This window comes from Salvelinus alpinus, chromosome 26, assembly GCF_045679555.1.
Source record: "Salvelinus alpinus chromosome 26, SLU_Salpinus.1, whole genome shotgun sequence".
Lineage (NCBI taxonomy): Eukaryota > Metazoa > Chordata > Actinopteri > Salmoniformes > Salmonidae > Salvelinus > Salvelinus alpinus.
In genome coordinates, this window is record NC_092111.1 from 26616625 (window position 1) to 26742764 (window position 126140).

Consider the following 126140-nt stretch of genomic DNA (forward strand, 5'->3'; position numbering starts at 1 on the left):
TATACCACTTTTCATTACAAACAGAATATCAAAATCTCTTTAAAAAAAAGAAAAAAAAGAAACCTATGTCAGATTCTTGTTACTTGTAAGTTGCTGTGGATAACATGAACTGCTAATTGATCATATGTTATTGTCTGGTTGAACTATGGGTGTGGTTGAGAACGGCATTCATATTGGTGTTAGAGTAGTGTTACTCAAGATGCCCTGTTCACTTGTGGTGTTTTCAAGTACTTTTTAATGTACTTGTCTTTTTAGTTTTCATTTGAAATTAAAGGTGTAGACCGCCCTCTCTTCAGCTCGTTTCTCTATCTAATTCATCTCTGAGAATGAATGTCTGTCACTTCCAGAAAGGGAAGTTTCGCAAGAGGAAGCTTGCACAATTTTTTTATTTAACAGTGGTCTATGTGGAAATTAGGAAAGTACTGTTGCTTGGTTTCTGTTCCTCCAGTCAGATGAAATCCATTCTTAGTTCTGACTGACACACCTAGAGGTTTTTGCAACACAGCACCCGGCCGGGCTTTGATCCATTTGCAGTGAATAAAATACTATTAGTCTGCAGCGCCATAAACACTACCAGTAGTAATCATATTAAGTACAATTTAAAACCCAGCTCATATCCTGAATTGCTTACTGGTATTGTGTGTGTGTGGGGGGGGGGGGGGGGGGGCTCAGATGAGTTGTGTGTTGCCTCTCCTTCCTCTCCATCTGTCCCTCTTTCCATCCCTCTCTCTACTCCCCGTGTTAGTGCCTTAACCTGATTGGTAATGGCTTTTACAGGCAGAATCTCTTCCCACACCATGGCAACACGCCTTCCAAGCGTTCAGCAGGAGTCAGTTGCTCAACACCATAGAGAAGATTATATTACTGATTATCGTGAATCATCCATCCATCTCTCTTTCTCTTTCTTTCTCTCTCTCTCTTTCTCGCTCTCAATCTCTCTCTCCTTCTCGCTCTCTCCTTTCTCTCTCTCACACACACAACCATGTCTTCTCTCTCTTGTACAGATCTCTCCCATGTTTAGTCGCTCTCATTCTCATGTTTTCTCTTCATCTGTTTTTCTCTTTCTCCATTATTCTCTCTCCATCACAATGTGTTTCTCTCTCCGAAAGAAAGAAATCAAAGTATTGTGCCTTTGTAGGGCATACAGTATGTAATAGCTGGCATACAGAAGTAAATCCTGGCCTCCCTTTCTGCTGTTATTTCTCAGAATAATTTCACAAGCCAGAGCCATTATCAAATGTGTTTGTGGGCCGCTCACACACAAAGCCTCTATTTCACCAGGAAAAGAACAGTACTTTCAGTTCTACAGACATTCACTTTCTTTGTATTGTCACTTTCTATTGTCACTTCTATTGTGCCTTTGCTTCGACCTTATGTTTAGTCTTGTGTGCCAGTCAGTCTTCAGACTGTTTAGCCTTGTGTGCCAGTCAGACTTTGGACTGTTTAGCCTTGTGTGCCAGTCAGACTTTGGACTGTTTAGCCTTGTGTGCCAGTCAGACTTCGGACTGTTTAGCCTTGTGTGCCAGTCAGACTTCGGACTGTTTAGCCTTGTGTGCCAGTCAGACTTTGGACTGTTTAGCCTTGTGTGCCAGTCAGACTTCGGACTGTTTAGCCTTGTGTGCCAGTCAGACTTCGGACTGTTTAGCCTTGTGTGCCAGTCAGACTTCAGACTGAAAGTGAGAATACGCTGTATACAGACACATATGATCTCTGATTTCTCTGTTGGTCATTGCATGATATATTTCCAGGAAGGTGATCTATGTTTACTTCCTCATCAGTGCTGTAGTGGGGGGGTACATGCAAGTAAACACAGTTTAACCCCTTTTTTGCCCAACAGTCTACACATCTTTGTCATAGAAATGCATTGAATAGAATAGGAATGGTTACTTTCTTCTCCGTAACCGGCGATCAGAATTTACCCTTTTTTTTTTTTTTTTAACCATGCATCACTGTTCCTGTGATGTAATAATATCATACCCTTTTGTTATGTTGCTGCTGTTATGAAGTCGTGCTGAATGCTGTCGGATGATAGGTACTCGTTGTTTCTCTTTGTGTGTTCAAACATGAGTCATGGATATATAAAGCCTCAACATAACCCTGCTCTCTTCCTGGATAAATCAAATCAAAACAACTCAGATCTGTTCTATCCTTAGAGGTTTACTGCATGGACTTGTTGTTGTCTTGTTGCCTAGGTAAACAAGCACAACGATTAGTCAGACAGTGTAGTCGTCAAGCAGCTTGACCTCATTTGTATTGTAATACATTAATGGTAATAGATGATAAATAGATGGATCTGGGTCAATTTGATTTGACATTCATTGCGTGACATCCATTGCGTATCATTATATCATTATGTGCTACTGTAATATGTATTACAATCCATTCAGCTTTAGGCCAGAGCATGTCGTAATGGAGCAATATAACATCCACTTTCATTCCCCTTTAAAAGCGCCTTCAATACCTGATTGCCTCATGTCAGAGTGAAGGATGCCAGCTCTTGTTATCTATAGCTTGTTCTCTCTGTGATGGCTGCTTTGGAGCAGCCATCACAGAGCCTCACTGAGCCACATGGTTTTCATGGCAAGGCAGGATGTGGCTCTGTTGAGAGGATGCCCTCAGACTGGTGCCAAGCTGTCAAGACTCGCTTACACACACACACACACACACACACACACACACACACACACACACACACACACACACACACACACACACACACACACACACACACACACACACACACACACACACACACACACACACACACACACACACACACACACACACACACACACACACACACACACACACACACACACACACACACACTGACTGGTGACAGGCTGGCAGTGGTGAATGGATGTAGGGGTGAGATGTGGCTCTGTTGAGAGGATGCCCTCAGACTAGTGCCAAGCTGGCAAGGCTGACGCTTACATGCGCACACGCACACACACACACACACACACACACACACACACACACACACACACTGACTAGTGAAAGGCTGGCAGTAGTGAATGGATGTAGGGGTGAGACCCACATTCTCATGCTGATGAACCCGGAAAAGAGCCTCTTGTCTCAGTCTGGAACACCATGTGAGAACCTCTCTTCTCTCAGAGACTCCATGTGAGAACCTCTCTTCTCTCAGAGACTCCATGTGAGAACCTCTCTTCTCTCAGAGACTCCATGTGAGAACCTCTCTTCTCTCAGAGACTCCATGTGAGAACCTCTCTTCTCTCAGAGACTCCATGTGAGAACCTCTCTTCTCTCTGAGACTCCATGTGAGAACCTCTCTTCTCTCAGAGACTCCATGTGAGAACCTCTCTTCTCTCAGAGACTCCATGTGAGAACCTCTCTTCTCTCAGAGACTCCATGTGAGAACCTCTCTTCTCTCAGAGACTCCATGTGAGAACCTCTCTCCTCTCAGACACCATGTGAGAACCTCTCTTCTCTCAGAGACTCCATGTGAGAACCTTTCTCCTCTCAGAGACTCCATGTGAGAACCTCTCTTCTCTCAGAGACTCCATGTGAGAACCTCTCTCCTCTCAGAGACACCATGTGAGAACCTTTCTCCTCTCTGAGACACCATGTGAGAACCTCTCTTCTCTCAGAGACTCCATGTGAGAACCTCTCTTCTCTCAGAGACTCCATGTGAGAACCTCTCTCCTCTCAGACACCATGTGAGAACCTCTCTTCTCTCAGAGACTCCATGTGAGAACCTTTCTCCTCTCAGAGACTCCATGTGAGAACCTCTCTTCTCTCAGAGACTCCATGTGAGAATCTCTCTCCTCTCAGAGACACCATGTGAGAACCTTTCTCCTCTCAGAGACACCATGTGAGAACCTCTCTCCTCTCAGACACCATGTGAGAACCTCTCTTCTCTCAGAGAAACCATGTGAGAACCTCTCTTCTCTCAGAGACTCCATGTGAGAACCTCTCTCCTCTCAGAGACACCATGTGAGAACCTCTCTTCTCTCAGAGACTCCATGTGAGAACCTCTCTTCTCTCAGAGACTCCATGTGAGAACCTCTCTCCTCTCAGAGACACCATGTGAGAATCTCTCTCCTCTGAGACACCATGTGAGAACCTCTCTCCTCTCAGACACCATGTGAGAACCTCTCTCCTCTCAGAGACACCATGTGAGAATCTCTCTCCTCTCAGAGACACCATGTGAGAACCTCTCTCAGAGACTCCATGTGAGAACCTTTCTCCTCTCAGAGACACCATGTGAGAACCTCTCTCCTCTCAGAGACACCATGTGAGAACCTCTCTCCTCTCAGGGACACCATGTGAGAACGTACAGTTATGAATATAACTACTATTCCCTGAAGGAGGGAATATGGTTTAACATACTATGGGGAGTCAACAACCAATCATATTCACCTGAAGCTAACTAAAATCACACTCAGCAGGCCAATGGATGCCGAGCCCGCCCTCAGAATCCCCACCTTCCTGGCTATAACACCGGAGCTCGCATCCATTTCCTTAATTCAGTACCGCTCCTCAGCGAGCCCAAACGCCCTGACGGTGTGGGGCAAAAATATGTTATACCTCGTTCCCCCCTTCAGGGAACAGTAGTTATATTCATAACTGTACGTTCCCTTTCAGTCGGTCACTCGGGGACATACGATCACGTCCCAAACCGGCTCAGAGGGTACCAGACTAGGAAGCCCAAGGCAGCCCAAGTTCTACCGGCTCCAAAAAGGGGTTACAGAAGCGATCTTTTTCCCTAATACTTACCCGAGAAGCCTGAACTGTCAGAGCCTCATGAGGCTTGAACCGTCATAACCCCATATAGGGAACCAGACCCTGCTGCAACTTGGCTATGCTCACTGACACTCTGGCACTACAGCCCAAGTCTGTAGACCATACGGTTCCAAAAACAATACTTCCCTTGTGAACATAATGTCAGAACAGCAAGTCCAAAACAACAGAACACCTGCCGTGACTTGGTAAAGAGCACGTGCGCTGCATAGCATCGACCAGAGTTTTTGTACCACGTCAGTGTGAGGCTCAAACCCACAGGGAAACTGTGGTAACCCGGACAAAAATGCTGCCTAACATCAACCACAGCGGCCCAAGTCCATAGACCTTACTGGTTCCAAAAAGGCTCACACGAGACCTGAGGAGTCTGGAATGCCAGAACTCACACAAAGAACCGCAAGTCCAAAACAACAGGGCACCTGCTGTGACTTGATAATGCGCATTTGCACACCGCCTCATTGACGAACCACGCCTCAAACACACAGGGAAACTGTGGTAACCCGGATAAATGCACAATCTGCACGCTGCCTGACAACAAGGCAGCCCAAGACTCAATCCCACAGGGGAACTGTGGTAACCTGGATAAATGCACAATCTGCACGCTGCCTGACAACAAGGCAGCCCAAGGCTCAATCCCACAGGGGAACTGTGGTAACCTGGATAAATGTGCAACCTGCGTACTGCTTAACACCCACTCCCAGACCCAGCCATAAGAACACTATGAGCCATACTATGAGCAGTTACATCCAACCGATAAAACCTCACAGAGATATGTGGGGAACCCCAACTCGCTGCAGCACATATCACCAATCGACATGCCCTTGAACACTGCCCAAAAAGCCGCCAAACCCCTAGTGGAGTGAGCATGCACACCGCTAGGCAACCCTTGTCCTTTGCTGTCATATGCCAGGGAGATAGGATTGTGGAGGCTAGGCTATCAGAAAGAAGCTGCTGAATTAGCGAAAACAGACAAAAAGCTGGTCACAAATGCGGATATCCTTGGTCCTATCCATATACGTGCATTAAGTGTGCACCGGACACAGGCCAGGCAACCTTTGTTTTTCACTGGAAGCAATCACAGGAGGTGAGAAAGGGAACAGCTTGAAAGCCAGGGACCTGTAAGACATAGGCATAACCTTGGGAGCAAAAGCTGCATTAGGACGTAACATCACTTTGGAGTCGCCAGGCGCGAACTCAAAACAGGAAGGGTGTACTGACAGTGTGTGAAGATCCCCAACACGCTTGGCCGACGCCAAGGCCATAAGCAGGCAGTCTTGTAGGAAAGGACCTTCAGGTCCACATACTCCAATGGTTCAAACAGAGGCTGACACAGAGCGTCCAGAACCAAAGCCAGGCCCCATGTCAGTGGCATAGGCATAGGCATAGGGTCACACAGAGCCGACGAACGCCTTTCAGGATCGCACCACCAGAGGATCAGACCCCGGGGTAGAGTCGTCAATCCCTAGATGACACGCCGAGATAGTATGCCATATAAACGTTTCTCCACAGTGGCCTGAATCCCAACTGGGCAAACAGATCCCTTATTTTAACTTTGTTATTGAACCTTTATTTAACTTATTGAGAAGAACAGAAAACAATGCGCGTCTTCTTGCGATGAATAGGATCTACGTCGGTCCTGCCAAACCGCTCCCATATCTGGGCCACCACAGAGGAGGGCAGTCTCCACTCCATAGAGATAGAACCCTCCTGGAAAGTAGATCCGCACCCGTGTTCAGAGATCTGGGAAGTGTTGTGGAAATTCATACTGAGAGAGACTTCTTCAAACAATCATCTTTATTTAATATTGATTAATTATTGCAATAATGAGACTAGTCAACCCAACACTCTTGACTGTTGGGCCAAGTAGCCTAAACTTTACAGACAATGCAGAGTTCGTTATATAGCTGACACTAAAAATGCTTAGTCATTCCACCCCTCCCATAAACCACCTTGGTTCATCTCCTGGTTATCTACACGGGATGTTGTTTTACCCCCAACCCAGCTTAGTTTCCCAGATGCCAGGATGATTATGAGACAATAAGGGATTGTTATAAAATGTTCCAGGCTATCTCTATCTCGGTTACACCCACCCCATCTTGTCTATATAATGCAGTGTTTAACCCATTTGTCAGCTCAAGCCATCTCTAGTGACCATACGCCCAGATTAGCTGCAGGGAACTAGAGTGGAGACCATAAAAACACAGCATTAGTAGGACAAAAATGTCTTACTATCAGATAAATATTAATTGTTAACCATTAATATCAAATAAATCAGGTAAATACATACCATTTCTATAGCAGAAGATACAACGCCCTGAGATACAGAAAATGCACACTGCCCAAAATGAGCAGATAATGGGCCAGGTTTAGGAGAAAGAGAGACCAGCATCCCTGCCTGTTGAGGTACGCCACCACCGTCCTGTTGTCGGACCTTTCCAACACATGCTGGCCCTCCAACATTAGAAGTAAATGCCTCAGCGCTAGCAAACAGTCAGTATCTCTAGGTAATTGATATGCAGCGCTCTTTGGGCTGTTGACCAAATTCTTCTTTCTGAGTAGCCCACACACACTGCCGCCCGTCCCAATAAGGATGCATCTGTTGACTCCAAGGAGTCAACCCCCTTAGGCTCGATGGGATATGGGGATACCTTGATGACAGTGGTGAGATGTGTCCAGACGTGTAGCAATCACCCAGCGCTGAAAGAGACACATTAACAGAAGTCTCAGAGGCACTACAGCTACCATAGAGACCATCAGACCCTATAACTGCAGACACAAGCGAAAAAGGCACAGAGTGCCTCAGCTAAAACTGGGCCAGACAGAGCTGGAATGTGACCCTCTGTTGGGACAAAAATGCATGATTCAGAACCGAGTCCAGAACGAGAACCAGAAACTGAATGCGCTGAGCTGGAGTCAAACAACTTTTCTTGTGATTCACCTATGAACCCCAGAGACTGAATATGGGAAACCAGAGTGGCAGTGTGGAGCTCCACCTGCTCCCTTGACTCAGCTATGACCAGCCAATCCAGATAGGCCAATACTCTGATCCCATGGCACCACACTAGTGCCAAAGCTGCCTCTAGGGAGGATGTATAGCACATAAAATATGCCTCCTTCAGATCTATGGACGTGACCCAATCGCTGGGACGCACCTACTGCAATAGCCGGCAAAGTGTGAGCATTTTGAACTTGCAACCTTGAAGTGCTTGTTTAAAGTACAGGATGGGATGCAATGTTCCATTGCTCATGGAAACTAAGAAGTACCGGCTGTACCAACGCGCTGTACTTCTGACATGGGGAGCACTGAATAGCCTGCTTTTGAAGGAGAGATGAAAACTCATCTCAAGACAGGCACTAGGACCTCGGGGAGGTTGACCTAATGACGCTACGAAAAGGAGTAGGACGCACAGCAAACTGCCGACCGCACCATCTCATCACCGTCCTCATCACCCATGGTGAAACTGGACAGAGCACACCGTAAAAGCCTTGGTCTCATGCATGTTAACATTAGAAGGCTACTCCCTAAGATTATTTTACTCACTGCTTTAGCACACTCTGCCAGCCCGGATGTCTTAGCCGTGTCTGAATCCTGGCTTAGGAAAACCACCAAAAACCCTGAAATCATTTTCCATTTTCCGCCAAGATAGAACTGCCAAAGGGGGCGGTGTTGCAATCTACTGCAAAGATAGCCTGCAGAGGTTTGTCTTACTATCCAGGTCTGTACCCAAACTATTCGAGCTTCTACTTCTAAAAATTCACCTTTCCAGAAACAAGTCTCTCACTGTTGCCGTTTGCTATAGACCTCCCTCTGCCCCCAGCTGTGCCCTCGATACCATATGTGAATTGATTGCCACATCTATCGAAGCATCGAATAGCCCCCGTGATATGTAACTTTTCAGGGAAGTTAGGAACAAATATACAGGCAGTATATACAGGCAGTTAGGAAAGCTAAGGCTAGCTTTTTCAAACAGAAATTTGCATCCTGTAGTACTAACTCAAAAAAGTTCTAGGACACTGTAAAGTCCAAGGAGAATACGAGCACCTCCTCCCAGCTGTCCACTGCTCTGAGTCTAGGAAACACTGTCACCACCGATAAATCCACTATAATTGAGAATTTCAATAATCATTTCTCTATGGCTGGCCATGCTTTCCACCTGGCTACCCCTACCCCGGTCAACTGCCCGGCAACCTCCACAGCAACCCGCCAAAGCCCCCACCTTTTCTCCTTCACCCAAATCCAGATAGCTGATGTTCTGAAAGAGCTGCAGCTTCTGGACCCCTACAAATCAGCCGGGCTAGACAATCTGGACCCTCTCTTTCTAAAATTATCTGCCAAAATTGTTGCAACCCCTATTACTAGCCTGTTCAACCTTTCTTTCGTATCATCTGAGATTCCCAAAGATTGGAAAGCTGCCGAGGTCATCCCCCTCTTCAAAGGGGGTGACACTCTAGACCCAAACTGCTACAGACCTATATCTATCCTACCCTGTCTTTCTAAGGTCTTCGAAAGCCAAGTTAACAAACAGATTACCGACCATTTCGAATCCCACCGTACCTTCTCCGCTATGCAATCTGGTTTCAGAGCTGGTCATGGGTGCACCTCAGCCACGCTCAAGGTCCTAAACGACATCATAACCGCCATCGATAAGAGACAATACTGCGCAGCCGTATTCATCGACCTGGCCAAGGCTTTCGACTCTGTCAATCACCACATTCTTATTGGCAGACTCGACAGCCTTGGTTTCTCAAATGATTGCCTCGCCTGGTTTACCAACTACTTCTCTGAGAGAGTTCAGTGTGTCAAATCGGAGGGCCTGTTGTCTGGACCTCTGGCAGTCTCTATGGGGGTGCCACAGGGTTCAATCCTCGGGCCGACTCTCTTCTCTGTATATATCAATGATGTTGCTCTTGCTGCTGGTGTTTCTCTGATACACCTCTACGCAGACGACACCATTCTGTATACTACTGGCCCCTCTTTGGACACTGTGTTAACTAACCTCCAGACGAGCTTCAATGCCATACAACTCTCCTTCTGTGGCCTCCAACTGCTCTTAAATGCAAGTAAAACTAAATGCATGCTATTCCACCAATCACTGCCCGCACCTGCTCGCCCGTCCAGCATCACTACTCTGGACGGCTCTGACTTAATACGTGGACAACTACAAATACCTAGGTGTCTGGTTAGACTGTAAACTCTCCTTCCAGACTCACATTAAGCATCTCCAATCCAAAATTAAATCTAGAATCGGCTTCCTATATCGCAACAAAGCATCCTTCACTCATGCTGCCAAACATACCCTCGTAAAACTGACCATCCTACCAATCCTTGACTTCGGTGATGTCATCTATAAAATAGCCTCCAACATTCTACTCAACACACTGGATGCAGTCTATCACAGTGCCATCCGTTTTGTCACCAAAGACCCATACACTACCCACCATTGCGACCTGTACGCTCTCGTTGGTTGGCCCTCGCTTCATACTCGTCGCCAAACCCACTGGCTACAGGTTATCTACAAGTCTCTGCTAGGTAAAGCCCCGCCTTATCTCAGCTCACTGGTCACCATAGCAGCACCCACTCGTAGCACGCGCTCCAGCAGGTATATCTCACTGGTCACCCCCAAAGCCAATTCCTCCTTTGGTTGTCTTTCCTTCCAGTTCTCTGCTGCCAATGACTGGAACGAACTGCAGAAATCTCTGAAGCTGGAAACACTTATCTCCCTCACTAGCTTTAAGCACCAGCTGTCAGAGCAGCCCACGGATTACTGCACCTGTACATAGCCCATCTATAATTTAGCCCAAACAACTACCTCTTCCCCTACTGTATTTATTTATTTTTGCTCCTTTGCACCCCATTATTTCTATTTCTACTTTGCACATTCTTCCACTGTAAATCTACCATTCCAGTGTTTTACTTGCTATATTGTATTTACCTCGCCACCATGGCCTTTTTTTGCCTTTACCTCCCTTATCTCACCTCATTTGCTCACATTGTATATAGACTTATTTTTCTACTGTATTATTGACTGTATGTTTTGTTTATTCCATGTGTAACTCTGTGTTGTTGTATGTGTCGAATTGCTATGCTTTATCTTGGCCAGGTCGAAGTTGCAAATGAGAACTTGTTCTCAACTAGCCTACCTGGTTAAATAAAGGTGAAATAAAAAATAAAAAACAGAGCACACTGCCTGTCTCCCTACATTATGTCCTGAAGGAGCAGAGCACCACCCTGAGGACGTGGATAAAACATTTTTCTTTGTCATGCTTGTTTTCAGATCCACCAGTCTTTACAACTGTGTGTGTGAACGTGGGGAAGGAACTGTGCCTTCTGATACCCGGCCCACACTGGGTTCGGGGACCTCGGCAACCAGTAATTTGCCACTATTGACCGAGCCGCTTGGGAGCACTGTTGCCAGAGTACATGCTTGGGGAGGAGGGCCCCGAGCCAAACATCCTTGTTGGCAAAATTGGCTCATCCGAATACATCCACCTGTCCCTCTCAGAAATCGTGAAAACTGGCGCTGTTTATTTGGAAGCACCATCCTAGGATTAGCCCCCTCATTAGCCTCTGGAGCTAAGTAACTCGCCACTCATTGGCCAAATCTTTAAACAGGGGTAAGCGACGCTTCACCACTGAAGGGACAGGAGGTAAATACCTTCCTCCAAACCTGGAGGAACTCTGCTGCAGGGGAGAAAACGCCATCAAAGGCACATTCCCCACCAATGGTTCATTCTCCCCCTGACAAATACAAAGCTCTGAACACTGCCAGAGGAACCGGAATGAGCCTCACTCAGCTGGGATGACACCCCTATCAACTCAGACCACCAATCTTCCTCACAAAGTCAGTCCAACTACAATGGAAGTTGAACCCAGCTGGAGACCATGGTCACACGAACTGGTTCGAGCCAAGGCCTCCTGAGCGTGTTTCCACCCCGGGCAACAGGACAGCACCACTCGTGACTATCTTTCATTTTCATTGTGAAACCACATGCTCTAGGGCACGGTTAGAGGTTCGAATTCGGCTGGTTAGCATTTTTTTTTACTTACTCTTACCACTGGCCATATTTCTCAAGAAAGGAAGCATTAGCTACACAAGCAAAGCAGAAAGTAGTTAGCTTTTATCAAACGCAAAAAACAGATACCAAGACCCAAAACTCGCAACATCTACGGGGACGAGTACTCTCTCCCCACTAACAGACACCTAAGTCGGAGCCCAATCTCGTAGCCTTCATGTGCTTGAAAAGTTGATAAATTGTGTAACACGTTCATCCTTCAGGTGAGCTGAAGAGCAAAGAGAGGAGGAAATGGATGCAAACACTGGTATTATTATAGCCAAGAAGACGGGGCTTCCGAGAGTGCTTCAGATGAATAGGATTGGTCGTTGACTCCCCATAGTATGTTATACCGGATGATTGACTGAAACGGAACCTCTCACTGAGAGAGAAACTCTAAAAGGGACAATCGGATGGTTTCCATCCACTGTGCTCGGCTGCAATCGGACAAATTCCAGCTCAGCTGACTATGTCTGTCTATCTAAAGAACATTTATGGTAGGTTCTGTAGAAAACAATATGGGTCTTTTTCAGACCGTGAAAAGAGACACTGCAAAGTTGTCATTGGTAGAGACATTTCTGTGAGCACAGTTGTATCACATCCCCATTCCTATGACAGATGAGTAGTCATTGCGGATGTGATTGCTCCTGAGTGGCTCAACTCCTTGGGCCGACACAAGGGAACCCTGTAACACACACACACGCACTAAAGTACACACACACCCACAAACACACACACTGCACCTCATGTGGAATGATGAGCTGCCACTAACAGACTCTGGCCCCAGTAACTCTCTAGTCATTTCAGAGACCGCTGAGGCAGAGGAGGGGTGTAACAGGGGGTAGCTCTGCAACTCTCCATTGCCCAATGTGGTCTCTACCAAGCCCTTAGTTGTGTAGCCATTATTGCGATTGTGGATGTGTATTTTCTTTCATAAACCAGGAATATATATATATAGCATTGCACTATTGCAACCTCCTCTGTGTGTTCAGGCCTATTACCAAACCTATAGTTCTGCCCCACTGCCCTGATTCTGGGAAGTGGACTGTGTTTCTACTTGACCTCTCTACACATGTGCAGCTTGTGGTGTGTGTGTGTGTGTGTGTTTGGGGGTTGTGGTGTTGTGTGGGTTGGTTGTGGTGTTGTGTGGGTTGTGGTGTGTGATTCTCTGAACAAAAATTAATATGTAGAGATATTATTGGGAGGTCCTGCACACTCCTCCTCAATCTTCCGCCCTCCTCAATCTACCTCTCTCCACCACCTCTCCTCCTCCACCCTCCTCCTCAATCTACCTCTCTCAACCACCTCTCCTCCTCCACCCTCTACCTCTCTCCACCACCTCTCCTCCTCCACCCTCTACCTCTCTCCACCACCTCCTCCACCCTCCTCCTCAATCTACCTCTCTCCACCACCTCTCCTCCTCCACCCTCTACCTCTCTCCACCACCTCCTCCACCCTCCTCCTCAATCTACCTCTCCTCCTCCACACTCTATCTCTCTCCACCACCTCCCCTCTCTCCTCCTCCACCCTCCTCATCCCCTATCCCCCCCCCCCCCTCTCGCAGGGTTCACATCCCCTTTCTCTGGCCACCTGTGGCCCTGTAGCCCTATAGAGCATGGGAGAGGAAACTGTGGGGAGCATGGCTTTAACCACAGCCTCACTCCACCCTGCTAGACCGGGCCTACTGAGGATCATCTACATTGTGCATCTTAGAAACAGGAAGAGACCTCCCTCAGCATGTGGTGTTGGGCGGAGTACAGAGTGAGAGTGTGAAATCTGGGTGGGAAATCGCTACCATCTCGACATGATGTTCCTTTTGGTTGAAGTAGTTGTGTCTAGATAAGATATGTGAGTTATAATTTTGGTTCCATAAACTCATATGGTCGTTTCTATATTAAATATAATGCATTCAATGCTTCTACTATGTTTCCAACCCCATACAACAGTAGAATAACACATTATAGCTATAATTAAGCAATAAGGCCAGCGGGGGTGTGGTATATGGCTAAGGGCTCTTCTTAAGCACGACACAACGCAGAGTATCTGGATACAGTCCTTAGACGTGGTATATTGGCCACATACCACAAACCCCCGAGGTGCCTTATTGCTATTATAAACTGGTTACCAATGTACCGGTAATTAGAGCAGTAAAAATAAATGTTTTGTCATACCTGTGGTATACGGTCTGATATACCACGGCTGTCAGCCAATCAACATTCAGGGCTCGAACAACCCAGTTTATAAAACATCTTATATTGTCACCTCTGTTTAACTTCTCGACACCTTTTTGTTTGTGGGTGTTCCACTTTAATTAGGGATCATGAAAATGGTTGTAAACAGTAGCAGAAGTCAAACTGAGAGCTGCTGGGTGTGGCTCACTGTGGTTAACTGGTTCCCTGATTCTCTCTGTTATCTCTCCCCTGCAGGAGGAGGTATCAACAGACACACATTGGTGACACGAGCACCTGCCCTGCGCTGCCCTGCCCTTACAGATGGCATCTATAGCAGCTGCACTCCTGCCATTGTCGGATCCTTTGCTCTCTGTTAGACATTAGAGCACAGTGAGAGATGCTGTAGCCTAGTGTAGGAAAATACTGTATACAGTAAAACACAGCAGACAGGACCAGATTAGTGTAGGAGAATACTATATACAGTAAAACACACCAGACCGGACCAGATTAATGACAGAGAGATGCTGTAGTGTAGGAGAATACTATATACAGTAAAACACACCAGACCGGACCAGATTAGTGTAGTAAAATACTATATACAGTAAAACACACCAGACCGGACCAGATTAATGACAGAGAGATGCTGTAGTGTAGGAGAATACTGTATACAGTAAAACACACCAGACCGGACCAGATTAGTGTAGTAAAATACTATATACAGTAAACCACACCAGACCGGACCAGATTAATGACAGAGAGATGCTGTAGTGTAGGAGAATACTATATACAGTAAAACACACCAGACCGGACCAGATTAGTGTAGTAAAATACTATATACAGTAAAACACACCAGACCGGACCAGATTAATGACAGAGAGATGCTGTAGTGTAGGAGAATACTGTATACAGTAAAACACACCAGACCGGACCAGATTAATGACAGAGAGATGCTGTAGTGTAGGAGAATACTATATACAGTAAAACAAATCAGACAGGACCAGATTAGTGTAGTAAAATACTATATACAGTAAAACACACCAGACCGGACCAGATTAAAGACAGAGAGATGCTGTAATGTAGGAGAATACTATATACAGTAAAACACACCAGACCGGACCAGATTAATGACACAGAGATGCTGTAGTGTAGGAGAATACTGTATACAGTAAAACACAGCAGTCCGGACCAGATTAGTGTAGTAAAATACTATATACAGTAAACACACCAGACCGGACCAGATTAAAGACAGTGAGAGATGTTGTAGTGTAGGAGAATACCGTATACAGTAAAACACAACAGACCGGACCAGATTAGTGTAGTAAAATACTATATACAGTAAAACACACCAGACCGGACCAGATTAATGACACAGAGATGCTGTAGTGTAGGAGAATACTATATACAGTAAAACACACCAGACCAGATTAGTGTAGTAAAATACTATATACAGTAAAACACAGCAGACAGGACCAGATTAAAGACAGTGAGAGATGCTGTAGTGTAGGAGAATACCGTATACAGTAAAACACACCAGACCGGACCAGATTAATGACACAGAGATGCTGTAGTGTAGGAGAATACTATATACAGTAAAACACACCAGACCAGATTAGTGTAGTAAAATACTATATACAGTAAAACACACCAGACCGGACCAGATTAAAGACAGTGAGAGATGCTGTAGCCTAGTGTAGGAGAATACTGTATGCAGTAAAATGCATCAGACAGGACCCTCCTCTTGGATAATATTTTGTGTATCAGAGGTGACTGACATTGATGAAAGAGACAACGTTAAGGTGTAGGATTAGAATTATACAAATGTTGTAGAATGTGCGACACACTGTCGTATCACTATGTGAGGTCAAAGTTCATTTGTATTGCATGCTCAAACACACCTTCCGTATGTCCAACCGTATGCCTATTACCCAAAATCCTTTATTAAAAGGGGGGTACTTCCAACAACTGGTTGACTGGCTTGGTATTGTCTCATGCCCTTGCTCCTTCTCTCCATAGCCAAATAGATCCCACCCTTAGCCATGATTCATTTGTGGAGGTTTGGTGCTGATGTGGTTGGATTATATGGGGGGATCCTCTCGCATTGCAGCTGCAGAGAGAGAAGAGGGTGGGGGTAGACCTATAGCGGCATGGCAAATACTTTACCAGACCCCATAAAGCCTGGATGAATCAGATTCAACCCCCTCCCCAACTCGCCACTGCCCACCAATCCAACGCCAGATCGGCTTTACCACTTTACCACGCAATGCCCTTATTATCGTTGCCGTGGCAACCTGGCACCCACTTCTCAATTATCTGTCATTGTCCTGCTGCCCCTAAGAGAAAGAGAGAGAACACAGAGAGAGAGAGAGAGAGAGGCTTGGTGTGTTGATAGAGCGGCCAGGATTGAGGGATGAGAGGAGATGGGTTGGTGGGATAGGTTCAACTACAGAATCTTGATTTGATTATACTGTTGCAGAACTTTCCTGCAATGCAGGACATGTAAAACTTGTATTGTATTTGAGGTTTAAAAAGGCTTCTGAAGTTTGCATTTTCCACTTGGACATTTCATACTTGATTTTCCCTTATGAAATGTTTTATCAACCCTTACAAAATGTTTAATTAATTATAATCCACATACTATTTCACATTTGCTGTTGCTGCAGAATTATTTTCCTGCTGTAGCGAACTGGCTTATATTAAATTTGCAAAATTCTCAATCTGGCCCTCAAACAATCAGTCACCTAATAATCCCCAGTTTACAATTGGCTCATTCATCCCCCTCCTCTCCCCTGTAACTATTCCCCAGGTCGTTGCTGTAAATGAGAATGTGTTCTCAGTCAACTTACCTGGTAAAATAACGGATAAATAAATAAAGATAAAAAGATCCTACATCTGCAGGTTTAACCCGGAAGGCAATGTTGCCAGTCTCTGACTGCCCTCTCTCTTCCAGTTCACCTTTCATGGTTAGCCTACTTCTCCAGGGTGGAAAGGAAAGCAGTTGAGATGGATGAAGGATCTGTGCAATAAAGTTGTTATATTTGCACTCTGCTCAAGCTTTCTCATTTCACTTTCCCTCTACTTGATATCTCAATGTGGTATGTGCCTGCAGTGAATACAGTGTTGCACATTCTTGCGCAATGTTGTTTTAGGGCCTAGATCTCATAAAGAGAGAGAGAGCTAACCATCAGTGATCTGAATTAGCTTTCCTGGTGCTAGCGCCCACCCTTGCTAATAAGCTGCATTTCAACACACAGTGACACACTGAACCTTATTGTCACATTGTTAAGGACATATTGCAGAATGTAGGATGCTGAAAAGTCCTATTCAGCAGTCTGAATTACTAATCATTTGTGTCTTTTTAATATGGCACTGAGAGCCATTGTTTAACCCATTCAAAAAAAAGGTCCATTGTACAGCAGAGTGGGTCCCGGTCCGGGGATGATTGTTCACTGCAATTGTGCCTCCGTGTTTGCCGGTTTATACTACTGTGTGTGAGTGTGTGTGTGGTGTGTGAGTGCGTGTGCATACGAGCATGTGTGTTTGTGTTTCTGGAGGCGGGGGTTTTCTCTGTGCTGTTGAAGACAATGTATCCAGTCATTGACATTCACAGGCAGAGCAGATACAGGACAAACCAACATTACTCTAGTTTGTTTTTACTGAAGCCTACAGCTAACTACAGCCTCTATCTGAAACCAGCTAATTGTTACTGTCAAATACATGACAACTGCTTATTTTCAAAGGTCTCGATCTAGACTATGGTACAGTATACAGTTATCTCTGTCTGCTCATGATGATACACTTCTACCCCTGAGTCTGTAATGTACGTCATCATTTGCACAGAAATCATAAATCATTATACAGGAACAAAATACAGTGTGTGTGATATTACAGTGAACAGATGGGGGTGGGATGGTTAGGGAAGAGCAGGCTTATTTATGAGAGAGAGTGTGTGCGTGCTTGTGTGTGTTGTCTGCGTGACTAATGGGTCTCATAATCATCACGTCTGAGGCTCAGGGATAAGGGGAGAGCTGTAACGTTGTATCCATGTTGTCTCCATGTTGTCTCCATGGTGTCTGAATCACCACCACCAATGGCTTCCATTTCATCACCCTCCCTCTCAGTCACTCCTAGGCACTCTTGGCAGAGTTGCTAAACTTTACAAATATAGTCGTGTAAATTCTTCTTCTTCAAAATCACACCAAGACCACTTATTTTTGTTAGTTGTTTTGGATAAATCTGAGATATGAACCTGAGGCAACTATCTCTGCGGCTTAGCCATCAGAGTGCAGACTGGGATGTGTAGGCCTATTTCCTTCTCTCTCTCTCGTTCTCTCTCGCTCTCTGGTCGGTCCCCTTGGAGCTGTTCTGTGCTGCCTGGCCCTGCAGTAAACAGTGTGGTAAACAGGTTTAATCTAATAGACTGGTTCTTCAGGCTGCTGCATCACAGCTCCTGTTTCCTCCTGCTTCTTTATAAGTCATGGCTGCAGGGCAGTCAGAGATCACCTGTACCTCCTATGTCCTGTTCATGTCCTGTGGCTCAGGCCAGGCCAAGGGGCCAGTCCCCTACTGATATGAAACTGCACACAGACTTCAACATACGCACACACCCACACACTCTCTCTCCCTCTCTCATTCCCCATCTCTCCCTCTCTCATTCCCCATCTCTCCCTCTCTCATTCCCCCTCTCTCCCCCCCTCTCATCATTCATGGTTTGACAAGTCAATCCTATGACTCTTTTGCCAAATTAGTGCAATTATTTGGTGCATCTGTTTCTGGTCTCTTATTTGGAACGTGTTTTACTTCCCAATACAGTAGCTGTTATAATAGCTTTTCTACGTGCTCTGCTTGTCTGTACTGGCCTCTCTGAGAGTGACTTCGTCGTCAGCTCTGTTCCCTCTCTGATAATGACTTTGTCGTCAGCTCTGTTCCCTCTCTGATAATGAGTTTGTCGTCAGCTCTGTTCCCTCTCTGATAATGAGTTTGTCGTCAAGTACATTCCAGGGGGATTCAAAGGGAGGTGCGCACAACTCCGCCTAGATTAGAGTTTGTGAGTTTAAAGGTACAGCACAACTCCGCCTAGATTAGAGTTTGTGAGTTTAAAGGTACAGCACAACTCCTCCTAGATTAGAGTTTGTGAGTTTAAAGGTACAGCACAACTCCTCCTAGATTAGAGTTTGTGAGTTTAAAGGTACAGCACAACTCCTCCTAGATTAGAGTTTGTGAGTTTAAAGGTACAGCACAACTCCTCCTAGATTAGAGTTTGTGAGTTTAAAGGTACAGCACGACTCCGCCTAGATTAGAGTTTGTGAGTTTAAAGGTACAGCACAACTACTCCTAGATTAGAGTTTGTGAGTTTAAAGGTACAGCACAACTCCGCCTAGATTAGAGTTTGTGAGTTTAAAGGTACAGCACAACTCCTCCTAGATTAGAGTTTGTGAGTTTAAAGGTACAGCACAACTCCGCCTAGATTAGAGTTTGTGAGTTTAAAGGTACAGCACAACTCCTCCTAAATTAGAGTTTGTGAGTTTAAAGGTACAGCACAACTACTCCTAGATTAGAGTTTGTGAGTTTAAAGGTACAGCACAACTACTCCTAGATTAGAGTTTGTGAGTTTAAAGGTACAGCACAACTCCTCCTAGATTAGAGTTGGAGAGCGTAATATTTCTGTTTAATTAGTCATATTTTTTGGTACTTTTCCCCCTTTTTCTCCCCAATTGTTAGTTATAGTCTTGTCCCATCGCTGCAATTCCCCTAAAGACTCGGGAGAGGCGAAGGTCGAGAGCCATGCATCCTCCGAAACACGACCCTGCCAAGCCGCACTGCTTCTTGACACATGGCTCGCTTAACCCGGAAGCCAGTCACACCAATGTGTCGAAGAAAACATCATCCAGCTGGCGACCGAAGTCAGCTTGCAGGCGCCCAGCCTGCCACAAGGAGTCGCTTGAGCGCAATGGGACAAGGAAATCCAGGCCGGACAAACCCTCCCCTAACCCGTATGACGCTGGGCCTATTGTGTGCTTCCTCATGGGTCTCCCGGTCACGGCCGGTTGTGACACAGCCTGGAATCAAATCCACGTCTCTAGTGATGCCTCGAGTACTGTGATGCAGTTCCTTAGACTGCTGCACCACTTGGGAGACCCTGGAGAACGTAAAGTTGTAGCAAAACTCCTCCTAGATTAGAGTTGAAGAACGTAAAGTTGTAGCAAAACTCCTCCTAGATTAGAGTTGAAGAACATAAAGTTGCAGCAAAACTCCTCCTAGATTAGAGTTGAAGAACATAAAGTTGCAGCAAAACTCCTCCTAGATTAGAGCTGGAGTTGGAGAGCATACCCCCCCTTTTTTTACACTGCTGCTACTCGCTGTTTATTATCTATGCAAAGTCACTTTACCCCTACCAACATGTACATACAGTGCATTCGGAAAGTATTCAGACACCTTGACTTTTTCCACATTTTGTAAAAAATGTAGCAAATGTATTCAAACAAAAAAACGGAAATAACTTATTTACATAAGTATTCAGACCCTTTGCTATGAGACTCGAAATTGAGCTCAGGTGCATCCTTTTTCCATTGATCATCCTTGAGATGTTTCTACAACTTTATTGGAGTCCGCTGGTGGTATATTCAATTGACTGGACATGATTTAGAAAGGCACACACCTGTCTATATAAGGTCCCACAGTTGACAGTGAATGTCAGAGCAAAAACCAAGCCATGAGGTCGAAGGAATTGTAGAGCTCAGAGACAGGATTGTGTCGAGGCACAGATCTGGGGAAGGGTACCAAAAATTGTCTGCAGCATTGAAGGTCCCCAAGAACACAGTGGCTTCCATCATTCTTAAATGGAAGTTCGGAACCACCAACTCCTCCTAGAGCTGGCCACCCAGCAAAACTTAGCAATGGGGGGAGAAGGGCCTTGGTCAGGGAGGTGACCAAGAACCTGATGGTCACTCTGACAGAGCTCCAGAGTTCCTGTGTGATGGGAGAACCTTCCAGAAGGACAACCATCTCTGCAGCACTACACCAATCAGGTCTTTATGGTAGAGTGGCCAGACGGAAGCCTCTCACCTCAGTAAAAGGCACATGACAGCCCGCATGTAGTTTGCCAAAAGGCACCTAAAGGACAATATTCTCTGGTCTGATGAAACCAAGATTGAACTCTTTGGCCTGAATGCCAAGCGCCACGCCTGGAGGAAACCTGGCACCATCCCTACTGTGAAGCATGGTGGTGGAAGCATCATGCTGTGGGGGTGTTTTTCAGCGGAAGGGACTTGGAAACCAGTCAGGATAGAGGGAAAGATGAATGGAGCAAAGTGCAGAGAGATCCTTGATGAAAACCTGCTCCAGAGTGCTCAGGACCTCAGACTGGGGCGAAGTTTCACCTTCCAACAGGACAACGACCATAAGCACACAGCCAAGACAATGCAGGAGTGGCTTCGGGACAAGTCTCTGAATGTTCTTGAGTGGCCCAGCCAGAGCCGGGACTTGAACCCGATCTAACATCTCTGGAGAGACCTGAAAATAGCTGTGCAGCGACTCTCCCCATCCAACCTGACAGAACATGAGAGGATCTGCAGAGAAGAATGGGAGAAACTCCCCAAATACAGGTGTGCCAAGCTAGTGTAATATCCAAGAAAACTTGGGGCTGTAATCGCTGCCAAAGGTGCTTCAACAAAGTACTGAGTAAAGTGTCTGAATACTTATGTAAATGTGCTATAATTTTTTTTCTACAAACAATATTCAAAAAAATGTAATCAACAGTTTTTGCTTTGTTATTATGGGGTATTGTGTGTAAATTGAAGAGGGGGGGAAATTATTTTTTTATAAATTTTTGTATAAGGCCATAACGTTCCAAAATGTGGAAAAAGTCAAGGGGTCTGAAGAAGAACAGGAAGAGGAGTATGAGGAAGAGACTGTGTGTTCCAGTTAACCCATTCCCTTATGGAGAGGAGGGTCACAAGTATATGCCTCCCAAGCAGGAAGCAGCCATTCCAAGGAAACTGGAATAGTGGACAGGAATGCTGATGAAGGACTACTATAGTAAAACCCAGCACACACAATAATGTATCAACAATACTAGTTTATGGACACTGTGTGGGTCTACTAATTTTACTTCTTGACCCTGAGTTTGAGAATGTTAAAGTAGACTTTTTACGTAGGCCACTGTTTAGGCCTAGATCTGTGTCGCTGCTGCAGTGCATACTGTACAACCTTAGGTAATCACAGCACAGTATCTGTTGATTTGAATATGCATGTTGGAAGTATAATAACATTGCCAGCAGCCACCGCCGCTCGCCCACATCTCTGTGGCCCCTTTAGATGATGAGGGCCAAGTGAAGAAGTAAAGTTAGCAATACCATTATCACCTCCGGTGAGCCGTGAGGCAATGACAAGCCGAGACAGACACACACGCACGCAAACGCACACACTAGAGGCAGAGGGACCTAGCACCTCATGTCCCCGCTGTCCCAAAATAAAGCAGCTAATTATGCCAGCTAATCAGCAGCCACTTGGGCTGACTCACTGAACAGTGCTCCTGCATGTCCGCCCATACACACACACAAGTGTACTTGAACTCCAACACTCTCTCTCTCGGTTTCACAAAGGAAATTATGAAATCATTTGTGTTGATGAAACTTGGTTGTGGTAGTCGTGAGGGCTTCCCACACACACTCTCTCACACACTCCCCTCCGTCCGTCAGTCTCCACACACACTCCCGTCCATCCATCCCCACACACACACTCGCCCTGGTGCAGTGTGTGAGTGATCAGTCAGAAGAAGAGCAGCTCTCAGTCATTGTCTGCCTGCCTGGCTTCTCTGCTCAGGCTGGATCTGATTCCTGACAGGGAGCGGCCAGCCATCGCCCGGAGCAGGAAGAAGAGGCCACACAACGCTGATTCAATTTTACACTGGAGTCACCCAGAAACAAACCAACCGATCCTTAACCACCCAGAGAAGAAAAATAGAAGGAAAAAAAAGACGAGGGGAAAAGAAGTGATGGCTTTTGCCGACATTGGAGAGGACCAGGATGACCTAAATGAAGTGATGCGTGAGGAGATGGAGGACGTCTTCATCTATGATGGTAGGAGGGATGGATGAATGGGTGGGTCGATGGGTGGGTGGGTGGGTTGTGCTACATGGGGTCAATGTAAGAGGGTGGGGGAGGAATCATGAAGGAAACAGGTGGAGGGGCATTGGGACTATGGCTGGGTGGGCACTGTACCTTCTATGATGGATGGGTGGATGGGTGGATGGGTGCTCCTGGTGCTTCATGGAGTCAACACACTGGACTGTAAGGGGTTGAGACTGGCACCATGAAGGGGACAGGCGGAGGGGCATTGGGGCCATGGCTGGGTGGGCAGGGCACACACTGACGTAGATGTGGTGACTGACACTAAAGATCTGTGTAGTGTGGAAGAAAGAGGTTCAGTTCAGTGTGTCTTTGGGCTGAGGTGACTGTGACAACGTTTTGTTGGATGGTTTCATGCCTGCATGATCATATTGTGAATAACCAGTAAATGAAAATTACATTTTTTAAGGTTACATAGAGGTTAAAATGTATTGGTTTTGCATAATTCCCTTTCTGCAGCGTCTCTATGCTGCTTGTTTTTTTAGTAGGCAGCAGAGAGAGCCTCAGTCTGCTTGTTTTTTTAGTAGGCAGCAGAGAGAGCCTCAGTCTGCTTGTTTTTTTAGTAGGCAGCAGAGAGAGCCTCAGTCTGCTTGTTTTTTTTAGTAGGCAGCAGAGAGAGCCTCAGTGTCTGCTTGTTTTTTAGTAGGCAGCAGAGAGAGCCTCAGTGTCTGCTTGTTTTTTTAGTAGGCAGCAGAGAGAGCCTCAGTGTCTACTTGTTTTTCAGTAGGCAGCAGAGAGAGCCTCAGTGTCTGCTTGTTTTTTTAGTAGGCAGCAGAGAGAGCCTCAGTGTCTGCTTGTTTTTTTAGTAGGCAGCAGAGAGAGCCTCAGTGTCTACTTGTTTTTCAGTAGGCAGCAGAGAGAGCCTCAGTGTCTACTTGTTTTTTAGTAGGCAGCAGAGAGAGCCTCAGTGTCTGCTTGTTTTTTTAGTAGGCAGCAGAGAGAGCCTCAGTGTCTACTTGTTTTTCAGTAGGCAGCAGAGAGAGCCTCAGTGTCTACTTGTTTTTTAGTAGGCAGCAGAGAGAGCCTCAGTGTCTGCTTGTTTTTTTAGTAGGCAGCAGAGAGTGCCTCAGTCTGCTTGTTTTTTAGAAGGCAGCAGAGAGAGCCTCAGTCTGCTTGTTTTTTTAGAAGGCAGCAGAGAGAGCCTCAGTGTCTGCTTGTTTTTCAGTAGGCAGCAGAGAGAGCCTCAGTGTCTGCTTGTTTTTCAGTAGGCAGCAGAGAGAGCCTCAGTCTGCTTGTTTTTTTAGTAGGCAGCAGAGAGAGCCTCAGTCTGCTTGTTTTTCAGTAGGCAGCAGAGAGAGCCTCAGTCTGCTTGTTTTTTTAGTAGGCAGCAGAGAGAGCCTCAGTCTGCTTGTTTTTTTAGTAGGCAGCAGAGAGAGCCTCAGTGTCTACTTGTTTTTCAGTAGGCAGCAGAGAGAGCCTCAGTGTCTGCTTGTTTTTTTAGTAGGCAGCAGAGAGAGCCTCAGTGTCTGCTTGTTTTTCAGTAGGCAGCAGAGAGAGCCTCAGTCTGCTTGTTTTTTTAGAAGGCAGCACAGAGAGCCTCAGTCTGCTTGTTTTTTTAGTAGGCAGCAGAGAGAGCCTCAGTGTCTGCTTGTTTTTTTAGTAGGCAGCAGAGAGTGCCTCAGTGTCTGCTTGTTTTTCAGTAGGCAGCAGAGAGAGCCTCAGTCTGCTTGTTTTTTTAGTAGGCAGCAGAGAGAGCCTCAGTCTGCTTGTTTTTTTAGTAGGCAGCAGAGAGAGCCTCAGTCTGCTTGTTTTTTTAGAAGGCAGCAGAGAGTGCCTCAGTGTCTGCTTGTTTTTCAGTAGGCAGCAGAGAGAGCCTCAGTCTGCTTGTTTTTTTAGTAGGCAGCAGAGAGAGCCTCAGTCTGCTTGTTTTTTTAGTAGGCAGCAGAGAGAGCCTCAGTCTGCTTGTTTTTTTAGTAGGCAGCAGAGAGAGCCTCAGTCTGCTTGTTTTTTTAGTAGGCAGCAGAGAGAGCCTCAGTCTGCTTGTTTTTTTAGTAGGCAGCAGAGAGAGCCTCAGTGTCTACTTGTTTTTCAGTAGGCAGCAGAGAGAGCCTCAGTGTCTGCTTGTTTTTTTAGTAGGCAGCAGAGAGAGCCTCAGTGTCTGCTTGTTTTTCAGTAGGCAGCAGAGAGAGGCTCAGTCTGCTTGTTTTTTTAGTAGGCAGCAGAGAGAGCCTCAGTGTCTGCTTGTTTTTTTTGTAGGCAGCAGAGAGAGCCTCAGTGTCTACTTGTTTTTCAGTAGGCAGCAGAGAGAGCCTCAGTGTCTGCTTGTTTGTTTAGAAGGCAGCAGAGAGAGCCTCAGTCTGCTTGTTTTTTTAGTAGGCAGCAGAGAGAGCCTCAGTGTCTGCTTGTTTTTTTAGTAGGCAGCAGAGAGAGCCTCAGTGTCTACTTGTTTTTCAGTAGGCAGCAGAGAGAGCCTCAGTCTGCTTGTTTTTTTAGTAGGCAGCAGAGAGAGCCTCAGTGTCTGCTTGTTTTTTTAGTAGGCAGCAGAGAGAGCCTCAGTGTCTGCTTGTTTTTCAGTAGGCAGCAGAGAGAGCCTCAGTCTGCTTGTTTTTTTAGTAGGCAGCAGAGAGAGCCTCAGTGTCTGCTTGTTTTTTTAGTAGGCAGCAGAGAGTGCCTCAGTGTCTGCTTGTTTTTCAGTAGGCAGCAGAGAGAGCCTCAGTCTGCTTGTTTTTTTAGTAGGCAGCAGAGAGAGCCTCAGTCTGCTTGTTTTTTTAGTAGGCAGCAGAGAGAGCCTCAGTGTCTGCTTGTTTTTTTTGTAGGCAGCAGAGAGAGCCTCAGTGTCTACTTGTTTTTCAGTAGGCAGCAGAGAGAGCCTCAGTGTCTGCTTGTTTTTTTAGAAGGCAGCAGAGAGAGCCTCAGTCTGCTTGTTTTTTTAGTAGGCAGCAGAGAGAGCCTCAGTGTCTGCTTGTTTTTTTAGTAGGCAGCAGAGAGAGCCTCAGTGTCTACTTGTTTTTCAGTAGGCAGCAGAGAGAGCCTCAGTCTGCTTGTTTTTTTAGTAGGCAGCAGAGAGAGCCTCAGTGTCTGCTTGTTTTTTTAGTAGGCAGCAGAGAGAGCCTCAGTGTCTGCTTGTTTTTCAGTAGGCAGCAGAGAGAGCCTCAGTCTGCTTGTTTTTTTAGTAGGCAGCAGAGAGAGCCTCAGTGTCTGCTTGTTTTTTTAGTAGGCAGCAGAGAGTGCCTCAGTGTCTGCTTGTTTTTCAGTAGGCAGCAGAGAGAGCCTCAGTCTGCTTGTTTTTTTAGTAGGCAGCAGAGAGAGCCTCAGTCTGCTTGTTTTTTTAGTAGGCAGCAGAGAGAGCCTCAGTCTGCTTGTTTTTTTAGAAGGCAGCAGAGAGTGCCTCAGTGTCTGCTTGTTTTTCAGTAGGCAGCAGAGAGAGCCTCAGTCTGCTTGTTTTTTTAGTAGGCAGCAGAGAGAGCCTCAGTCTGCTTGTTTTTTTAGTAGGCAGCAGAGAGAGCCTCAGTCTGCTTGTTTTTTTAGTAGGCAGCAGAGAGAGCCTCAGTCTGTTTGTTTTTTTAGTAGGCAGCAGAGAGAGCCTCAGTCTGCTTGTTTTTTTAGTAGGCAGCAGAGAGAGCCTCAGTGTCTACTTGTTTTTCAGTAGGCAGCAGAGAGAGCCTCAGTGTCTGCTTGTTTTTTTAGTAGGCAGCAGAGAGAGCCTCAGTGTCTGCTTGTTTTTCAGTAGGCAGCAGAGAGAGGCTCAGTCTGCTTGTTTTTTTAGAAGGCAGCAGAGAGAGCCTCAGTTTGCTTGTTTTTTTAGAAGGCAGCAGAGAGAGCCTCAGTCTGCTTGTTTTTTTAGTAGGCAGCAGAGAGAGCCTCAGTGTCTACTTGTTTTTCAGTAGGCAGCAGAGAGAGCCTCAGTGTCTGCTTGTTTTTTTAGTAGGCAGCAGAGAGAGCCTCAGTGTCTGCTTGTTTTTCAGTAGGCAGCAGAGAGAGCCTCAGTCTGCTTGTTTTTTTAGAAGGCAGCACAGAGAGCCTCAGTCTGCTTGTTTTTTTAGTAGGCAGCAGAGAGAGCCTCAGTGTCTGCTTGTTTTTTTAGTAGGCAGCAGAGAGTGCCTCAGTGTCTGCTTGTTTTTCAGTAGGCAGCAGAGAGAGCCTCAGTCTGCTTGTTTTTTTAGTAGGCAGCAGAGAGAGCCTCAGTCTGCTTGTTTTTTTAGTAGGCAGCAGAGAGAGCCTCAGTCTGCTTGTTTTTTTAGAAGGCAGCAGAGAGTGCCTCAGTGTCTGCTTGTTTTTCAGTAGGCAGCAGAGAGAGCCTCAGTCTGCTTGTTTTTTTAGTAGGCAGCAGAGAGAGCCTCAGTCTGCTTGTTTTTTTAGTAGGCAGCAGAGAGAGCCTCAGTCTGCTTGTTTTTTTAGTAGGCAGCAGAGAGAGCCTCAGTCTGCTTGTTTTTTTAGTAGGCAGCAGAGAGAGCCTCAGTGTCTACTTGTTTTTCAGTAGGCAGCAGAGAGAGCCTCAGTGTCTGCTTGTTTTTTTAGTAGGCAGCAGAGAGAGCCTCAGTGTCTGCTTGTTTTTCAGTAGGCAGCAGAGAGAGGCTCAGTCTGCTTGTTTTTTTAGAAGGCAGCAGAGAGAGCCTCAGTTTGCTTGTTTTTTTAGAAGGCAGCAGAGAGAGCCTCAGTCTGCTTGTTTTTTTAGTAGGCAGCAGAGAGAGCCTCAGTGTCTGCTTGTTTTTTTTGTAGGCAGCAGAGAGAGCCTCAGTGTCTACTTGTTTTTCAGTAGGCAGCAGAGAGAGCCTCAGTGTCTGCTTGTTTGTTTAGAAGGCAGCAGAGAGAGCCTCAGTCTGCTTGTTTTTTTAGTAGGCAGCAGAGAGAGCCTCAGTGTCTGCTTGTTTTTTTAGTAGGCAGCAGAGAGAGCCTCAGTGTCTACTTGTTTTTCAGTAGGCAGCAGAGAGAGCCTCAGTCTGCTTGTTTTTTTAGTAGGCAGCAGAGAGATTCTCAGTGTCTGCTTGTTTTTTTAGTAGGCAGCAGAGAGAGCCTCAGTGTCTGCTTGTTTTTCAGTAGGCAGCAGAGAGAGCCTCAGTCTGCTTGTTTTTTTAGTAGGCAGCAGAGAGAGCCTCAGTGTCTGCTTGTTTTTTTAGTAGGCAGCAGAGAGTGCCTCAGTGTCTGCTTGTTTTTCAGTAGGCAGCAGAGAGAGCCTCAGTCTGCTTGTTTTTTTAGTAGGCAGCAGAGAGAGCCTCAGTCTGCTTGTTTTTTTAGTAGGCAGCAGAGAGAGCCTCAGTCTGCTTGTTTTTTTAGAAGGCAGCAGAGAGTGCCTCAGTGTCTGCTTGTTTTTCAGTAGGCAGCAGAGAGAGCCTCAGTCTGCTTGTTTTTTTAGTAGGCAGCAGAGAGAGCCTCAGTCTGCTTGTTTTTTTAGTAGGCAGCAGAGAGAGCCTCAGTCTGCTTGTTTTTTTAGTAGGCAGCAGAGAGAGCCTCAGTCTGCTTGTTTTTTTAGTAGGCAGCAGAGAGAGCCTCAGTCTGCTTGTTTTTTTAGTAGGCAGCAGAGAGAGCCTCAGTGTCTACTTGTTTTTCAGTAGGCAGCAGAGAGAGCCTCAGTGTCTGCTTGTTTTTTTAGTAGGCAGCAGAGAGAGCCTCAGTGTCTGCTTGTTTTTCAGTAGGCAGCAGAGAGAGGCTCAGTCTGCTTGTTTTTTTAGAAGGCAGCAGAGAGAGCCTCAGTTTGCTTGTTTTTTTAGAAGGCAGCAGAGAGAGCCTCAGTCTGCTTGTTTTTTTAGTAGGCAGCAGAGAGAGCCTCAGTGTCTGCTTGTTTTTTTAGTAGGCAGCAGAGAGAGCCTCAGTGTCTACTTGTTTTTCAGTAGGCAGCAGAGAGAGGCTCAGTGTCTGCTTGTTTGTTTAGAAGGCAGCAGAGAGAGCCTCAGTCTGCTTGTTTTTTTAGTAGGCAGCAGAGAGAGCCTCAGTGTCTGCTTGTTTTTTTAGTAGGCAGCAGAGAGAGCCTCAGTGTCTACTTGTTTTTCAGTAGGCAGCAGAGAGAGCCTCAGTCTGCTTGTTTTTTTAGTAGGCAGCAGAGAGAGCCTCAGTGTCTGCTTGTTTTTTTAGTAGGCAGCAGAGAGAGCCTCAGTGTCTGCTTGTTTTTCAGTAGGCAGCAGAGAGAGCCTCAGTGTCTGCTTGTTTTTTAGTAGGCAGCAGAGAGAGCCTCAGTGTCTGCTTGTTTTTTTAGAAGGCAGCAGAGAGAGCCTCAGTCTGCTTGTTTTTTTAGTAGGCAGCAGAGAGAGCCTCAGTCTGCTTGTTTTTTTAGTAGGCAGCAGAGAGAGCCTCAGTGTCTGCTTGTTTTTTTTAGTAGGCAGCAGAGAGAGCCTCAGTGTCTGCTTGTTTTTTTAGTAGGCAGCAGAGAGAGCCTCAGTGTCTGCTTGTTTTTTTAGTAGGCAGCAGAGAGAGCCTCAGTCTGCTTGTTTTTTTAGTAGGCAGCAGAGAGAGCCTCAGTCTGCTTGTTTTTTTAGTAGGCAGCAGAGAGAGCCTCAGTGTCTATTTGTTTTTTTAGTAGGCAGCAGAGAGAGCCTCAGTCTGCTTGTTTTTTTAGTAGGCAGCAGAGAGAGCCTCAGTCTGCTTGTTTCTTTAGTAGGCAGCAGAGAGAGCCTCAGAGTCTTGTGTGGGTGTTCTTGTATAACTCACACATGTTTAAACCAAACATTATGTACCACAAGAGAGTATTTTAACTGGTAATTTATTTTACTGTCTTGTTTTTATAAAAACCCAATATAATCATAACATGCATTGAATTTGACTTTCCACTATGATGGTAGGAGAATTGAATTATAAAGTGAATAGGTTTTTGGATGTCCAGGGAGAGTAAAACAGCTGGTGAAATCATTTTCTCTTGCTTAAGTCTTCCACCCACTTTATAGGAACCATTCCACTTCAGCTATCGAAAACTCAGATGCAAACTAGTTTACCATTACAATGTTTATTATGGTAATATATAAAAAGGACATTATAATAGTCAGTTCAGTTGCAATAGTATTTTTAGAAGCATACATACAATCCATTATAAACAATTTGCAGGGTACTCGTACTCGATTCATATTTGTGCATTATGTCAGTTCTTTCATGTATGATAATGTCTAGATTGGTTGAACCACTTTACACAAAATGAAACGAGTCAATGGTAATTTACCTTCTTTCCTTGTGAGCAAAAACACAGCCAGGAGGTAGAAACACACACATACACACATGCGCAAACACGCGCAAACACGCACAAACACGCATACACACACATGCATTCAGGAGGTAGACTCAGAGTAGACTCTTCCACATTTCATTCTGCAACAGAGCATCCAATCAGAGAGATGCATTTATTCTTGGCTCTCCTCTATTGAAGGTTTCAGTATAGATCGCTTACCGTTTCAATTTAATTGGCTCTTTGGATTTAGGTTCAGAGCTATATATATGGTAGTATTTTCAATGAGAATAATATTCAAAGATTTTATTCACTTTGCTCTAAATGCAAATTGTATGTGAGAGACTATATTCACAACATAAATGACCATCTTGTCTCCAGGTAGCCTAGTGGTTAGAGCGTTGGGCCAGTAACCGAAAGCTTGCTATATCAAATCCCCGAGCTGACAAGGTAAAAATCTGTCATTCTGCTCCTGAGCAAGGCACTGTTCCCCGGGCACCGACGACGTGGATGTCGATTAAGGCAGCCCCCCGCACCTCTCTGATTCAGAGGGGTTGGGTTAAATGTGGAAGACTCATTTCAGTTGAATGCATTCAGTTGTACAACTGACTAGGTATCCCCCTTTCCCATTCTGTAATGATACAGTTACTTCCAGGGGTAATGACCATCTTGTTCCCACCATAATGCAACAGTATACTTACTACCAGAGGTATTGTCCTGTTCTGTCTTATGGGAGAGGGAGAAGGATGGTGAGAGGGAGAGGACAGGGGAGCCTTACAATACAGGAGTGCTCTTACCCCTCTGTGTAAACGAATAATGGATTTATTTGACTCGTCATGCCTAGGCTGCCATAGAGTAAATGATGACTAAGGCGGCACTTTTCCATGCAGTGGTGAGTATGGCAGCAGAACTGTCAGAGTTCTGTACTACTATAGAGGGATAAATACATGAACAGTGGCTCAGAGCTCCCTCTCTCTTTCACTTCTCACTTTCTCTTTCTTTTTCTTTCTCGTTCTCGTTCTCTTTCTCTCTCTCTCTCACTCACAGTTTCTCTTGAATTAAAACCCCCTGAACAAACCTGAAAGACGTGCTCCTAAATCAATATTCTATTTCATCAGAGATACAATACAGCTTAACTTTAAAATACAGCTTTACTTTAGAATAAAGCTAAACTTTACAATACAGCTTACAACACAGCTCAACTTTACAATACAGCTTACAACACAGCTCAACTTTACAATACAGCTTACCTTTACAATACAGCTTACAACACAGCTCAACTTTACAATACAGCTTACAACACAGCTCAACTTTACAATACAGCTTACCTTTACAATACAGCTTACAACACAGCTCAACTTTACAATACAGCTTACAACACAGCTCAACTTTACAATACAGCTTACCTTTACAATACAGCTTACAACACAGCTCAACTTTACAATACAGCTTAACTTTACAATACAGCTTACCATACAGCTCAACTTAACTTTGTAAGGTGGGTAGGCTTCTTTATAAGGCTCATAATTGTTGTTATTATTATTATTATTATTATCTTTTCATTTGAACCTAATTCAATCAAAAGAAATGTGTGGATAGGGTCCAGTTTGTGTGTGTGTTAGTGTTCCTATGTGCGTGTGTGTGTCCATGACCGTTGGTCTGCGACTATGGTGTGTGTGTATGTGCATGTTCGCACCTAGGGTGTGTAACTGTGTGATTTAAAGCTGTGTGGTAAGGGGCCAATTAATCAGTGGTAGCTGTCACCATGAGGAAGGCTTATGTAAAGTGCCTTCAGAAAGTATTCATACCCCTTGACCTATTCCACATTTTGTTGTGTTAGTCTGAATTCAAAACAATTTTCTCACCCATCTACACACAATACCCCATAATGACAAAGTTAAAACCTGTTTTAGAAATGTTTGCAAATGTATTGAAAATAATATACAGAAATATCTCATTGACAGTTAAAGTCAGAAGTTTACATATACTTAAGTTTGGAGTCATTAAAACTTAAAACTTCTTGTTCACAAACTATAGTTTTGGCAAGTCGGTTAGGACATCTACTTTGTGCATGACACAAGTAATTTTTCCAACAATTGTTTACAGACAGATAATTTCACTTATAATTCACTGTATGACAATTACAATGGGTCAAAAGTTTACATACACTAAGTTGACTGTGCCTTTAAACAGCTTGGAAAATTCCAGAAAATTATGTCATGGCTTTAGAAGCTTCTGATAGGCCAATTGACATCATTTGAGTCAATTGGAGGTGTACCTGTGGATGTATTTCAAGGCCTACCTTCAAACTCATTGCCTCTTTGATTGACATCATGGGAAAATCAAAAGAAATCAGCCAAGAAATTGTAGACCTCCACAAGTCTGGTTCATCCTTGCGAGCAATTTCCAAACGCCTGGAGGTACCACATTCATCTGTACAAACAATAGTACGTATAGTATAAAGTATAAACACCATGGGACCACGCAGCTGTCATACCGCTCAGGAAGGAGATGCGTTCTGTCTCCTAGAGATGAACGTACTTTGGTGCGAAAGGTGCAAATCAATCCCAGAACAACAGCAAAGGACTTGTGAAGATGCTGGAGGAAACAGGTACAAAAGTATCTCTATCCACAGTAAAACGAGTCCAATACCGACATAACCTGAGAGGCCGCTCAGTAAGGAAGAAGCCACTACTCCAAAACCGCCTACGGTTTGCAACTGCACATGGGGACAAAGATTGTACTTTTTGGAGAAATGTCCTCTGGTTTGATGAAACAAAAATAGAACTCTTTGGCCATAATGACCATCGTTATGTTTGGAGGGAAAAGGGGGAGGCTTGCAAGCCGAAGAACACCATCCCAACCGTGAAGCACGGGGGTGGCAGCATCATGTTGTGGGGGTGTTTTGTTGCAGGAGGGCCTGGTGCACTTCACAAAATAGATGACATCATGCGGAAGGAAAATGATGTGGGTATATGAAGCAACATCTCAAGACATCAGTCAGGAAGTTAAAGCTTGGTCGCAAATGGGTCTTCCAAATGGACAATGACCCCAAGCAAACTTCCAAAGTTGTGGCAAAATGGCTTAAGGACAACAAAGTCAAGGTATTGGAATGGCCATCACAAAGCCCTGACCTCAATCCTATAGAAAATGTGTGGGCAGAACTGAAAAAGTGTGTGCAAGCAAGGAGGCCTACAAACCTGACTCAGTTACACCAGCTTTGTCAGGAGGAATGGGCCAAAATTCACCCAACTTATTGTGGGAAGCTTGTGGAAGGCTACCCAAAACATTTGACCCATATTAAACAATTTAAAGGCAAATCTACCAAATACTAATTGAGTGTATGTAAACTTCTGACACACTGGGAATGTGATGAAAGAAATAAAAGCTGAAATAAATAATTCTCTCTACTATTATTCTGACATTTCACATGCTTAAAATAAAGTGGTGATCCTAACTTACCTAAGACAGGGAATGTTTACTAGGATGAAATGTCAGGAGTTGTGAAAACTGAGTTTAAATGTATTTGGCTTAGGTGTATTTAAACTTCCGACTTGATTCACACCTCTTTGCTATGACACTCCAAATTGAGCTCAGGTGCATTCAATTTCCTTTGATCATCCTTGAGATGTCACTACAACTTGATTGGAGTCCACCTGGGGCTATTTTGTTAGACTTCAGTACGGCTTTTGACATTATCTATCAGAGTCTGTTGCTGGAAAAACGTACATTACCATTCAAAAGTTTGGGGTCCTTGTTTTTGAAAGAAAAGCAAATTTTTGGTCCATTAAAATAACTTCAAATTGATCAGAAATACAGTGTAGACATTGTTAATGTGGTAAATGACTACTGTAGCTGGAAACGGCTGATTTTTAATGGAATATCTACGTACATAGGCGTACAGAGGCCCATTATCAGCAACCATCACTCCTGTGTTCAAATGGCACATTGTGTTAGCTAATCCAAGTTTATCATTTTAAATGGCTAATTGATCATTAGAAAAACATTTTTCAATTACGTTAGCACAGCTAAAAACTGTTGTCCTGATTAAAGAAGGCCCGTTTTATAGCTTTTTTTTTTTAGACTAGTTGAGTATCTGGAGCATCAGCATTTGTGGGTTCAATTACAGGCTCGAAATGGCCAGAAACAAATCATTTTCTGCTGAAACTCATCAGTCTATTCTTGTTCTGAGAAATGAAGACTATTCCATGCGAGAAATTGCCAAGAAACTGAAGATCTCGTACAACGCTGTGTACTACTCCCTTCACAGAACAGCGAAAACTGTCTCTAACCAGAATAGAAAGAGGAGTGGGAGGCCCCGGTGCACAACTGAGCAAGAGGACGAGTACATTAGAGTGTCTAGTTTGATAAACAGATGCCTCACAAATCCTCAACTGGCAGCTTCATTAAATAGTACCCGCAAAACACCAGTCTCAACTTCAACAGTGAAGAGGCGACTCCGGGATGCTGGCCTTCTAGGCAGAGTTCCTCTGTCCAGTGTCTGTGTTCTTTTGCCCATCTTAATCTTTTATTTTTATTGGCCAGTCTGAGATATGTCCTTTTCTTTGCAACTCTGCCTATACCCCACAAGATATACCACCAGAGGTCTCTTCACAGTCCCCAAGTTCAGAACAGACTATGGGAGGCACACAGTACTACATAGAGCCATGACTACATGGAACTCTATTCCACATCAAGTAACTCATGCAAGCAGTAAAATTAGATTTAAAAAACAGATACAAATACACCTTATGGAACAGCGGGGACTGTGAAGCAACACAAACAGGCACAGGCACATGCATACAAACACACGATAACATAGGCACTCTATACACTTACACATGGATTTTGTGTTGTGAATATGTGGTAGTAGAGTAGGGGTCTGAGGGTCTTGGCAGCAGCTAATGGGGATCCATAATAAATACAAATACAAATTAAATTGTAAAGTCCCACAGTTGACAGTGCATGTCAGAACAGAAACTATACCATGAAGTCCAAGGAACTGTTTGTAGATCTCCGAGATAGAATTGTGAGGAGGCATATATCTGGGGAAGAGTATAAAACTATTTCTAGTGTTAATAGTTTCCAAGAGCACAGTGGTCTCCATCATTGGCAAATTGAAATAAAAATGGAACTACCCAAACTCTGCCTAGAGCTGGCCTTCCGACCAAACTGAGCCACCGGACAAGAAGGTCCTTGGTCAGGGAGGTGACCAAGAACCCAATGACAACACTGACAGAACTGAGACGGGAAAACCTACCAGAAGGGCAACAGTCTCTACAGCACTTCACCAATCTGGGCTTTATGGGAGAGTGGTCCAGATGGAAGCCACTCCTGAGAAAAAGGCACATGACAGCACGCCAGGAGTTTGCAAAAAGGCATGTGAAAGACTCTGAGAGCATAAGGCAAAAGATTCTGTGGTCTGATGAGACAGAAACTGAACTCTTTGGCCTGAATGTAAAGTGATATGTCTGGAGAAAACCAGGCACAGGTCATCACCTGCCTAACATCATCTCTACCGTGAAACATGGTGGTGGCAGCATAATGCTATTTGGATGCTTTTCTGTGGCAGGGACTGGGAGATTAGTAAGGATAGAGGGAACAAGGAATGGTGCCAAATACATGTAAATCCTTGACGAGAACCTGCTTCAGAGTGCAAATGACCTTAGATTGGGGTGAAGATTGACGTTCCAATATGACAATGACCCCAAGCATACAGCCAAAGCAACACTCAAGGACTTTCACATTCTTGTTCTGAAGTCATTCCAGTGGCCCTGACAAAGTCCAGACTTGAATCTCATTGAAAATCTGTAGAAGGACTTGAAGATTGCTGATGGTGGCCCCTCCCAATCTAACTTAACAGCTTTTGAGAAAATCTGCTCGGAGGAATGGGAGAAAATCCCCAAATCTAGATCTGCAAAGCTGATACAGACATAACCAAGGCATATCAAAGCTGTAATCGCTGCTAAATATGCTTCTACAAAGTATTGACTCAGGGGTGTGATTACTTACAGTATGTAAATTAGAAATTTATATATTTCATTTTCAATAAATGTGCAAACATTTATAAAAACTTGTTTTCACTGTCATTATGGGGTATTGTGTGTAGATGGGTGAGAAGAAAATCTAGCAAAAAAATTGAATTCAGGTTGTAACACAAGAAAATGTGGACTAATCAAGGAGTATGAATACTTTCTGAAGGCACTGTAAAAGAAAACAGAAAAAAGGGCATCAGCGCAATTGTGACTAAAATAACACACAATGGATGCCTTTGACTCTTTCTTTGAGTGAGCTTCATAAGTTATTCAAAGGACTAGCTGCTTGTGAGGAGACTGAGGAAAGTGTTGAGCCTGTACGTCCCAAAGAGCCATGGTTGTGAGTTCTGACCGGAAATGATGTAACTGAGAAGGGGTACGAGGTGGACCGAGATGAAGAGCTAGTGTTAGCAGGGGAGGAGAGTTGAAATAAATCAGTGTTTGGGAAACTAGGTCAAGAGGGGCAGAAAACCCAAAGAAAGGTACCACTTCAGTGAGAGGAGTGAAGTTTATGAAAGCCTTGTCGGCCTATACAGTAGTAGTGTATCTGGGTCCTGTAGTACTGTTTCACTACCTGGTCTAGTCGTCTCTCCTCGAATCAGATGCCTCGTTGTGCTTCCACGGTCCTCACTTCCGCGGTCCTCACTTTCACGGTCCTCGTTTTCGCGGTCCTCACTTTCACGGTCCTCGTTTTCGCGGTCCTTGCTTCCACAGTCCTCGTTTCCACGGTCATCGCTTCCTTGATCAGGCAGAGTGGTGCATGCAGGGTGTAGATCCTCTGTTGCGGGCTATTGCTGCCACAATGATACTTGAGCTGCACAGCTCCACATAGTTCAAATCAATTTCTATTTATATCACACCTTCCATACAAAACAGGTGTAGTCCAGTGTACCCTTTACAGTTAAGGCAAGCTTTGATTTGCCTTGTTCACCTGTGCCCTAAGACCAGCCTCTACATTTGCCAGAGGGCATTGCTAGAATGAAGTTCAATGAACTCAACCCCTGCTGCGGTGCATCTGTGAAACACTACTCGACGTGACACAGCTGCCCGGGGGAACCAACATGTTGTCACCTATAGAAAATGGCCCACTACAGTACACACAGCATCTTTCTTGCAACAGCCTGCAGGGTTAAACAGAGGACAAATATATCACTGTGAATCACAAGGTATCTCAGTGTGTGAACTACTGTAGCCAACAAGAGCCAGTAAGTTGTGCGTGTGCGTGTGTGCGTGCGTGCTAGAACTTGTGATATGCAGCGACTCAGGCAGGGTCAGCGACGCAAGAAGCAGGTTTGAGTTTCACAAATCCATTTATTCTCTGTGCCTCTCCTTGTCTAGACATGTCTTATTGCCTTGTGTTACTGCTACCCAGGAAACTGTATCCTGACAGGGGCCTTGCTGAGCCCACTGAGGTAGTACTGTATTACACAGGAAACACACACACACACCCCGCAAACACACACGCACATGTATGCACATACACACCCTCCCTCCCTTCCTACCTCTCTCTCTGTAATGATTGACGAGGGGAAGGAGGAGGGAGCAAAGGATAAATGATTCCTCTCCACGGACTCATGGTCTCAACATTATGAAGTCTCTGGATCTGAAGCGGGGTCTCAACATTATGAAGTCTCTGGATCTGAAGCGGGGTCTCAACATTATGAAGTCTCTGGATCTGAAGCGGGGTCTCAACATTATGAAGTCTCTGGATCTGAAGCGGGGTCTCAACATTATGAAGTCTCTGGATCTGAAGCGGGGTCTCAACATTATGAAGTCTCTGGATCTGAAGCGGGGTCTCAACATTATGAAGTCTCTGGATCTGAAACGGGGTCTCAACATTATGAAGTCTCTGGATCTGAAACGGGGTCTCAACATTATGAAGTCTCTGGATCTGAAGCGGGGTCTCAACATTATGAAGTCTGCCAGTGTCTCAACACAATGCGTTCAATCATCACATTGTGCCTCCGAGTGGCATGGTTTAGTTTGCCCTGGAAATGAATCAGAGAGCGCTGATGTTTTGGGCATCTGACAACTGAGAGGAACAATTAGGGTTCTTTGTGTGGCACTGTCTGGCACAACTAGTACCAGTATCCCAATACTGAGGAACAATGGCACAAGACACTAATGTTTACTGAGTGGCTTGTACTTTGTGGTAAAAAGAAGATTCCATACCACGCTGCCTCTTGTACTTTCAGTCCCATGGACATGATTTAGAACATTGTGAGGAATGTGTGCTTTGTTGCATGGTATGTTTGTCCTTACATTTTTGGAGAGTGAGTGTGTGTTTGAAGGTGTGTGTTTACAAACAGACAGAGGTCAGGCCTTATAAGCCCTGTGGTGGTTGGAGAAGGGGGAGAGGAGGAAGGGAAGACAAGTGGAGGAAGAGAAGGGGATGAGGGAGAGGGGAAAGAGGAGGGGGATGGGAGGAGGAGAGAAGGAGGGAGGAGGAGGAGAGGAAGGGGAGGAGGAGAAGAGGAAGGAGAGGGATTGAGAAGAAGAGGAGAGGGGAAGAGCAGAAGGAGGAGGAGAAGAGGAGGAGGATGAGAGGGGAGGAGGAGAGGAGGACGGTAGGGAAGAGAGGGAGGAGGATGGGAGGAGTTGGAGAGGGGAAGAGGGTATATTTAGTCAGTCCTAGGTCAAGCCAGCTCATGACACACCACTCCAGGCCCAGAGAACACACTCTCTGTCTCTGTCTCTGTCTCTGTCTCTGTCTCTCTGTCTGTACTGTGTATGGGGGCAGGGGAATGGGAAACATTGCCTTGTGTTCACGCTACAGTGGCAGCCTAGCTAGCATATTACTATGCGTTTTCCTCTCTCTGTTGATGAAAGTTGCATCCACAAGCTTCCACAAGGCTTTCTCCAATAAACACAAGTCTTTGTTTGTCTTTCTACAGAAGCAGGACAGAGAGAAAATAAAAAAAATGGAATGGGGAAAAAACAGGGAGTAGAATGTTTTATTTTCTATGGAGCTGTAAGTCACACGCTAGTGAGAGATGTTTCACTGACACAACAAGTCACGTTGTTATGACATAGTCAGTACAGTTCAAATAAAACATTGAATGGATTTTCTATGGAACTACAGTATGTCACAAGCTTGTAGCCAGTGAGATGCCCCCGTCTCTTTTTTCTCTCTCTGCACAGTCTGGGGGGGAGGGAGAGAGATGACCATAGAAATATCATTTGTGATGGGTAGAACATTCTGTGATGGGTGGATCCCATTTATATGGTTCTGGCCTTGTAGGTAGCTTAGGGCTGGTGGGTTGTGTGTCATAGAGGAACACCTGGAGCCAACAGGTTCCTTTCCTACCAGCCCACAGTAAAGCTGCTGCTTGGGGGCTGGACGTAGGCCTAGCTGCATCAGTCAAAGCCCTGTCATTACCACCAAAGGAACTGTGCTACAGGGCATGACAGCCCTATAATCTGCCCACGTCTGACTGAGGCTGAACAGCAGTGTCTGTCTCACTGCTACCCACCCAAAAAGAAAACATACACAGAACAGCCATATGGTTGCGTGAAGTCTCAAAGTAATTTTAAAGGACGCAAGGGCTAGACCCCCCACTATCCACATTGGCCTACACACTTCACTCTGCACAGTAGAAGTGGTTCAGTGTAAAGGACTCAAGGTATTCCCTCGTACTTACAATGAACCAGGCAATTTCCAGGGTGGTAAAATAGCCCTGAGACATTGCTGTACATGGCCTCCATTACTATGGTGTCTAGTAGGGTGTAAATGTAACCATAGACTCAACAGCAATCTGCATATTTCACAGAGCCCTCCCCCCTAACACTCCCTGTCTCACTGATCCCTCCCTCCCTGTACATTTGATCCCTGTCTCACTGATCCCTCCCTCCCTAATCCCTCCCTAATCCCTGTCCCACTGATCCCTCCCTCCCTTACCCTCCCTGTCTCACTGATCCCTCCCTCCCTGTCTCACTGATCCCTCCCTCCCTAACCCTCCCTGTCCCACTGATCCCTCCCTCCCTAACCCTCCCTGTCCCACTGATCCCTCCCTCCCTAACCCTCCCTGTCTCACTGATCCCTCCCTCCCTAACCCTCCCTGTCTCACTGATCCCTCCCTCGCTAACCCTCCCTGTCTCACTGATCCCTCCCTCCCTAACCCTCCCTGTCTCACTGATCCCTCCCTCCCTAACCCTCCCTGTCTCACTGATCCCTCCCTCCCTAACCCTCCCTGTCTCACTGATCCCTCCCTCCCTAACCCTCCCTGTCTCACTGATCCCTCCCTCCCTGTCCCACTTCCACTCTCATGTGTCACCCTTCTCTAACCCTGCCCCCCGTCATGTGGTATGTCCGAGTGGGTCTCCCCATGTAAGTGTTCACAAGTGCTGAGGTTGCAAGGGAGTGAGATAGGGGTGTGTGTGTGTGAGGGGTGTCGGCTGAGATGTCTTAGAGAGGTGGTCCCGCGTAACATTACCTTCTGCTGTGTGAATTAGCCTAACCAGCGAGGAAGAGGAGGCTGTTAGTTAAATGCCACGTTACGTCAAGAAAAGGAGGATCCTCTGCCTCATCACGACCAAAGGGAAAGCTCGGCCTGGAGGGGAGGGGAAACCGGGAGGAGGTTAGTAAAAACTATTGGGAGGTGGGTGGCCAGAGCCCATTCCCCTACTGCCAGACAGCAGCTCACTTCACCTAACAGTCTCTTTTGACCGACTTGCATCGCCCAATATCCTGACACTAGCCTAATAGCATACCAGAGAAATGATGCTACCTCTCAACACTCCTGTTGGTCTACTACACAGACTGATCTGGGACCAGTCCTGGCTCTAATCCTTCTACCCATGGCTCTGGTTCCTAATCTGAGCGGCTCCTTTAAGTGATTCTACCAGGCTGCTGGGTCTGTTTGTTGGCTCTCCAGTAAATATAGCTGCTGGTCGGGGGCTGTTGATGACAGCTAGCCGCAATTACAGGATGAACTATAAGCCAGCTGAGAGGAGAGGAGGAGAGAGGAGAGAATGCTACTATGGAGGGGGTCTGTGCTCTGTAGCCACAGGTGGAAACACACTGCCTGCCTGAGTGAGAAACCACAGAGGTTTACAGAATACAGTGTTCATATAGACAGAACAGTGGGATGACAGATTTACATCACCTCAACCTCTGAACAGTATTCACCGCCTAGCAGTGACAATACTAATAGATGGGTTGGTTGTTCAGCAGGAAAACCGACACGTGCGCAGTGCGCAACTACAGGGCAAAACAGACTGTGTTGGCTTAGATTGATAACACGTTAACTATATTTAGTCTCCAATTTTGATTGAAAACATAAATCAAGTTGCACAATGAGCACTTGTCTCTCAAATACATCGTCACAGTTGTTGGTTAACTAGCTAGCTAAAATTGTTTGCCATATTAGCATAGACGTGACACCAGTCAAAACACCTCAAAACAAGACATGGTATCAAGAACAAGATGAAACGAGCTGAAACAAGCCTCTATTGGTTTCCCATGGCAGTTTCTTGTCATTGTTGCTAGCAATCTAGCCATCCAGAACCATACCAATACATGGCCTTCTGTCCCTTTGAAGCGAGTGCACAGTTTTCGTGACGTTCTCAGCTAACCCGTCTATAGGTATGTTTTTCATATCCTCTGAACAGTATTCACCTCCCAGCAGTGACAATACTTATACAGTAGGTATGTTTTTCATATCCTCTGAACAGTATTCACCTCCCAGCAGTGACAATACTTATACAGTAGGTATGTTTTTCATATCCTCTGGACAGTATTCACCTCCCAGCAGTGACAATACTTATACAGTAGGTATGTTTTTCATATCCTCTGGACAGTATTCACCTCCCAGCAGTGACAATACTTATACAGTAGGTATGTTTTTCATATCCTCTGGACAATATTCACCTCCCAGCAGTGACAATACTTATACAGTAGGTATGTTTTTCATATCCTCTGGACAGTATTCACCTCCCAGCAGTGACAATACTTATACAGTAGGTATGTTTTTCATATCCTCTGGACAGTATTCACCTCCCAGCAGTGACAATACTTATACAGTAGGTATGTTTTTCATATCCTCTGAACAGTATTCACCTCCCAGCAATGACAATACTTATACAGTAGGTATGTTTTTCATATCCTCTGGACAGTATTCACCTCCCAGCAGTGACAATACTTATACAGTAGGTATGTTTTTCATATCCTCTGAACAGTATTCACCTCCCAGCAGTGACAATACTTATACAGTAGGTATGTTTTTCATATCCTCTGAACAGTATTCACCTCCCAGCAGTGACAATACTTATACAGTAGGTATGTTTTTCATATCCTCTGAACAGTATTCACCTCCCAGCAGTGACAATACTTATACAGTAGGTATGTTATTCATATCCTCTGAACAGTATTCACCTCCCAGCAGTGACAATACTTATACAGTAGGTATGTTTTTCATATCCTCTGAACAGTATTCACCTCCCAGCAGTGACAATACTTATACAGTAGGTATGTTATTCATATCCTCTGAACAGTATTCACCTCCCAGCAGTGACAATACTTATACAGTAGGTATGTTTTTCATATCCTCTGAACAGTATTCACCTCCCAGCAGTGACAATACTTATACAGTAGGTATGTTTTTCATATCCTCTGAACAGTATTCACCTCCCAGCAGTGACAATACTTATACAGTAGGTATGTTTTTCATATCCTCTGGACAGTATTCACCTCCCAGCAGTGACAATACTTATACAGTAGGTATGTTTTTCATATCCTCTGAACAGTATTCACCTCCCAGCAGTGACAATACTTATACAGTAGGTATGTTTTTCATATCCTCTGAACAGTATTCACCTCCCAGCAGTGACAATACTTATACAGTAGGTATGTTTTTCATATCCTCTGGACAGTATTCACCTCCCAGCAGTGACAATACTTATACAGTAGGTATGTTTTTCATATCCTCTGAACAGTATTCACCTCCCAGCAGTGACAATACTTATACAGTAGGTATGTTTTTCATATCCTCTGAACAGTATTCACCTCCCAGCAGTGACAATACTTATACAGTAGGTATGTTTTTCATATCCTCTGGACAGTATTCACCTCCCAGCAGTGACAATACTTATACAGTAGGTATGTTTTTCATATCCTCTGAACAGTATTCACCTCCCAGCAGTGACAATACTTATACAGTAGGTATGTTTTTCATATCCTCTGGACAGTATTCACCTCCCAGCAGTGACAATACTTATACAGTAGGTATGTTTTTCATATCCTCTGAACAGTATTCACCTCCCAGCAGTGACAATACTTATACAGTAGGTATGTTTTTCATATCCTCTGAACAGTATTCACCTCCCAGCAGTGACAATACTTATACAGTAGGTATGTTTTTCATATCCTCTGAACAGTATTCACCTCCCAGCAGTGACAATACTTATACAGTAGGTATGTTTTTCATATCCTCTGGACAGTATTCACCTCCCAGCAGTGACAATACTTATACAGTAGGTATGTTTTTCATATCCTCTGAACAGTATTCACCTCCCAGCAGTGACAATACTTATACAGTAGGTATGTTTTTCATATCCTCTGAACAGTATTCACCTCCCAGCAGTTACAATACTTATACAGTAGGTATGTTTTTCATATCCTCTGGACAGTATTCACCTCCCAGCAGTGACAATACTTATACAGTAGGTATGTTTTTCATATCCTCTGGACAGTATTCACCTCCCAGCAGTGACAATACTTATACAGTAGGTATGTTTTTCATATCCTCTGAACAGTATTCACCTCCCAGCAGTGACAATACTTATACAGTAGGTATGTTTTTCATATCCTCTGGACAGTATTCACCTCCCAGCAGTGACAATACTTATACAGTAGGTATGTTTTTCATATCCTCTGAACAGTATTCACCTCCCAGCAGTGACAATACTTATACAGTAGGTATGTTTTTCATATCCTCTGGACAGTATTCACCTCCCAGCAGTGACAATACTTATACAGTAGGTATGTTTTTCATATCCTCTGAACAGTATTCACCTCCCAGCAGTGACAATACTTATACAGTAGGTATGTTTTTCATATCCTCTGAACAGTATTCACCTCCCAGCAGTGACAATACTTATACAGTAGGTATGTTTTTCATATCCTCTGAACAGTATTCACCTCCCAGCAGTGACAATACTTATACAGTAGGTATGTTTTTCATATCCTCTGAACAGTATTCACCTCCCAGCAGTGACAATACTTATACAGTAGGTATGTTTTTCATATCCTCTGAACAGTATTCACCTCCCAGCAGTGACAATACTTATACAGTAGGTATGTTTTTCATATCCTCTGGACAGTATTCACCTCCCAGCAGTGACAATACTTATACAGTAGGTATGTTTTTCATATCCTCTGAACAGTATTCACCTCCCAGCAGTGACAATACTTATACAGTAGGTATGTTTTTCATATCCTCTGAACAGTATTCACCTCCCAGCAGTGACAATACTTATACAGTAGGTATGTTTTTCATATCCTCTGGACAGTATTCACCTCCCAGCAGTGACAATACTTATACAGTAGGTATGTTTTTCATATCCTCTGGACAGTATTCACCTCCCAGCAGTGACAATACTTATACAGTAGGTATGTTTTTCATATCCTCTGAACAGTATTCACCTCCCAGCAGTGACAATACTTATACAGTAGGTATGTTTTTCATATCCTCTGGACAGTATTCACCTCCCAGCAGTGACAATACTTATACAGTAGGTATGTTTTTCATATCCTCTGGACAGTATTCACCTCCCAGCAGTGACAATACTTATACAGTAGGTATGTTTTTCATATCCTCTGGACAGTATTCACCTCCCAGCAGTGACAATACTTATACAGTAGGTATGTTTTTCATATCCTCTGAACAGTATTCACCTCCCAGCAGTGACAATACTTATACAGTAGGTATGTTTTTCATATCCTCTGGACAGTATTCACCTCCCAGCAGTGACAATACTTATACAGTAGGTATGTTTTTCATATCCTCTGGACAGTATTCACCTCCCAGCAGTGACAATACTTATACAGTAGGTATGTTTTTCATATCCTCTGAACAGTATTCACCTCCCAGCAGTGACAATACTTATACAGTAGGTATGTTTTTCATATCCTCTGAACAGTATTCACCTCCCAGCAGTGACAATACTTATACAGTAGGTATGTTTTTCATATCCTCTGAACAGTATTCACCTCCCAGCAGTGACAATACTTATACAGTAGGTATGTTTTTCATATCCTCTGAACAGTATTCACCTCCCAGCAGTGACAATACTTATACAGTAGGTATGTTTTTCATATCCTCTGAACAGTATTCACCTCCCAGCAGTGACAATACTTATACAGTAGGTATGTTTTTCATATCCTCTGAACAGTATTCACCTCCCAGCAGTGACAATACTTATACAGTAGGTATGTTTTTCATATCCTCTGAACAGTATTCACCTCCCAGCAGTGACAATACTTATACAGTAGGTATGTTTTTCATATCCTCTGAACAGTATTCACCTCCCAGCAGTGACAATACTTATACAGTAGGTATGTTTTTTCATATCCTCTGAACAGTATTCACCTCCCAGCAGTGACAATACTTATACAGTAGGTATGTTTTTCATATCCTCTGAACAGTATTCACCTCCCAGCAGTGACAATACATATACAGTAGGTATGTTTTTCATATCCTCTGAACAGTATTCACCTCCCAGCAGTGACAATACTTATACAGTAGGTATGTTTTTCATATCCTCTGAACAGTATTCACCTCCCAGCAGTGACAATACTTATACAGTAGGTATGTTTTTCATATCCTCTGAAAAGTATTCACCTCCCAGCAGTGACAATACTTATACAGTAGGTATGTTTTTCATATCCTCTGAACAGTATTCACCTCCCAGCAGTGACAATACATATACAGTAGGTATGTTTTTCATATCCTCTGAACAGTATTCACCTCCCAGCAGTGACAATACTTATACAGTAGGTATGTTTTTCATATCCTCTGAACAGTATTCACCTCCCAGCAGTGACAATACTTATACAGTAGGTATGTTTCTCAGGATTTTGTTGGATTTGATTTTAGTTTCAGGAACCTAAACAGCAGATGTTCTTGAGTGATGTCAAAGGGAAGATACCAACTGTGTGTCTGTGCGTGTGATTTTGATTGTAAATCAGGAAGGATTACTGGGTTTGTCTGTCTGAATACTGAGAGGAGAGAGAGAGAGATGGTTGTGTGTGTGTGTTAGCCTTCTATCCCCTCATTCTACCCCCTTATCACACCGAACAGAGCTTCTTTTTTTTTAACCTTTATTTAACTAGGCAATCTAGTTAAGAACAAATTCTTATTTACAATGACGGCCTACCCCGGCCAAATCGTCCCCTAACCACTCTGGGCCAATTTTGCGCCGCCCTATGGGACTCCCGATCACGACCGGTTGTGATACAGCCCGGGATCAAACCAGGGTCTGTAGTGACACCTCTAGCACTGAGATGCAGTGTCTTAGACCGCTGTGTCACTCGGGAAAATAAAAACATTTAGAATACTGCTGTGCTGTGCCAGGACAATGGCAGTTGGCACAATTCATTTATGCTCAAATAAAAGTTGCTTACCCTCTAAATCAAGTTTTAACTTTAATTGGTATCATGATCATGGTACATAAAGGACATAAAATACACAATGCAGTGAAATGGATACAAATGAAGGATATCCACCGACTCCTCCTTCATTACAAAATTCCTTCCTTCCTCTGTATTAAATTGAGACGGATTGATCTGATCAGACAGTCAGTTTTCTGCCCATCCCTCGCCCTTGGTACTGGAACCAATCAAGGGTGGATGCCAATCAAGTTGGCAGCGCTGGATTACGACAACCATATCTGGCCTGTCATCATAGTAAGGGCCAGTTAGTTGAAGTGGAAATCTATTTTCTAGGCCATGACACGCCTGTGCCATGCTGCAGTGTGTCTGCAGTCCATTAGGCCTAACTGCAGTTAAGGTATAGGGATGAACTTGTTTGTCCTGTCCCTGGTTCCATTTAATGTGTTTGTTGTTTGCTGTCTGCCTAATGCAATTTCTGTAACCAGTCTTGAGGCAAATTCATTTGAGTGGGGCCAATTGGACATGCCCCTGATCTTCAGTTCTGTTCTGAAAATAATATTTATTGTCCTTGAGGAGGATTGATGTTCAAAGTAAAGTTAATATCTGTGGCAATGTAATGGCTTCATCGATTATATTCATATTATTTTTCATCCATACAGAAGAAATTAACTTTTGTCATTAAAATCCACCACTCTCCACACCTAAGTAGGGCCCATGTAGCCTAGCCTTCAAATAGTCTGCTACCCCTTTGCTAATCTGGATCAGTTTTCATAGCCTATCGTTAGGGGTCGGGGCAGTGCAAATGGAAGAGCCAGTTCATACCGTGACAGCTGTGCAAATACAGTGGGTAGACACGGGATTCACCCCAGTCTGTTGCCCCGGTTGGCATGCACGAACAGCAGTGCCCGACTACTAGTGCCGAATGCCGATGGCATTGCAGGGACGCCAACTCCTCCCCTGTAGTGTTGTGAGGGCACGAAACGGCCCCGCCTACTGTTACAACTCTGCCTTTTCATTGGTCCAACGTTGGTCAGGGCGAGCGCTACAAACCTAAACTGCAATGCACATGATTTTCGGTACGAGCGTGGGGTTGTGTAGCCTGTGTTTGCTACATTAGGAATAATGCCCAAGTGAAAAATATATAGTTCATAAGGTAGACAGGAAAGACATTTTCCGTAAAGCACTGTCGAATTCATTGTTTTAGTGATCCAGTGGACCAAAAGTTCACGTTGGAAAGCGGAGCTTCTCCTTTATGCACGGATGGAGCGGCGCAGTTAACAGACAATACATAGGATTCCGTTCAAGTAAGTTTTTCAGAGGTGAGTAGATTTACTCTCTCGTGTATTTAGACTAGTTAAGACATCTGTCTGAGAGTTCCTTATCTTTTTAGCTAGAGCAGAGTGTGAGCTCGACGAGTAGGCTAGATCACTTTGCGCCTTTATTCAATAATAACGGAGTAGAGATTGAGTGAGAACGGCTTCTAGTAGGGCAGTGGTTTACTAAACGACAGTGATACACACTTAAAGAAATAGTCAACTAAACACTACATTATGTAGGTGATTTTTTTGCCTTAGTAAAACAAATTATTTTATGCATCTATAAAACCATGTTGTTCATATCCACATCAAATGCCTTGGAATTTGATTTAATTGATAGACTCCACGATCTTGATACTGTCCGCGATATCGTGAGGCTAAACGGATCATAATTGAATCTCTCTTGACGTCTCGGTAAACATGTTTCCTCCTGGGTTTGTCGACCACTTTCTCTCGATTTGCTTTTGACCACAGGGGTCGCGTCATCGCGATCCGTGGTGATGTGAATGTCCTCATCACAGAGCCGCGGTGTGGAGCGCAGTGGTTGGGATTTAGGACAATAGGTTTTACATGTCCTCATCACAGAGCCGCGGTGTGGAGCGCAGTGGTTGGGATTTAGGACAATAGGTTTTACATGTCCTCATCACAGAGCCGCGGTGTGGAGCGCAGTGGTTGGGATTTAGGACAATAGGTTTTACATGTCCTCATCACAGAGCCGCGGTGTGGAGCGCAGTGGTTGGGATTTAGGACAATAGGTTTTACATGTCCTCATCACAGAGCCGCGGTGTGGAGCGCAGTGGTTGGGATTTAGGACAATAGGTTTTACATGTCCTCATCACAGAGCCGCGGTGTGGAGCGCAGTGGTTGGGATTTAGGACAATAGGTTTTACATGTCCTCTTAGCGATTCGAGAATAGGAGGAGTGGAGAGTTGCTCCACAGGTGTGTGTGGGATTGTGATTCACAACGTGTTCTAGACAGGCGAGAAGGACACACACACACACACACACATAACTCAACTCTCATGGACTGAGTGAAGTGGGTCAGCAAGCAGGGATTTCAGAACTCCTCCTGCAGGTTTTGGAGAGGTCAGGGGGCATTAGGCCATTGTCAAATTCAGTAACTGGGCTTTGTTTACTAGATCAAATCAAATTGTATTGGTCACATACACATGTTTAGCAGATGTTATTGGTCACATACACGTGTTTAGCAGATGTTATTGGTCACATACACATGATTAGCAGATGTTATTGGTCACATACACATGATTAGCAGATGTTATTGGTCACATACACATGGTTAGCAGATGTTATTGGTCACATACACATGGTTAGCAGATGTTATTGGTCACATACACATGATTAGCAGATGTTATTGGTCACATACACATGGTTAGCAGATGTTATTGGTCACATACACATGGTTAGCAGATGTTATTGGTCACATACACATGGTTAGCAGATGTTATTGGTCACATACACATGGTTAGCAGATGTTATTGGTCACATACACATGGTTAGCAGATGTTATTGGTCACATACACATGGTTAGCAGATGTTATTGGTCACATACACATGGTTAGCAGATGTTATTGGTCACATACACATGGTTAGCAGATGTTATTGGTCACATACACATGGTTAGTAGATGTTATTGGTCACATACACATGGTTAGTAGATGTTATTGCGAGTGTAGCGAAATGCTTATGCTTCTAGATCCGACAGTGCAGCAGTACCTAACAGGTAATATGTAACAACTCCACAACAAAACCTAATATCTAACAACTCCACAATAAAACCTAATATCTAACAACTCCACAACAAAACCTAATATCTAACAACTCCACAATAAAACCTAATACACACAATCTAGTAAATGGATGGGATGAAAATATATAAGTATAAAATATATGGATGAGCAGTGACAGAGCGGCTAAGATGCAATAGATAGTAAAGAATAGATAGTGACGGATACAGTATACATTATAAACCAGTTGTAAGGCTAGAGATCACTGCCCATTCATCATTTTATGGGGTTGGTGGAAGGATTCGGTATCTTATCCATTTACTCTTTGCATTCTCTCACAACATAACCATGTGGTAATAGAATGGACAATCAAAAGTAGTACCATGCGATAACACAGGTTACTACAGGTCTGTCCTTCCTCATATTGCTTGTCCTGGTATGATGCAGTCAGGAGTATATGTAAATATCATGTTCTCTAGAAGGCATTATAAAAACCATCCTATAGCCCACTGCTATGCACTCCACTCCAGCTGCATGTACTGTTTTGAGAAAGTCGCCTTTAAGGTTAGAGTGTTTTCTCTGTGGAGAACGGCTTGCTCTGATGTAGTTCAACTGAAGTGCTTTGCTCCATTGCCAGGGCATATTCATTTTATTAAGCTGTTTGATGGTAAGACTCAGGATGATGGGAGGGTAGAAGCAGGATGCCAAGGCCTAAACCAGCCAGCATGGCTGCTGCCAGACAGTCCCAGTTCCCAGTCCCTTTCTCACAGCCTTTCCAGCGCTTTCTCTCTTTCACTTTCTCTCACTCTCTCTTTCCTGCTTCTCTCTCTCACTTCTCTCTTTCTTTCTTTTTTCTTTCATTCTCTTTCTTTCTCCCTAAGTCCTCCTCATTAAATAAGTTATTATAGTATTGTGGTCTGGAGTGAATTCAGACAAACCATTGCATGTTTTTCACTGTGTTCTGCTGCTCAATGCAACACAACAGGGCTCCTGAACACAATGCAGTGTGACGCCATAGATTGCTGCAAGGAACGTCAGTCCTCAGCTCTTTTGTATGGTCTCTAATGGTGTAATCAGTAGCCTACACCAAGCACTGTGTGTGACTGTGTTGATGTGTGTGATCAGTAGCCCACTAAGCACAGTGTGTGACTGTGTGTGACTGTGTTGGTGTGTGTGATCAGTAGCCCACTAAGCACTGTGTGTGACTGTGTTGGTGTGTGTGATCAGTAGCCCACCAAGCACTGTGTGTGACTGTGTGTGACTATGTTGGTGTGTGTGATCAGTAGCCCACCAAGCACTGTGTGTGACTGTGTGTGACTGTGTTGGTGTGTGTGATCAGTAGCCCACTAAGCACTGTGTGTGACTGTGTTGGTGTGTGTGATCAGTAGCCCACTAAGCACTGTGTGTGACTGTGTGTGACTGTGTTGGTGTGTGTGATCAGTAGCCCACTAAGCACTGTGTGTGACTGTGTTGGTGTGTGTGATCAGTAGCCCACTAAGCACTGTGTGTGACTGTGTGTGACTGTGTTGGTGTGTGTGATCAGTAGCCCACTAAGCACTGTGTGTGACTGTGTTGGTGTGTGTGATCAGTAGCCCACTAAGCACAGTGTGTGACTGTGTGTGACTATGTTGGTGTGTGTGATCAGTAGCCCACTAAGCACAGTGTGTGACTGTGTGTGACTGTGTTGGTGTGTGTGATCAGTAGCCCACTAAGCACTGTGTGTGACTGTGTTGGTGTGTGTGATCAGTAGCCCACTAAGCACTGTGTGTGACTGTGTGTGACTGTGTTGGTGTGTGTGATCAGTAGCCCACTAAGCACAGTGTGTGACTGTGTGTGACTGTGTTGGTGTGTGTGATCAGTAGCCCACTAAGCACAGTGTGTGACTGTGTGTGACTGTGTTGGTGTGTGTGATCAGTAGCCCACTAAGCACTGTGTGTGACTGTGTTGGTGTGTGTGATCAGTAGCCCACTAAGCACAGTGTGTGACTGTGTGTGACTGTGTTGGTGTGTGTGATCAGTAGCCCACTAAGCACTGTGTGTGACTGTGTGTGACTGTGTTGGTGTGTGTGATCAGTAGCCCACTAAGCACAGTGTGTGACTGTGTGTGACTGTGTTGGTGTGTGTGATCAGTAGCCCACTAAGCACAGTGTGTGACTGTGTGTGACTGTGTTGGTGTGTGTGATCAGTAGCCCACTAAGCACAGTGTGTGACTGTGTGTGACTGTGTTGGTGTGTGTGATCAGTAGCCCACTAAGCACTGTGTGTGACTGTGTGTGACTGTGTTGGTATGTGTGATCAGTAGCCCACTAAGCACAGTGTGTGACTGTGTGTGACTGTGTTGGTGTGTGTGATCAGTAGCCCACTAAGCACAGTGTGTGACTGTGTGTGACTGTGTTGGTGTGTGTGATCAGTAGACCACTAAGCACAGTGTGTGACTGTGTTGGTGTGTGTGATCAGTAGCCCACTAAGCACAGTGTGTGACTGTGTGTGACTTTGTTGTTGTGAGTGATCAGTAGCCCACTAAGCACAGAGAATCAATACAAAGATGAAGGTCAAGGTGAAAGATTAACAGGAAACTGAAAACGCTCAGAAAAATTATACAAGGGTTGGCCTAAAAAAGTCAGTACAATGACATTTTACTTTTTGTACTGAGCTCTTCAAGAACACCCTACTTTCAGTTCTCTGCATGGATCAGTTTGTGTGTGTGTATGTGCTCTGGTGTGTGCTTCCATATGTGTGTGGTTCTTACTTTTTAGGAAATTGTTGGCCTTGCATTCTTTAAAAAAAAGAGTGTCTTTTAGTTTTCACAGCTGATAGTGATTTCATAAGGATTGTAGCAGACATGGTGCCCAGCAGTGTTGTAAGGATGCCCAGCTGGGAGAGAACACTGATTCCCAGAATGTCCTACAAATCTCTAATTCCTGAAGGGAGGTGCCAAACTGGACCTACCCAAGCTCAATTGTTACTATCCAAATTCCTTAAATTTGAAATAAGATTTCAAACCACAGCCTCAATTGTAATATTCATCTCAGGAATTAAAGTTCTTGTTCTTGATTCAGACCACATCTCTGTTGTTGTGTTAAGTCTATAGTCCATAAACCAGGTTTCATCCAGGCTTCTCCCAATCAGTCAGTGAAGGTTTCTCCAGGATCTACAGTGACCTGACCTGGCTTTATTTATCAGGGTTATCTGATCCAGAGATGTTACCCCTGTCTTGTTATCTCTCCTCTGGCCTGTCTCTCGTGTCCTGACACGTCCCTCCATGACAGAGGCATCCCTGAGGGGTAGAGGTATTTCTGGGGGGGTGGAGTTGGGAGTTTGAGAAAGGGATTTTTTGACATTCCTCTGGAGGGGCTGCTTAGACAGTAGAGGAGGTAAGGAATGGGGAGGGATGTTAATCTAAATTAGGGAGAGGGGATGTTGTACATTGGGAGGGAAGGGATAGAGGTGGGAGTTAAATGAGAAAGGGAATGTTTTGATATTCCTCTGGAGGAGCAGCTGTGATAATTTAAAAAAATGTTTTATTGAACCTTTATTTAACTAGGCAAGTCAGTAAAGAACATATTCTTATTTACGATGTGTGCCGCCCTATTGGTCTCTCAATCACGGCCGGATGTGATACGGCCTGGATTTGAACCAGGGACTGTATTCACGCCTCTTGCACTGAGATGCACTGCCTTAGACCACTGCGCCACTTGGGAGCCACGCTGGAGCAGATGAGACAATAGAGTAAGGGGGGGGGGGGGGGGGGAGGGGAGAGGAGGGAAGGGGAGAGGAGGGTTGGAATTTTGGGTTGGAGAGGAAAAGACGGGACATTGGGATTGGGTTTAGGGAGTTGGATAAGAAAGATAATATCAGATATTCCTCAGGAGAGGAGAGGGAGGTGGGGAGGGGAAAGCAGGATGAAAGACGGTTCACTCCCTCTCTTTTACCCTCTGCTTTTCCTTCCTAAGCCCAGCGGGACGAGGCGTGTGTGAGGGAGGGTGGATATATTCTCTCTCCCTTCCCACCACTTTTCCTCCCAGCCTGTAGAGAAGGGAGGACTGAATTAAATCATCACGGTCATCCATAGTTCACCCTAGCCTGTTAGCATCAAGCGATGGCGTCAACCATGGCATATAGAACAGAGTGTGTTAGCGACTTTTGTAAAGTCATGGATGGCAGTACAGTGATGCTAGTGTTCAACCTCTAATGGAACTGGGTCAGAGAGACCTACTGTATGTGTTTCTGTCAGTATCACTACTCTTTATGAATATGTTTATCAGTGTTCATGTGCTGACTTGCTACACCCTCGATTACTTCTGTGATTATTATTATTTGACCATGCTGGTCATTTATGAACATTTGAACATCTTGGCCATGTTCTGTTATAATCTCCACCCGGCACAGCCAAAAGAGGACTGGCCACCCCTCATAGCCTTGTTCCTCTCTAGGTTTCTTCCTAGGTTTTGGCCTTTCTAGGGAGTATTTCCTAGCCACCGTGCTTCTACACCTGCATTGCTTGCTGTTTGGGGTTTTAGGCTGGGTTTCTGTACAGCACTTCGAGATATTAGCTGATGTACGAAGGGCTATATAAAATAAATTTGATTTGATTTGTTCATAAAGTGTCTCAGAGTAGGAGTGCTAATCTAGGATCAGTTTAGCATTTTACATCATAATAAGTAAGATTACATGGACTGGGGGAGATCTGATTCTGTATCAGAATGCGTACTCTGAGAGGGTTTATGAATATGCGCCCTGGTCTTTGCATGAATATAAGCTCCTGATTTACAGTATATCTGGGTCTTTATAAAGCTTATTGATGTGTAAAGTCTACATGAGCAAGCAGCAATGATGTGTGACTAAACGGATTGCCTGAGCAATGGAACTCTTCTATTAACTAGTAAAGTGTGTGTGTGTGTGTGTGTGTGTGTGTATGTTGGCACGAGTGTGCGTGTGTTGCGTTTGGACTCCCTCACAGGATGGGCTGGCAGGTGTTGGGAGTGAAAGGCTACTGGTCCACCCTAGGGCTCTCCCTCCATCCCCTCCATCCCTCCTCTCCCTACGCCCTAGATGAGGATAGAGATGGAGGGATGAGGACAGGGGGTTTCCTTCTCTCCTCTCCTCCCTTGTCTCTGAGCAGATGAGCAGATATGTGTTGTCAGTGCAGCCCTATGGGGGGTCTTCCCCCTTAATCCCTAGAGTCCATTGAAGCCCAGCAGTGGAACACACACACTGTCACTGGCGCTTACCTCTGAACCAGATGTACACACCACTGGGACCACCCCTTGTACCCCTGTCTCTGCCCATTTTGATGGTTCAGTAGAAAGCATGACCTCATTCGGTATTAAGCGTTCTAATAAACAGACATAAGCTGATAAGATGGATGTTTTGTTTTTCTGTTTTCTAATTTCAACCCCAGTTGTGAACAGCTGGGAGCCAGAGGAGAGGTTGGATAAAAAAGATAACATCATCTGTCTTCATGGCCATTGCGTGTTGCTATATGGAGGGGGATTGGGTGGCAAAGAGGGTTAACCTATTCCCCTTGCACTACCCATAGGATTTTGGTCCAAAAGTTGTACATTATATAGGAAATAGGGTGCCATTTCAGACGAAGGCTGAGTATACTGTACTTCGGATAACAAGAATGATTGTATCTCCAGTAGTTTCCATCCGGAAGGCTGTCACACAGCTGTACTATGACAGATGTACTGTGTGTGTGTGTGTGTTCGTTTATCCTGAGGCAAAGCTAGCAAACTTAATGGCCCACATTATGAACTAATAAACTCCACACTCTAGGGCCATGTAGTCGACTAGTTGAGCAGTCAGTCGCGCTTGATGGTTGTTGTGACTGCACTTGAAGAAACTTTCAAAGTTCTTGAGCTTTTACGGATTAACTGACCTTCATGTCTTAAAGTAATGATGAACTGTTGTTTCTCTTTGCTTATTTGAGCTGTTCTTCCCATAATATGGACTTGATCTTCTGTATACCACCCCTACCTTGTCACAACACAACTGATTGGCTCAAACACATAGAAAAATATACAAATGAACAAGGCACACCTGTTAATTGAAATGCATTCCAGGTGACTACCTCATGAAGCTGGTTGAGAGAATGCCAAGAGTGTGCAAAGCTGTCATCAAGGCAAAGGGTGGCTGATTAGAAGAATCTAAAATATGCAAAATATTTTTGTTTAACCTCTCTTGGGTACATGAGACGTTAGCGTCCCACCTCTTCAACAGCCAGTGAAACTGCTGGGCGCCAAATTCAAATATAGAAATACTCATTATAATAATTCAGAAAACATTTTTTTTTTTACATAGGTTTAAAGATTAACTTCTTGTGAATCCAACCACGGTGTCAGATTTAAAAAATGCTTTACGGCGAAAGCATACCTTACGATTATTTGAGAACATAGCCCAGCAGACAAATCATTACAAACAGTAACCAGCCAAGTAGAAGAGTTACACAAGTCAGAAATAGAGATACAATTAATCCCTTACCTTTGATGATCTTCATATGGTTGCACTCAGCAGACATTCATTTACTCAATAAATGTTCCTTTTGTTCGATGAAGTCTCTTTATATCCAAAAACCTCCGTTTTGTTCGCGCGTTTTCTTCAGTAATCCACAGGCTCATACGCAGTCAAAACAGGCAGACAAAAAAATCTAAATTGTATCCGTAAAGTTCATAGAAACATGTCAAATGATGTTTATATTCAATCCTCAGGTTGTTTTTAGCCTAAATAATCGATAATATTTCAACCGGACAATAACGTCGTCAATATAAAAGGTAAACAAGAAAGGCACTCTCTCGGTCGCGTGCATGAAAAAGCTCTGTGACACTTTAGGGTCTACTCATTCAGACTGCTCTTACATCTTCATTTTTCAGAATACAAGCCTGAAACAATTTCTAAATACTGTTGACATCTAGTGGAAGGCATAGGAACTGCAATTTGAGTCAGTGGATACTGTAATGGCATTGAATAGAAAACTACAAAACAAAAACTACTTCCCGAATGGATTTTTCTCAGGTTTTCGCCTGCCAAATTAGTTCTGTTATACTCACAGACACTATTTTAACAGTTTTGGAAACTTTAGTGTTTTCTATCCTCATCTACCAGTTATATGCATATTATATCTTCTGGGCCCGAGAAGCAGGCAGTTTAATTTTAGCATGCTTTTCATCCAAAATTCCGAATGCTGCCCCCTACCCTAGAGAAGTTAACTCCTTTTTGGTTACTACATGATTCCATATGTGTTATTTCATAATGTAAACATTTTTACAAATAAAGAAAAACCCTTGAATGAGTAGGTATGTCCAAACTTTTGACTGGTACTGTATATCTACAGAAATAAGACAGGTCCTGCTTTTGTTGCCTGTTTGAGTGTTTGTATAAAAGCTACTGATTCCATGAGCTCCAAGCCTCACGCAACCACAACATGTCGGATAAAGCAGTTTCACAAATATTTTTAATCTTTGCTATGCTGTAATAAAGGCTTTACACTTTTTCTGTTAGAACAGCCTCTCTGGTATTACTGATTGTAACGTCTGCTTCGAACTCACACCCTCAAACACCTAGATCCCCTGAACACAGTTCACTCTCCAGATCCCAATCACCCGAATTCTAATCACCTGTTCACAAACCTGTATGTCATTACCACACACTATTTAGTTCAGTTCTTTGCACCCCATCACTGTGAGGTATTGTTTGTTTTGTGACACATGTCTTTCAGAGCTCTGTTTTTCCCGTGATTTACTCCTGTGTATGAGAGTTTTTTGCCTGCCTCACTAACGACGCCTTTTGCCTATTCCCTGCTTGTATTTTAGCCTATCGGATTTCCTGTTATCTACCTATTGCCTGATCTCCCGGACTATGTTACTAGCCTTTTCCCTGCCTGTACTGTTGCCCTTTTGGACCCCTTGTGTATGACCTTCTGCCCGTCCCTGGACCCAGCTACATGTCTCCTCCTGTGGTCCTTTGCAATAAACACCTGCTGCGCCCTGCGCTTGAAACCAACTCTCTGTCTTCCCTCGTGTTCATTACACTGAAAATGTATTTAGTGTTGTTTTCACTGTCCCAAATTGTCAGAAACATTACATTGTAATCTAACAGCACCTGTTTGTCAAACATAATATGCACGCAGCGCTTGCACCTTACCTTCCTTCTTTTTCTTGATATCTAGTAGTTTCCACAACTAAGTCAAAATGTTCCACACATCTGCCTTCCCCTTTGCCGCCTGAGCAACCAGTAAACATTAATCTGTTTCGAGTTTCTTTTTCATGTCCTCATCCATTTTGCTGTCACGTGTTATGGTGGTCAGAGTTTGTTATAATCAATTTATTGATGTGAATATGATGGGCTATAGGTCAGGACCCATTGGTCACTTGCATTCGATGCATACATGTGTCACATAAAGAGAGCAAGAGTTGAGGGAATAGGTCATGTTTTTCCTAAACAAATTAAGGATTTCGGTAACCAAACTTTTCAGTCAGAAATGGCTGTAATTATGTCACAGCAACACAGACAACACGATAAACACTGTTGATGTTCTTTGGTAGTCGCGGCAGCAGGGAGGAGTGCGAGACAATGGGTGCTAGTCACACAGGCACTTGCTGTCATTTATTTTAACACAGGGCAGCAAGTCTGAGCCCAGCCTGGCACAATCAAATCAATTTCGGTCAGACTCCCTCTAGATTAATTTGTGTGTCTTAATTATTTCATCAAACAGTGCGCTTAAAGCATCAGACAGGTTCAGTGCATATAGTTGATTTTATTAAAACACATAGGGTGTGTTTTATATATGGAAAACTACAAGTTTTAAAATCAATTGTTCGAAAGAACAGACGACTCTCGGTAGACCAATATTTTGTTTTGTGTCGGGGACAGCCCTACCACATGTTTGTTAGGCTACTCAATGCCTTCTTTGTGTTGTTTCACTCTTCACTGGTCCCTCTGACATACCAAAGTCACCCAAAGTGCTAATGTTGACTTTTAAGCTTCTGGAACCCTTCACTCCCTGCCTTCTCAAAAACACCTCACTCATAAGTCTTCTTCATGCAGGGAAGTACTCTTTCTCTCTCTGTCATTTTAAATACATTATCTCCCCACAGTAAGTCACGTGCAGGGTGATTATCATAGCTGTTTCGTATGTGTGGCATCGGCACATTAATAATTTAATACCAGCAGCAAGTCATTTCTCCTGACTGGAGCCAGATGTGCTGCTGCTCTTCCTGTACAGCTGACTGGGTAGAAGCCTGAGGCGCTGTAACAGCAGGTGATTGGGTTCACATGGATGATCCCTAATCTGAGCAGCAGGAAGCTGAACAGCCAGCTCACTGAGACCAGAGCCTCCTCAGATTGATCATATCCCCTAGTCTCATCACCTACTGTACCTACCCATTCTCTTGTTTACTTGCTCCCCCTTTATTTCTCTCCTTTCTCTCTTTCGTTCTTTCTTTCTTTCTCCTCAGCATGGTTACCAATTTGAATAGTGAACACTGTTAGTTTCCAGCATTTCAAAGCATGGTACATGGTATGTGCGCTTGCATGTGTCTGTGTGTGTTTGCATGTGAACTTGTGTGTGTGTGTGGCCTGGAGTGGAAGTTTACAGCGGCTGGTATACTGAGCGGTTCACTACAGGGTGGTGATGACTAGTGGTATTAAAGTGAACAGCTGGTGATTCGGTTCAATCCAGTAAAGCTCCATTTACGTCACATAATGGAGCTTTGAGCTTTGGATCGACGAGTCATTTTCATCACCATCTTAGTAGTAGAAATAGGGAAATACGTACTGCATAATAGTATCTCAGGATTCTTTTTTAAAAAACAAACCCTTTATGCTCTTTTTTTGGTCAGAAAGGGCACATTTAGTTGGCCTAAGTGTTGATCTTTTTTGCAAGATTGCATCTTTTCTTTTTGTCTTTCTCTCTCCCACTGTGTCTCTTTCTCTCCCTGCAGTGTTACTAAACTGTTCTCTTATTCTGTTCAAACTGTTCTTAAGAAGGGTTCAGTCGTGGCTGTGAAAATAGTGGAGGGCAGATTCACCATGACCTCAGTAGCTGCTGTATCTCCATATCACCTACAGCAATAAGAGAGAACAATCACCAAGATAACTATTCAGTTGAACTGACAGTATGACCAGGCTACTAAGACCACATGTACTTTCAGTGTTTCCCCTATATCCGTTTAGTAGCGGCCAGCTGCTAAATCGTTGCCGCCACAATTAATATAACAAAAACGTTTTCAGTGTAAACTTAAATGACTGAAACCAGATATAAAGTATGAAGAAAAGATAATAGAGGCGTATATATACACTGATCAAAAATATAAACGCAACATGTAAAGTAAGTTAGTCCCATGTTTCATAATTTGAAATAAAACATCCCAAATTTTGTGCACAAATTTGTTTACATTCCTGTTAGTGAGCATTTCTCCTTTGCCAAGATAATCCATCCACCTGACAGATGTGGCATATCAAGAAGCTGATTAAACATCATGCATTACACAGGTGCACCTTGTGCTGGGCACAATAAAGGCCACTCTAAAATGTGCAGTTTTGTCACACAACACAATGTCACAGATATCTCAAGTTCCCAGGGAGCATGGAAATGGCATGCTGACAGCAGGAATGTCCACCAGAGCTGTTGCCAGAGAATAGAATTTTCATTTCTCTACTATAAGCCTCCTCCAACGCCATATTAGAGAATTTGTCAGTACAACAAACCGGCCTCAAAACAGCAGACCACATGTATGGCTTCGTGTGGGAGAGCGGTTTTTGTCTTCGACTCAAGTCCAACATGGCTACCTTTCCAGGGTAGACCTGGAAAGCAAAGCGGTGACCATCCAAACTGGATCAAGCCAGCTATTTCTGCCCCAGTGAGTGGTTATTTTAAAGCCAAAAAAATAAAGTATTTCTCTCTCCCTGGTGGTAGTGGCGACAGTGATCTGAACTAGCTGTTGAGATAGGGCGTTTTGGATGAACTGAAGTCCAGAGGGAGAGAGTATGACACAGTTATTGTTTCATTGGATATTAATAATGAATACTCTTGTCACAGTGGCTGTTGTCTCACTGACCCAGTGACATTTTCACAGTGTTCACAGTGTTTGATTTGATTTCTAACTAAAAAGGCTATGTTTAAAATGGCACCCTTTTCTCAATATAGTGCACTACTTTTGACCAGGGCCCTAGAGAATAAGTCTCTCTAACTTGATGTCCGTGGCTGTGAAAGCTGATGTCCACACAAGTCATGGAATAGCGATTAGTCCCCCAATCTGATTATAGGTCATAGGCATCGTCCTTATTGGACAGAGGGAAATTTGGGATTGGGAGTTGTATGACTTTTATACATTCAGATCACCAGATTACTGTCTGTCTAGGGCATCTGATTTGAGTTTTTACATTTGAGCAGTTGGCATTTCACTTCCTTGCCTGAAGTAGGCTGTTAAATTAATTAAATTACATTTATTTTTACAAGTCTGGTTTCATGTTTGATAATGGTTAGAGAGTGTTAGGATATCTCAATGGCCGTGTCATAATATCCATACTCGCGTACTACATACTTAGCCTGCATAGTATGTACTTATTGTTGCATAGTATTTATGACGTAAAGTTTAGTAAAAAGTATGTAATATACCACGGCCATAGCGTACTACTTTGCAACAGATTCACATACAGTTGAAGTCGGAAGTTTACATACACCTTAGCCAAATACTTTTAAACTCAGTTTTTCACAATTCTTGACATTTAATCCCAGTAAAAATTCCCTGTCTTAGGTCAGTTAGGATCACCACTTTATTTTAAGAATGTGAAATGTCAGAATAAAGGTAGAGAGAATGATTTATTCTAGCTTTTATTTCTTTCATCACATTCCCAGTGGGTCAGAAGTTTATATACACTCAATTAGTGTTTGGTAGCATTGCCTTTAAATTGTTTAACTTGGGTCAAACGTTTCGGGTTGGCTACCACAAGCTTCCCACAATAAGTTGGGTGAATTTTGGCCCATTCCTCCTGACAGAGCTGGTGTAACAGAGTCAGGTTTGTAGGCCTCCTTGCTCGCACACGCTTTTTCAGTTTTGCCCACAAATGTTCTATCGGATTGAGGTCAGGGCTTTGTGATGGCCAGTTCCTGACTGATGTCTTGACTTTGTTTTCCTTAAGCCATTTTGCCACAACTTTGGAAGAATGCTTGGGGTCATTGTCCATTTGGAAGACCCATTTGCGACCAAGCTTTAACTTTCTGACTGAGGTCTTGAGATGTTGCTTCAATATACCCACATCATTTTCCTTCCGCATGATGTCATCTATTTTGGGAAGTGCACCAGTCCCTCCTGCAGCAAAGCACCCCCACAACATGATGCTGCCACCCCCGTGCTTCACGGTTGGGTTGGTGTTCTTCGGTTTGAAAGCCTCCCTCTTTTTCCTCCAAACATAACGATGGTCATTATTGACAAACAGTTCTATTTTTGTTTCATCAGACCAGAGGACATTTCTCCAAAAAGTAAGATCTTTGTCCCCATGTGCAGTTGCAAACCGTAGTCTGGCTTTTTTATGGCGGTTTTGGAGCAATGGCTTCTTCCTTGCTGAGCGGCCTCTCAGGTTATGTCAAAATAGGACTCGTTTTGCTGTGGACATAGATACTTTTGTACCTGTTTCCTCCAGCATCTTCACAAGGTCCTTTGCTGTTGTTCTGGGATTGATTTGCACCTTTCGCACCAAAGTACGTTCATCTCTAGGAGACAGAATGTGTCTCCTTCCTGAGCGTTAATGACGGCTGCGTGGTCCCATGGTGTTTATACTTGCGTACTATTGTTTGTACAGATGAACGTGGTACCTTCAGGCGTTTGGAAATTGCTCGCAAGGATGAACCAGACTTGTGGAGGTCTACAATTTGTTTTCTGAGGTCTTGCTACCAAATACTAATTGAGTGTATGTAAACTTCTGACCCACTGGGAATGTGATGAAAGAAATAAAATCTGAAATAAATCATTATCTCTACTATTATTCTGACAAACAATTTAATTTTTCTGAGGTCTTGGCTGATTTCTTTTGATTTTCCCATGATGTCAATCAAAGAGGCACTGAGTTTGAAGGTAGGCCTTGAAATACATCCACAGGTACACCTACAATTGACCAATTATGTCAATTAACCTATCAGAAGCTTCTAAAGCCATGACATAATTTTCTGGAATTTTCCAAGCTGTTTAAAGGCACAGTCAATTTAGTGTATGTAAACCTCTGACCCACTGGAATTGTAATACAGTGAATTATAAGTGAAATAATCTGTCTGTAAACAATTGTTGGAAAAATGACTTGTGTCATGCACAAAGTAGATGTCCTAACCGACTTGCCAAAACTATGGTTTGTGAACAAGAAATTTGTGGAGTGGTTGAAAAATGAGTTTTAATGACTCCAAACTTAAGTGTATGTAAACTTCCTACTTCAACTGTATATAAACCGGAAAGGTTGCTCGACAACTGCAAGCTTATCGGGTATCCAGCTAACTTCAATTCCTACTAAAGCATGTAGCTAATATTAGCTATTTAGCTAAAGTAAAGGCATGGCAGGCTGCAAATATCAATCTGTTTTCAAAGATTAAGGATTAAATAGTCATGATCATTTTAAGGACAACAAAAAAGGACTAACATTTGAACATTGCAGGAGACTCTTTGCTCGTCTCTGTGCCATCTTCAATAAATGTTATGTTTGTTTCAGAGAACATTCAAATCTCAAAGCACTCCTTTTATCTTGTTTGTATGTACTGTGGGTGTGAAATTCCCGAAAGTTTACAATTCATTCATGCTACATGAGAAGCCCGACATAAGTAGTATGACATCTGGGCATTTAAATCATATAGAACTTTCGAAATGTCACATACTGTAAAACTTACATTTTCACATACTAAAACGGCCTTCTATTTAGGACGCTAGTATGGGTATTAAGACACGGCCAGTGTTATCCAAATCTCTGTGTGTGTGTCTCTATAAACAGTATTTTTTATTTTTTTATTTAACCTTTTTTTTAACTAGGCAAGTCAGTTAAGAACAAATTCTTATTTACAATGACGGCCTACCCTGGCCAAACCCGGATGACACTGGGCCAATTGTGCGCCGCCCTATGGGACTCCCAATCACGGCCGGATGTGATGCAGCCTGGATCCTGTAATCCTCTAGGTTGGTTGTGGTGTTTAGTTAGTTTGACCTCTGACCTCCTTAACCTGGTTCTATTTTCGCTTTCTCTCTCTCTCTCACATGTGATGTTCACTTGTGATCCATGTTCAACTGCACAGACTTTGGTTGCTGCTGGCCTAACACACACCCTGTGGCATTCCCACACCTAAATAACTACATTCCGTTTACTCTTCCCTTAGATGTGAAATTCCACAAAAGAAATTCAGAGCTGGCCGCCCGGCCAAACTGAGCAATCAGGGTAGAAGGGCCTTGGACAGGAAGGTGGTCAAAGGCATCTGAAATTAATCAATTGAATAATGTTATTTAATTGATTCTCAGCTGACTCCTGTTAGTTACCATCCATCCTGCCCTATTGTATAACTCATCACTCACAGTCTAGGCCACAGGAATTCACTCAATATTGATAAAAGCTTGGCTTGTCATACCAAATGACATAGTTGTGTCTCTGCGTTAGATCAGAATATCCACATGACTTGATGTGAGTAACTAACCACTTTGAAGAGAAATCAGTATGCTGTGTCATTTGAAGCTGTGCATGGGTGAACCCTCTGCAGCAATACTATACATGAAGGTTACCTATATAAGGACTTCTCAATATATTCATATCCCATACATACCACATTCATAAGCAGCACGTAATGATTATACATACCCCCTACCACTGATTGTTTTGACCTTCTGTTGGTGCACTATTGACATGACATGGTGTGTGTGCTGAATTACCACTGTCACATGACATGATGTGTGTGCTGAATTACCACTGTCACATGACATGGTGTGTGTGCTGAATTACCACTGTCACATGACATGATGTGTGTGCTGAATTACCACTGTCACATGACATGGTGTGTGTGCTGAATTACCACTGTCACATGACATGATGTGTGTGCTGAATTACCACTGTCACATGACATGGTGTGTGTGCTGAATTACCACTGTCACATGACATGATGTGTGTGCTGAATTACCACTGTCACATGACATGATGTGTGTGCTGAATTACCACTGTCACATGACATGGTGTGTGTTCTGAATCAATTCAAAGGGCTTTATTGTCATGGGAAACATGTTTACATTGCCAAAGCAAGTGAAATAAAAGGAACAGTAAACATTACACTCACAAAAGTTTCAAAGGAATAGACACATTTCAAATGTCATATTATGGCTATATACAGTGTAAACATAAATATGGGTTTATTTAAGATGTTTGTTCTTCACTGGTTACCCTTTTCATGTGGCAACAGGTCACAAATATTGCTGCTGTAATGGCACACTGTGGTATTTCACCTAATACATGTGGAAGTTGATCAAAATTGGATTCGTTTTCAAATTCTTTGTGGGTCTGAGCAATCTGAGGAAAATATGTCTCTCATATGGTCATACATTTGGCAGGAGGTTAGGAAGTGCAGCTCAGTTTCCACCTAATTTTGTGCACATAGCCTGTCTTCTCTTGAGAGCCAGGTCTGCCTACGGCGACCTCTCTCAATAGCAAAGCTATATTCACTGAGTCTGTACATAGTCAAAAGCTTTCCTTAATTTTGGGTTTTGGGTCAGTCACAGTTTGCAGGTTTTCTGCCACTGTGTACTCTCTGTTTAGGGACAAATAATATTTCCGTGTGCTCTGTTTTTTGATAAATTATTTTTTTTTTTCTCATTTTCTCATGATTTGGTTGGGTCTAATTGTGAATCACCACTGTCACATAACATGGTGTGTATGCCACATGACATGGTGTGTGCTGAATCACCACAGTCACTCTCTGTTTCCTTGTTTTGTATGTGTTTGTGTGAGATCGTAAGTGAGTATTGGGGTAGGGGGTTGGCTTTTTCCTAATTACTCATGTTGAAAATGACAGTTTGTCGTTTCGCCGGGGCAGTTTAGGGATTGAACTATGACAGCTGACTCATATTGTCTCTGTTTTTATGGTAGATTCCAGTCAGTCGCGTTATAGTTGGTCTGCCACATTATTTACTACTTCAGCTTGTATGCCCTGCCATAAAGTTCTTTACACCTACACATGCTGTATGCCCTGCCATAAAGGTCTTTGAACCTACATATGCTGTATGCCCTGCCATAAAGGTCTTTGAACCTACATATGCTGTATGCCCTGCCATAAAGGTCTTTGAACCTACATATGCTGTATGCCCTGCCATAAAGGTCTTTGAACCTACATATGCTGTATGCCCTGCCATAAAGGTCTTTGAACCTACATATGCTGTATGCCCTGCCATAAAGGTCTTTGAACCTACATATGCTGTATGCCCTGCCATAAAGGTCTTTGAACCTACATATGCTGTATGCCCTGCCATAAAGGTCTTTGAACCTACATATGCTGTATGCCCTGCCATAAAGGTCTTTGAACCTACATATGCTGTATGCCCTGCCATAAAGGTCTTTGAACCTACATATGCTGTATGCCCTGCCATAAAGGTCTTTGAACCTACATATGCTGGAGGAAATGTACTTTTGGTGGAATAACATGAACTTATCTGGGCGTTATGCTTTTAAACACTGGTACTGTGTTGGCCCTCTGGGGAAAAGGGAAAGGCCAATAAGATGTTAGTCTAAAAGCAGTCATCATAGTCTGAACACAAATACAGATAGTCAACTTTCTTTCATGCTCATAATTTAGCTAGAGGGTTTCAGACGCTCAATACACTAAAATGGGAAGTAAGCTGAAAGTAATGACATTAACCTTTTTTATGGACCCATTTAAAAGCAGTGTAGCATTTTTAACAGCTCTCAGCATGTTATTGTAATTTCACAGGGCTTTCTTCCCTTCCTCCCTCCCTTCCTCCACCACTTAGAAACTGTATTAGGCACTCTAATGCGTTCTAAAGGAAATACATAATTGTCTCTTCTGCACCTAGCAGTACACACACACATTATGTTTTTCTATCCTCATGGGGACCAAAAACAAATTTCCATTTAAAATCCTATTTTCTCTAAACCTTACCCTTACCATAGCCTTAATCCGTAACACTAAACCTAACCACTAACCCCTTACCTTAATTCTAACCCTAATTGTAACTCTAAACCTAAAATGCACTTAAAATGCTTTGCCTCGCCTAGCTGCTGTGAAGTAAACCGCCATTGTGCCTTTTCACTGTGAGAGCCTTGGATTTACATGCTCTCCCATTCTCTGTCTGTCCCTGTGTCGGATACTTTCTGATGTTGTGGTGATAAAGATAGCAGCCAGCTATGAATAGAACACTTCTGAAACGTTCAGGTACTGGATGTACAAGGTTCCATTTCTCAAAGGTTTTATTTGGAGACTGCCAAGTGGTGTATGCTGAAGAGCTGTTTGTGTGCGTGTTTGTGTCCTTTCAAATATTTGCATACTAGGCGCAAATAAATTATATTTTATGACATTGGATAGGATGGGAGTTTGGGCCTCATTTATTGGTCAACCTGTCAATAGGACACAGGAAGCCAGCGAATTAAAACGCGTTTTTCCATCCATATAATAATCCCCGAAACTATCCTGACTAGCCATTTCCTACAGGGCTGTACCATGGGAGAGACTTTGGTCACCACTCGTCTGTATGTGGTTCACATCGACCGTGAGCTAATGCACCCTGGTTGGCTGGGTGACCATGGAAGATGGCTGAGGTCATAGTGGCTATTGCTTACTGGCTGGGGAGAGCCTGGTAATGGACATTACTTAGGGTCAAAACATAGCTTCAGTGTCCCTGATCGGCCTCGTTGGCAGTCAGGAGGTTTGTAGTCCTACCTAATGGGTTGTGGAAGGGAGACAAAGGTATGAAGAGGGGCTGCTTTAATGACTGAGTGTGCGTTTTGTGCGAGGCCGAGTGAAGAGGACCCATTTGTTCAGGAGAGAGCTGTGGTTAGACTTAAAAAGGAAGAGGACTGTGTGAACGAGTGAGTCTGTTTTTGTCTGTTAGTGCTTCAGAGGGGGTATGGGTGAGAACGATGTTCTGATTTTGTTTTACTCAGAATGGATGACTGAGTGTGGAGAGAGGGAGGGGAGAGGGTTGTTTGTGTGTGGGATGTGTCTGGTTCTCAGGATGCCAGCCCTGGGCCCACGGGTGCTGTTGGACGATTACCCTGGCCTGTGGTTCTCAGCCCTGGGCCCACGGGTGCTGTTGGACGATTACCCTGGCCTGTGGTTCTCAGCCCTGGGCCCACGGGTGCTGTTGGACGATTACCCTGGCCTGTGGTTCTCAGCCCTGGGCTCACCGGGTCCTGCTTCTAACAACACACACACACACACACACACACACACACACACACACACACACACACACACACACACACACACACACACACACACACACACACACACACACACACACACACACACACACACACACACACACACACACACACACACACACACACATCCACACCTCCCTAACCCATCCACCTCGATCTGGAGGGTTGACGAATCAAACACAGACCTTTCTGGAAGATAATTACCAATTTCCCCAGCAACCCCCCATTCCCTCCTCCCTCTCCTCGCTCACGCCCCTTAGTGCTGCCCTCCTTGACTCATTGCATCAGCCCATTGCTGCACCCCCTCCCGTTGCATGGTCCTCTTGGGATTTGTGCCAGGCTGCTGGTTAGCATACTGATCAGGCTTGTGCGGCCTGAGAGGCCCCTGTCCCCCCTTGACGTCCCCCCTGTAACCCATTGACGTCCCCCTCCTCAGGGGGAATGCAGGGTTGCGCGACTGAGAAGGCTTCAATAGTCTGACTGACTGGCAGTCTCATTGAGCCGGGACACCCTGCCTCTGTCCCAGAATGCATCAGGATTCAGGAAGCGCTGTGTTGTATTGTATAAAAGGCTCTCTATTGGAGGGAAGATGGGACAGAGGGGTGACGTTGGGCTGTGAGAGAGAGAGATGGGACAGAGGGGTGACGTTGGGCTGTGAGAGAGAGAGGGGGTTGACTCACTGGTTGAGCTAATGAATGTTTATCTTCCTGCTGTGAGGGGATGTTTTTTTGATTAGTCTACATTTCGCCTGACCTGAAACTCATAGTTTGTTGTGTACAGTCGTGGCCAAAAGTTTTGAGAATGACACAAATATTAATTTCCACAAAGTTTGCTGCTTCAGTGTCTTTAGATGTTACTATGGAATACTGAAGGATAATTACAAGCATTTCATAAGTGTCAAAGGCTTTTATTGACAATTACATGAAGTTGATGCAGAGTCAATATTTGCAGTGTTGACACTTCTTTTTCAAGACCTCTGCAATCCGCCCTGGCATGCTGTCAATTAACTTCTGGGCCACATCCTGACTGATGGCAGCCCATTCTTGCATAATCAATGCTTGGAGTTTGTCAGAATTTGTGGGGTTTTGTTTGTCCACCCGGCACTTGAGGATTGACCACAAGTTCTCAATGGGATTAAGGTCTGGGGAGTTTCCTGGCCATGGACCCAAAATATTGATGTTTTGTTCCCCGAGCCACTTAGTTATCACTTTTGCCTTATGGCAAGGTGCTCCATCATCCTGGAAAAGGCATTGTTCGTCACCAAACTGTTCCTGGATGGTTGGGAGAAGTTGCTCTCGGAGGATGTGTTGGTACCGTTCTTTATTCATGGTTGTGTTCTTCGGCAAAATTGTGAGTGAGCCCACTCCCTTGGCTGAGAAGCAACCCCACACATGAACGGTCTCAGGATGCTTTACTGTTGGCATGACACAGGACTGATGGTAGTGCTCACCTTGTCTTCTCCGGACAAGCTTTTTTCCGGATGCCCCAAACAATCAGAAAGAGGATTCATCAGAGAAAATTACTTTACCCCAGTCCTCAGCAGTCCAATCCCTGTACTTTTTGCAAAATATCAGTCTGTCCCTGATGTTTTTCCTGGAGAGAAGTGGCTTCTTTGCTGCCCTTCTTGACACCAGGCCATCCTCCAAAGGTCTTCGCCTCACTGTGCATGCAGATGCACTCACACCTGCCTGCTGCCATTCCTGAGCAAGCTCTGTACTGGTGGTGCCCCGATCCCGCAGCTGAATCAACTTTAGGAGACGGTCCTGGCGCTTGCTGGACTTTCTTGGGCGCCCTGAAGCCTTCTTCACAACAATTGAACCGCTCTCCTTGAAGTTCTTGATGATCCAATAAATGGTTGATTTAGGTGCAATCTTACTGGCAGCAATATCCTTGCCTGTGAATCCCCTTTTGTGCAAAGCAATGATGATGTCACATGTTTCCTTGCAGGTATCCATGGTTGACAGAGGAGGAACAATGATTCCAAGCACCACCCTCCTTTTTGAAGCTTTGGGTGGTTATTCGAACTCAATCAGCATGACAGAGTGATCTCCAGCCTTGTCCTCGTCAACACTCACACCTGTGTTAACAAGAGAATCACTGACATGATGTCAGCTGGTCCTTTTGTGGCAGGGCTGAAATGCAGTGGAAATGTTTTTGGGGGATTCAGAACATTTGCATGGCAAAGAGGGACTTTGCAATTAATTGCAATTCATCTGATCACTCTTCATAACATTCTGGAGTATATGCAAATTGCCATCATACAAACTGAGGCAGCAGACTTTGTGCAAATTAATTTTTGTGTCATTCTCAAAACTTTTGGCCACGACTGTAGTTTGTTTTTGAGGCGAGTAGTGATGTTTACTGGGTGTGAAAGACGTGCCTTGACATGAATGTGGATGGATGACTGGCATACCGTTCATTCCAGATTCTCTCTCCAGGTTGATGTTAAAACTGAACTGAAAAGATGCTAGTTGATTTAGTCAGTGGGTGGTGGTGTATTTTTCTCTAGTTTCTCTCTCATATTAGTTTTAAACCTGTAGATGGAAAATAGAGAATAGAGCATCTGTAGAATAGAAGAGTTAATGTATTCAGGATGTTATGACCGAGTTATAGAAGTGTTTGGCTTGATAAGATACTTCTGACAGTTCTGCCCTCCAGTTCTCAATGTTGGCAGTCCTTAGAGTACCCTAACATGCTTACCACGCTGTATATTCCTGCCTCTTGAGTTGGCCGGAGGCTCTGTTGTCTCATTCTTGACTTTGCCATTTGGCAAGATGTGGAGTTGGATGGAAGTGGTATCAAAGGAAGTGATTCCAATGTTGAGAAGATCCAACAAATTGAAGCTGAAACCAATCTTTTCATTTTTGTTCCGGCCTGAATCTCCGCCAATCTCAGCAGGATTTTCTAGACTTTTCAAGTGTGTTCAAAAGCATGACTTTTACAAGTGTGTTCAAAAGCGACTTTTACAAGGCTTTTAGAAATCTCAGTCAGAACTCTAAACATGATGAAGAAGGTTTTGTCAATTCTCCCAGCCTCCTCTCAGCTGTTGTCTCTCCAAGAGCAAGGCTTTCAGAAAGCAGAGTGAGCCACAGTGAATAGCACGCTATTTACCATCAAGCTAGCAAATGATATGATGATGCATTTTTAGCCATTTTCCAGTGTTGTGTGGAAATGGAGGACTAAAGGGAATTGCAAAGATTCAGTCCATAATCTCTAGCTCCAGCTCCTATCGATTCTCACTTTAGACCCTCATTTGTACCTTCAAATAGACAAACTGTGTTTTTCCTTATCTCAACATCTCTCCTGGTGTTGTCTACAGTGGGTCAGTCTCTGGTCAAACAGTTTGGGTTCTTGTAAGACATCAAATCATTGAAAAAAAGTGCCATCAATACCAACCAGATAGAATTCTAAAATCACAATAGTTTCTTTGAATATTTGAGTGGTCATACCCAGCCTCTTTTGCACATAGACCTAATTGACCTGTGTACCAGTGTTCTAGTCTGCTGCACATCAGTGCCTGTATTCACAAAGCGTCTCAGAGTAGGAATGCTGATCTAGGATACTTTTTTCCTTTTCCATCATAATGAATAGGATTATATAGACAAGGGGGACCTGATCCTAGACCAGCATTCTTTTTTAATAGGACCCAGCTTCACAGTGAGTGAGTGGTGTTGAAATGGGCTCTATAAATAGCTGAGGCCATATCAGACCTGTCCTATTGTCCCTCCACAGCAAAACAACATCTAGTCTTTCCCCAGGCCCGTGCACGGCATGGTGCAGGGCCTTTGTGTGGGCCTATCCCCTGGCCCTGGCCTTTGTCACTGTCACGTCTCTCAGTGCTGGGAACCAGGCATGGTGTCATGTTGCTGGGGTCTGCAGGTTGAAGGCTCCCCTATACGCTTCCATTGACTGGAGGGAGTCACGAGTGGCGAGGTGCCGCAACTCACCCAAGGAAAGCCTACCCTAGTGACGGTTAGGATTACAACCTTTTACTGTAGAAATCACTTCACATTATTCTCATATCTCATAATATGAGTTTAGCTGGTAGCCTATACTATGTAGGACAATAATATCATGATATGTAACGTATCTATTTTTCTCCCCATCACTAATTATCTGTGTGCTATGTGCGTCCACTCTTCTCTCCTGTGTTTCTGTTTCTAGACATGTTTCTAGGAAGCTCATTTTAATGTCTCTGTCAAATGGTCTTCTCGACTGTGTTACAAGTCTCTGACAGCTCAGGTTGGCTAAATATAGAAATAGCCTAGATATCTTTTGAAGTAATCCAGAGTACATCAGCAGTATTGTCTAGTAGAATCCCAGCCTATCCCTGGTTTGATGTTCCATCAATGATGATTAGAAATGTGCGAGCAAGGAAGAACAACACTGAAAATACACTGAGTGTACAAAACATTAAGAACACCTGCTGTTTCCAAAAGATAGACTGACCAGGTGAATCCAGGTGAAAGCTACTCAATATTAGGATGCTGTTCTTAATGTTTGGTATACTTGGTGTAAGTAGCCACTCTTGGAGGAGTCGGGAGCACAATGAAAGTAGACTTCTTACTGATCAAGGACATATTATAGTACAATACTGATGTCGATTAAGGCGGCCCCCCGCACCTCTCTGATTCAGAGGGGTTGGGTTAAATGCGAAAGACACATTTCAGTTGATTGCATTCAGTTGTACAACTGACTAGGTATCCCCCTTTCCCTTTCCAATTTTCTCAACACACTACACAGGGTTGAATGGTTCACCATCTGCAGTGTAGTAAATAGATGATGACTTCAGGCTTAGATGCAGACTAACAACATTCAGAGCCAGTATCGACAAGTCTTCTGTCTCTCATCGTCACTGTAGAGTTGCAACATACCAAGCTTATTACAGTTTCCTGCGTACTGTGTAGCCCATACAGGTCTCCCTCTCTTATCCCGTCACTGTAGAGTTTAATAACATACTATTTCCTAATAGCTCTCTCTCTCTCTGTCATCCCAGTTTCCCTGTATTGCTCATGTATATCTATCTCTGTTATAGTTTCCTGTAGCTCACTACTGTAGCTCATATAACTCAATCTCCCTCTCTCTTCCTCCCTCTCTCTCTCCAGGAGTGTCGTCCCGCGTCCCAGAGATCATGGCGGCTGGAACCCACTCCCCCGGGGGACCCAATGGGATCATCCGGAGCCAGTCCTTCGCCGGCTTCAGCACGCTGCAGGAGAGACGCTCGCGGTAAGGGAATAGAGAGGTGGAAGTTGGCCTGAAGGCTTTCTAGGCACAGATCTAGGATTAATATGCCGTACCCAATTCTAACCCTAGCTGTTAGTGGGACAAATGCTAAACTGACCGTAGATCATTGCCTAAGCGCAACTTTATCCTACTCCATAAAGCAGTGGGTCCTTACCTTTTTTGCTTACTGTACCACCAACAGAATTTTGCTCTGCCCGGAGTACCCCTGAAGTACCCTCTCATGTGCATTTTACCAGTAAGCCTATGGTCTCAAGAGTCTTCTCAAGGACCCCCTGTGGATAGACCAAACTCTGAGACCTCAGTCTTCTTCAGTGAAGCAGTGAAAGATACCCTCCTCTGACTGGGAATGTAGTAATTGCTATACATTAATCAGTTGAATGAGCGTTAAGCGACTGATAGACGACTGTCATGTGTGGTCATCTCCTTCGGATAATGAGCGTGTGTATGTGCCTATATGTCTGCCTATTAAAGAACTGCTGCTAGGCTGAACGTAGCATAAAGCTAGCTAGCGTGACCCCATGGCAACTCATTCTGCACGCTGGCCTAGATTTGTGGCAGGCAGCAGTACGTGGCCTGATCTGACTTGTCGAGCAAGAAGTGAAATCTGCTGTCACTGTGTCCCCATAATTCTGCTCTATACAAGGAAGTGGATATTTGTCAGTGTAGTGATACGGGTCTATAATATCTACACTACATACACTAGTTAATTAAAACCAGAAGAACGCTTTCCATCACTCTAGGGTTGGAAATATTATAAAGAGCATTTCTAATGTGCATGTCACACATCGCCACCAGAGCAGTTAGTGCACTCCAGCATAAGACTGCTTTGGCTAGCCCCTGACCCCAGTACAGTTCATATTCCTCCGCCTACTACACTGGGGTGGGGTTGCCTTGAACTAACCCCTGACCCCAGTACAGTTCATATCCCTCCGCCTATTATACTTGGCCGGGGTTGCCTTGAACTAGCCCTGACCCCAGTACAGTTCATATCCCTCCGCCTACTACACTGGGGTGGGGTTGCCTTGAACTAACCCCTGACCCCAGTACAGTTCATATCCCTCTGCATACTATACTGGGGCGGGGTTGCCTTGAACTAGCCCTGACCCCAGTACAGTTCATATCCCTCCGCCTACTACACTGGGGTGGGGTTGCCTTGAACTAGCCCCTGACCCCAGTACAGTTCATATCCCTCCGCCTACTATACTGGGGCGGGGTTGCCTTGAACTAGCCCTGACCCCAGTACAGTTCATATCCCTCCGCCTACTATACTGGGGCGGGGTTACCTTGGGGACTGTCACTAGGTGATGAAATTGTCTCTGGTGTGTGAGGTGTGTGAGTTCTGAGCTGTTTTATGAAGAAGAAACTACAGTACGTAACTCTTATGTATTGTGAACTGAGGAGTCAAAATTGCTGTATTGACCTCCGAAAGACCACCTTTGTGACCATTTCTGTTGAGGACCCAAAGAAAACCTTCAAATTGTGTGTGTGTCCAGGTGTAACTCGTTCATGGGGAACTCTGCGGTGCAGAAGAAGCCCACGTCCAAACCTAAGAAGCCCCATCTGTCAGGGCACAAGGCCAGCAGCGGCTCCAGAGTGCCCCAGCCCAAGAGGGTGGAGGAGGTGTACGGGGCCCTCAAACAAGGCCTGGAGTGAGTACAGACATGCACACGTGCACATACAGAAACGGCATGCACGCACACACACACGACCCATATGATAACCTGGTGATATGTGAGAGCTTTATTGTAAGCTGTGGCCTCTCTCTCCCCCCTCCATCCCTCCCTACAACTTTCTTCTTCCCCTCTCTCCACTCCTCTCTTCTTCCTCCCTCTCCCTCCACCCCTCTCCTTCCCTCTTCTCCCTTTCCCCCTCTTTCTCCATCCCTCCTTCCACCTTCCCTCTCCTCTTCCCTCCTCCCTCTCTCTCCCCCTCCTTCTCTATGTCTCCCGTCCTCTATCTCCCTCAGTGAGTATCTGGAGGTATACCAGACTGAGCTGGATAAACTCACCTCTCTGATGAAGGACATGAAGAGGAACTCCAGACTGGTGAGACAGGATGTGAGACAGGATGTGAGACAGGATGTGAGACAGGATGTGAGCTCATCATCATCACCACTGTAGTGTAGGCTCAGTCCTAAATCAACACCGAGACCCTATGCCCTATACCCTTGTTGTAGTGTAGTGCTTCTCAACCCAGTTCTCAGGGACCAACCTGTCATTTCACTTATTGGCTCTATCCCAACACTAGCACACCTGATTTAACTAGTCTACTAATCATCAAGCCCTTGATTATTTGAATCAAGTGTGCTACAGTGTTGGGGTTAGATCAAATATGTGAAACGGCTGATGGTCCCAGTGGACTGGGTTGAGTAACACTGCTAATGTAGCTAGCTACACGTCTTCTCATTCTAATTGGCCTAATAATCAATTTGTTAATGATGTTATTTCTTCTCCATGACATCTCACATGTGCTAATGAGCGATTAAGCTCCCTCTCATCTAGTTCTGTAGCTAGTAGCTACTACGCTAGTCAGACAGCAAACACATTGCTGCTCCTCTAACCAAAGACAGCTTCTCTCAATGGGAGGAAGCGGTTTTAAAATAATTCATATTCCTTTTGTTGTCAGACAACTGTAGTCTGCTTTGCATTAATGGCATAGTTGTGAGCTGCTCCTTCATATGCTGTGCAGTAGTAACACTATCTACTGTGTGTGTTTTCCCCCAGGGAGTCCTGTACGATCTTGACAAGGTGAGTGAGTTGTGTGGAAGGCACCAGGCCTAACCAGTCTGCCTGAGTGAGGATGGATCTTTGATGTGTGTGTGAATCATTTTTCTGCCAGGAAAAGAGAGAGGGGGATTAGATTACCATAAATGAGTCTGCTCTCGGTTGAAAGTGTGACATGTTTGATCATCTAACATGTTACCCTCTGTTTTAACTACTGTCACAGCTTAAAGGCGTGGATGCACCATTTTACTTACAGTATCTTCTCTTGTCAACAACACAATGTAACTCTAGCTTGTTCTATTTCTGTCTGCAGCAAATCAAAACCATCGAGAGGTATATGAGGCGGTTGGAGTTTCATATGAGCAAGGTAGGTATTTACATAATAGCAGAGCATATTGTGTTACTTTACTGCTTTGGATAGATTCTGCTGTAGCCCAATCTGTGGGGCTTCAAACTGGGTTTGTGCTTCTGAAAACCTGGAGCAAAAATGAAGAGAACATGAAGTGCTTTAGAGAGGGTTTAAACTCTGCTCTCTCCCTCTCCCCTCCACTCCTTCTCCTTGTCTCTCTTTGCCCCTTGTGCCACCCCCACACGCCAACACACACTGGTATCGTTAACAACGTAACACCTCAACCAGCCTTCCCACGCACTAGCAACAGCAGTTTTTGAGTGTTGCTATGGATCCTTCAATCATAGCTGAGCCATACACTTTTCTCTACACATACAGAAGCATACAAACATCCACAACATCACCCCTGTCCAGACCCACCTGCTCACTTCCCCATCTCCAGCACCCGCATCACTCTCCGCCACATGACATAAAACGGCACCATTTTGATTCTGTCCGTTGCTTAGACAATTACATAATAAAGCTTTGACCTTTCCATTGTGTTAACAACAAGGATTGGTTGACAGTTTTTAAGTATACGTTTTTTCAAGATGAATACCATCGGGTATCTCACTGCACCCTTGTATGCCATGTCTTGAAATATGCAGACAGACAGAATAAAAGTAAATTGACACTGTAATACTTCTGACACCAACTTACTAACTCTGCCCGTAGCTTTTGGACTTTATAGCATTCCCAGAAAGCATGGATTATTGAGTCATTGTTAGTTTTATACTTAAGACATGACTTTGCCGTTTTGCTTGTGTAATAAATTCAATACATTAGTTTATACTGGATTATGCTTACATTTTCGTTAATTGTAATTTCGTTAGTTATGTTCCAACGTTCCCTCCATCTTGTGCCTCTTTTTATCTCTCAATAAACTCTGAGTCAGAGTGTCTGTGTTGTGTGACTCTGGCTTGACCCCTTGACCTCTCAGACGTCTCAAATGTATTAGCTGAGAGCCAAGGCCTTGAACACACACACACACACGTCCTGTTAATATTAATCGACCTGACACCTCAAAGTCCCCCTGGGTATAATCCCTTCTGCGGTTGCCACATTGGGTGGCATTCTACCCTGCCATGTACCTGTTATTGACAGATTGGGTGGCATCCCTGCCATGTACCTGTTATTGACAGATTGGGTGGCATCCCTGCCATGTACCTGTTACTGACAGATTGGGTGGCATTCCTGCCATGTACCTGTTATTGACAGATTGGGTGGCATCCCTGCCATGTACCTGTTATTGACAGATTGGGTGGCATCCCTGCCATGTACCTGTTATTGACAGATTGGGTGGCATCCCTGCCATGTACCTGTTATTGACAGATTGGGTGGCATCCCTGCCATGTACCTGTTATTGACAGATTGGGTGGCATCCCTGCCATGTCTCCTCTAAGGTTCCTCTCCGGTAGCCCTGCTGTGTGTGTCAAATCTGCAGTGGAACATAGCAGAATGAATACTAGTCAATAACAACACACAAACAAAAACCAGCACCTGTGCCGAAGGTAACCATGGAAACATGGAGATGTTGGATTTGAGGCTTCTGAAGAGCCAATCATTGTGATGTAAAACATTTGAACATACACACACAGACCCCATCTACACATGCGCCAACAAGTTTTTGAACTCTGTGTATTTCCAACCTTTGAAAAAAAACTACAGTATCTCTTCTTTCATTACTTACGATTATGAAATGTTCCTTTGGCCTTTCAACAGATGTGTGCTGCCTGTGTGATGCATTAGTGTTTTGCTCTATCATTACCTGCTCTGTTTTGTTATACCTCACAGCTAGCGTTGTTACACGTAGCATTGTTAGCACTGAGCGCTACCATTTCCCACTTGATTTGTTATTCCTCACAGCTAGCATTGTTAGTGTTGGCACCTACTTAGCATTGTTAGCATCCGAGGCGGTGGGTGTTGAATCTAGGTCGAAGCAATCCTCTGGAGCAGTGGTTCCCAAACTTTTTATAGTCCCGTACCCCTTCAAACATTCAACCTCCAGCTGCGTACTCCCTCTAGCACCAGGGTCAGCGCACTCTCAAATGTTGTTTTTTGACATCATTGTAAGCCTGCTTACACTTATTAAACATAAGAATGAGTGTGAGTTTTTGTCACAACCCGGCTCGTGGGAAGTGACAAAGAGCTCTTATAGGACCAGGGCACAAATAATAATAATCAATATTTTTGCTCATTACTTAGCCGTCTTACATATAAAACCATATTCGTTCATCAAAAATTGTGAATAACTCAAATCAAAGTTTATTTGTCACGTGTGCTGAATACAACAGGTATTGTACCTTACAGTGAAATGCTTACTTCCAGGCTCTAACCAATAGTGCAAACAATGCAAATAGTCCGGGTAGCCATTTGATTACCTGTTCAGGAGTCTTATGGCTTGGGGGTAAAAACTGTTGAGAAGCCTTTTTGTCCTAGACTTGGCACTCCGGTACCGCTTGCCATGCGGTAGTAGAGAGAACAGTCTATGACTGGGGTGGCTGGGGTCTTTGACAATTTTTTGGGCCTTCCTCTGACACCGCCTGGTGTAGAGGTCCTGGATGGCAGGCAGCTTTGCCCCAGTGATGTACTGGGCCGTATTTACTACCCTCTGTAGTACCTTGCGGTCAGAGGCCGAGGAATTGCCGTACCAGCCAGTGATGCAACTAGTCAGGATGCTCTTGATGGTGCAGCTGTAGAACTTTTTGAGGATATGAGGACCCATGCCAAATCTTTTTAGTTTCCTGAGGGGGAATAGGCTTTGTCGTGCCCTCTTCACGACTGTCTTGGTGTGTTTGGACCATTCTAGTTTGTTGTTGATGTGGACACTGAGGAACTTGAAGCTCTCAACCTGCTCCACTACAGCCCCGTCGATGAGAATGGGGGCATGCTCGGTCCTCCTTTTCCTGTAGTCCACAATAATCTCCTTAGTCTTGGTTACGTTGAGGGATAGGTTGTTATTCTGGCACCACCCGGCCAGGTCTCTGACTTCCTCCCTATAGGCTGTCTCGTCGTTGTCGGTGATCAGGCCTACCACTGTTTTGTCGTCTGCAAACTTAATGATGGTGTTGGAGTCATGCCTGGCCATGCAGTCATGGGTGAACAGGGAGTACAGGAGGGGACTGAGCACGCACCCCTGGGGAGCTCCAGTGTTGAGGATCAGCGTGGCAGATGTGTTGCTACCTACCCTCACCACCTGGGGGCGGCCCGTTAGGAAGTCCAGGATCCAGTTTAAGAGGGAGGTGTTTAGTCCCGGGTTCCTTGGCTTAGTGATGAGCTTTGAGGGTACTGTGGTGTTGAACGCTGAGCTGTAGTCAATGAATAACATTCTCACATAAGTGTTCCTTTTGTCCAGGTGTGAAAGGGCAGTGTGGAGTGTAATAGAGATTGCATCATCTGTGGATCTGTTTGGGCGGTATGCAAATTGGAGTGGGTCTAGGGTTTCTGGGATAATGGTGTTGATGTGAGCCATTATCAACCTTTCAAAGCACTCCATGGCTACGGACGTGAGTGCTACGGGTCTGTAGTCAGTTAGGCAGGTTGCCTTTGTGTTCTTGGGCACAGGGACTATGGTGGTCTGCTTGAAACATGTTGGTTAATGAGAAGGGTGTGCTTGAAAGGATGCACATACATCTGCAATGTTGGGTTGTATTGGACAGAGTCTCTGTCTTTTTCCGCACAGTCCGTGCCTGTATTTAGTTTTCATGCTAGTGAGTGCCGAGAATCCACTCTCACATAGGTACGTGGTTGCAAAGGGCATCAGTGTCTTAACAGCGTGATTTGCCAAGGCAGGATACTCTGAGCGCAGCCCAATCTGGCAGTGGCTTCTGATTTAAATGACATTTTCACAGAACTGCTTGTTGTAATTTCGATGAGGCTCTCTTGTTCAGATATCGGTATGTGGACTGGAGGCAGGGCATGAAAGGGATAACGAATCCATTTGTTTGTGTCATCCGTTTCGGGAATGTACCTGCGTAATTGCGCACTCAACTCTCTCAGGTGCTTTGCTGTATCACATTTGACATTGTCCGTAAGCTTGAGTTCATTTGCACACAAACAATCATACAATGATGGAAAGACCTGTGTGTTGTCCTTGTAATGCAGACAGAGAAGAGCGCCAACTTCTTAATCATAGCCTCAATTTTGTCCCTCACATTGAATATAGTTGCGGAGAGTCCCTGTAATCCTAGATTCAGATCATTCAGGCGAGAAAAAACATCACCCAGATAGGCCAGTCATGTGAGAAACTCGTCATAATGCAAGCGGTCAGACAAGTGATAATTATGGTCAGTAAAGGAAACATTAAGCTCGTCTCTTAATTAAAAAAAAAACGTGTCAATACTTTGCCCCTTGATAACCAGCACACTTCTGTATGTTGTAAAAGTGTTACATGGTCGCTGCCCATATCATTGCATAGTGCAGAAAATACACGAGAGTTCAGGGGACTTGCTTTAACAAAGTTATCCATTTTCACTGTAGTGTCCAAAACGTCTTTCAAGCTGTCAGGTATTCCCTTGGCAGCAAGAGCCTCTAAATGGATGCTGCAGTGTACCCAAGTGATGCACGCGCATTGCCACTCCTCAATGTCTCCCTGTCATGGCTTTTGCGCCATCAGTACAGATACCAACACATCTTGACTACTAAAGTCCATTTGATGTCACAACGCTGTCCAGTACTTTAAAAATATCCTCTCCTGTTGTCCTGGTTTCCAGTGGTTTGCAGAAGAGGATGTCTTCCTTAATTGACCTCCCATAAACGTAACGGACATATACCAGGACCTTATGCGAAGCAGTAAATGTTTCAAAACATATCTTGCCATGTCACTGATGCATTATGAAACAGTGTTGTTTGATGAAGGCATTGTCTGTATAGTTTTTTGGCCTTTTCCCCCAGCATTGTCCCAGCCATATCCGTGGCAGCAGAAAGAATTAAGTCCTCCACAATAGTATGGGGCTTGCCTGTCCTAGCCACTTAGTAGCTCACCATATAAGACTTTTCTAGCCCCTTCTTATTAATGGTATCTGTTGCTTTTATACATGTCTTAATACTCGAAAGTCATCTTACATCTCGCTCAAAAAACTCCCGTAGCGTATTTTTCAAATTGGCATGTTTTATTTCTAAATGTCTGTGCAAGAGTGAAGGTTTGATCGAGTTGTGAGATAGTACTTTTGCACATATAACACACTGCGGCTGAGGAAAAGCACTACTCCCAGTATAAGTGAACCCCAAATCAATGTAGTTCTCATCATATTTGCGCCTCTTCGATGGTCCAACGTCTGTGTCTGTTGTTCGGTGCTTTCCTGGGTAAGGGGGCAGTAGCTCTTCGGCTGCATCAGATTCACAACTGTTCGTGTCCATGCTAGCTGGGCTAACAACAACATGCGGGCCTTACTTTTATTAACCATTTATCAATTTTCTAGCAAACGGAATGAGCAGCAGCTACGTTTGGCTACGTACGGACCGTTAGTGCAATTCCTGCGAGAGATTAACAGATTGGATGTTAATTATTTGACTAGGCTACCTGTATTTGACATTGTGTTGTTATTTCGCTGAACACTAGATGGTTTAATTTTATTTTTGGCAGTGAAACTAGGCTACTCAGGCGAGGGGGGAAAAACTCACCCAAATGTATAGCCCCGTTGGAAATTATAAATGGACCGTTTGAAAATGTAAATAAAAAAATAAAAATAAATGTTTAAAAATGTGAATCTCATTTTTATTTGGCGTTCCCCCGACGGCATTGCGCGTACCCCAGTTTGGGAAGACCTTGCTCTGGAGCATTTGACAAGCCCCTTGTGGCTGAGTGGGAGAAAGAGGAGAGGGGGGATAGCGGGAGGGATTGAGGGAGAGAGCTATGGTGCTGTGAGACGCTAATGAGGGCTATTTGGGTGAGGGCGGGGAGGTGTCTAAAACGAGTTAGAGCGTGTGTGTTCTGTGTTGGTACCCTGTGGAGAATCTAGGGGCCTCGGGGGACAGGACAGAGATCAATCGACTGGTCCTGTTTCTAGTCTGAGGGGTGAGGGAAGGGTTGGGGATGATAATGGTGCTTCCGGCATGTGTGCGTGCGTGCGTATCGTGCGTGCGTGCGTGCGTGGTGTTTGTCATCTCTCTGCACACTCAAAACAGTCTTTCTCCTCCATTCAATACTCATTTGGTACTCTGTGAACAGCACATGTAGGCCTACGCACATTCTCATTGCTAGTGATGAATGACGTCCATTTGGAGTTGTTGAGAAATACGGGGGTTTTCTGAATAAGAACAACAAAAACATTTCTCATACAGTTTTGGCCAATGCTGTAAGACGACTTTGTTGTATTTGATGTAAGTCGGCAGCATGGTATTGTAAATTGGACAAGGGACAAATCATGCTGGGAGCATGAGTGTTCTAAAGTGGGAAGCCAGCTGATGCCTATCTCTGGGTGGCGGACTGCTGACACACACACCAACACAGAGCCAGCCCAGACATCAGCAGATATCTATCTAATGAGATCAATCTGAATAAAGAACTCAGCCAGGAGAATCACCAGACTGACTAACTATCATCTGAAACGCTGATGATGTCAGGGAATTAAATCTACATCCACAGCCTGCCTCATCACCACAGGGAGAAGAGTAGTTCAAGTCAAACCCTGCTTTGTGGTGCCGTGGCGTTTCAAGCGTTAATGTTCCTCAAACTAATACATTTTAACAGGAATTTAACATTCAAACAGCAGAATCATTATCAGTGTGTCAACACCAGGGGTTAAAGTTCTCCGTCACTGCCACGGATATCCGACATATGGATTCTGGAGAGGTCGTTTTTGAGATCAGTGTAGGGGGCTGGTTTGGAGATGACATATCTTAATACAGACACAAGCATTTCTGTTTTATAGCCACTATGCTGCATCAGTTGGGCTACAGGTGATAATGCTTATTGCTAATAGCACATCTGATAATATAGACCATGCATAGGTTATATGCATGGTCTAATATGTTAAAATCATTTGTACATCATTTTTACCAATATGTTATTGGGCCCATTTCTGGAGGTTGAAATTATGTTTTAGATGGTGTCAGCAGCATTTTATTTTCATACATTTTGGAGTAGAATGTCCTTCTCAGTACTTTTCATGAAAATTATCCTGGGGAGGACCCCGGACCCCCAAAACAAGAGGAATGGAATTGGTCAAACTCGCAGTTTAATACATGTACAAAATTATCTCTAAAAGCATGATGGTCATGGCTTTCTTACATGAAAGGGGAGGTTAACTTGGCCCCAGACAATTGATCTGAGATTGACTGACTTCAATTTCAATCATGGGAGTTTTTTTGTTGCTTGCCTGAAAAAGTTTATATACAGTGGGGTGAACAAGTATTTGATACACTGCCGATTTTGCAGGTTTTCCTACTTACAAAGCATGTAGAGGTCTGTAATTGTTATCATAGGTACACTTCAACTGTGAGAGACGGAATCTAAAACAAAAATCCAGAAAATCACTTTGTATGATTTTTAAGTAATTCATTTGCAAAACCTGCAAAATCGGCAGTGTATCCAATACTTGTTCTACCCACTACTGTTAATAAACTCAGCAAAAAAAGAAACGTCCATTTTTCAGGACCCTGTCTTTCAAAGATAATTGGTAAAAATCCAAATAACTTCCCAGATCTTCCTTGTAAAGGTTTAAACACTGTTTCCCATGCTTGTTCAATGAACCATAAACAATGAATGAACATGCACCTGTGGAACGGTCGTTAAGACACTAACAGCTTACAGACGGTAGGCAATTAAGGTTTCAGTTCTGAAAACTTAGGACACTAAAGAGGCCTTTCTACTGACTCTGAAAAACACCAAAAGAAAGATGCCCATGGTCCCTGCTCATCTGCGTGAACGTGCCTTAAGCATGCTGCAAGGGGGCATGAGGACTGCAGATGTGGCCAGGGAAATAAATTGCAATGTCCGTTCTGTGAGACGCCTAAGATAGCGCTACATGGAGACAGGACGGACAGCTGATCGTCCTCGCAGTGTCAGACCACGTGTAACAACACGGATCCCACAGGATCGGTACATCCGAACATCACACCTGCGGGACAGGTACAGGATGGCAACAACAACTGCCCGAGTTACACCAGGAACGCACAATCCCTCCGTCAGTGTAATAGGCTGAGAGAGGCTGGACTGAGGGCTTGTAGGCATGTTGTAAAGCAGGTTCTCACCAGACATCACCGGCAACAACGTCGCCTATGGGCACAAACCCACCTTCGCTGGACCAAACAGGACTGGAAAAAAGTGCTCTTCCCTGACGAGTCGCGGTTTTGTTTCACCAGGGGTGATGGTCGGATTCGCATTTATCGTCGAAGGAATGACTGTTACACCGAGGCTTGTACTCTGGAGCGGGATCGATTTGGAAGTGGAGGGTCCGTCATGGTCTGGGGCGGTGTGTCACAGCATCATCGGACTGAGCTTGTTGTCATTGCAGGCAATCTCAACGCTGTGCGTTACAGGGAAGACATCCTCCTCCCTCATGTGGTACCCTTCCTGCAGGCTCATCCTGACATGACCCTCTATCATGACAATGCCACCAGCCATACTACTCGTTCTGTGCGTGATTTCCTGCAAGACAGGAATGTCAGTGTTCTGCCATGGCCAGCGAAGAGCCTGTATCTCAGTCCCATTGAACACGTCTGGGAACTGTTGGATCGGAGGGTGAGGGCTAGGGCCATTCCCCCCAGAAATGTCCGGGAACTTGCAGGTGCTTGGTGGAAGAGTGGGGTAACATCTCACAGCAAGAACTGGCAAATCTGGTGCAGTCCATGAGGAGGAGATGCACTGCAGTACTTAATGCAGCTGGTGGCCACACCAGATACTGACTGTTACTTTTACTTTTGCTTTTGCCCCCCCTGTTTTTTTCAGTGACACATCATTCCATTTCTGTTCGTCACATGTCTGTGGAACTTGTTCAGTTTATGTCTCAGTTGTTGAATCTTGTCATGTTCATACAAATATTTACACATGTTAAGTTTGCTGAAAATAAACGCAGTTGACAATGAGAGGATGTTTCTTTTTTTGCTGAGTTTATATATATATATATAATCTTCTACTTATCAGTATGAGAAGTCTTTGAAAATGAATGCACTCTTTTTGATTATTGAAATGTAATTCCTTTTAGAATTGAACCCAACCCTGGTGTCACCAGTAACTGTGCAACAGAGAGGTTTGCGACACACACCGCAGTGCCAGGGGAACATATACACACATGCACACACACACATAACAGCGTACACACATCACCCGCAGTGGCTGTTGACAGGAAGGAAGTAGGGCATGGCCAAACAGTAAGTGGTGATTGTGACAGGTGTTGATGAGAGGAACATGAGGGAAAGGGTGGGGACAGTCAACTCTTTATCTTGTCCTTTTGAAGAAAGGAAATGAATAGAGCCTGAAAAGAGGACTATAAATAGATAAACATGGTTCTTTTGAAGTGTGTGTCACTGTGTATGTGTGTTTGTTTCCCTGTGTGAATGTGTTTATGTGTGTCGGTGCGTGTGTGTCACTGCGCATGTTTGTTACTGTGTATGTCTGGGTCACTGTATGTTGTGTGTAATTGCGCTCGGATTAAGACCAACCCAGCTGGAGACAGAATGGCCACCCCTCAGGGTGCCATCTGCAAGGGGCTACTAACCCATTGCCTATCACAGATGAGAAGCTGTAAATGACGCACACCCATCCCTGTTTCCTTTCTTCAACACATCAGGCAGTCCAAAGTGATGCCTGCCTTGTCTGCAGATGAGAAGTGTAATTGGGACGCAGGTGGCATGAATCAGCCCTGTGATGTTCCCATGCTTAGATTAGTGTCTGTGTTGTGTGCCTGTGCCTACCGGTGCTGTCCAGCCCTCATTAGTGAGAAGAGGGCAAGAGATTGAAGGCCAGAAAGCTGGAACTCCTATGCCAGGTGCCTCCTATTCCCTTTTGGGGACATGTGTGAGAAGGGGCGTTACTCCCATGGCTTATTAATTAAAGGGTAGGTAGCATAAACGTACCCAGATGTAACATATGGATTTGCATTAGTATACACACCAAAAGTCCCAATGCAAAGTTACACCTCACTTTTCTATTTTTGCTGGTCTTTTAGGGAGAGTTCCTCTGTCCAGTGTCTGTTCTTTTGCCCATCTTAATCTTTTATTTTTATTGGCCAGTCTGAGATATGTCTTTTTCTTTGCAACTCTGCCTAGAAGGCCAGCATCTCGGAGTCGCCTCTTCACTGTTGATGTTGAGACTGGTGTTTTGCGGGTACTATTTAATGAAGCTGCCAGTTGAGGACTTGTGAGGCGTCTGTTTCTCAAACTAGACACTCTAATGTACTTGTCCTCTTGCTCAGTTGTGCACTGGGGCCTCCCACTCCTCTTTCTATTCTGGTTAGAGCCAGTTTGCACTGTTCTGTAAAGGGAGTAGTACACAGCGTTGTACGAGATCTTCAGTTTCTTGGCAATTTCTCGCATGGAATAGCCTTCATTTCTCGGAACAAGCATAGACTGACAAGTTTCAGAAGAAAGTACTTTGTTTTTGGCCATTTTGAGCCTGTAATCGTACCCACAAATGCTGATGCTCCAGATACTCAACTATTCCAAAGAAGGCCAGTTTTATTGTTTCTTTAATGAGAACAACAGTTTTCAGCTGTGCTAACATAATTGCAAAAGGGTTTTCTAATGATCAATTAGCCTTTTAAAATGATAAACTTGGATAAGCTAACACAACGTGCCATTGGAACACAGGAGTGATGGTTGCTGATAATGGGCTTCTGTAAGCCTACATAGATATTCCATAAAAAATCAGCTGTTTCCAGCTACAATAGTCATTTACAACATCAACAATGTCTGCACTGTATTTCTGATCAAGTTGATGTTATTTTAATAGACAAAAAATGTGTTTTTCTTTTAAAAACAAGGACATTTCTAAGTGACCCCAAACTTTTGAACAGTAGTGTATATGTACGCTGAGTGTACAAAACATTAGGAACACCATCCTAAAATGTAGTTGCACCCCCTTTTGCCCTCAGAACAGACTCAATTTGTCGGGTATGGGCTCTACAAGGTGTCGAAATGTTCCACAGGCATGCTGGCCCATGTTGGCGCCAGTACTTCCCGCAGTTGTGTCAAGTTGTCTGGATGTCCTTTGGGTGGTGGACCATTCTTGATACGCACAGGAAACTGTTGAGCGTGAAACACCCAGCAGCGTTGCAGTTCTTGACACACTCAAACCGGTGCGCCTGGCACCTACTACCATTCCCCGTTCAAAGGCACTTACATCTTTTGTCTTACCCATTCACCCTCTGAATGGCACACATACACAATCCATTTCTCAATTGTTTCAAGGCTTAAAAATCTTTCTATAACCTGTCTCCTCCCCTTCATCTACACTGCTTTGAAGTGGATTTAAGTGACATCATTAAGGGATCATAGCTTTCACCTGGATTCACATGGTCAGTCTATGTCATGGATGTTTAGTTTTTAAAATGTTTTTTACACTCAGTGTATTTTATACATTATCTAGGTACAATTCTGTTCCCTTCGATACTGAACAGCAGTAGAGACCTAGTCCTGATTGTCCTGTTGTCTGTTTGTTTGGGATCCGGGCCTATCCTCCTGTTCTTTGATCGGCCCTCCCCTCCCCTCAGAGAGTACTACATGTGTTTGATGTGGCCGAGCTTTAGGTCTGTGTAGTATAATCTCTCCTCTGCTAGTCCCTGGTGTAATGTAGAGCGGAAGGGTAAATCCACTACAGCCCAGATGAGCCATATCGTAAGAGGATTTCATTTGGTCTTAGAGACTCTCCTTTCTTAGCAGGCCATGAATGCCGGTCATCATTTAGATGCTGTAGATATGTGTGCATGGCCATTATAATAATATTTTGGTTTGGATGTTTTGGGGCTAAAGACATCACTGGGTCCCTTCTTTCCTGATGATGTTTGGATGTTTTGAGGCTAAAGATATCCTCTGGGTCCCTTCTTTCCTGATGATCAACTCAAATCAAATTGTATTTGTCAAATGCTCAGAATACAACAGGTGTAGACCATACAGTGAAATGCTTACTTACAAGCCCTTAAACAAAAATGCAGTTTTATGAAAAATAAGTAGATAGGTAAAAAAAGAAAAGTAACAAATAATTAAACAGCAGCAGTAAAATAACAATAGCGAGGCTATATACAGGGGCTAGCGGTACAGAGTCAATGTGCGGGGGCACCGGTTAATCAAGGTAATTAAGGTAATATGCACATAATAAACAGAGAGTAGCAGCAGCGTAAAATAGGGGGGGGGTGGTGCAAATAGTCTGGGTAGCCCTTGTTGGGTGTTTGTTTGTGGGTTAAATCCACTTAGTGAGTTCCTCTTTAAATCTAAGAGGACAAAACCCACCGAAGATTAAAGACACTCTCGTGGATAAAGGTCACCCCTCGCTGAAAATTAGAGACACTCTCGTGGATAAAGGTCACCCCTTGCTGAAGATTAAAGACACTCTCGTGGATAAAGGTCACCCCTCGCTTGCCAGCTGTGTGCTCATGCTTGCCTCAGCTGCTATTGCACAGTGTGTGTCCCTCTTAGGGTGTGTGCAGTCGAGCCCACAGAATGTGTTGTTTCCTCATTTTGTGCCCAGCCCTACAGCCCAACAGTCCTACAGCCCAACACAGTGTGTTTTCACAGTCACCCTGTCTTTCATTTCCTGGGGTGGGTGAGTGGGTGACACACTTGTTTTGGGCCAGCAATATGGTGATAAGTTATCTTAATCTTTAGATGGGTCTTTTGTCACGTTAAGAACTTCCTTAAAGTCTTATTACCACAGAGAAAAGATCATAAATTAAACCAAAATTATTTATAGATTGTTAGCCTTACTCTGTGTGGTCTGGAGAATGAATAGTTCAGTATATATGCCATTTAGCTGACACTTTTATCCAAAGTAACTTAGTCATGCTTGCATACGTTTCACGTATGGGTTGTCTTGGGTATTGAACCCACTATTCTGGCGTTGCAAAGTGCCATGCTCCACCAACTGAGCTACAGAGGACCACCATGCAGTATCATGGTAGTGTCGAATGGGGGTATTGAATGGTAGTGTTAAATGGTAGTGTGTAGCAAGATGGCGCCGACAGAGATGGTCGCCTCGCTTCGAGTCCTTAGGCCTTAGGCCGCATCTATGCACTATTTAGTTTTTTTATGTATTATTTCTTACATTGTTAGCCCAGAAAATTGTAAGTGTTATTACATACAGCCAGGAAGAACTATTCGCTATAAGAGCGACGTCAACTTACCAACATTACGACCAGGAATACGACTTTCCCGAAGCGGATCCTTTGTTCAACCCACCACCCAGGACATTGAATCTAATCCAAGAGGCCGACCCAAAACAACGTCGCAGAAGGGGTAGACGGGGCGGCCTCCTAGTCAAACTTCGAAGGCGTGCATACCACCCACCGCTTCCGAGTATATTACTCGCCAATGTCCAGTCTCTAGACAACAAGGTGAAAGAAATTGGCCCTCAATAAACTTCACTGTACTCTATGTAAACTGGAAACCATATATCCTGAGGCTGCATCTATTGTAGCTGGGGATTTTAACAAAGCAAATTTGAGGCAGCACTTGCGCGGGCAATACACTGGACCACTGCTACTCTAACTTCCGTGATGCATACAAGACCCTCCCCCGCCCTCGCTTCAGCAAATCTTACCACGTCTCCATTTTGCTCATACCGTCCTATAGGCAGAAACTCAAACAGGATGTACCCGTGACTAGAACCATTCAACGCTGGTCCGACCAATCGGAATCCTCGTTTCAAGATTGTTTTGATCACGCGAACTGGGAAATGTTCCCGGGCAGCCTCAGAGAATAACATTGATTTATACACTGACTCTGAGTGGGTTTATAAGGAAGTGCATTGTAGATGTTCTACCCACTGTTACTGTTAAAACGTACCCTAACCACAAACCGTGGATAGATGGCGGCATTCACGTAAAACTGAAAGCGCGAACCACCACATTTTAACTATGGAAAGATGACTGGGAATGTGGCCGAATATAAACAGTGAAGGTGTTATTCCCTCCGCAAGGCAATCAAACAAGTGAAATGTCGGTATAGGGACAAATTGGAGTTGCAATTCAACGGCTCAGACACGAGACGTATGTGGCAGGATCTACAGGCAATTACGGACTACAAAAAGAAAACCAGCCATGTTGGGGACACCGACGTCTTGCTTCCAGACAAACAAAACAACTTCTTTGCCCGCTTTGAGGATAATACAGTGCCACCGACGCGGCCCACTACCAAGGACTGTGGTTCCCCCCCAACCCTTCTCCATGGCCGACGTGAGTAAGACAATTAAACGTGTTAACCCTCGCAAGGCTGCTGGCCAAGACGACATCCCTAGGCGCGTCCTCAAACCATGCGCAGACCAGCTGGTGTGTTTACGTACATATTCAATCGCTCCCTATCCCAGTCTGCTGTCCCAACATGCTTCAAGATGGCCACAATTGTTCCTGTACCCAAGAAGGAAAAGATAACTGAACAAAATGACTGTTGCCCCGGAGCACTCACTTCTGTCATCATGAAGTGCTTTGAGAGACTAGTCAAGGATCATATCACTTCCACCTTACCTGCCACCCTAGACCCACTTCAGTTTGCATACCGCCCCAACAGGTCCACAGACGATGCAATCGCCATCACACTGCACACTGCCCTATCCCATCTGGACAAGAGGAATACCTATGTAAGAATGCTGTTCATTGACTACAGCTCAGCATTCAACACCATAGTACCCTCCAAGCTCATCATTAAGCTTGAGGCACTGGGTCTCGACCCCACCCTGTGCAATTTGGTCCTGGACTTTCTGACGGGCCTCCCCCAGATGGTGAATGTAGGAAACAACATCTCCACTTCGCTGATCCTCAACACTGGGGCCCCACAAGGGTGCGTTCTCAGCCCCCTCCTGTACTCCCTGTTCACCCATGACTGCGTGGCCATGCACACCTCCAATTCAATCATCAAGTTTGCAGACGACACAACAGTAGTGGGCTTGATTACTAACAACGACGAGACAGCATACAGGGAGGAGGTGAGGGCACTCGGAGTGTGGTGTCAGGAAAACAATCTCTCACTCAACATCAACAAAACAAAGGAGATGATCGTGGACTTCAGGAAACAGCAGAGGGAGCACCCCCCAATCCACATCGATGGGACGGTAGTGGAGAAGGTGGAAAGTTTTAAGTTCCTCGGCCTACACATCACAGACAAACTGAAATGGTCCACCCACACAGACAGTGTGGTGAAGAAGGCGCAACAACGCCTCTTCAACCTCAGGAGGCTGAAGAAATTTGGCTTGTCACCTAAAACCCAATTGAGAGCATCCTGTTGGGCTGTATCACCACCTGGTATGGCAACTGTACCGCCCTCAACCGCAAGGCTCTCCAGAGCGTGGTGCGGTCTGCACAACGGATCACCGGGGGCAAACTACCTGCCCTCTAGGACACCTATAGCACCCGATGTCACAGGAAGGCCAAAAAGATCATCAAGGACAACAGCCACCCGAGCCCCTGCCTGTTCACTCCGCTACCACCCAGAAGGCGAGGTCAGTACAGGTGTATCAAAGCTGACACCGAGAGACTGAAAAACAGCTTCTATCTCAAGGCCATCAGACTGTTAAACAGCAATCACTAACTCAGAAAGGCTGCTGCCTACATACAGACTCAAATCATTGGCCATAAATGGATCACTAGTCACTTTAAATAATGCCACTTTAATAATGTTTACATACAGTTGATGTCGGAAGTTTACATACACTTAGGTTGGAGTCATTAAAACTTCTTATGGCTGAAGGGGCAGTATTGAGTAGCTTGGATGAAAGGTGCACAGAGGTGCCCATATTAAACGGCCTGCTCCTCATTCAGTTTCTAAAACTGTTTGAATTATGTCTGTGAGTATAACAGAACTCACATGGCAGGCAAAAACCTGAGAAGTTTCTTCCTGTTTGTATTTTTTCTAGGGGTGCCAATTTTCAACCAAGCTCTCATTGAAATCACAGAGAGATATTGATGAGTTTTCACTTCCTACGGCTTCCACTAGATGTCAACAGTCAATAGAACTTTGTCTGATGAATCTAATGTGAAGGGGGGCCGAAGGAGACAGGAATTAGTGAGCTCTGGCAGGAGGTGATCACGCATTGAACACGCGCGTTCACGTGAGAGTCAGCTCCGTTCCATCGGTCAACTGAAGTCGATGAAATTCTCCGGTTGGAACGTTATTCAAGATGTATGTTAACAACATTCTAAAGATTGATTCAGTACATCGTTTGACATGTTTCTACTGACTGTAACAAACTTTTGGACATTTCGTCACGTTATAGTGGACGGTAGTGGACGCGCTTTGGGTTTGGCGTTCGGTAAACATGTCCAAAGTAGCTAATTTGACATAAATAACGGACATTAACGAACAAATCAAGCATTTATTGTGGACCTGTGATTCCTAGGACTCCATTCTGATGAATTCATCAAAGGTAAGGAAACATTTATCATGTATTTTCTGGTTTCTGTTGAGTCCAACATGGCGGCTAATTTGGCTATTATTCTGAGCTCCGTCTCAGATTATTGCATGCTTTATTTTTCCGTAAAGTTTTTTTGAAATCTGACACAGCGGTTGCATTAAGGAGAGGTATATCTATAATTCCATGTGTATAACTTGTATTATCATCTATATTTATGATGAGTATTTCTGTTGAAACGATGTGGCTATGCAAAGTCACTTGATGTTTTTGCAACTAGTGAATCTAACGCGTCAATGTAAACTCAGATTTTTTAAATATAAATATGAACTTAATCAAACAAAACATGCATGTATTGTGTAACATGAAGTCCTATGAGTGTCATCTGATGAAAATAATCAAAGGTTAGTGATTAATTTTATCTCTATTTCTGTTTTTTGTGAAAGCTACCTTTCGCTGGAAAAAATGGCTGTGCTTATTGTGGTTTTGTGCTGACCTAACATAATCGTTTGTGGTGCTTTCGCTGAAAAGCCTATTTGAAATCGGACACTTGGGTGGGATTAACAACAAGATTACCTTTAAAATTATATAAGACACATGAATGTCTGAGGAATTTTAATTATGAGATTTCTGTTTTTTGAATTTGGCGCCCTGTACTTTTTTTTGTTTTTGTCATATCGATCCCGTTACCATTTTTCAACCACTCCACAAATTTCTTGTTAACAAACTGTAGTTTTGGCAAGTCAGTTAGGACATCTACTTTGTGCATGACACAAGTAATTTTTCCAACAATTGTTTATAAACAAATTATTTCACTTATAATTCATTGTATCACAATTCCAGTGGGTCAGTTGACTGTGCCTTTTAAACAGCTTGGACAATTCCAGAAAATGATGTCATGGCTTTAGAAGCTTCTGATAGGCTAAATGACATCATTAGAGTCAATTGGAGGTGTACCTGTGGATGTATTTCAAGGTCTACCTTCAAACTCAGTGCCTCTTTGCTTGACATCATGGGAAAATCAAAAGAAATCTGGTGTCAGTCACCCTAGACTGACTGACACCAGCAGGTGTCAGTCACTGTCAGACAGCCTCTGCCCACTCCCCAAATCCCCATTTCTCAGATACCACTCTAAACTTGGTGGCCTGAATCTTATAGGGCAAAGTTGGCAGGATATTTGAGCTATATACATTTGTTAAATAGTCATCGAGAGTATGGTGACATGGATTCTTCATTGGTAGAATTAATTCTAATCCTTGTTAGAATGAATCTCAATTTTTGGGAGAAAGTAGCCTTTTTCAATTCTCTCATTGGTTGTGGCTCAGCTCTTTCCAATCAGAGAAGCAGCACCCAAATAAACAGCCTACCACATACCACAGACAGGGCGGGGCAGGATGGGAGTGAGGGTGTCGTGGGGGTGAGGGGTTGTGGTAGCGGTAGGGGGACCCAGGGGTACAGGGCTGTTGGGGTGGGGGTGGATGATGCTATGAGGGAAGCTGGGGCAGGGCAGGGTTTGTCTGTCTTAATATCAAACATAGCAAAGATCCACTGCACTGCCAGAACCTGACATCATCAACCCTCTCAACTCCCCTTCTAGACGGAGTGTTCCACCCTTGAATTGGAGCATCCCAGTCCCCTCCCTGAAAACTGACAGCCCTTGCTATTTTCCTACTAAATTCATCTACCTCATCATCCTCCTCCCCCTTCACCACTTCTGTGTCTGCTATGATTGTCAAAACGCTGGGGAATACGATTGGCCCATTTCACCCTCTGTTTTCCCCTAATGAGAACCTTAAAGACTGCGATGCATCAATATTTCACAGCTCCACGGCGACATCTGAATATTTCCTTTTCATTTGGCCCATTCCAGGTCTTTGTTTATGCCTGCCAGACAGTACAGACTCAATACAGTAGGGAAGTAGGGAAGTCAGCACATTATAATATCACTCAGGTTCATTACAGGCAGAGTGAGGGATGGAGAGAGTTGGGTTGCGTAAGCAAATAGATCTCCCCCCTCTCTCTTTCTATTCTGTCTCTCTCTGTCTCCCTCTCCTCCCATGTGGATTAATGCTGACCCACCACAGTGTCTTTCTCTCCATGTTTCTGCTGGGTGTGTGGGTATTAGACAGTGCTCCCAAGCGATCTCTAAACGCTGTCTGCCTCCTTGGGACTATTCCACAGGGTGAAACACTACACTGCAGGCACAGTTTACACAGCTCCACTCCCACAAGCCTCTCTCTCACTTTCTTCACCTCTGTCTTCCTCTGTTTCCCCGTTCTCTATCCTTCCCTCCCCTTTTTCTCTCCACAGTCAATGGGCTTAGCATAGTTAATATGAAGGGAGAAGTCTGGCAGTGTGCTGTGCTGCAGGGTTGTGAATGATCTAATTGTGCAGGTCTATGACAAAGGGTGTGGGTCTGAGGCTGGGCAGGGCTTGCTCATCAGTCTGTCAGACATGGTAATCTGTCTCCCCCAGTGGAGGGCTGGAGTGAGTCCTTCACATATCCACCGCCGCTCTCTAGAAATGATCACTCATCTGCCTACTGAATATTTAGTGTCTTTGTGTATGAGGGAGGATGGGTAGGATTTATAAGCTTGTTTCAAGCCCAGGGCTTTTGTTTATGCTGTATCGAACTTTACAAACGTCACAGGCTGTTATCAGCTGATCAGTGCAGAGTGTGTGGTTTGTATGTATACTTTTATATAGGTTATACATCTGTAATTGTCTTTGATGTGTATACTTAATGCGTTTTAAGTCATTAACACTATTTTTGCTTTAGTATTGATTTTTAGTCTGTATGCCTTGTCTATTGGATATGTTTTGTGTGTAACCATCTCCTTGCTGTATGTTAAGTCTTTTAACCCTGTCTGGGCTGTGTAGGTTATAGTGTGTAACCATCTGTGTGCTGTGTGCCCTGCAGGTGGATGAGTTGTATGAGGTGTTCTGTATCCAGAGGAAGCTGAGAGAGGGAGCCAGTAAGATGAAACAGGCCTTCTCTGCCTCTCCCTCCACCAAGGCCACCAGAGAGAGCATATTAGAGGTCAACCGCAGATACAAGGAGTACACAGAGGTATGGATGGATGGACCCACACATAAATCAGCCTGTTCACCGGCACTATACAGTCACCCACTGAGATCGAACACAGCCTGGTGTCAAAGTTTGTCTCCAGTTGTTTGTGTTTGAGCTGATCAGTCTCCTTTCCTCCCCAGAATATGAGCACGTTTGAGGTGGAGCTGGAGAACCTGTTGGGGGAATTCCATATCAAAATGAAAGGTAAGACTGAGGCCAGTGGAACTGCTGTTAGGGTAGACCGAAAAACAAACAAGCAATGATTTCACTGCTCAATTATCTCTGTCTCACTCTTTCTTTCTTTCTTTCTTTCTTTCTTTCTTTCTTTCTCCCAAACCCCTTCTCTCTCTCTCTCTCACCCCGCTCTCGCTCACTGGCTTACTCACTCTCCCACCCACCCCTCTCTCTCTGCCCCCCTCCTCTCTCTCCTCAGGTCTTGCTGGCTTTGCTCGTCTGTGTTCAGGAGATCAGTATGAGGTGAGATTAATTAATATAAGACTTGACTCTCTCTTTCTCTGTCTTTATCATTCCTAACAGGCCCTCCCTGTATCACAAATAGACAACTATATCTTTCCCAATCTGCAGACTGCCTCGGAAACGGCACTTATAAATATATAAAAACAACCGTTTCTTAGCTTATATCCTTCTCCTTGGCCCTGCATCTATCTTTAACCTGTATCTTTCTCTCACCCCCTCTACCTCCTCTATCTCTACCCATCTTTATCCCTCTCTGCCCTCCCTAAATCCCTCTTTGTTTCTCCCTCTCCCTCCTCTCTGTTTCCTCTCTCTCCCTCCCTATGTCTCCCCTCTCCCTTTCTCTCTCTTTGTTTCTCTCCCTTCCTCTCACTCCTCTCTGTTTCCTCTCTCTCCCTCCCTATGTGTCCCCTCTCCCTTTCTCTCTCTTTGTTTCTCTCCCTTCCTCTCACTCCTCTCTGTTTCCTCTCTCTCCCTCCCTATGTCTCCCCTCTCCCTTTCTCTCTCTTTGTTTCTCTCCCTTCCTCTCACTCCTCTCTGTTTCCTCTCTCTCCCTCCCTATGTGTCCCCTCTCCCTTTCTCTCCCTTCCTCCCTCCCTCCCTCCCTCTGTCAGATCTTCATGCGGTATGGGCGTCAGCGCTGGAAGCTGAAAGGGAAGATAGAGGTGAACTCCAGACAGAGCTGGGACGGAGAAGAGATGGTCTTCACACCCCTCATCACAGACCTCATCAACATCAAAGTACAATCAGTCAATCAATCAACCAATGAATTATATTTTTGAAGACATTTTTAAGTCAACATTCTTCAAAGTGCGTTATAGAACCCAGCCTAGAGTACAGTAACCCAGCCTAGAGTACAGTGACCCAGCCTAGAGTACAGTAACCCAGCCTAGAGTACAGTAACCCAGCCTAGAGTACAGTAACCCAGCCTAGAGTACAGTGACCCAGCCTAGAGTACAGTAACCCAGCCTAGAGTACAGTGACCCAGCCTAGAGTACAGTACAGTGACCCCGCCTAGAGTACAGTACAGTGACCCAGCCTAGATAACAGTACAGTAACCTAGCCTAGAGCACAGTGACCCAGCCTAGAGTACAGTGACCCAGCCTAGAGTACAGTACAGTGACCCAGCCTAGAGTACAGTACAGTGACCCAGCCTAGAGCACAGTGACCCAGCCTAGAGTACAGTGACCCAGCCTAGAGTACAGTACAGTGACCCCGCCTAGAGTACAGTACAGTGACCCAGCCTAGATAACAGTACAGTAACCTAGCCTAGAGCACAGTGACCCAGCCTAGAGTACAGTGACCCAGCCTAGAGTACAGTACAGTGACCCAGCCTAGAGTACAGTACAGTGACCCAGCCTAGAGTACAGTACAGTAACCCAGCCTAGAGTACAGTACAGTAACCCAGCCTAGAGTACAGCACAGTAACCCAGCCTAGAGTACAGCACAGTGACCCAGCCTAGAGCACAGTGACCCAGCCTAGAGTACAGCACAGTGACCCAGCCTAGAGCACAGTAACCCAGCCTAGAGTACAGCACAGTGACCCAGCCTAGAGCACAGTGACCCAGCCTAGGGCAGTGGAGTTCAGTCCTGGTCTTGGGGAACCACAGAGTGCGCAGGCCTTTGTTCCAGCCCAACACTAACCCACCTGAATGACCCTCTAACTTCCTGTCTTGACGGAGCTGAACAAGTCTAGCCACTCACATCTTGGTGGGCAGTGTGACCTTACTTCCTTTGTCTGGTCCAATCAGCTCTAACTTCCTGTCTCTTGTCCAATCAGGTTACCGAGCTGAAGGGTTTAGCCACTCACATCCTAGTGGGCAGTGTGATCTGTGAGACCAAGGACCTGTTCACTGCCATGCCTCAGGTGGTGGCTGTCGATGTCAACGACCTGGGAACAATCAAACTCAATCTGGAGGTCACATGGTTGTAAGTGGACTTAATTAAATGTCTCTTTGAGTGATGGACATATTTTTAAATTTCTGTTAGTGACAGTTGAATCAGAATCAGGTCACAGAGGAAGGTCACAGAGGAAGGTCACAGAGAGTTATTGGTGTGGTGCAAGGAGCAGAAAAACATGAACAGCATGGAAACAGCAAAGGAAACGGAAACAAAACATATTGTAGGACATAGTATCATAAACTACACAATACATACTACAGTGGTTAGTTACATCAGTGTACGTTGACTAGATTAAGTTATACTGTAACGCTGCCCTCTTCTGGAGAACCCGGGTGTCTGCTCCAGTGTTATAGCATTACCGTAGTACCGTAGTTCATAGTTCTCTAATGGACTTCCCCTCCTAACTGTTTCTCTGTCTTCCCCCCATGCAGTCCGTTCGATGTGGAGGACCTGACCCTGTCCTCAGGCAACGTGAGCAAGGCCACCGCCCTGCAGAGACGGGTGTCTGTCTACAGCCAGGGCACGCCAGAGACACCCACCTTCCAGGACCAGTCCTTCTTTGTGAGTCCCAGTCAGAGCGTCTTCTCCCTGGGGTGGGATAGGGGAGAGGAGTGGGTGTATGGCTTATAGCACAGCATCCTGCATACTAGCACCTGCCTGCTCACAACACAGGATCCCCCGTTGCACTAACCACTTACTCAGGATTGCTTTAAACTGTGAAACTGTGATTGTCTGTATATGTATTCAACATATATGTGTCTGTGTATGCTAACAACGCAATGGTTGAGTCTGACTAACCCTAACCCAACTGCCACACCCTCCTTGCTCCCCATCCTCCCTCTCTCACTCCCTGCCTCCCTCCACCCACCCCTGCTTCCTCCCTCGTACCACCCTGCACCCATTCCTCCTCCCTTCACCCCTCTGCTACCTGTGAGTGGTAAAGGAGTGGCACCCCCGCCCCTCCCCAACCCAGCATCGCTTCTCCTTCTTCCACGCCCTGAGGAACTCCCTGTTAGAGAAGCTGAGACGCAGTCGCTCCTTTGGCGACCTGGCCTCCCTCCGCCCCAGGCCCAAGTCCAGGCTGGAGGTCTATGTGAGTGAGGTCTGCTACGCTAGTACTAGCCCCGTTTACCCCTGCCTGTGTGCCTGTGCCTGCTTATTTGTTTGCATGGAGTGACTTGTGTCAGCCTGTGTTCACGTCCCAGACTGACACAACAGTAGGAGGAGGGAAAGAGGAGGAGGCTGTGATGTCACTAGACTATCGGAGCACCTACAGGCTCTCTCTCCTCTCATCTGACTCTCTCTCTCTCTATACAGTGGGGAGAACAAGTATTTGATACACTGCCGATTTTGCAGGTTTTCCTACTTACAAAGCATGTAGAGGTCTGTAATTTGTATCATAGGTACACTTCAACTGTGAGAGACGGAATCTAAAACAAAAATCCAGAAAATCACATTGTATGATTTGTAAGTAATTAATTTGCATTTTATTTACATTTACATTTAAGTCATTTAGCAGACGCTCTTATCCAGAGCGACTTACAAATTGGTGCATTCACCTTATGATATCCAGTGGAACAACCACTTTACAATAGTGCATCTAACTCTTTTAAGGGGGGGGGGGGGTTAGAAGGATTACTTTATCCTATCCTAGGTATTCCTTAAAGAGGTGGGGTTTCAGGTGTCTCCGGAAGGTGGTGATTGACTCCGCTGACCTGGCGTCGTGAGGGAGTTTGTTCCACCATTGGGGTGCCAGAGCAGCGAACAGTTTTGACTGGGCTGAGCGGGAACTGTACTTCCTCAGAGGTAGGGAGGCGAGCAGGCCAGAGGTGGATGAACGCAGTGCCCTTGTTTGGGTGTAGGGCCTGATCAGAGCCTGAAGGTACGGAGGTGCCGTTCCCCTCACAGCTCCGTAGGCAAGCACCATGGTCTTGTATTTATATGTATTTTTGTTTTATTGCATGACATAAGTATTTGATACATCAGAAAAACAGAACTTAATATTTGGTACAGAAACCTTAGTTTGCAATTACAGAGATCATACGTTTCCTGTAGTTCTTGACCAGGTTTGCACACACTGCAGCAGGGATTTTGGCCCACTCCTCCATACAGACCTTCTCCAGATCCTTCAGGTTTCGGGGCTGTCGCTGGGCAATACGGACTTTCGGCTCCCTCCAAAGATTTTCTATTGGGTTCAGGTCTGGAGACTGGCTAGGCCACTCCAGGACCTTGAGATGCTTCTTACGGAGCCACTCCTTAGTTGCCCTGGCTGTGTGTTTTGGGTTGTTGTCATGCTGGAAGACCCAGCCACGACCCATCTTCAATGCTCTTACTGAGGGAAGGAGGTTGTTGGTGTAGATCTCGCGATACATGGCCCCATCCATCCTCCCCTCAATACGGTGCAGTCGTCCTGTCCCCTTTGCAGAAAAGCATCCCCAAAGAATGATGTTTCCACCTCCATGCTTCACGGTTGGGATGGTGTTCTTGGGGTTGTACTCATCCTTCTATTCCTCCAAACACGGCGAGTGGAGTTTAGAGCAAAAAGCTCTATTTTTGTCTCATCAGACCACATGACCTTCTCCCATTCCTCCTCTGGATCATCCAGATGGTCATTGGCAAACTTCAGACGGGCCTGGACATGCGCTGGCTTGAGCAGGGGGACCTTGCGTGCGCTGCAGGATTTTAATCCATGACGGCGTAGTGTGTTACTAATGGTTTTCTTTGAGACTGTGGTCCCAGCTCTCTTCAGGTCATTGACCAGGTACTGCCGTGTAGTTCTGGGCTGATCCCTCACCTTCCTCATGATCATTGATGCCCCACGAGGTGAGATCTTGCATGGAGCCCCAGGCCGAGGGTGATTGACCGTCATCTTGAACTTCTTCCATTTTCTAATAATTGCGCCAACAGTTGTTGCCTTCTCACCAAGCTGCTTGCCTATTGTCCTGTAGCCCATCCCAGCCTTGTGCAGGTCTACAATTTTATCCCTGATGTCCTTACACAGCTCTCTGGTCTTGGCCATTGTGGAGATGTTGGAGTCTGTTTGATTGAGTGTGTTGACAGGTGTCTTTTATACAGGTAACGAGTTCAAACAGGTGCAGTTAATACAGGTAATGAGTGGAGAACAGGAGGGCTTCTTAAAGAAAACCTAACAGGTCTGTGAGAGCCGGAATTCTTACTGGTTGGTAGGTGATCAAATACTTATGTCATGCAATAAAATGCAAATTAATTACTTAAAAATCATACAATGTAATTTTCTGGATTTTTGTTTTAGATTCCGTCTCTCACAGTTGAAGTGTACCTATGATAAAAATTACAGACCTCTACATGCTTTGTAAGTAGGAAAACCTGCAAAATCGGCAGTGTATCAAATACTTGTTCTCCCCACTGTATCTCTCTCTCTCCTCTCATCTGACTCTCTCTCTCTATATATCTCTCTCTCCTCTCACCTGACTCTCTCTCTCTATATATCTCTCTCTCCCCTCTCTTTCTCTCCCCTCTCTCGCTCTCTGTCTCTCCCCTCTCTCACTCTCTCTCCTCTCTCTTGCTCTCTCTCCCCTCTCTTTCTCATCCACGCTCTCACTCTCTCTCTCTCTTTCTCCTCTCTCTCTCTCCTCTCTCTCACCCTCTTTCTCTCCCTCTCTCTCCCCCCTCTTTCTCTCCCTCTCCAGTCCACCCTCCCTGACGACGTCTTTGAGAACGGTGGGTGTGGCAACTCGTGCAAGCGCCTCTCCTTCACCTTTTCCGATACGTCAGTCTCCTCTCTCAGCCCAAGCCTCGCGCCCGGCCAGTCCAACCCCGAAATCACTGTCACGCCGCCTGACACCAACCATTGGCCTCAAATACCCCCCAGGGAAGACAAAGGGGTAGAAGAGACGGTTCGGGTGCATGCAGACGTAGTGGAAGAGGAGGGTGAGGAGGAAGAGGAGAGTGGTGACAGCGGCGGTAGCGTGAGTGTTAGCCTGGTCAGCGAGGAGGTGGAGTCAGAGTGGGAGAGGGCAGAGTTCCAGCTTAACGCAGGTTCTTCCTCTCTCTGCTCGGAGAGCCAGTTGTCAGCTGTGGCTCCTGAGGATGTGTTCCTGGACCACGCTGGGTCTGACAGGGATGGAGATGAGGACGACAGGTAATATGTGATTGATGTTTTGTCTTTATGATGTTTATTGCACAGATGCCAAATGAATCTCCCCTCAATGAACTTGTATTATAATCTATTAAATTCTATTCTATTCTATTGTCAGCTCGGAGCTGCTGAAGCCCGTGGAACTGGACACTGAAGAACCAGGCAGCTTGACCAGGCAACTGGTGAGGAGGCTGACGTCGTCCGACATTCTGCCCGAGGTGGTGGGTCTGAGCTGGGCCGGGGAGGGAAGCAGGGCCTTCCTGGAGAGCAGCCTGGAAGAGGCCCTGCACAGCCTGCTGCTGAGGCTGGAATCACTGAGACAACGCTGTAGAGAGCTGCAGGACCTGGAACAGGAAGTGATGCGCCTGGAGGACCTGCTCAAAGTGAGGCCTGGCTGCCATGTCCCCTGCGTCATTCCAAATAGCACCCTGTTCCCTATGTGGTGCACTACCCCATGTGGCCTTGGCCACAAGTTGCACAATTTATAGGGTACAAGGTGCCATTTGGGATTTGCCCTGGGATGAGATTTGTTTATTTTTCATAAAGATAAATGATCTGGCGGTTTTTAAGGGTGGTAGTTCATGTATGCTGTTAAGGTGATTGGAGCTTTATTGTGGTATTGACATTCATTAGAACCCCCCCCCCCCCCCCCCCCCCCATGGTTGCAGGTGGTCTCTCCATTAGTATTAGTCTAGCCAACCCCTGGCAGGGCTTTTTAGGGCAGAGTATTTCAGGGTCTCATCTTTCCCTCAGTGCTGTCTCCCGGGCTACTGTAGCAAGTCGTCCATGTTCTTATAGCACCTAGTCTCTCTTAGTGCTAGCCCTCCAAGCAGGGTTTCAGCATCTCCTGACGTCTCTCCCTCAGTGTCGTCTCCCGGGCCACAGGAGCAGGTCGTCCAGCCTCAGCCTGACAGTTGAGAGTGCTCTGGAGAGCTTTGACTTCCTCAACACCTCCGACTTCGACGACGATGACACGGGTGATGACCATGCCCTCCACCACTCTGTGTTCTTTGACATGGAGGTGGAGAGGATTGGGTGAGTCAAGAGGGAGGGGAGGGAAAGTCCCCTCCCCTGTACTCTCTCTAGTCTACTATACCCTCTGGCCCTACATGGGAGATGGTGGTAGTGACCCTGCCTGTCCTTCTCTGACCTCTAACCTCTCCCCTCTAACCCCACAGTCATGCCACATCTCTCCACAGACAATGAGATTCCACTGGGCCTTTGTGTATCCGTGTGTGTGTATCCGTGTGTGTGCAGTGGTGGAAAAAGTACTAAATTCTCATAATGAATGTCACCCAGTAAAATACTACTTGAGTAAAAGTCTAAAATTATTTGGTTTTATATATACTTAAGTATCAAAAGTAAAGGTACGAATAATTTTAAATTCCTTATAGTAAGCAAACCAGACGGCACAATTTTTATTTTTTTATTTTTAATTTACGGATAGCCATGGTCACATTCCAACGCTCAGACATCATTTACAAACAAAGCATTTGTGTTTAGTGAGTCCGCCAGATCAGAGGCAGTAGGGATGACCAGGGATGTTCTCTGTTTAGTGAGTCCGCCAGATCAGAGGCAGTAGGGATGACCAGGGATGTTCTCTGTTTAGTGAGTCCGCCAGATCAGAGGCAGTAGGGATGACCAGGGATGTTCTCTGTTTAGTGAGTCCGCCAGATCAGAGGCAGTAGGGATGACCAGGGATGTTCTCTGTTTAGTGAGTCCGCCAGATCAGAGGCAGTAGGGATGACCAGGGATGTTCTCTGTTTAGTGAGTCCGCCAGATCAGAGGCAGTAGGGATGACCAGGGATGTTCTCTGTTTAGTGAGTCCGCCAGATCAGAGGCAGTAGGGATGACCAGGGATGTTCTCTGTTTAGTGAGTCCGCCAGATCAGAGGCAGTAGGGATGACCAGGGATGTTCTCTGTTTAGAGAGTCCACCAGATCAGAGGCAGTAGGGATGACCAGGGATGTTCTCTGTTTAGTGAGTCCGCCAGATCAGAGGCAGTAGGGATGACCAGGGATGTTCTCTGTTTAGTGAGTCCGCCAGATCAGAGGCAGTAGGGATGACCAGGGATGTTCTCTGTTTAGAGAGTCCACCAGATCAGAGGCAGTAGGGATGACCAGGTTTGTTCTCTTGATAACTGTATGAATTGGACCATTTTCTGTCCTGCTAAGCATTCAAAATGTAACGACTACTTTTGGGTGTCAGGGAGAATGTATGAAGTAAAAAGTACATACTTCACTACATTCCTAAAGAAAAGTAAAAGTTGTCAAAAATATAAATAGTAAAGTACAGATATTTCCGCCTAAATAGACATGCCCAAAAGTAACTGCTAATCATGTGTAATTACATGATTCTGACATGAAAAAAACTTGGTATATTTGGAAAGAAGACATCTGGGAGATTGAGGAAATGATAAGAAGATAGATAGGAGTTACATAATTCAGAATACACAAGATCAAGCACACTCAAAATAACAATTTTTATTTTGAAAGTCATCTTTCATTGACAAGCTATAAGTGAGTTATTGATGACTAGAGCTGGAAACACATCAGATGGCTTCCACAACGTGAACAATATCGGAAAGAAATGGGATCGACAGACCTAACAACTAGACATGGTCAGATGTTTTAATAAGTGGTGTCAGGTGTGGCAACGGGACGTTTCCAAATGTCCCTAAACCTCTCCAAAGTGGCATATGTCTGTAAATTAGATCATTCCAGTGTTTTACATATTTGCAATCCCTAAATGCTATGTGTATAAAAACACTCACTCAAACATTGTGGTGGTGTTATGGGGTATCCAGGGTACATTCAAGTGTCCTTTCAACCTCTTCAAAGTGTCCGAACCCAATTGAGATGGTTTGGGATGAGTTGGACCGCAGGGTGAAGGAAAAGTAGCCAACAAGTGCTCAGCATATGTGGGAACTCCTTCAAGACTGTTGGAAAAGCATTCCAGGTGAAGCTGGTTGAGAGAATGCCAAAAGTGTGCAAAGCTGTCATCAAAGCAAAATAATCTAAAATCTATTTTGATTTGTTTTACACTTTTTTGGTTGCTACATGATTTCATCTGTGTTACTTCATAGTTTTGATGTCTTCACTATTATTCTACAATGTAGAAAATAGTAAAAATATAGAAAAACCCTAGAATGAGTAGGTGTGTCCAAACTTTTGACTGGTACTGTACATTAAATATATAAACATGTCTTATCAAACACAAACTTGGTTACACATGTGTCCTTCATTAAAAAAGGTACAAAAATAAAAATAAGCGGAACTATTTACAAATGGCATTCATGTTCATTTTACATCCCAGGTGTAGATGATTAGATTTCACTTTCACCATAGCTTGTGCATGTCGTGACAGTCTTTGAAGCAGTCCCTCTCTGCCAGGAAACAAAAAGAGAACTGGCATTTTGAACAGAAGATCTGGCATTTCACCCTTTTCCCCCCTGTGTTTTGTGCAATGCTTGCAGTTCTTCCTTTTGTCTTTTGGCATATGTGTTGGATAATGGAGCTCACCTTGAGTGGGGGGTCTTGTGATGGTTGTGAGGTTTCTTTGGGCCCCCAATTCAGCCATTTCCAACACCAGCTGCTCTCGGAAGGCCAACTGGGAGAGAGGGGTTTGACCTTTTGCTTTGGCCATCTGCTTGTGGAGAATGAAAGCATTTACTGTAGCAATGTCCACAGTGGTAAAAACAAAGTCTTATACCACTTCCTGGTCTTGTGGAGGACCTATCAGAGCATCAGATAGGACACCCCTATGCTGGCATTGTAGTCCTTCACAGAATCAGGAATGGGGACACTCTTCCTCACCCGTGCCCCAATGGCATTTTCCACTCTCCTTGAGACATGGTCGTTATTGAATGCCTCATGCTGTGTGGTGAGCATGGTTACTTCCCTAGTGTCCTTCCATTTCACAAAAAGCAGCTTGTTAGTCCTGATCCAACATATGGTCTGCCTCTCTGTTGTCTTTGTCATGTCGTTTACCTTGGTCTTTGGGAAAACAATTATTTTAGGACGAATGGTGCCACAAGCCCCTATTTTCTTTTTCAAGAGGTCTATGAAAAGCATGGGACTAGTATAAAAAGTGTCCACAAAGAGCTTGTACCCACTGTCACGTAAGGGGAAGTCCACTAGCTGCATGACAGAGTCATAACTAAGGCCCTTCCCAGTGGGTGTGATCGCCTTGCCTTCCACGTGTAGGCAGAGGCTGAATCTGCTAGCAGAAAGAGCTTGTAGCCCCATTTGTCTGATTATTTTTAATATATTGCTTTAAGTCAATTCGAGCCTTGAGGCAACCATGCGCTTATCTATAGATAGATTTTGAGCAGGCTGGAAGTAAGTTTTGCATGCCTCCACCATGTCATGATAAAGGGGCTTGACTCTTGCAAGACGATCATACCCTGCAGTCCCCTTCTTCTGGTCATTGTCCTGATCCTTTTGTGTGTCACACATGTGAAGAGTACGGTTGATGGCCAAGAATCGGTTTTCACTCATGTTGGAGGTGGGGAACTCGAACCGACAGAGTGGGGACTTGCTCCATTTACATTTACATTTAAGTCATTTAGCAGACGCTCTTATCCAGAGCGACTTACAAATTGGTGCATTCACCTTATGATATCCAGTGGAACAGCCACTTTACAATAGTGCATCTAACTCTTTTAAGGGGGAGGGGGGGTTAGAAGGATTACTTTATCCTATCCTAGGTATTCCTTAAAGAGGTGGGGTTTCAGGTGTCTCCGGAAGGTGGTGATTGACTCCGCTGACCTGGCGTCGTGAGGGAGTTTGTTCCACCATTGGGGTGCCAGAGACTAGTCTTAATGGTGACAGGTTTCCAGGACATCTTCCTTCCTTCCCCCCTGCTGCTTCTTGTCCCCATACTTGTTGATATGACTAATTAGTGTTCCAGTACAGAGGTGGTAAAGTAGAGCTGAAACAGCTGCAAGTATGTTTCATCACTGACCAACTGTGGGCCTTCAGGTCGTTTGGGTTTAAACCTAAATTGTTCTGCCTCCTCATCATCTTCAAGTGCTTCCACTGCCTCTCCCTCTTCTCTGTTGAGGCCTAGATCTCCTCCCTGCCCCGCACCTCCTGATGAACTTGCAGACAGGGGAGTGGTGCCAGGGCCGGCAGTGGGGGTGGTTGAAGGAGGAGTGGGGTCTTTGTCGAGTGATGGATGTAGAACCATCAGACGGGGTGATTGACATAGCAGTGGGGGGTGAAGACCTTGGCCGGCGGGGGTACTAGCTGGGGAGGGGTGGCTCCTAAACGTCATCATTCAAATCCTCTGCATCCTCCACTCTGTGGTGAATAAAATAAAGGGATATATTGTTCAGACAGAATTACAGTTGACAAAATGTACAAAACGACATTACTGTAAAGTAAAAACACCAAGCCTAAACTTTATCTGTACAGTGACTTGCATAGAAGGTGTGAAGCACACACACAACGCAAACAGTAACACTTTGGAGACGAAGGCAGAGGTGAGAACCACAAATAAACAACGGCCATGATAGTTTAGTGGCCTCTCCAAAGTTACAAGCATGAAACATAGAACAGCAAACAGTGAACTAATATGAAACATAGACAAGAACTACTATGTATGATATAACATTGAAATGACTTGTTACATAGGCCTATGTAAACTAAATCCAAAGCACAAAAAGCAGACAACTTATAAAAAACGAAATGCATATAGTAAATTAGCTATATAGTAAATTAGCTATATAAAGTCATGAAAATAATTTACTTACAGATCTAAAAGTGCATCCAATCGTTCTAGAAGGTAATCGTCATCGGCCGAGGCGAAATCGCTCCCCTGATCCAAGTCCGACTCCAGTATTTTATTCAACGCTTCTATGTCGGTATGCTTATTCATAGATGCTTTCTTTTTAAGTTCCTGTTTGATATTTTAGTTTTTCCCCCTTTTTCTTCTTGAGAGTTGATCTTTTATGCTAAAGTCATGAAATTAAAGCGATGAAATCTGTTTACAATGTAACGAAGCACGCGTCTCGTCTCTGAGCCAGGTAGCAATAGTTCACATTACGCATAAAAAGTTCTAGGCCTTGCTTTGTCCCACCCAGGTCAACTGCATATCCCTGGAAAGCTTATCTCATTGGCTACAAGACTGTCAAGGTGCCATAGTAGCCAATCCTCTGTGTAATGGATGCCTACAGCGCGTAAGCAGGCAACATATTTTTGATGCGCAAAGATATAGTCACTCAGTGGACATTCGATGTTGCCATTAAGTCATATATCAGATAACATGGCAATATGCTAGATTTGTTCCTACCAACCTAAAGATGAATACCCCCATGTAGCTATAGCTCAAACACAGACCAAATGGAAGCTTAACTTGTAAGATGTTTGGTGAAAATGTTGTCTAAAATAAACATTTTGACTATCGGGGCTGGTGATCAATAACGGTAGGTCACAAGCAGATAAATACGACCTGATCTGTGGAGTCCCGGCTTTCGGTGTGCATCAACGTATTCCGTGTTTATTTCGTATATGCTTCACAACGCTAACTGGAATGCAGATCAAATACGGTCCCCAAATATGGGAACTTACATTTAAGTACTTTTAACCACTGTGTGTGTGTGACTAACCCAGGCTGTCTCTCTCCCCCTCGCTCCCCCTCTCCTTCTCTCTCCCCCTCTCCTTCTCCCCCCCCAATCTCTCTCCCTTTCTCCTACCCTATCTGTCTCTCTCCCCCTCGCTCCTTCTCTCCCTCCATCTGTCTCGCTCTCCCCCTCTATCTCGCTCCCTCTCTCCTACCCTATCTGTCTCTCCCCCCTATCTCGCTCCCTCTCTCCTACCCTATCTGTCTCTCCCCCCTATCTCTCTCCCTCTCTCCTATCCTATCCTATCTCTTTCTCTCCCTCCTACCCCATCTATTTCTCCCCCTCCTACCCCATCTATTTCTCCCCCTCACCCCCACTCTCTCTCCCTCATCTCTCTCCCACCCGATCTCTTTCTCCCCCTCATCACTCCCCCTCTCCTTCTCTCCCCCTATCCCTCTGTCTCCCCATCTCTCTCTCCCTCTCCTACCCTATCTCTCTCTTCCTCTCTCATACCCTCTCTCTCTCCATCTCTCTCCTACCCTCTTTCTCTCCCTCCTACCCCATCTCTCCCCCCTCATGTCTCTCCTCCTCTCTCGCCCCTTATGTCTCTCCTTCTCTCCCCCTCTCCCCCCCTTCTGTCTATCTCCCCTATCTTTCTTTCACCCCCCCATCGGTCTCTCCTCCCCTCCTGTTTGTCTCTCTAGCCCTGTGCCTCTGTCCAGTGGAGTCAGGTTAGCAGTCTCTGCCAGGTGTAGGTTCTTTAGGGTTAGACTATTGTCTTGTTGCTGTCTGTGACTGTCTGTGTTGCTGTGACTAGTAGTACTCACACACAACTATTTCATGTTTGTAAGTTATTTCTTTATTCAGACAAAGGGTACTCCTATGGGATATCCTATGGCTCCTAACTATGTTAATTTGTATGATTTACTATGCAATCTGACACACGTCAAATCAGTTTCCTTGATCTTCTGATTTTGTGAGGATAATGTAACATACACTGATCTTTACAGGAAACCTACTGATGGTAACAGTTTGTTGATGGCTGATAGCTGTCACCCGCTTCCCTTGAAAAACAGTTTGCCCTACAGCCAATTCTGTCAAATAAAAATAATTTGCAAAAAACAATCAGATTGACAGAAATATGGCTGAGACGCAAATAAAATTCAAGGAGTTGGGGTACGAAAATGGTCAGATTAATACTGCCATTGAGAAAATCCAAAACAAATCAAGAGATTATCTATTTCAAGGACAGTGAAAGAAGCATTTGTGCGTTCTTACTACCAGCTATTCAAAGTGCTCTGAACAAATTAATGGAATCGTTCACAAACATTGGCACATTCTAGGAGCCGATGACAGTATTGGTAATGTGCTTTCGAACCCTCCCTTGGTCGTATTCTTGCAGGGCATAAATCTCAGAGATGAATTGGTAAACTCTGATTTACCACCCCAAAATACCCCTGCACAATGTCTATTTGCGCCTCTACCGGATGGAAAATACAAGTGTATTGTCTGCGCTCAATGCAATGGCACTTGCACAAATGTAGGTCCTTCAAACACCCCCAAACAGGGAAACAGATCCCAATCAAAGGTGTTATTACGTGCTCCACTAAGGCAGTTATTTATCTTATAACTTGTCCTTGTGATAAAAAATTATGTGGGTAAAACGAAGCGCGAATCAAAAGTACGACTCTCGGGGCATCGTAGCACGTGTAAAAACTTGACGTACCCAGTTGCGGGCCACTTTTTAGAAGCGAACCACTTGATTTCGTCCCTACGTTATATCGGCATCACGTCGCCTATCCTAGGAGAGGGGGTGACCTTGACAATTTATTGATAAAACGAGAGGCTGCCTGGATGTTTAATTTAAAGACCCTTTCTCCCTTCGGTCTCAACGTAGACTTTGATCTGAAGCCATTCTTGTGATTCTACTAATCATTGTAAATGTTTGTAGGCCTATTTAGCCAAATTGTATGTATGATCGTATGCTATCCATTTGTTTTTTATATGTTCTATTTTTATCTGTAAATCAACCACTGATATCAGGCCACAGCCCGCCATGATTACAGACACCTGTGTGTGTCTTTTGACACTATATAAACTAGTGACCCGCAGTGTTTGTCATCATAAACTGGTTCAGCCCTGAATGCTGATTAGCTGACAGCCGTGGTATACCACGGGTATGACAAAACATGTATTTTTATTGCTCTAATTACGTTGGTAACCAGTTTATAATAGCAATAAGGCACTTTGGGTTTGTGGTCATGTTGTGGCCATATACCACAACACCTCGGGACTTATTGCTTAATTATACCCTGATGAAGACAGCTTGTCTGTCGAAACGTTGGTTATTAGGTTATTAAATTATTGCATCTGAGCTCCTAGAGTGTGTGGCTCTCCCTTTTTTATTTGTCATGTGTTGCTGTGACTGTCATGCACGTTGTGTGGTGTGATTGTTATCGCTGTTGTCAGCCTAACAGTGTCGTGGCTTGGTTTGTTTTTCTGCCCTATGTGTCTCTCTGGCCATGTCCCTCTCCTATCTCGCTCTTCTTATTCTGTCTCGGGTGCCCACTTCCTGTCCAGATCACAATCCGAGAGAGTTTGTATAATTCAATAAACATTGTAGGGTGTTAAACAGCTACTCATGTTCAGTATTGAGTGTCAGCCAGTAAATGCTATTCTGTACCAGAGCCTCTATATTACGATGGAACAAATTACTTAAAATTATGGAAACATAATGCATTTAACTCTAGTATCACATATCAGGCTGATTTACATACTGTTATATTCTCATGGTTTTAGTAGTGATTGTATTCCATTTCTATACTCTGCTGCTGCCCTCTGGTGGTGACTGTGTGTATCTCCTGTCTGTCTAACAGGCCTGGAGGCCAGCACCCAGAGGCCAGGGGCCACCTGAGTGAAGCCCTGACGGAGGACACCGGGGTGGGCAACAGTGTGGCCGGCAGCCCCCTGCCTCTCACCACCGGCAATGAGAATCTGGACATGGCCATCGTCATTCATCTGCAGTACTGCGATCATCTCATCCAGGTGAATGAACATGCTCGTGCCCTCACAGAGGAAATCTGGAAAATGATAGAGAAATGTTTTTCTTATGATATTGTTATAGTCAAGCATGTCTCAAATCCACTGCGCTCCTATTAGGCTGTCTGTAATTTAAATGTCAAACATAATTTTTCCAATTGGTAACAAACTAGACTCTGTCATGCTAACTAATTACAGTCTTGAGCAGATGTAGAAAATGATATTAGCGTTGATCTAAGAGTGTGGCCGGGAAGTTCTCTTGTCATTTATTGGCTGCGACTGCATGGAAGAGTGGCGACTAGCACAATACTACGTGGTTTGGCTAGACTATGTGTGCACCAACTCAATCTCTGTGTGTAATGACAGCTCCTGTCCAGTGGAGGGAGCCCTTGGCAGCGTAGAGCCCAGCTCCAGAAGCTGTCAGCTCAGACTCAGCTGTTAGAGGAACTTGGAGAATTCAGCACAGAACACCTGGGGAGCATCACCTCGGCTGCTGACGGTGGGTTCTCACTCTCTCTCTCTTGATACTTTACAGTTCAGTAAATATGAATATAATGGAGGCTACTTTGTACTCCCTCTCTGGGGCAAGGAACTAGGTCAGATAATGAATCTCTATGTCCTCTCTCTCAGTGCTCCCAGGGCTGGCAGAGCGGCCAGGGCTGATGGCTCTGTGGTCAGAGTGTAGTGGTTCTGGAGGACAGTTTCACACTACGCTGGACCGGGTGCTTAAACACATGCACCACAGCTACACCAGTCCACTGCAGGAGAGGCACCCACACACCACAGCTGAAACAGGCAGGGCTCTCTTTCTCTCTGTGTGTGTGTTTGTGTCTTAAAACGTTTTGTGTTTGTAGCTATTTGTTTCCAACATATACAAAGTGTATGATGTGTATGTGGGTGAATCTGATTGATTACACCATAGTTCAGGGATCATCAGCTAGATTCAGCTGTGGGCCGTTTTTTTTTCTTGCGCGGATTTCGAGGGGCCGGAACATAATTACAAATAATTTGTAGACTGCAAATTGACTGCAAGAAGCCCAAACAGAGATAATAATTGACTAAGACATACAAATTTAAAACCTTTCTTACACATATGACCACGTGTCTCTATCATGCGTGGGAATACTTGGGAACAGATTTCCAAAATTAAAATCACTTGGAGCTGATTTCCTGCTGTTTTTACAGTCTTATGTCCAACAATGACAATGCAAAAAAAATCTATGTTTTCTTTGTTTTTGCTGATAAAACTTGTGGGCCAAATAAAACCACCAATTAGGGAACCCTGCCATTGTGTGTAGTGCAGCTGTCCTGTCACTGTATACATCTCACACAGCTGTCTGTCCTGTCACTGTATACATCTCACACAGCTGTCTGTCCTGTCACTGTATACATCTCACACAGCTGTCTGTCCTCTCACTGTATACATCTCACACAGCTGTCTGTCCTGTCACTGTATACATCTCACACAGCTGTCTGTCCTCTCACTGTATACATCTCACACAGCTGTCTGTCCTGTCACTGTATACATCTCACACAGCTGTCTGTCCTCTCACTGTATACATCTCACACAGCTGTCTGTCCTGTCACTGTATACATCTCACACAGCTGTCTGTCCTGTCACTGTATACATCTCACACGGCTGTCTGTCCTGTCACTGTATACATCTCACACGGCTGTCTGTCCTCTCACTGTATACATCTCACACGGCTGTCAGTACTGTCACTGTATACATCTCACACAGCTGTCTGTCCTCTCACTGTATACATCTCACATGGCTGTCTGTCCTGTCACTGTATACATCTCATACGGCTGTCTCAGTACTGTCACTGTATACATCTCACACAGCTGTCTGTCCTGTCACTGTATACATCTCACACGGCTGTCTCAGTACTGTCACTGTATACATCTCACACAGCTGTCTGTCCTGTCACTGTATACATCTCACACAGCTGTCTGTCCTGTCACTGTATACATCTCACACGGCTGTCTGTCCTGTCACTGTATACATCTCACACAGCTGTCTGTCCTGTCACTGTATACATCTCACATGGCTGTCTCAGTCCTGTCACTGTATACATCTCACACAGCTGTCTCAGTACTGTCACTGTATACATCTCACACGGCTGTCTCAGTCCTGTCACTGTATACATCTCACACGGCTGTCTCAGTACTGTCACTGTATACATCTCACACAGCTGTCTGTCCTGTCACTGTATACATCTCACACAGCTGTCTGTCCTGTCACTGTATACATCTCACACAGCTGTCTGTCCTGTCACTGTATACATCTCACATGGCTGTCTGTCCTGTCACTATATACATCTCACACGGCTGTCTGTCCTGTCACTGTATACATCTCACACAGCTGTCTGTCCTGTCACTGTATACATCTCACACAGCTGTCTGTCCTGTCACTGTATACATCTCACACGGCTGTCTCAGTACTGTCACTGTATACATCTCACATGGCTGTCTCAGTACTGTCACTGTATACATCTCACACAGCTGTCTGTCCTGTCACTATATACATCTCACACAGCTGTCTGTCCTGTCACTGTATACATCTCACACGGCTGTCTCAGTACTGTCACTGTATACATCTCACACAGCTGTCTGTCCTGTCACTATATACATCTCACACAGCTGTCTGTCCTGCCACTGTATACATCTCACACAGCTGTCTGTCCTGCCACTGTATACATCTCACACAGCTGTCTGTCCTGTCACTATATACATCTCACACAGCTGTCTGTCCTGTCACTGTATACATCTCACACAGCTGTCTGTCCTGTCACTGTATACATCTCACACGGCTGTCTCAGTACTGTCACTGTATACATCTCACATGGCTGTCTCAGTACTGTCACTGTATACATCTCACACGGCTGTCTGTCCTGTCACTGTATACATCTCACACGGCTGTCTGTCCTGTCACTGTATACATCTCACACGGCTGTCTGTCCTGTCACTGTATACATCTCACACGGCTGTCTCAGTCCTGTCACTGTATACATCTCACACGGCTGTCTGTCCTGTCACTGTATACATCTCACACGGCTGTCTGTCCTGTCACTGTATACATCTCACACGGCTGTCTGTCCTGTCACTGTATACATCTCACACGGCTGTCTGTCCTGTCACTGTATACATCTCACACGGCTGTCTCAGTCCTGTCACTGTATACATCTCACATGGCTGTCTGTCCTGTCACTGTATACATCTCACACGGCTGTCTGTCCTGTCACTGTATACATCTCACACGGCTGTCTCAGTACTGTCACTGTATACATCTCACATGGCTGTCTCAGTCCTGTCACTGTATACATCTCACACAGCTGTCAGTCCTGTCACTGTATACATCTCACACAGCTGTCTCAGTCCTGTCACTGTATACATCTCACACGGCTGTCTCAGTCCTGTCACTGTATACATCTCACACAGCTGTCTCAGTCCTGTCACTGTATACATCTCACACAGCTGTCTCAGTCCTGTCACTGTATACATCTCACACGGCTGTCTGTCCTGTCACTATATACATCTCACACAGCTGTCTCAGTCCTGTCACTGTATACATCTCACACAGCTGTCTCTCTCTTCCCTCTCGGTCCTCCACAGTGATCTGGCTGGTGGTGAGTGAGATGGTGGACAGGAGTGAACTGGCCTCCCCTCCTCCCTCGGCCCTGTCCCAGGACGTCCTCACAGTGTTCCAATTCCACAGCTACGTCTCAGAGCACAGTGTTGGGGACATGGAGGAACACCTACTGCGGGTGGCCAGAGAGGGTAAGACTCAGGACCAACACACCTTCTACTAGCATTCATGTTACTAGCCTCCCTTCCTCATCTGTTGGGGGTCCTAGTGTACTACATTTCTTGGAGGCTAAGTTGTTTATAGTCTAGGTGCCAGTCTGTTTTGCTTTAACTAACATTTTGCTGTTTGGCAAGACAATGATGTAGTGTGGAATGTAGAACCAGTCAGTAACCCAAGTTAGAGGTCTGATCTGATGAAGACTGAGGGGGTCCAAACATTAAGACTTGCTACATGTTCCGCTGAACAAAACTTGCTTGTAGCTATAAGTACCGTGTGAGTTAATTATGTAATAAACTGGAATGGCCGTCCATCCCTCAGCTGTGTTTGCGGAAGGCCTGAGCAGCGGCGACTCGGAGCGTTGTCTAAAGGAATTAGAAGAGATGTCACACACCGGCCTGTGTCCCCAGTTGCAGACTCTCAGGGCCCTGGCCTCCCTCCTCTCCCACAAAGACCCCCAGCTCAGCAAGGCCGCAACTGCCTACATCACTTCCGCTGCCTCTCACACACCCTTTAGGTCAAAGGTCAGTGTGTGTGTGTGTGAAATGGTGTTTCTATTAGCCTGGGAGCGTCAAGGATCAACCCTACTGTCTGTCAAGGTACTCACTAAACCAGCCAGGATTACTGGGCAGGTGTGTTACGGCAGGGAACTAACTGAGTTCCTGAGTTTCTGTGTGTGTGTTTACAGGCGGTGGACTGCTACACACAGTCCTTGTCGGAGGGGGGAGTTCTGACCCAAAGGTCTGCCTGCGCTGCTCTCAGTTGTCTACAGGTCAGTGTATATCTGACAGCAATATTCTATTTCTATGGAAGATAAAGTGGAGTTTAACCAGTCTGTATGTTCCTGGTCTTAATAAGATTTATTTATTAATCAAGTAATTCATATTCATTATGTCTCCCTGAAGCAAGAGCGTGACATACATTCCTTATGAACTTCTTCAGTGGCTTAGTCTCCTTTCATCAACGTACCGGTTATGAAGTGAACCTGTTCTTCTCCCTGTCAGGCAGTAGAGAGTATCCGAGCGGTGGTGTTGCTGTGTGACTCGGCAAACGAGGAGCTTCACCACATTGCCATAGAAACCCTGCTCACCTTGGGTGAGTGATTGACAAACGATGTCTGTTTTAGTGAACCTAGATCCATTTTCAAATGGTTGAGGTCTAACATGTGACTCCTCTTTCTTCTTCCGCTGATGACGGTCCCCAGGAGAGGAGGGGCGTCTGGCGTATGAGCAGCTGGACACGGTGCCCAGGGAGCTGGTACAACTGGGGACACGGCGAGGGAACGCTGTCACCACCGCCTTCTGAAAGCACAGGTCTAATTAACTTAACCTAGGAGCAGGACAACCCCCCCCCCAACAGAACAACCTGTCCTGGCCTCCCTCCACTGCGCCTGAACATGCATTTGAATGGACACAGCTAGGGGGAGGGGCCTGATCAAAGCAGAGGAGCCCAACTAATCATCAAAGGGCCACATGTCTCATCCTTCTCAACAGACTGGTCTAAATCCTAGCTGTCCACTGACCACCACTATTAAGCAATCTCTCACTGCACAGACAGAGCCTATTTACTATCATAACTATTATTATGAATCTTATTATCACGGTTGTGTTTGACATTGTTATAATCAGTATCACAGTTATGATTGCTTTATATAACTGCTATTAATTATTTGTTTTAGTAAGTGACGTTCACATTAGTCGACGGCTATTTGCGCTTTTCGAATTGCACTGTGGCAGGCATGTAAATATAATAGCACAGCATTATACTCTGTGTGATAATGAGTGACGCATCTAAATGGATTGAGTTGGTGTTTTTCTGGTATGCACCGTTGAGTTTCAGGGATTTTACAAGACAGTTTGAACACTTTCTGTCAGTGTGTCATGGATGAGAAGTCAGAAGACAGATTCAGGTTGCTCAGGATGAGGTAGTTAAGCAATGTTCGCAATCTCACGTCATCAACATGCAAAAAGAGGAGGACGGTGTCTTACCGGCCAGCACTATCCTCACGTCATCAACATGCACAACGTGAAGAGAGAATCATATACTTGGACTGCTTAATAAACTCTTCTACCCACACATGCCTGGGATCTGCATTCAGAGTTTGATTGAATGTCTGCTTGCTGAGAACTGATTTGAGATCAGTTGTTTAAGCCACTGGAGATTGATCAGAATCTATTGTTTTGGAAGCAGGTTGGCCTCCATGCATGTGCCCATTAATACATGTACTGCTCTTTTCATCCTATTGGTACTAATGCAGTCTAGGAGTGTGTTAGTTAGGTAATGTTAGTGAGAAAGGAGAATGTAATTGCTCCATAACGGTACAGATCAGAACCAAGGGGTTTGTATAAGTTGGGATGTTGCCGAGGCTATAGTGCTCCGTATAGCTTCTTATGCCTATTGTAACTATACTTCTTATGCCTATTGTAACTATACTACTGAGTCCGTGGCTTCTTTGCCACGACAACAAAACATGTTTGTTTCTCGACCTAATTTATTATTTTATTTACACGTCACATTTTGGATTCTAATATTCTTTAATTTGCATTAACTTTTTTGAGTAAGAGGGCAGAATGCAGATACTAGTAAAATAGCTGTATATTTGTTTCATATCCTGCTTCTGGTTGACATTTGAAATATTGGCCTCAAATTCATTTTGGGAATGATCTTGCTTATCTCTTATCTCTTTTGGAATTTGTTTATACGTTTAAAGGAAAAATCCACTCAAACTATATTTTGGGACCGTATCAACAGTAGACTAATGAAAACAAATACCAAAAAGCTGTTTGAGTGGATTCTTCCTTTAAGTAGAATGGATGGCTGATATTATTTGGAGAGGATTTGCCAATATCATATAGCTTTGCTCCAAATGGGACAGTAGATATTAGAGAATGTTACTTTATTACACAAGTGACTTATAACCAAAGTTAAAGCCTGAATTTAAGAAAATCAACTTTAGTAAGAATGAATTATGAACCTATCTGCAACCTGGCCTCTACACCCAGACTCACCTGAAAAGCACAACAATATTAATCAATGTTATCTAAATGATCATCTCAATCCTGTGACATTACATCGGGTTCTAACTAATTGCACACTCTCCAAAAGCCATAGCGATGAAAAAGGTGTATTTAAGGCAGTAATATGTGTGATAATGTCATTTTTTTCTTTTGTATATTAAAGCTGTAAGTGTGAGTTGTTAAATATGGCTTTTTGTTTTTCTATGTGAAAGTGTGGCCTTGTGTTCTCTGAACATGGTCTATACTTTGAGTAACAATGTGCCTGTTTCTCCCATGATGTGAATAACATTACAGTATTTTGGTAAGATGATACTCGTTACTTCAAGAACTAATCTAACAACATCCTTGTTGTGTTCTCCACGAGGCCTCTGCTTTCTTTCTACTAAAAGTGACCAGTGTTGTGAATTGACATTTTGCTTCTATTCCAATCCAAGTCATCAGATTAAACACGTAGGTCAAATATTTCAACGTTGTTTGATATTCATCATATTTTATGTAACCACACATGATTTGCATTATATCTTTACATTATGGTGAACCTTGGACTTGGAACAGAAAGCACACGGAAAGGTCATGTCACATAGCTTCAGTAGACTGCATTATATTATTTTCTCCTTTTGGTTTACAGTATTTCTCCTGCTCAATGAAAGTGGCAATAAAGTTTATTTTTGCATAATTATGAAAATGTTGTCCGATTGTGTCATTTATTGGAGATAATGGGATATGGATCAGAAGTTCACAGGTTGTAATCTTGCCGATGCCTTTTCTTAGAATAGGGCCACCTTGCATGTTGTTTACGTGATCTGATCAAGAGGAGCCAATCCCGATGGGACTCCCAATCACAGCCAGTTGTGATACAGCCTGGAATTGAACCAGGGTCTGTAGTGATGCCTCTTGCACTGAGATGCAGTGCCTTAGACTGCTGCCTCCAGAGCATCTGCCCAGACCAGCATGCTCACTCTCCCATCCCTACATTGTTTGCCACTTGGTCTTAAATTGTACCAATTTGTTTTTCTCGGTCGACCATGCTATTAAAATAGTGTCAACGATGGAGGATTAATAGACTTCCAAGTTTTTTTGTATACATTTTTTCAAGATGAGTTATGAGAAGATAATTGTCCAGCCCATCGGGTATCTCACAACACCCCCATATGCCATATCTTGAAATATGCAGACAGACAAAATAAAAGTACGTTTACATTGTAATATAGTTGAAGTTGGAAGTTTACATACACCTTAGCCAAATACATTTAAACTCAGTTTTTCACAATTCCTGACATTTAATCAGAGTAAAAATTCCCTGTCTTAGGTCAGTTAGGATCAACACTTTATTTTAAGAATGTGAAATGTCAGAATAATAGTAGAGAGAATGATTTATTTCAGCTTTTATTTCTTTCACATTCCCAGTCAGTCAGAAGTTAACATACACTCAATTAGTATTTGGTAGCATTGCCTTTAAATTGTTTAACTTGGGTCAAATGTTTCAGGTAGCCTTCCACAAGCTTCCCACAATAAGTTGGGTGAATTTTGGCCCATTCCTCTTGACAGGTGTGACAGAGCTGGTGTAACTGAGTCAGGTTTGTAGGCCTCCTTGCTCACACACACACTTTTTCAGTTCTGCCCACACATTTTATATGGGGTTGAGGTCAGGGCTTTGTGATGGCCACTCCAATACCTTGACTTTGTTTCCTTAAGACATTTTGCCACAACTTTGGAAGTATGCTTTGGGTCATTGTCCATTTGGAAGACCCATTTGCGACCAAGCTTTAACTTCCTTAGTGATGTCTTGTGACTTCAGTTGACTTCAACTGTAAATCTGACAGCCAACTTTCTAGCTCCGCCCACAACTGCCAAACTTTATAGCATTCCCAGAAAGCATGGATTGAGTCATTATTAGTTTTGCACTTGAGACGTGCCATTGTGCTGTAGAATTTGTGAATTTAGTTTCTTTGTATAATGGTTCCAGGGAACAGAGAGAGCGAGACAGAAAGTTGCTAGAGCTAGAAAGTTGGCTGTCAGATTTACCGTTGAAGTCAGAAGTTTACATACACTTAGGTTGGAGTCATTAAAACTCATTTTTCAACCACTTCACAAATGTCTTGTTAACAAACTATAGTTTTGGCAAGTCGGTAAGGACATCTACTTTTTGCATGACACAAGTAATTTTTCCAACAATTGTTTACAGATTATTTCACTTATAATTCACTGTATCACAATTCCAGTGGGTCAGAAGTTTACATACACTAAGTTGACTGTGCCTTTAAACAGCTTGGACAATTCCAGAAAATTATGTCATGGCTTTAGAAGCTTCTGATTGGCTAATTGACATCATTTAAATCAATTGGAGGTGTACCTGTGGATGTATTTCAAGGTCTTCCTTCAAACTCAGTGCCTCTTTGCTTGACATCATGGGAAAATCAAAAGAAATCAGCCAAGACCTCAAATTAATTGTAGACCTCCACAAGTCTGGTTCATCCTTGGGAGCAATTTCCAAACGCCTGAAGGTACCACGTTCATCTGTACAAACAATAGTACGCAAGTATAAACACTATGGGACCACGCAGCCGTCATACCGCTCAGGAAGGAGACGCGTTCTGTCTCCTAGAGATGAACGTACTTTGGTGCGAAAAGTCTAATCAATCCCAGAACAACAGTAAAGGACCTTGTGAAGATGCTGGAGGAAACGGGTACAAAAGTATCTATATCCACAGTAAAAACGAGTCCTATATCGACATAACCTGAAAGGCTGCTCCGCAAGGAAGAAGCCACTGATCCAAAACGCCATAAAAAAGCCAGACTACGGTTTGCAACTGCACATGGGGACAAAGATTGTACTTTTTGGAGAAATATCCTCTGGTCTGATGAAACAAAAATGGAACTGTTTGGCCATAATGACCATTGTTATGTTTGGAGGGAAAAGGGGGAGGCTTGCAAGCCGAGGGAAGCACTGCAAACTGGCAGGTGTCTTCACTGACATTTTCAACATGTCCCTGATTGAGTCTGTAATACCAACATGTTTCAAGCAGACCACCATAGTCCCTGTGCCCAAGAACACAAAGGCAACCTGCCTAAATGACTACAGACCTGTAGCACTCACGTTTGTAGCCATGAAGTGCTTTGAAAGGCTGGTAATGGCTCACATCAACACCATTATCCCAGAAACCCTAGACCCACTCCAATTTGCATACCGCCCAAACAGATCCACAGATGATGCAATCTCTATTGCACTCCACACTGCCCTTTCCCACCTGGACAAAAGGAACACCTATGTGAGAATGCTATTCATTGACTACAGCTCAGCGTTCAACACCATAGTACCCTCAAAGCTCATCACTAAGCCAAGGAACCTGGGACTAAACACCTCCCTTTGCAAATGGATCCTGGACTTCCTGACGGGTCGCCCCCAGGTGGTGAGGGTAGGTAGCAACACATCTGCCACACTGATCCTCAACACTGGAGCTCCCCAGGGGTGCGTGCTCAGTCCCCTCCTGTACTCCCTGTTCACCCACGACTGCATGGCCAGGCACGAGTCCAACACCATCATTAAGTTTGCAGACGACACAACAGTGGTAGGCCTGATCACCGACAACGACGAGACAGCCTATAGGGAGGAGGTCAGACACCTGGCCGGGTGGTGCCAGAATAACAACCTATCCCTCAACGTAACCAAGACTAAGGAGATGATTGTGGACTACAGGAAAAGGAACACCGAGCACGTCCCCATTCTCATCGACGGGGCTGTAGTGGAGCAGGTTGAGAGCTTCAAATTCCTCAGTGTCCACATCAACAACAAACTAGAATGGTCCAAACACACCAAGACAGTCGTGAAGAGGGCACGACAAAGCCTATTCCCCCTCAGGAAACTAAAAAGATTTGGCATGGGTCCTGAGATCCTCAAAAGGTTCTTCAGCTGCAACATCAAGAGCACCCTGACCGGTTGCATCACTGCCTGGTACGGCAATTGCTCGTCCTCTGACAGCAAGGTACTTCAGAGGGTAGTGCGTACGGCCCAATACATCACTGAGGCAAAGCTGCCTGCCATCCAGGACCCCTATACCAGGCGGTGTCAGAGGAAGGCCCTAAAAATTGTCAAAGACCCCAGCCACCCCAGTCATAGACTGTTCCCTCTACTACCGCATTGCAATCGGTACCGGAGTGCCAAGTCTAGGACAAAAAGGCTTTTCAACAGTTTTTACCCCCAAGCCATAAGACTTCTGAACAGGTAACCAATGGTTACCCGGACTATTTACATTGTGTGCGCCCCCCCCCCAACCCCTCTTTTACGCTGCTGCTACTCTCTGTTTATCTTATATGCATAGTCACTTTAACCATACATCCATGTACATACTACCTCAATTGGCCCGACCAACCAGTGCTCCCGCACATTGGCTAACTGGGCTCTCTGCATTGTGTCCCACCTCCCGCCAACCCGTCCTTTTACGCTACTGCTACTCTCTGTTCATCATATATGCATAGTCACTTTAACCATACCTACATGTACATACTACCTCAATAAGCCTGACTAACCGGTGTCTGTATATAGCCTTGCTACTCTTATTTTCAAATGTCTTTTTACGTTTTTTTTTATTATTTCCCCCCGCACTATTGGTTAGAGCCTGTAAGTAAGCATTTCACTGTAAGGTCTACACCTGTTGTATTCGGCGCACGTGACACAAACTTTGATTTGATATCTGGAAATGTGCACGTACACCCTGGCCCATCAACTGCTGCTAGCCCCAATTCTGACGTGTGCTCTGATATCTACTTCACTGATTTCTGCTCTCATAAAAGCCTGGGTTTTCTGCACATAAACACTAGAAGCTTATTACCTAAAATGGATCAATTGAAAGTGTGGGTTCACAGCTCCAATCCAGATGTGTTGGTCATTACTGAGACGTGGTTAAGCAAGAGTGTTATGAATACTGATGTTAACCTTTCTGGTTATAACCTTTTTCGGCAAGACAGATCTTCCAAAGTTGGGGGAGTGGCAATCTTTACCAAGGATCACCTTCCGTGCTCGGTTGTCTCCACCAAGTCTGTCCCCAAACAATTTGATTTGCTGGTTTTAAGCATTAAACTTTTAAATAGCTCTTTGTTGACTGTTGCTGGGTGTTATCGTCCTCCATCAGCACCAGCCTGTACCCTACCTGCCCTAAGCTCTCTCCTGGCCCCTTACACTAAGTCTGAATTTGTCCTGCTAGGTGACCTAAACTGGGACATGCTTAAACCACCTGACCAAGTCCTAAAGCAATGGGACTCCCTAAATCTTTCTCAGATTATCACCAATCCCAAGATATGACTCCAAACACCCAGAAAAGGCTACTCTCCTCTGTTATCCTCAAAAATAAGCCTGATAGGTATCAGTCTGGTGTTTTCTGTAATTACCTTAGTGATCACTGTTTTACAGCCTGTGTTTGTAATGGCTGCTCAGTGAAACGACCTGTCCTGATTTGTCATAGACGCTTGCTAAACAACTTTAATGAGCAAGCCTTCTTTCATGGCCTGGCCTCTGTAAATTGGTATAAAATTAGCATGACCCCCCCTCTGTTGAAGACGCTTGGACCTTTTTTTGATATTTTCAGTGGTATTGTAAACAAACACACCCCCATAAAGAAAATTATAATTAAAAACAGGTTCAGCTCCTGGTTCAACCCTGACCTTGCAGAGTTACTCCACTTCAACTATTGAATTGAATTTGGTGAAAGGCTCGGCCCACACATACTCAGGCTGACTGGCTCTCGTTCAGGCAAATGAGAAATAAGTGCACTCAGGCTATCTGGAAGGCCAAAGTTAGTTACTTTAAGGAGCAGTTCTCTCTCTCAATGTCTAAGCCCAAGAAGTTCTGGAAAACGGTTACAGACCCGGAGAATAAACCCTCCTCACAGCTGCCCATGTCCCTTAATGTTGATGTGGTTGTTACTGACAAGAAGCACATGGCTGAGCTCTTTAATCACCACTTCATTAAGTCAGGCTTCATATTTAACTCAGCCATGCCTCCTTGCCTGTCCAACATTTCCTCATCTCCCACCCCTGCTAATGCGACTAGCCCCCGCTGCTCCGCCCTCTTTTGCCCCTGCACCGTTAAAGTTTCTCCCTGCAGGCGGTCAATGAGTCTGAGGTGCTAAAGGAGCTCCTTAAACCATCTGGGTCAGATGGTTTAGACCCTTCTTTAAAAAGGTTACTGCCCCTATCATCGCCAAGCCTATCTCTGACATTTTTAACCTGCCTCTTCTCTCTGGGGTGGTTCCCATTGGTTGGAAGCCAGCAACAGTACATCCTTTATTTAACGGGGGAGATCAAATTGATCCTAACTGTTATAGGCCTATCTCTATTTTGCCATTTATCAAGTGTTGGAAAAACTTGTCAATAATCAACTGACTGTCTTTCTTGATGTCTATAGTATTCTCTCTGGTATGCAGTCTGGTTTCCACTCAGGTTACGGATGTGTCACTGCAACCTTAAAGGTCCTCAATGATGTCACTATTGCCATTGATTCTAAGCAATGTTGTGCTGCTATTTTTATTGACTTGGCCAAAGCTTTTGATACTGTAGAGTGTAGACCATTACATTCTTGTGGGCCGGCTAAGGAGTATTGGTGTCGCTGGGGGGTCTTTGGCCTGGTTTGCTAACTACCTCTCTCAAAGAGTGCAGTGTATAAAGTCAGAACATCTGCTGTCTCAGTCACTGCCTGTCACCAACGGAGTACCCCAAGGCTTGATCCTAGGCCCCACAATCTAAATTTACATCAACAAAGCGCTCTCATCCATTTATATGCAGATTATACAGTTTTATACTCAGCCGTGACATACTGGATTTTGCGTTAAACGCTCTTCAACAAAACTCTCTGCCCTTAACCCTGTTCTGAACACATCCAAAACAAAGGTCATGTGATTTGGTAAGAAGAATGCCCCTCTCCCCACCGGTGGGTACAGGAGGACTGGAGTTGGGAAACACTGAGCTATAGGATGTGTGTACACTTTCCCACAGCCTCAAC

The 126140-nt window shown here is 44.6% G+C and overlaps 1 protein-coding gene across 4 annotated transcripts; it reads left to right on the plus strand.

Moving 5' to 3' along the window:
* The first annotated feature begins 22596 nt into the window (after positions 1-22596).
* Positions 22597-119831, plus strand: LOC139555080 (rho family-interacting cell polarization regulator 2-like). 4 transcript variants are annotated; one of them, XM_071368548.1, is made up of 24 exons: positions 22597-23065; positions 73414-73534; positions 75046-75201; positions 75519-75597; positions 76276-76299; positions 76589-76642; positions 96079-96228; positions 96369-96432; positions 96662-96705; positions 97317-97442; positions 98483-98631; positions 99036-99165; positions 99548-99697; positions 102273-102724; positions 102840-103104; positions 103587-103756; positions 112162-112330; positions 112691-112823; positions 112955-113119; positions 115940-116104; positions 116451-116653; positions 116818-116901; positions 117134-117224; positions 117334-119831. In XM_071368548.1, the coding sequence occupies exons 1-24, from the start codon at positions 22981-22983 to the stop codon at positions 117432-117434; spliced, it is 3330 nt and encodes a 1109-aa protein (XP_071224649.1). In that variant the 5' UTR covers positions 22597-22980; the 3' UTR covers positions 117435-119831. The 4 variants fall into 4 exon arrangements, with proteins under 4 accessions (XP_071224649.1, XP_071224652.1, XP_071224650.1 ...); XM_071368549.1 differs by lacking the exon at positions 22597-23065 and adding an exon at positions 47902-48163; XM_071368550.1 differs by lacking the exon at positions 22597-23065 and adding an exon at positions 47902-48148.
* The last annotated feature ends 6309 nt before the right edge of the window (positions 119832-126140 follow it).

Bases quoted from the DNA above. Each gene is read 5' to 3' on its own strand.
- LOC139555080 (XM_071368548.1), top strand. From the start codon at position 22,981: ATGGCTTTTGCCGACATTGGAGAGGACCAGGATGACCTAAATGAAGTG. The intron at 75,598-76,275 runs GTGAGACAGGAT...GTTTTCCCCCAG, and splicing joins TGAAGAGGAACTCCAGACTG to GGAGTCCTGTACGATCTTGA. The intron at 99,698-102,272 runs GTGAGTGAGGTC...CTCCCTCTCCAG, and splicing joins AGTCCAGGCTGGAGGTCTAT to TCCACCCTCCCTGACGACGT.